Source organism: Limanda limanda, chromosome 6 (genome assembly GCF_963576545.1).
Source record: "Limanda limanda chromosome 6, fLimLim1.1, whole genome shotgun sequence".
NCBI classification, from domain to species: domain Eukaryota; kingdom Metazoa; phylum Chordata; class Actinopteri; order Pleuronectiformes; family Pleuronectidae; genus Limanda; species Limanda limanda.
In genome coordinates this window covers 3,313,996-3,458,174 of record NC_083641.1, presented here as the reverse complement: position 1 = coordinate 3,458,174, position 144,179 = coordinate 3,313,996, and the positions used below count along the sequence as shown (strand labels likewise).

The 144,179-nt window shown below is 42.6% G+C and overlaps 6 protein-coding genes and 1 pseudogene across 7 annotated transcripts; 2 read left to right on the top strand and 5 right to left on the bottom strand.

Annotated features, from left to right (window-relative positions):
* Positions 1–17,189: 17,189 nt before the first annotated feature.
* On the bottom strand, positions 17,190–21,054 carry itm2ca (integral membrane protein 2Ca). Its single transcript, XM_061073533.1, has 6 exons — positions 20,946–21,054; positions 18,992–19,135; positions 18,539–18,727; positions 18,008–18,118; positions 17,423–17,573; positions 17,190–17,281 (listed from the first exon to the last, which is right to left on the bottom strand). The coding sequence occupies exons 1-6, from the start codon at positions 21,033–21,035 to the stop codon at positions 17,190–17,192; spliced, it is 777 nt and encodes a 258-aa protein (XP_060929516.1). The 5' UTR covers positions 21,036–21,054.
* Positions 21,055–29,827: 8,773 nt separating this feature from the next.
* On the bottom strand, positions 29,828–41,753 carry cab39 (calcium binding protein 39). Its single transcript, XM_061072772.1, has 9 exons — positions 41,572–41,753; positions 36,310–36,465; positions 36,022–36,186; positions 34,805–34,923; positions 33,480–33,648; positions 31,888–31,947; positions 31,479–31,544; positions 30,895–31,038; positions 29,828–30,667 (listed from the first exon to the last, which is right to left on the bottom strand). The coding sequence occupies exons 2-9, from the start codon at positions 36,421–36,423 to the stop codon at positions 30,479–30,481; spliced, it is 1,026 nt and encodes a 341-aa protein (XP_060928755.1). The 5' UTR covers positions 36,424–36,465; positions 41,572–41,753; the 3' UTR covers positions 29,828–30,478.
* Positions 41,754–46,712: 4,959 nt separating this feature from the next.
* Positions 46,713–47,983, top strand: her8.2 (hairy-related 8.2). Its single transcript, XM_061073788.1, has 4 exons — positions 46,713–46,775; positions 46,892–46,987; positions 47,079–47,157; positions 47,607–47,983. Exons 1-4 carry the CDS (start codon positions 46,713–46,715, stop codon positions 47,981–47,983), a joined length of 615 nt encoding a protein of 204 aa, XP_060929771.1.
* A 4,202-nt stretch (positions 47,984–52,185) lies between these two features.
* her13 (hairy-related 13) lies at positions 52,186–54,483 on the top strand. Its single transcript, XM_061073704.1, is given in 5 exon segments — positions 52,186–52,337; positions 52,339–52,468; positions 52,777–52,863; positions 52,973–53,054; positions 54,017–54,483. Coding segments are annotated over 5 exon segments (918 nt in total).
* A 4,209-nt stretch (positions 54,484–58,692) lies between these two features.
* Positions 58,693–77,187, bottom strand: LOC133003779 (period circadian protein homolog 2-like). Its single transcript, XM_061073593.1, has 22 exons — positions 77,131–77,187; positions 72,168–72,678; positions 70,993–71,085; positions 70,676–70,830; positions 70,274–70,395; positions 69,915–70,116; positions 68,958–69,009; positions 68,441–68,583; positions 67,415–67,493; positions 67,185–67,291; positions 66,865–67,018; positions 66,642–66,750; positions 66,264–66,531; positions 65,772–65,931; positions 65,535–65,671; positions 65,167–65,373; positions 64,793–65,038; positions 63,278–64,479; positions 62,896–63,139; positions 62,503–62,740; positions 62,130–62,280; positions 58,693–60,903 (listed from the first exon to the last, which is right to left on the bottom strand). The coding sequence occupies exons 2-22, from the start codon at positions 72,560–72,562 to the stop codon at positions 60,748–60,750; spliced, it is 4,620 nt and encodes a 1,539-aa protein (XP_060929576.1). The 5' UTR covers positions 72,563–72,678; positions 77,131–77,187; the 3' UTR covers positions 58,693–60,747.
* Positions 77,188–80,743: 3,556 nt separating this feature from the next.
* LOC133003628 (uncharacterized) lies at positions 80,744–82,768 on the bottom strand (annotated as a pseudogene).
* Positions 82,769–87,794: 5,026 nt separating this feature from the next.
* pik3cb (phosphatidylinositol-4,5-bisphosphate 3-kinase, catalytic subunit beta) lies at positions 87,795–141,391 on the bottom strand. Of its 2 annotated transcripts, none has more exons than XM_061072727.1 (24): positions 141,271–141,391; positions 129,824–129,903; positions 115,174–115,398; positions 111,735–111,963; positions 109,371–109,600; positions 106,561–106,740; positions 105,757–105,924; positions 102,433–102,522; positions 101,416–101,670; positions 101,187–101,283; positions 100,917–101,047; positions 100,480–100,530; positions 99,385–99,573; positions 98,687–98,808; positions 98,269–98,412; positions 98,024–98,123; positions 96,469–96,665; positions 95,761–95,870; positions 95,497–95,575; positions 93,548–93,715; positions 93,327–93,450; positions 93,094–93,239; positions 91,170–91,302; positions 87,795–89,453 (listed from the first exon to the last, which is right to left on the bottom strand). In XM_061072727.1, exons 3-24 carry the CDS (start codon positions 115,330–115,332, stop codon positions 89,316–89,318), a joined length of 3,240 nt encoding a protein of 1,079 aa, XP_060928710.1. In that variant the 5' UTR covers positions 115,333–115,398; positions 129,824–129,903; positions 141,271–141,391; the 3' UTR covers positions 87,795–89,315. The 2 variants fall into 2 exon arrangements, with proteins under 2 accessions (XP_060928710.1, XP_060928709.1); XM_061072726.1 differs by having other exon boundaries at positions 115,174–115,369.
* Between the last annotated feature and the right edge of the window lie 2,788 nt (positions 141,392–144,179).

The window sequence follows — 144,179 nt, the reverse complement described above, 5'->3', positions numbered from 1 at the left end:
GTGTGTAGGTTTGCGAGGGTCAAAACGCGACGGGGTCTCTTGGCTCCCCTCCCTCTCTTCTCCTCCTCCTTCTCCTCCTTTACTCCTCCTCCTCCTCCACATCACAAACAAACGGCGAAGAAGAAGGAGAAGTGGTAGAAGAAGAAAAAGAAGACCCCCTCGGTCGCTGATACCACTCCTCTCATCACCAGGCACCCATCCTTCCTTCTTTATCTCCCCCATCCTCGCTGCAGCTGCGCTATTATCATCCCGGGATAACTGCAGGGAAGAGCCGTGATAACTCCCTGTCCATCTATGAGATGGAACATGTTCAACAACAAGAATCTCCAATCACATGAAAGTGATCACAATATGTTGTCAAAGACCAAAACTTCTCATTATTACCTATATTTGGCTCTAACATCTCAATCACATGATTATAAATGCAGCACATTCAAAATATATTCAATAAGAGACACTAACAATTAACTGACATTAAATGCGTTTTAAATTTGTTGCATATGTTTATTTTCTACTTTCTTTAAGGTTTGTGCGAGAACAAGAAACCCTTTTCAAAATATGTTTAATGACGTGTGGCTTTGCAAGATAAGATAAGATAGATTTCATAAATCCCAAAGGATATTCGTGTGCCAGCTTGCTCCATGATTACAGTAACACAATATGCAATAGAGTAAAACAATACAGCATTAAATCTAATAAGAGAAAATAAAGCTATGAAGTTCAATATATGTGAAAAAGAAAATATATAGTGTATATGGGGTAAATGTAGAACCAATGCCTCATAGATGATGATGATGGTTTTATTATTGACACTCAAGGTGCAGATAAAATACAACACAACATAGATTAGAATAGCCCACTATACCAATGCCTCCAAAGCTGGGATTGGCATGTAGTGCTTAGCTTAATATTTAATTACACCTTGATGATTTCATTTTCAGAGTTATTGAGTCGGCAGATAATTCCACAGTACATGAGACATCTTGGGATCGATTGGAGAGCGCTGACTCCTGCAGCCACAAACATTCCACCCGCACAACACCATCTACATCTCCTCAGTTATCTCTAGCATGTGAGCAAGTAACGCTGGAAATGAAAATAAAGTAACTTCAGGAGACTGTAGATTAAGCTTAAGTACCAATGGGAGAAACGTGCACCTTGCTCTATGGCTCCGATTTAGAACATTTGAGCCACTGAGCATGTGGGACAATTAAAAGAAAATAAAACAATTCAAAAGTATTCTTTTCGCTGCAGCAGTGTTCATTTTAGTTAAGGTAAACATATTATAAATAAATAATTAAGTGTTTCCCTCTTGCTAGACCATAAATAAGATTGAAGTGTGCTGGATGACATAAACTCTACTGGCTGATAATCACTCTCAAAGTGTTTTATTGTCTTTGTGGGGACATGTATTGGGGCTCCGGCTTTTGACGCCCAAATGGCCCCTGGAGGCCCCTCGTGGCCCCTCTGGCTGCTTGTTGATTGGCAGAAGTGAGAAAAACAAAAACCATCATCGTGAGAAAGTTTTTTTTCGTTTAAACCGGAGAGAGAAAACAAGCTTTTCACATGTAGGTGGAATATCTAAACTGGCCGCGTTGTGTTGTAAATGTCACCTGAGTAACATAATAATTATTCGGGACGCTCCTCTTCCCGCGGCCCCGCTGCGAGGGGCCAACAGGCGGCTGCACTTCAATCGGCCTGGGGGGGGGGCTGGGATGGGACCGTGCGGCCGGGCCCCCAGCAACCACCGCCGCGGCCGCACGGCTCTTTCAACTCCGCAGGGTGCTGGTTCCCTGCAGGAGTGATCAGAGCTCCGACCCCCCCCCCCACACTGACCCGGGTAACACAGCCGTGCAGCGGTGTCAATGGGCTGGAAACGGCTTGTTTTCACTTTGTTAACAGGTTGAATGAAAAAAGGGATTAACATTTTAAGTGTGCAGCCATCTGACGAATTCATGTTCGCAGGGATCCAGTTTCTTTTCTCATCTCTTTGTGGGGAGACCCTTTAGTTTACAAGTCACCCAGCAGCTTCTAATAGGAGGTGTAATGAGTGACTTGTTGAGCTGATCTCACCTGAGGACTCTCCAGCTCGCTGCTTGCAGTGAACCATACGTCTCCAGCTTGTGTAACATTTATCTAGCAGAGTGTTATCTAAACGTGTAGATTACACTCATTTACATCACAAACACCAGAGGATCTCTCCTTCTTTATCACTTGTGTGTCTGTGGGGCAACACCTACTCTCAGCACAGTTCAGTGCAACATGTTTTAACACAACATATGTTGGTAAGTTTATGCTGAAAGCTAACTCAATTGCATCGGCTGTTCCCAGAGAAGCAGATGCCCTAAAATAGCAGGTCCTATCTATATCCTATGCCTAGCAAACAGGAAAGTGAAATTCAATAAAAAAAGTTAAAATGTGATAAAAATGATGATTCTCAATTATATCCAGTTCAACAGTTTTTAATAATTGTTGTGTTGTTTTTGTCAAACCTAAGAGTCCTGGATAATTTAAGACCCTCTTAAGTTGCTTAAAACTCAAATTGAAACTTCGTATTATCTGCATCATACTTCATGACTTCTCCTATTCATTGACTTTTCAGAATTCATGTCATGTTTCTGTAGTCCAGTGCTTAAATTATGCATTATACCATCTTGGGGTCTGAGAGGCCCAGCAGTAAAACATAGTTAAATACAATGGAGTTTCACGACGCTCTACATCTGTGATTTGTGTTGACAGCACTACATTCAGCACAACCCTGCTCCAATCCCTAATCACACGTCTATCTGGATCTCAGTAATTGGTTTTTGTATAAGTGCTCAAAAAAGGTCAGTCTAATTGAACATAGGTTATGTCAACGTAGGTTAATATAGCCCTACTGCACATTTCATTGTCTGTGAAATTTCAAACAAAGTTAATTTCTTTCCTTTTTTGGACAAATTGTTTGTGCACATTCCATATGAACGCGAAACATGAATTATTTCCTCATTTAGTAAAACAATGCTTTGGAACCAGTTATGTGTTTTTCCACATTTGTCAGATGTGTCAGCCGCTCTTTTCTACATACCAAGTTTTAATGGGGTCACAGGAAAAGAAAAAAAACGTGGATGTGGGAGTAAAGCACATAATACTTAATTTGTTCCAGAGTCAAAACATTTCCTTTTGATAACTGTCTGTATATGTAAACACCCTATACATGGAGAATAGATTACTGGTAGCATAACTAGTGATCTAAAACCTTGTGTTATACATTTTAAGTAGGTTACCACAGCTCTCTCGTTTTATCAACCTTCTGTGATGTTGAACGCAGAAATGTGGTGCTTGATTAAAACATATTCTGAATATAAATTGAACGTTTTAGTGATTTTCTCCCGGTTGCAGCTCTCCTGTATAAAACAGTCTGCACCACAGAGTCAGGTGGGTTCTGCATGTCAAGGCTGCTGCAGTTATTTGTCACAGCCTGTCCGGGCTTAAGTGCTGCCTCCTCTGCAACCACCAAGGCCCGTGGAGTGTGTGCACCCGTACAGCCAACACAGGAGTGTATGTATGTTTGTGAGTGTCCTTGTCCTTTGTGTGTTTGCATGTACGCATGCCTGAGGGTCAGTGTCAGGGCGTTCTGCTCAATGCAGGCGATGCCCAAAGGCTAGCAAGCAGGAAACAACAAGTGAAGAGTGGAAATGTGTTGAATGTGTGTGTGGTTTACCGGCAGGATTGCGTGTGTGTTTCAGCTTTGCATTCTTCTGTATGACTTTACGAAAACGAGCTGGGCGTGCTGACTAAAGTACAAACTCCTGCAAATAGTTTGTGCCCACAGTTTGTGATGCAGTTGCTGCAAACAGCAATATGACATTTCCAGCTGTTGACACTATTCAAATGGTAATCTATCATCTGCAAGGTGAAAAACAACAACATAAAGAAACCGGTGCGGCCTCCACCTTGCCACAAATGGCCAGTTTACTTTAGTTTACCAGAAAAAGAGAGAGAGAGAGAGAGAGAGAGAGAGAGAGAGAGAGAGAGATGGAGGTTAGGCCAGAAGGCCACCCAGCCTTGTTGACTCCAGTGACTCCGCCATTAAGAGAATATGGCTGCGGTGACCTCTGGCAACCGCACACTAGCGCCCGAAAACATCAGAGAGCTGTGACCCTTTACCGCCTGCACGAGAGCGAGGGAGTGAAGGGACGGAGGGAGGTAAAGGGTGAAAGAGAGGATGAGGAAAAGAAACGGAGGGGGTATGAGTGAGGTGTAGTCGGCGGGGTGGGGTGGGTGGGGTGCAGAGTGCATTTTTATGAGCCTGTGCCTCTCCAGTTTCTGGGTCGTCTGGCTGCACGGACATAAATTCTATCCCCCTCCCTTCCCCCATCTCTCCTGTTTTCTTCTGGTACACTTGCCGAACAAATCCACCTCTATCGACCTGCTCCTGCAGCCTGTTTGCAAACTTTGCCTCCAGTTTGGCTTGTTCTCCCACCACCTGGGTCATTCCTCTTCCTCTCATCCTCACTGCTTCTACCCATCTGGGCATTGGCTCTCACCTCCACCATCTTTCCCTCTCTCCTTCCATCTGCCTTTCCCTCTCCATCTCTTTTTGTTTACGGTATAAGCCAACACTAGCTTTCTCCATTCTGTTATTTTCCTCTTCCCCTTCCCCTTCTCTGCATGCCCTGCCCCCCCCTCCCCGTATAGATGGAGATTAACTGGGGAGTGCAGCGCCATCCGTCCTGGTGACTGTTTGTTGTTAGGAGATGGATGGAGGCTCCCTCTGCCAGCCCCACGCAGCCACAATTACACCAGCCGCCATGATGGATGGAGGGGAGGGAAAAGAGGGGAGATGGAGAGAGGGAGATACAGAGAGGGGCATCTATCACACCCCTTAATCTACCTGTCACTGCAGGGGTTGGGATGGAGGAAGGGGGCGGGTGGGGTGGGGTTTGTCGGCTTTACCTTGACTGCTGGTCAAAGGTTTATTTTCTTTAACCAAATTTGTTTCTTGGTTGTTGTTTTTTTAGAGAGAATTTGGCCTGTGAGGACTGGACTCATTAAATGTCCTGCTCTGTCCAATTGATTTCCCAGAGCTTATTGGATTGGGTTGAACAAAGTGTGTGTGGGTTAGTGTGCGTGTGTGTGGGTGCGTGAGAGTGTGTGTGCTTTTCAAGAATCAACAGGTAATAAGACGCAGTTCCTGTTGGCCTTTGCAGAAATGCGGACTTTGCACGAGGACGTTTTTGCATAGACCCACATAATCATGTGAACGACTGACTTTCATTCACACACTGTCACACTGAGTTGTTCATCATCACAAGTTCACCTCCGCTCCACACACACTCACCTATGCTGAATCTTGTCTTCATCCTGACACCTGTTGAAGGGATCCAAGCAATGAGCAGACATCGAGTAAATCTGCATACATTACCAGCAATACCTCTCCATTTTTACCCACAATGCTACAGAAATATTATGGAAAGTAATCTTCGGTAGTCTACCCTCTACCCCCCTTCTTCCTCCCCCTTTCCCCAGTCCCTCCTCCATCCCCTCATCTGTCCAGAGCAGTGAGAGATGGGATGGAGGGATTAATACTCTTCCGCCCAAGCCAACCCTGGGAATGATGGATGGACAGATGCAGGAAGGCGAGTGGAGGAGGAGAGAGGGAGAGATTAAAGGAGAGAAGTCTGAGGGTTCATAAATCCAAAGTGGGAGACCTGGTCCACATCACACACTAATAAGATCTGCAAGAAATCCATGATGAGGGAGAGAGAGAGAGAGAGAGAGGTGGAGTGAGGAGGAGAGAGAGAGAGAGATGGGAGCAGAGTAATAGCATTAGGTGTAATCAAATCATGGCAATAAGATGTGAATGGATGAGAGTGAGCATGGTGATTATGCAGAAGAGGGATGGTAGTGTGTTGATGAAGCTTGGAGGTGTGAGGATAGGCCTTGTTATTGGACAACAGATCAACAGGGTTGTATTTCTCACTAGGGAGTTTACTGCCGCAAAGACTACACAAGTGAGGTTTTTAAAAACAAGATGTCGGCAGAGCTCAAATGGAAAAAAGGACAAACTCAGTGCCACATCAATGTTTACCCCATTATAAGACCCCTCCCTCCACCCTGCAGTTTTGAATGATTGTATGTGTTGCTGTTTTTATCAAAGATTTCAAATTGTCTCCAATCAGATGGCTTTTGTTCCGCTCTCTAAACCAACTGCTCTAGTCGAGGTCACCAATGACTCAACACAGGCCTATAGTCTATTTCAGATCTCCTTGGCCTCAGCTCGGCCTTCGATACAGTGGACCATAATGTCTTTATCAGTTGTCTGAAGAATGTTGTTGGTTTCAGGGATGTGGCTTTGGATTGGTTCATCTCCTATCTCTAATGTTGGTCCTTCTCAATAATTCCTGAGGATGCTTCTTCCTCATACCTTTAATTTACCCAGGGGTCTACTTTGGGGTCATGTACAAGCGATCTGTGGGGTAAATCATGCAATTGCATCATTGGAAATATTTATTTGTGGTACCATGGAAGTATCACATATTATGTCCTGCCTTGCTGAAGTTTATATCTGAATGACCCAAAGTTTCCTTTGTCTGAATAACCCTGAATCAGAATATGATTGATTATGATTTGCTTTTCAGAACCCTCAGCTTTGGAACTTCCTTCCTGGAGCTCTTAGCCAGGTAATCAGTCAGTATCTTTCACTAAAATCTCTTCTTGAATTTGACAGCTTTAACCAAATCCAAATAAAAGTAATGACAATGGTGCCTCAGTCATGAAACCTGCCCCTGTGCACTAATTTGTGTGTGCACGTGTGTGTGCGGTCATCCTGATCTCAAGAACAAACGTTCAGTGTATAAAGTGTATTTGAGCAGCAGAGCTGTGTTCTGAACATTCTGACTCGGATCAGATTGAGTGCTCCTTCACCTCCCTCCTCTTCTCCATGAACCCTCCACCCCCAAAGTCCCCAACCACCCCTCCATCGCGCAGGCCACATTTTTCACAGTCCAGCTGTCCTACGGCCATGATTGGTTGGCCCAGCAGACAGATAGCCGATAGGTTCTGATTAATAGTTGAGGCTCAAGAACTTCCTCATTGATCAACAGGACAGGCTGCAGGAGGAGGAGGGGAGGGGGGACGGGGGGTGGGGGGGTGTAGAGGAGGAGGAAGGGTGGAAAGAGAAAAAGCATGCCCTGTCGCTCTCCAAATGCTGGCTGATAACCCTGATAGTGGTAGTGCTTGTGGCTCGGTGTGAGTGTCTATTTGAGGTTGTGCTTGTTTTCAAAGGCAGGGAGTTGAGGAGTTGGATGAAATGGAAGCACTGTGGTGAGAAAAGTGCCAAAGCTTTACTTGCTTTCCTTCCATTTGTCCAACTCTCTCTCTCTCTCTCTGTACTGAAGTGTTTGGTAGCATCAGTGAGATTACCATGAATAAGACATCATGTATGTTATCAAACAAAATATACACACCTATTTGGCAAACAGCAAATGTCTGGGAGGCTTTTCTGCATGAAAGTGTGTGTGTGTTTGTGTGTGCAGTCCGGGGGGAGTCTTATGGGTTAGGGTATCAGATCAGTGTCATCATTATTGTAAGTCGCTTTGGATAGAAGCGTCAACTAAATGAAATGTAATGTATTGTAATCATCGCCTATCCACAAGAGAAATACTTTTTGATGGAAATTGTCCTTTAATACATTCTATACTAAATATATACGACTTCTATATTATATACTTTTTTACCAGGTGCATTTGCAGAGTGAAGTATTACAGTATCTTGGTGTGTGTGTGTTCGTGTGTGTGTTTGTGTGTGTGTGTGTGTGTGTGTGTCCCCTCCCGCTGCTCTGTCCAGCCTCTAGCTGATTGATGATCTCCCACTCCCACAGGGTCAGTGGGGTCATGACCTCCCACTTTTGACCCCCCTACTGGGAGGGTCACATACACACAGAGAGAGGGAGAGAGACAGAGAAAAAGAAAGAGAGAGAGAGAAAGAGAGCAGTCCATACAGAAACAGATGGCCTGAGGACAACTGGTGCTTCCACCACTTTTCTCCAACTCTTCATCATTTACTCTCACTGTTTCAAACACAACAATCAAACAGTCTCACATTCATTTTGAGATAAACCACCTTTCTGTTTTAACATCCAAACAAACACTTCATAATGAAAAATAGAAATATGTGCTAAATAATCGCATTAAACATACCTATTCGAGAACCTTTTATTTACATCAACAGATCACAATCAGTTTTGATTAATTGTGTTTACAGAGTTTGGGGGTCAAGAAATCACTTTGACAATGTGTAACAATATCCTGCCCTAGTGGTAAGACAAGGTTATGACCATAGATTGTATATAAAATATATGTAGTCAACAAATCAACCACAGCCAAGTCCTATATTATTATTATCAGTGATAAGAACTGATCAGGTTTACAATATGACCTAACCAGACTTTTTTCTATTATCAATCTTCTCCTGGGCATCGGCCTTCAGCCACCATGCCACACGTATCTCAATCTCCTGAGAGATGGAGGAGAAGGGAGAGTGATTTGTGATGTTTATGCGCATTAGAGTACTCTGAACAATTTTAAGGAGAGAGAGGATTTAGATCTGGTTTTGTTCGTCCATGCACCTATGTGGTCAATGGAAGCAAACAATTTGTGTAAACAACATTTATATTGCAAATAATTTGTATCTTACAATTAACCCTGATCCTGCATTGATATAGTGGCCCCTATTCACACGAATGTACAACCTCAAATTATCTTTGATTATGGGAGCAAGACTATGATGCACACTGAGTGAAACAGACTGATACCTGAATGATTTCCTCCCTCTGCTCTTACTCTCTCCACTAGGTGGACCTTGTGCTAACCCTATGAGGCAAATACATCTAGACTTTGTGTTCCTGGTGTTTGTTGTGCATATGAATGAGCTGTAACTCCTCTGGCCATCATATCAGCTCAGTGATCAATCCTGCCCCGGACCACTGACACTTCGTGCCATGGGTCAATGTGTCAATATTGTGTGTGTCTCTCTCTGTGTGTGTGTGTGTGTGTCTCTCTCTGTGTGTGTGTGTGTGTGTGTGTGTGTGTGTGTGTGTGTGTGTTTGTGTGTGTGTGTGTGTGTGTGTGTGTGTGTGTGTGTGGGACTAGTGTCACTGATGAGAACTCCACACTATATAGTGCAACAGTGACATCTTGTGGTTTTTGACTGTGCATGACCAGTGAATGTGGTCTTCCAGCAGGGGATCCGCTGATGTGTTCACACATCAACTTCCCCCTAATTTCTAAGACTTTATACTTGGAGGCCAGCGAAAGTATCTGCAGGCCACCTGGCCTCTTAATGTAAAGTAAAGTCCGTAAACTCTGCTGTCAGACAGCTTTTGCATCAGCTCAGTCTGAAAAAGAGATGACAAAATAGGTATTTTCCATTCAGAAGCATATAGTCTATACATTTGACAATCAAGTTTCATCTGGACTGGGAGCATGGGTGTGCAGTGGGTTGCCTCACAGCAAGAAGGTCCTGGACTCCTACTGGTTCAGCTGGTGTCGGCTCTGTACAGTTTGCATGATTTCCCTGTGTCTGTTTCCCTCCCACAGTCTAACGACATGCAGATTGGGATTAGGTTAATTGGAGACTCAGAATCGACCGTAAGTGTAAATGTAAAAGACTCGTCCAATGTCAGCTGGGATTGGCTCCAGCTCCCCCCTCTAAAGGACAGGCAATAAAGATAATGGATGGATGAATTCGAAAGGACGGTAAGGGTTCTTTAAAAAGGGTTGAAAACAGCCCTCTTAATGGCTGATTTGATCTTTATCATGTAGCCCCATCACTACCAGGATCTCACTTACTACAGGGATAGTAAACCTTGTTACCCCTTGTTCTAGGTCAAGAGAGAGAAGAGTTGACTGTAGAGAACCTTGCAGATAATTTTCTTCAACTTCAGATAATACACAGATGCTATTGAACAGCAGAACAACTATAACCGGTACCACTCAATTCTTGCTGAAGAGATGAAGGGGGCATCTTCATGGATTGGGAGATTAATTTACCAGCAGCTAAAATTGATACTGGTGAGACACAAGAGAAAGAACTGCCCGCCTTGAAGACTGGTCTACAACAATGCACATTTGGCTGCTTATGAGAGACTGACTCCTCTCTACTGAGCAGTCTTGATCAATACATGTTGACATGGGGCCAGCTCTCTGTGACTATCTGTACATCACATCCCCAAGGGTCCTTGGGGATCTGATTTGCAGACCACATGTGCTTAGGAGCCCCAGGACCTGATGTTTGGACTGACCTGCTAAGCCCCAACATCCCACTTCCACTGCTTCACAGCAAGTTTTACACCAATTCATCCAGCACTCATCTACCAGGTCAGCATACCAAAACAAAAACACACCCTGTCAGCTCCAGCAACACCACATGCTTAGTTAACCCTTGGTGACTGCAATGATGTCCAGAACACATACATAAGGGAGAGCTATTTGCTTTCAAGTAAGTAAACAATGTTGGGGACGTGACAATTTGTAATGAATTTCAATGCCCTAAGATAAAGACTATTGAGCACATGAAGACAATGAGCTGAGGAATTCATATACAAAAGGGGGAGAATTCATTTCCTAACTTGTACAAACTTGCAGTATCTTTTCTTTGTACCCCAGCTTCATCTGTGTCCTGTGAAAGGATCTTTTCTAAAGCAGGTGAAATTATTTCAAAAAAATGAAACCGCCTGTAACCCAGCACTGTTGAAAAGTTGTTTTTAAATAAAAATTAATAAGCCGTTACCCCTATTGTACGTGTTACATTTTGTCCCCCCCCCCCAACACACATAACCACAGTCACAAACCAAGTAACACAAGCACATTCACATCACAATCCTCTCACCAATTTGTTTCCACTTTCACTTTTGACCCCGCCATTGTATCATAAAGACAGACACCATATTAATAATAATCGTGTATGTATTGGCATCACAAACATCATTCATTAATTTATTCAATTCAAAGCTTCACACACCAAATCCATGGTGTCATTATAATTACATTTACATTTAATGTCCACTTGATGGCGCAGTAGAGCAAATGAAGCCCCATGAAGGATTATCACTCAAATTATCAAAGGACAAAAGGACATAGTGACTGTGCCATACCACCATAATACAGCACAAAGGGTGTCGCTTTGATCAAGAGGAACGTGGCATGTGAAAGGATTGTGAGGATGACTCCACACTTGGTCCTGTCCCACTAGAGAATAAACCTGTGGAATTAATTTTGCTATCGGGCAAATGTTTGCTATGCATCATTGGAGGGTTTAAGAAGACAAGGCACTGAAAATAAGTTCTTCAGAGAAGAGCGTCAAAGCAGTTCCATTTGCTCCAATGCATAATATGAAACAGGATTCCCACTTTGATGACGAATTGCAAGGCAAGACGGCGTCTAAGAAAACTAAAAGGGAGACGTCCACCTCTGTGCCGGCTGAGGAGACCTGCAGTCTTACTTTCAGGAAAACATCACACCCATTGGACGGGGACGAATTTAACGTGTGTTCCACGTTGATAAATGAACTAGGCGCATACAAGACATCAATTTTGAATTCTTTACCAGAAAAGATGTTCAACGGTTGCTTTCCCTGGAACATCTTTTCAAAGCAAAGGTCTGAAAATAATCCAACAATTCCTTGGTGGCTGCGGGTTTTCTGTGTTACAGTGCCTTTGGAATGCGAGTGTGAGCCTGACCGTCCCTGCGACCGCCACAGTTACTGCAGCTATACTTAACAGCAACGGCTAAATCATCAACAGCATCAATTCCTCTATGTAACTTTAGTGTTACCTCTGCCCCCAATGTACGCATGTAACAAACTTTGTGTTTCCCCCTCCATCTGTGATGACCCCCTCAAAGCAGGCCTCTGCCTGCAGGAGCCTGGTGACTTTCAGCCAGTCTCTCCCACCCATGGCTTCCACAGTATTTGGTTTTACTTTTTTTTGTAGATGTACATTTCCTGTTCATTTCTTTAAAAAACTTATTTTTAGGTTAAGCTCATGTGTGGCCTCCTTACTTTCTCAAGCCAGGTTGTGACAATTGGGGGCTCCTCTGGGAACAAATCCCTAATTTCGGTATGATTAAGTTTGATATTTCTAGTAATTTGACCTGGTTTGATTTGTGTTAAGGAGCTGGTACTCTGGTATGCTTTCAAAATTGCACTTGGCTTACTTTAAAAAAAAAAAAAAACTTTTGGGAAGTAACACACATGAGTTGCATTTTTCTTTCATGGGGAGAGCAATATTGTAGTCCTTTTGTCTTTGTGGAAAGTTTGTTTTACTCCATTTTGCACTTTGGAGTAAGGTGGCCATTTATAGTTACCACAATTATTTCAAAGTGGCAGCTCCCTGCAGGAACCTGATGGGAGGAGCCTGGGCGTCAGGGAGATTCCTTTTACCTGGTCTGGCTGAAATATATAAGCTGGTGACATTCAGCAGCTCTTTCACCCCCATGGCTTCTACAGCATTTGGTTTTGGTTGTACTTTGATTTCTACATTTCCGTTCATTTCTTTAAATAAACTTAATTTAGTTTAAGCTCATGTGTTGCCTGACAGGTTGTGGCACTCATTCTGCAGAATGTAATTTTTATTGTTAAGTGGTGCTGTGTATGATGACATTTTGTAACTTTATGCAACCCGTTCCGTCTCTTCTCTCTACCCCTCCACCTCTCTTTTCTCACCCCTTGCGGTGAAAACAATTTATAAAAATACATTTAAATAAAATTGAGTTGTGTAACCGACAGTGTTTAGAATAACTGTTTTAGAATATTTTTAGAAAGGGGTTCAAGAACAGCCGAAGACGTGAATTCAGTTCACAATTAAATCTTTATTTAATAACGGGAGGACTAGAATTGAGGACCTGAGAGGAAAAGAGGGACATTTGTTGTTTTGAATTGTCCTTTGTAGGACTCAAGCACAGCCATTTTGCTATGACGTCACTGAAATTTGTCACTAAAATGTAGTTGATGATCAGATCATTCGTTCACGAAACAACTTTAAATAAACGTATTATGGGCATTTTAAACAACACAACAACCCACCCCATCCTGCCCCCGACTAAATTAATAGATGAATGGAAACATCTGTAGTTGCACAAGGCTTCTCACATCTTGTAGCATAGAACTATTGAGGGAAATGGTTTAAATTTAACCCTAACAACATTTTACCTAAATTTGACCCAAATGCTTGAAATATGTACATGTACATACTGAAACAATTCCACACTTCCAGCTTTCATGTAACACACCAACGTTGAACCTTGAACATGAATACATGATAGATCTAATCACTTTTGCTTTTAAACAAAATATTAACAATATCCCACACCACTACCTTAACTATAATCATTGTTTTTATGTTGCCTACTTTGGCTTGTGGTCAGTTGAAGTTTTCTAGCTTTACTCTGCATCTGCACCAGACTATTGATAAACGCCCTGCACATATCCCGCCCATGACAAACAGGCAAGTGTACAACGGCCACTGCACTAGTATATCAAATGAAACATTAATCTAGGTGTAAACCTTCGTATTCAGTGGAACACAAATACATTCAACACCTTTAACATGGCTCAAGAGCTGTAGAAGGATGAGAAAGTGGGCTGATGACAGAGGCATCTTTCAGCAGGACTCAGGAGGATCTCTGCAATAAACTGCTCCCTACATAGCAAACACAGTGAGTGACAAAGTGGTCCCTGAAAAGTGATTGAAAAAAACACGATATGACATGTGTGTTATATCGTGAGAACAGAGTGAGACGGTAAGTGTGAGTGAAAGTGTAATTTTCATATACAAACTGCTCAGTAAAACAGAGAATCAGCATGTAATGAGATCACTCGGCCTTGTAATGGCTTTTTTTTTTGTTGGAGTGGTTACGTTATAGGAGAAGATTGACTTTTTCCTCTTCTTGTGCTGCATCATTGTAGCAATTAGATTCCTTTCTTGTAACCATACATCACTCACTGTGTTGCTGCACAGGAAGACTCAAATATGGTCAAATTTTATTTCGTAGATGAAAATCATTAATATATCGAAGGCAAACAGCAATGATACACTATCCTTCCAATCCACCTCCTGACCTAAGATAAATGATAGCTACTCCCAGTCCCCTTGTAATACCAGGAAATCAAGGTAAGTTAATGTAATGTCCTCTGGAGTAATAGACTGCGTCACAGGAAAGGCAAAAGGATTTTCTATTCAAATCATGACTTGGAGGTTTTTCAGGAAAGTGACTCTTATTATTTTCCCCATCTGGGGTCAGCTCACGACACAAGCTCACAGTTAGATTTAAAGTGGCAATGATATAATTTGATATAATTTTAGTGATCTAATTTGAACCCACAGAGAATTTGAATCCACAGTTGCTTTAGTTGTAATAGGATATTTTCTCTAACTGTTTTAGACATTGTTGATGTGTAAGTTTACTCACAAGTTCCCCATGTTACCTGCATAAGAGTGTTATGATGATCTCCACAGCCACTATGGTCACAAAACACCAGCAGGTTTAAAGTCCATCACTTAATAAAATGTGTTTGAGAACAGCTGCCTATTTTCACATCTAGACACAGACCACCAAAGGTTATTCGAAAATTATCTACTATTAATCTATAAAGGTTCAGTGTGTAGAATTTAGTATCACTAAATTCTAAAGGTGCATGCTGCAGCTGAATACAGATATAGAGCCAGAGCTGGTTAGCTATTCAGGAATATAGGGAGACAAGTAGCTCGCTGCCTGACTGGTGGTTAAACCACAGCATAAAAACACTTTGGGAACTAGGATACATTTCTTGTCTTTCTTATCCAACGACAATGAATAAGAAGTCAGCCAGGAGGTTCAGTAGTTCAGTTTGAAGATGAGAAATGGGCTAATAATCCACTAACCTTTTAGTACGGGTTAGTTTAAATACCAATAAAAAATGTATTTGTGAAAAAGAGCCAAGTTGTCCGTTTCCCACAGCTAAGTCTTTATGTCAACCTGTCTCTGGCTGTAGCATCATATTTGGGCCACAGACATATTTCAAACTTCATCTCATCTGATTTTTCCCAAGAAAATTTATTTAACAGTTTTCCCCAGAACTTTATACTCTGCTTGAAACTGCCAAGTTCATTTTATCCAATTTTGTACCTGAGTGTTGTGTTATTGTGTTGCAATATTCCTCAGAACACAGTTGGTTTTAAAAAACAGAAAATATTGCATAATGTTTTGAGACATAAACCTTATTTTAGCATCACCCTTTTTTCTGTGCCTTTTTTTCTCTCAGATGGCAGATATCCAGCTCTGAACCCACCAGATTGAAGAGCATCTGTAAGGATCTAAATGACCTCATCTGCAGATTGAAATGATCCAAGACTAATCACTGCTAATGTGATAAGGGACTGAGGATTGGCAAATAGCCTCTCTCTGTCTGGCTTTTTATTATCCTCATGTGAAGGAATAAAAAGTTTATTCTATACAATCCGGTGCACATGTTGTGTCCGAAAGGAGAATAGGAATGAAGTGTGAACTTATCGAGTCCTACCCCATCTCTTTATAGACTTTGTCTTCAAAATGTATTTTCATACACCTTCAAGCTTTCAGCATTCAAAGCTGAATAAGAAAACCCAAATGAAAAAAACATGATAGTCAGAATGAGACATAATCCAGCAACAGTACAACCTACACATCCTGTTTCATCACACATTCATCAGAATGTTATTTTTATACATTCGTTTGAACATATTCAATGTGAAATCTCTTATCAGTTCCTTTGTAAAGTTATTACATAAATTCACTACTTTGACTGTGATACAGTGATATTTTGTGTCGGTTCTCACCTACTGTTTTTTTTCAATAACCCGTTTCCCCTCAGATTGTGCAGATTGTCTCACTTGAAGCGACTTTGGTCTGTCTAATATTTTATTTGTTGCTTTGTATATAATTTGAATAGTTTGGAAGTCAACCAGACAATTAATTTTTTTTTTTTTAATTAAACTTATCTTATATTATTATCTCAGAAAAAGTGAATGCAATGCGCTTCCCGTATGTGGTTTCTCTATGAGTGCTTTTATTTACTTATCTTATGCCTCTTTTGGATGAAGATTGGTTTTGAGTTTGTTTTGTAAGCATTTCCACACAGTAGGTTATGTATGGAAGTTAGGTGTAAATAAAGCATTAATGGATACTACACTTTTTCACTACTTTATTGCCAGACATATTTTCTTAACAGACAAAACATACAGATCAGAGTTGGATTTGTTTAACTAAGATATATTATAAGCTCCCTTTCAGTAGCGTTGACTTTAGTCCAGTCTCTGACTCTGGACTAAGGCTTTAAACGTTGGTTTACAAAACATTAACAGTTTTTTCTCTTAAAGAACAACACGTGCAAGGGAAAACAAAGACAATATTGTACAATGATTCACTAATGCAGTGATAAGGAGCTTTTGAATTGCAAAAAAAGCACAATAATAAGTGAAAAGCTATTGATAAACGAGAGCAAAATATTAATAATGGTCTTTACCAGCTTTAATTGTGATAGAATATTATAAAAGTGAATTCAGCCTAATGTTGAGTACAACTCTACTACTACTACTGAAGCTTTGAAGGAAGAAGAGAAAAACATAAAGAAAGGAAGCAACAGGCAAGAGAATTAAGATGCAAGCAAGCAACTAGTCATCAGCAGTTACATGTTTACATTACTGAGAACAGGAGAGAAAAGAAGATAATTGAAATGTATGGAAAATGTCTGCTCAGGAAAGCATGGAAGCATGCTTTGTGAAGATGTTAGAGAAACGCAGAGACACAAATTAACCTCCAGAGCTCGAGGCAAAAAACAAACAACAGTCACCTCCCCCCACGACAGTAACCATCATAGAAATCCCTGAAGAGCAACAGGAGAGATCTTGAAATCATGAGTCATTATTGGCTTACGGACTTTGCTACATGGAAAATCCTGTGAGAGAACCACCAGGTAAGTATTGCATCACAGATAAGGGTACATATTACCTATGGGAAATTGAAGGGGAAAAAATGAAATCAATAAGAAGGAATCTTTAAAAAAAGAAAAGTAAAGTGCAACTCAGACATGATCTGATCCACGAGAGAGTGCTACAGTGGCTGCGGTAGCGACTGGAGATGTGCCTTTAGGTGGGTGGGTGGGGGGGGGGGGGTTTGACATGGATAAACAGTTTAGGCTTCATCGCAGATTACAGTCTCCACCACAAATGTGTTCTCAAAGTGACGGATGTGGTGGCAGTCTTTCACATCGCGCTTGCTGATGCCTGTGAGGGAAACAGGGTGAGACACAGGAAGCGGATCAGAAATGTCACTTTGTTGCATGCAGAGCGTCAGATTTAATCACAACACATTTACACAACAATGCTCCTTTTTTAAATGACTAAACTCGGTCAACTTCAACTTACGTCTACGCTTGACGCGACGGTTCAGGCGGTACGTCTCCTTCCCGTTGCACAGGCGGTAGATGAAAGGTCCCAGCTGACGCATGTTATGCACTTTACCAGTCACCACCATGTCTTCATGGATGATGTAGGTCTGAGGCAAGTATGTTCCCTTCTGTAAGAGATGTGGAATCATCATAACAAGCTCGCTGAGTTATTATTTTCCAATGCTTAAGGGCCCAAAAATTAGACAACACTGGGTGTTTACGGTCTGATCCCACCAGCACTCAAACCAGCATCATCCTGCAGTGGAGTGGAATCCTAGTGATCAGTGGACAATTTGAGAGGACCAGATAGTCCAGAAAGGGAAAGGATGTTGTACAGTAGCTTATACAGTAGCTTATTAGTCAACATTTATTGATTCCCCTCTGCTCGAGTTTAAACCGCTTCACAATAGAAATGTGGTTTACATAGATTTGAGACTGGAATCACTGGTACATGTGTCTTTTGAATAAACTGTGTGAATGTATTGTTCCATTAGAACAATAGAGACAGGGGGGGGGACAGACATTTCTACAGATTAATTCAAGAAAACATTGCAGTCATTACCTTGACGTTAATAAGAAGCTCCCAGAGGTTGCGTGGAGGCATCACGATGGTGGTGTTGAGCTCAATAACGTAGCACTTGTCCAGAGCAATGTCATGGTAGGCAGTCAGTCCCTAGAAAAACAAGGCAATTCATTAAAGGCAAACTCTAAAGACCAGTGCTCAGGCTCAGCTTTTTTCCACTAATGTCTTCATTCCTGTGTTATTTGCTGCATCTGTGGAATTTTAATAATAATAGCCATGATAGCTGTGGGTCCTTGAGGATACAGCTGTCAGCTGGATGGCCTGCAAACCATTTCGGTCTGGACTTAAATATTGACTCGATTACCATTACGACTAAATATCTAAAAGGCAAATGACGTTGTGCTCATTAGCACGTTGGCAATTGAACATAAGAATAATACTCAAGGCAGAAGTAGAGTCTCAAAGAGTCTTTAGCATGGCTGTAGACATAGGTTGTTTTATATTCAATTGTTACTCCTCCCAGTTCAAATTGTATATATCAAATGTGTGTGTCTGTGTGTGTGTCCTCACTCTGTTGAAGTCGTGGATTATTCCAGCAGGGTCACCGCCTCCAAAGTGAGGCACGGGCACAGTGATTTTCTCATAGTTGTCGGCCAAGTAGATGCCAACATTCTCCTCCAGCTCCTGACGCCCACGCAGCGGTGCGTACACTGAGTCTTCATACAGCACCCGGCAGTGGAACAGGTTCTCCTCAGGAATCTGGATCACAACACACACACACACACACACACACACACACACACACACACACACACACACACACACACACACACACACACACACACACACACACACACACACACACACACACACACACACACACACACACACACACACACACACACACACACACACACACACACACACAGTAAGATTCAACACACCAGCTGGAACATTTCGGAACAATTCTGTGGCAAGAACATCAAAATTAAGAATTGCAGTATGAGACAAATAAAGTCTTACATGAGGTATGAAGTAGTAGCGGTAGACATAAATAGAGGCGAGGACCAGACCGGCCATGAACACAACCAGGCCAAATGTCAGGCAGCACAGGCCGTTGAGGAGAGACTTCCTGGGACGCAGCGGCAGGACCAGCTCTTCTTCATCCTGGAAAAACACACACAAAAACTTCAGAAAGGGCACAGAAAAGGATTTCCAGGCAGCTTCCATCACTTATCATCACCGTGACGAGCAGCTGAAAATGACCTGAATTAACCGACTGTTAAAATAGAAGCTCGCATAATTAGCAATGCCACATTTCTAGCAGGAACGAGTAGCACTGAGCCCGGCCCACGGAGCGCTTGATAATGAAAACTCGACCTAGACGATGGTGAGTAATCTTCTCAGACGCCTCCAGTCTCGCAGCCCATCTGCTGGAGCCACGCGCCCAACTGGTGCTGGCAGGGTGGCACTACACATTGATAGTAGTTCCTCACTCAGTGTGCGCTGCCGTTGACAACTATAATGACCAAGAAGGAAGTAGCTTGTGGCAGGTTAGACATTTTTCTGGATAAAATGGGCTCTTGCAATACTTAGCAAGAGCTATGAAGGGGACAAATAACAAAAGGCCTTTTTCACAGCAGATATCTTGATAGTAGAGAAGACTCAAGTGCACCTGTGAGACAAACTCAAATGTATGAATAGGAAATGACAATCTCTGCGTTCCCTTTGTTTTCAGCATTTGAAACATATTTGGGTATATGCAGATTTACATGCTTCAGCTCAGTGTGTCGTTGAAGCTTTTGGAGAACAGAGTTAGGCACACGGCGACAACTGTGCGAACGCAAACATGGTTCTGTGAGACTCGGTTCTTTGTGTTCTCACTCCCCACTGAGACTGTTAAGGCTCTTTCACGCCAGCTGAGAGCGTGTCACACCATGAAGCCTGGCCCTGTCCTAACAGATCACACACACACACAGACAAACGCCTGATGTCCTGTCTCATTATGGTGCAGCCTCTTTGGGACTCAGGCATGAAGAGAAAAACTAATTTGGGCTTGTATAATCTACTTACCAAATAACCAGTCTGCATAATGACAACTTGTTGTTTTTTGATACGAAGATATATTTTGGTGAAAATGCTCAAAATACAAAGACCTGTGTTAAATGCATGATTCCCTTTATTTGCATTGTGTTATTGCTACATACTGAGATACCAGTCCAACCATAATAAACCAATCTATTCTCTAATATTAGTGAACAGATGTGACATTTTGATTTTATTCCAAAGGTTCTCTAATCCTTATTTAAATTGTAGGGGCCCAGGCCTTTGACACTTCTGAAAGCACCCACACACACTATTATGAACTCCAGTCAGGTCAGCACTGTGCTGCTCAGTGCATTTAGATGAACAAATCTCAAAATCTACTTTTTCAGCATGCACTAGAAACACACACACGCACACGTTTCATGAGGGTGCAGCAGCCTCTCCAGGGCATGCCCATGATGAGGGCTGAGGCCACACAGGGACAGCAGAGTTGAGGACCCCACTGCTCTGCTGGATTCAGAGCTGTGAAAAAAACAACACTCCTGCATGTGCTCCAAGCCCCAGAATCCCATCTGCCATTTTGTCAGCTGGAGCTTGTGCATTTCCTGCAGCTCCCTCACATCATTAGGTTGTTTAGACCCGAGCTGGGAAGCTGTTCATCTAAAACCCGTTAGCGGTCATGTCGCCTGTAAAGCATGACCCCGCACGGAGCCTGTGTGTTGTTGCTGCTGAACAAAGAGCGTGCACGTCGGGATCAACTTGCACGAGTGACGCAGTGGAGGAGAAGCGTCACAGCAGAGACATGTTTTGTTGTCCGGATCGATGCGGTCAGGACACAGCCGCTCGGGTCCCATGTGTGCAGCCCCGCATCACATTACATAACTGTCACATCCTGACGAGCACGGTGCGTGAGAGCGATCCGTTCACTCACCAGCTGATGAGGGAGCAGGATTTCGGTCTTGTCGCCATCTTCCTTCTCTTCTTTCTGTCCCGAGACGGACTGGAAGCTGATCTTCACCATGGCTGTGTCTGAGTGTGTCTGTCTGTGTCTGTCTGTGTGTGTCTGAGTGTGCAGGTGTCTTTCCTCCTCCTCTACGTTCACTGTATCCGGGATACTTCTCTGAAACTCCTCCCCTCACCTCCTCAAGCTCAAATCGTGGCAGCGGTAGCTCGTAGAGTTACAACAGAAAGATATGCGCAGATATGTAAAGGCCACATAATTGTACGCAGCGTCTCAAACATCAATGCCCCGGAACGATAACAAGCAAGTTAAGTTCACAAACTAGTCAAAATAACCCTGAATAACTCATAAACAGACAGCTGCCTCCAAACAGTGTGGCAACAAAGACAGCTGCCTCCAAACAGTGTGGCAACAAAGACAGCTGCCTCCAAACAGTGTGGCAACAAAAACAGCTGCCTCCAAACAGTGTGGCAACACAGACAGCTGCCTCCAAACAGTGTGGCAACAGAGACAGGTGCCTCCAAACAGTGTGGCAACAGAGGCCGCTGCCTCGAAGCAGTGTGGCAACAGAGGCTGCTGCCTCCAAACAGTGTGGCAATAGAGGCAGCTGCCTTTGTTGCCACATAATTGTACGCAGCGTCTCAACCATCCATGCCCCGGAATGATAACAATTAAGTAAAGTTCACAAACTAGTCAAAATGACCCTGAATTACTCACAAACAGACAGGTGCCTCCAAAATGTGTGGCAACAGACACTGATGCCTCCAAACAGTGTGGCAACAGAGGCCGCTGCCTCGAAGCAGTGTGGCAACAGAGGCTGCTGCCTCCAAACAGTGTTGCAATGAAGCAGCTGCCTTTGTTGCCACATAATTGTACGCAGCGTCTCAGCCATCCATGCCCCAGAATGATAACAAGTAAGTAAAGTTCACAAACTAGTCAAAATAACCCTGAATAACTCACAAACAGACATGTGCTTCGAAGCAGTGTGGCAACAGAGGCTGCTGCCTCCAAACAGTGTGGCAATAGAGGCAGCTGCCTTTGTTGCCACATAATTGTACGCAGCGTCTCAGCCATCCATGCCCCGGAATGATAACAATTAAGTAAAGTTCACAAACTAGTCAAAATGACCCTGAATTACTCACAAACAGACAGGTGCCTCCAAAATGTGTGGCAACAGACACTGATGCCTCCAAACAGTATGGCAACTGAGTCAGCTACCTCCAAGCAGTGTGGCAACAGAGACAGGTGCCTCCAAACAGTGTGGCAACAGAGGCCGCTGCCTCCAAGCAGTGTGGCAACAGAGGCTGCTGCCTCCAAACAGTGTGGCTATAGAGGCAGCTGCCTTTGTTGCCACATAATTGTACGCAGCGTCTCAACCATCCATGCCCCGGAACGATAACAAGTAAGTAAAGTTCACAAATTAGTCAAAATAACCCTGAATAACTCACAAACAGACAGGTGCCTCCAAAATTTGTGGCAACAAAAACAGCTGTCTCCAAACAGTGTGGCAACAAAGGCAGCTGCCTCCAAACAGTGTGGCAACCGAGACAGGTGGCTCCAAACAGTGTGGCAACAGAGGCAGGTGGCTCCAAACAGTGTGGCAACAGAGGCAGCTGCCTCCAAACAGAGACAGATGCCTCCAAACAGTGTGGCAACAAACACAGCTGCCTCCAAACAGTGTGGCAACAGAGGCAGCTGCCTCCAAACAGTGTGGCAACAAAGGCAGCTGCCTCCAAACAGTGTGGCAACAGAGACAGGTGCCTCCAAACAGTGTGGCAACGGAGGCCGCTGCCTCCAAGCAGTGTGGCAACAGAGGCTGCTGCCTCCAAACAGTGTGGCAATAGAGGCAGCTGCCTTTGTTGCCACATAATTGTACGCAGCGTCTCAACCATCCATGCCCCGGAATGATAACAAGTAAGTAAAGTTCACAAACTAGTCAAAATAACCCTGAATAACTCACAAACAGACAGGTGCCTCCAAACAGTTTGGCAACAGAGGCAGCTGCCTCAAAACAGAGACAGATGCCTCCAAACAGTGTGGCAACAATAACAGCTGCCTCCAAACAGTGTGGCAACAAAGGCAGCTGCCTCCAAACAGTGTGGCAACCGAGACAGGTGGCTCCAAACAGTGTGGAAACAGAGGCAGGTGGCTCCAAACTGAGACAGATGCCTACAAACAGTGTGGCAACAAAGACAGCTGCCTCCAAACAGTGTGGCAACAAAGGCAGCTGCCTCCAAACAGTGTGGCAACCGAGACAGGTGGCTCCAAACAGTGTGGCAACAGAGGCAGGTGGCTCTAAACAGTGTGGCAACAAAGGCAGCTGCCTCCAAACAGTGTGGCAACAGAGGCAGATGCCTCCAAACAGAGACAGATGCCTCCAAACAGTGTGGCAACAAACACAGCTGCCTCCAAACAGTGTGGCAACAAAGACAGCTGCCTCCAAACAGTGTGGCAACAGAGGCAGCTGCCTCCAAACAGTGTGGCAACAAAGGCAGCTGCCTCCAAACAGTGTGGCAACAAAGACAGCTGCCTCCAAACAGTGTGGCAACAGAGACAGGTGCCTCCAAACAGTGTGGCAAAAGAGGCCGCTGCCTCCAAGCAGTGTGGCAACAGAGGCTGCTGCCTCCAAACAGTGTGGCAATAGAGGCAGCTGCCTTTGTTGCCACATAATTGTACGCAGCGTCTCAACTATCCATGCCCCGGAACGATAACAAGTAAGGAAAGTTCACAAACTAGTCAAAATAACCCTCAATCACTCACAAACAGACAGGTGCCTCCAAACAGTTTGGCAACAGAGACAGATGCCTCCAAACAGTATGGCAACAGAGACAGCTGCCTCCAAGCAGTGTGGCAACAGAGACAGGTGCCTCCAAACAGTGTGGCAACAGAGGCCGCTGCCTCCAAGCAGTGTGGCAACAGAGGCTGCTGCCTCCAAACAGTGTGGCAATAGAGGCAGCTGCCTTTGTTGCCACATAATTGTACGCAGCGTCTCAACCACCCATGCCCCAGAATGATAACAAGTAAGTAAAGTTCACAAACTAGTCAAAATAACCCTGAATAACTCACAAACAGACAGGTGCCTCCAAACAGTTTGGCAACAGAGGCAGCTGCCTCAAAACAGAGACAGATGCCTCCAAACAGTGTGGCAACAAAAACAGCTGCCTCCAAACAGTGTGGCAACAAAGGCAGCTGCCTCCAAACAGTGTGGCAACCGAGACAGGTGGCTCCAAACAGTGTGGAAACAGAGGCAGGTGGCTCCAAACAGAGACAGATGCCTCCAAACAGTGTGGCAACAAAGACAGCTGCCTCCAAACAGTGTGGCAACAAAGGCAGCTGCCTCCAAACAGTGTGGCAACCGAGACAGGTGGCTCCAAACAGTGTGGCAACAGAGGCAGGTGGCTCCAAACAGTGTGGCAACAAAGGCAGCTGCCTCCAAACAGTGTGGCAACAGAGGCAGCTGCCTCCAAACAGAGACAGATGCCTCCAAACAGTGTGGCAACAAACACAGCTGCCTCCAAACAGTGTGGCAACAAAGACAGCTGCCTCCAAACAGTGTGGTAACAGAGGCAGCTGCCTCAAAACAGAGACAGATGCCTCCAAACAGTGTGGCAACAAAAACAGCTGCCTCCAAACAGTGTGGCAACAAAGGCAGCTGCCTCCAAACAGTGTGGCAACCGAGACAGGTGGCTCCAAACAGTGTGGAAACAGAGGCAGGTGGCTCCAAACAGAGACAGATGCCTCCAAACAGTGTGGCAACAAAGACAGCTGCCTCCAAACAGTGTGGCAACAAACACAGCTGCCTCCAAACAGTGTGGCAACAGAGACAGGTGCCTCCAAACAGTGTGGCAATAGAGGCCGCTGCCTCCAAGCAGTGTGGCAACAGAGGCGGCTGCCTCCAAACAGTGTGGCAATAGAGGCAGCTGCCTTTGTTGCCACATAATTGTACGCAGCGTCTCAACTATCCATGCCCCGGAACGATAACAACAAGTAAGGAAAGTTCACAAACTAGTCAAAATAACCCTGAATAACTCACAAACAGACAGGTGCCTCCAAACAGTTTGGCAACAGAGACAGATGCCTCCAAACAGTATGGCAACAGAGACAGCTGCTTCCAAGCAGTGTGGCAACAGAGACAGGTGCCTCCAAACAGTGTGGCAACAGAGGCCGCTGCCTCCAAGCAGTGTGGCAACAGAGGCTGCTGCCTCCAAACAGTGTGGCAATAGAGGCAGCTGCCTTTGTTGCCACATAATTGTACGCAGCGTCTCAACCATCCATGCCCCGGAATGATAACAAGTAAGTAAAGTTCACAAACTAGTCAAAATAACCCTGAATAACTCACAAACAGACAGGTGCCTCCAAACAGTTTGGCAACAGAGGCAGCTGCCTCAAAACAGAGACAGATGCCTCCAAACAGTGTGGCAACAAAAACAGCTGCCTCCAAACAGTGTGGCAACAAAGGCAGCTGCCTCCAAACAGTGTGGCAACCGAGACAGGTGGCTCCAAACAGTGTGGAAACAGAGGCAGCTGCCTCCAAACAGTGTGGCAACAAAGGCAGCTGCCTCCAAACAGTGTGGCAACAGAGACAGGTGGCTCCAAACAGTGTGGCAACAGAGGCAGGTGACTCCAAACAGTGTGGCAACAAAGGCAGCTGCCTCCAAACAGTGTGGCAACCGAGACAGGTGGCTCCAAACAGTGTGGAAACAGAGGCAGGTGGCTCCAAACAGAGACAGATGCCTCCAAACAGTGTGGCAACAAAGACAGCTGCCTCCAAACAGTGTGGCAACAAAGGCAGCTGCCTCCAAACAGTGTGGCAACCGAGACAGGTGGCTCCAAACAGTGTGGCAACAGAGGCGGCTGCCTCCAAACAGTGTGGCAATAGAGGCAGCTGCCTTTGTTGCCACATAATTGTACGCAGCGTCTCAACTATCCATGCCCCGGAACGATAACAACAAGTAAGTAAAGTTCACAAACTAGTCAAAATAACACTGAATAACTCACAAACAGACAGGTGCCTCCAAACAGTTTGGCAACAGAGACAGATGCCTCCAAACAGTATGGCAACAGAGACAGCTGCTTCCAAGCAGTGTGGCAACAGAGACAGGTGCCTCCAAACAGTGTGGCAACAGAGGCCGCTGCCTCCAAGCAGTGTGGCAACAGAGGCTGCTGCCTCCAAACAGTGTGGCAATAGAGGCAGCTGCCTTTGTTGCCACATAATTGTACGCAGCGTCTCAACCATCCATGCCCCGGAATGATAACAAGTAAGTAAAGTTCACAAACTAGTCAAAATAACCCTGAATAACTCACAAACAGACAGGTGCCTCCAAACAGTTTGGCAACAGAGGCAGCTGCCTCCAAACAGAGACAGATGCCTCCAAACAGTGTGGCAACAAAAACAGCTGCCTCCAAACAGTGTGGCAACAAAGGCAGCTGCCTCCAAACAGTGTGGCAACCGAGACAGGTGGCTCCAAACAGTGTGGAAACAGAGGCAGCTGCCTCCAAACAGTGTGGCAACAAAGACAGCTGCCTCCAAACAGTGTGGCAACAGAGACAGGTGCCTCCAAACAGTGTGGCAAAAGAGGCCGCTGCCTCCAAGCAGTGTGGCAACAGAGGCTGCTGCCTCCAAACAGTGTGGCAATAGAGGGAGCTGCCTTTGTTGCCACATAAGTACGCAGTGTCTCAACCATCCATGCCCCGGAACGATAACAAGTAAGTAAAGTTCACAAACTAGTCAAAATAACCCTGAATAACTCAAAAACAGACAGGTGCCTCCAAACAGTTTGGCAACAGAGGCAGATGCCTCCAAACAGAGACAGATGCCTCCAAACAGTGTGGCAACAAAGACAGATGCCTCCAAACAGTGCCCTACTGTAGTCTGGCAGCAGTGTGATTTCAAGCTTACAGTACATTTCATTTAGCTGATGCTTTTATCCAAAGCGACATACAATAAGTGCATTCAATCAAGAGTGTACAAACCCAGAACAACAAGAATCAAGAAAGTACAATTTTCTTCAAGAGACCCTAACTACAAAGTGCCACATGTAAGTGCAGTTCAATGACACAAAACATAGACAAACCATTAACAGGATTTAAGCAGAATTTGTACAAATATGACAGAAATCAGCCATATAAACGAGCATGTTTCGAAATGCAAGTGGAGAAATACAGATAAATTATTCTTGGTGCTCAGAGCAGCAACATGCTGGTAAACTGGTAAAATTCATAAACTATGAATAATCTCAGGGAATGTCACAAACAGAGGTAGTTGCCCTCAAACAGGGTGGCAGCAGTGGCAACTGGCATCTGCCTCAAATCGCAGCAACTGACTTTACATATCAGTGGCAGTTTCTATTGCCACCGGAAGTGCTTCTACCAGCTGCCGCTGCCGCGATTTGAGCTTGCTGACTCTCCTCGTCGGGCCTCCCTCTTGCGGAGCTGCTCCTCTGTCTGTTTTTCTCTTTTATCGCCGGGAGCGACTTTTTTTCCATCTACCCTTAAAGAACCAGTAAGGGGATGAAGTCCATTAAAAAAAAAACATTCTAAAGACGATCAATAACTATAAATAGTGTAGCCTTATAAACAGGAATCTAAAGGACCTGGTTTGTGAAGGAAAACATACAGCTTGTTTCGAGTAATGGAATTGAAAAGTGGCTATAATTCATTGATCAGTTTAGTTTATTAAACTACACAAAAACTTTTCTTTTCACAAAGAATTCGTTATAAAAACAAAGCAAAACGTTCACTAAATGTAAAAAAGTGAAAAACTAAACAAAAACAACTGTTTGTTAGGTTTAGCTTATACCCAGCCTCATACCCAGAAGACCTCAACTGGCAACCCTATTAGGTCCCAAAATTACTTCCATCAAATGTTTCCACCTTTTAACACAATAAAGATTACTCCTCTCTTTTCTATTTATCATCTTGTTTTAATAAAAATTTAAAACATAAAAACGTGAGTTACACATTTTTATCATGATATTAACTCATATTTGTTTACCCCTTTTACAAGAAAGCATCTTTTGTTAAATGTACTTCCGCCTGTTCCCCTGTTTATATTGGCTCAATATGGATTAATCCCACCTCTGTACGTTCACCTCTGTACGAGGTAATTTACACCATGTTGTTAGCCTAAATGTACGCTGTTATCCTCCGTGGGAGCTGTTTGCTTGCTCCCACATCACAGAGGACATTTAAGCTAAAAACATGGTGTAAATGACTCCATTTCGAGTCGAATTTGATTGCTGGACTTGCAGACACTTGGATGACACCACAGGAGCAGTACGGAGGATTTGTTTTGTTTTGGATTTGGCAGCGACTCCAAAAGTGTTTTGTTGACTCAGTCACTTCACCCACCCCTCATTGGCATACTGGTGGGTACATAGTGAATTTTCATTTTTTTGGTGAACTATCCCTTTAACGTTATTCTTTTTATTTTTACCATCATCTTAATGCTACTGTAATACTCCCACCATACAGCAGGCTGATACACATACAAGAATATTACCATTTGACCGATGTGTGATTTCTGCATACAGGAAGAAAACGACCACGTTTGTATTTTTATTCGAAATGTTTTTTTTCTTTATTTTGATTGTAGGGCCCAGGCCTTTGACACCCAAACACTCTATGCTGAAACTCCAGTCAAAGTCAGCATACAGCCATGTAGCCGAGAGTTCAATTTGACATTTCAATGTTGCTAAATATTTGGGGAAAAAAACAATTCCAGTACAACGTCTTTAGTACAGCATCATGCACAGCCAGTGGAGGAACATGCATTTTCAATGTGCATCTATGGTCTATCTGGGTCAAGCTGATGTCTGCACGCACATGGTTTGTATTCTCTTAATTGAATGTATAAATATGAAATGTTACATTGACCACATTGTTCACTGCAAATGAACAAATCTATGGTTTCATCAGTTTTGCTCAGCACCATGAGGACAATCCAACATGCCCAAAGGACTCTGCTACCCACAATGCTTTACATTCATTATTGTACTGGAATTATAAAACCTGTGAAGAGAAACGGCTCAAACATGAGGAGAAAGGGAAAAAAAGAATGTGCCAAGTTGTTAATTTCCAGATGATCTCACCCTTGAAGCGCACTCGCTGTGGGGCCACAAGATGCTCCCAGGCCACCAGCCGAGTGATGAGAAAGAGAAGGGGAGGGGGGGGAAGTTAATGAAATAGAGGCGGGTAAGCAGGGGGTACCCAGTCCTCGATTCCAGTTAGATGATGTTGATCGCTCAGCTCCTCACAAAGTGCACAAACACATATGCTTTTATTTTTCAGTTAATACTTCCCCTCCCTCCCTCCCTTCCCCCCTGCACTGCTCACTCCCCTCTGCAGCAGTAGGGAGACACACTCAAAAGTGTAAGATAAAACGAAGATTAACAGATCCAGAGCTAACACCATGACATTCCTCTGCTGTACAAATTGTTAATATCCTATAGGTTAGCTAAATGTTATGTACAAAGAAACCCACCAGCAACCATTTCAGCAGTAAGATGAAATGCAAAAACAATGTCACTTGTTTGTTGTTTCTATTATGGTTTAGAAAGTAATTTGATTACAATTAACCAAAAACGTGACGCTTAAGGTAATATATATATATATAATATATATTCATATGTCAAGGTTAAACAAAATCTACAAAGCAAAAAAAAAAGGCATATGTACATGTTCACCCTGTCCCACAAAACGATAGGGACCCAACTCTCGGGCTTTGCCAAACCTTTCATCCCTCCCTCCTTTCCTCATGTGCTTCTAGTGCTGTGTCGGGACAAAGCACACAGGAGGAGAATGGTTCTGGGTGATGGCATCTGAGAGCTCGTCCCCACAAAAATACGGTAAAATTAACCACTGTCGCTTTATTGGATGAAGGCATAGATGCAAACTGTGGCGGTTGCTGTGATGCGTGTGCATTTCCGAGTCTGTGGCACTGAACGTGGGAGTCAAACTGGGCAGGCCGTCACAGAGCCGACGCCGGGTGCAGCCAGGGATCGGTCACATTTTTAGGCATGCAACAAAACACACCAGTGTTCAACTTGCTCGTACCATTTCCGTCTCAAGGATTCAGCCGATATTCTTGCAGTATATGCATTTGATGCATATATGTGCGTGTAAACTATGTGTGTGTCTACCAGGAAGTCTGTTTTAATTTAAATGCACGGACATTTTCTCTCACTAGGTTTGATGGACTGTTGTGGCGTTTTAATATACTTTATATGTCTCAATGTGCAAGGAAGCAGCAGCATCTATTATTTTCTCTAAATTCTTTTGAAGGAAAAAGACTGAAAAAAATACACAAATGTTCTCTGACGAGCAGAGGAGCTGATGAGTTGATATGGATACGTTTGCATTTTGTTGGGCTTTCACTTGTTTCCTCAGTTTTTGTTCAGAAACCAGTTGAGCAGCTGCTGAAGGTTCCGTTAAGCAGACGTTGTCTGGGTGTTTTTCCAGACGTAGTCCAGGTGGCTCCTCCCCCAGCCACCTCTGCGCTCTCCTCAGGCCTCCTGGGGAGCAGGCCTCTTGAGGTCCCTGATCTGTTTGACCAAGTAAGTCTTTTCATCATTGAACTGTTCGTCTTCTGTTCTGTCGTTCTGGAACTTGCTGAGAAACTCGATGAGTTTGGTCTGGTTCTTCAGCAGGATGTCCAGGATGGGCTGCGTCTTGTTGGGGTTGGCCACAAACACCTGGTAGAGGAGAAAGCGGGTAATTCATGAAGATAATGATTGACTGATGTCAGTCCTTACTATTGTTATTAATTTTTTTATAAAAAAATTCTGTTAGCAGAATGCTAAATGCACTACACACGTCGGGAGTCATGAGCCTCTTAGCTCGAGTGTTTTTTTGAGACCAGTTTTCCTCTGAGCCCTTTGAAGATGACAGACATACACCTTAAACCATGCTTTGTTTTTACCTTAAAAACATGAAATGCCTCAAACTGGATGTTGCGGCTTTTGTACCGTAGCAGATTCATCATTAGTTTGAGATTCTCTGGCTTGCTGATGTATTTCGTCATTATGGTGAAATTGTGCCGGTCGAGAAGCAGCTCCCCGAGTAACTAGATTGTTTCAGAGTAAGAAAAATGTATTAATATTTATTTAGTGTCAACAAAACTTAAACATCACAAAATATAGATTTAAATAGAACATAACTAGTAACTTGAGGGTAGATTTCAATTCGGTAATAACGGTTGGCTGTGGGGAATCTTGTTTCTCTACATCTAGAAATTGATTGTGGTTTCGGAGTTGCAAAACCCTTACTGAACTAATATTTAATAATATCCACACTAAGCTGAAACTATGCAGTCAATGTACAGTCAAAATCACAAGGCAAGTGAAGAAAACACAAGATAATTTAGGGGTTAAAAAATACATTGTTTAGGTCCACCACTAGATGGCGGTCATAACGAGAATATAAAACTGTAGAGAAACACATCCCTGACTAGACTTCATCTTTAATTGACCTGACCTGTTCAGTGGCATGAGTCATGGTCCTTACCTTGAGGGACTGCCTTTTAGTCACGTAGTTTTCTGAGTGGAGTAACTTCTCATATTCACTAAAGAACTACACACAGAGAGAGAAGATGAGTAAGAGGGAGATGTCATCTGTCTGCTGATGTCATCTACATCAGCCAAAAATAGTGGTTTCACCTGCATCAGTGTCTTGTATCAACTCAATGGCACAGAAATTAAGTTAAATTTTACCTGAGAAATTATTGGTATATACTTTTCTGGGAAACAATCATCTCAAACATAGTGATTTAAACAACTAGTACATATTAAAGTGTTACGACTTAATCATTGATTAATGTATGTTCATTGCATTTGCTGTGCAATTGATTTCCCAAAAATAAATTGCAAATTTGATCTCATATTAGATAGTGGCTTTTAGTTCAGTGCAGACTTACTCTGTCATAATGTTTCTCCAGAAACTCTGCACTCAGTAGCTTGTGTCTTGTGAGGAGGTCCTAGAAACAGACAGTGCAGACTGTTAGAGATAAATATGGACAAATGGGTTTGACTCAGCTTGATCCCAAATCTCTTGGTTTTTAGGAAAAAGTAATTACAACATACTCATGCACATGCAGACATCATCCTTAGAAATACATTGCTGTTTTATAAAAAAAAAAGAATACAGGACAGAAAAAACCCTGAATGCTTGTTTTGTTTGCATTGAAGCCTTGTTTAATTCATAGAAACATGTACAGCTGAGGGGTGTCCGTGTTTCACACAGACCACCTGCTGTGGGCAGCCTCACTGTTGTGGTGCGCTTGAAATTGTGTCAGTGTCTCATGTTAATTATTAAAACTGTAGTGGCCTCAGTCCAATTTGTTTCATAATGATCTACATTGTTTAACAACATGTAAACTCTTTTTTTTTTTTTACTGTATTTCATGTCTTAAGCAGCAGCTCTTTTTCTCTCTCTCTCTAGCACTGCACGCTTATTCTCTACCACAGACATGTTGACACGTCTGTGTCGAGTCTATATTAAATGGTTTATAACATCCAGAACTCAGTCTGACGCTAAATCCTCTGTCCAGTTGTTCTCTACCACAAAAGGGAAAATTTTCAGCTTCATGCAGCTGCTGTATCAGATTTATGGATTAAAACAAGGCCTTTTGTTTCAAAACAACAAAGGTAAGACATGATTTGTATGACATATAAATATTTTTTGGTCTTCTTCGGTAAGAAAGAGAACGTTAGAATCTGTGGAATGGTCTTTCATTGCTGCTTTAGCTGCCTAGTGTTAAAATTATGTTTGGTATAGGTGAAACCGGAGGTGTAGCAAGTCGCTATCAACAAAACTTAATTTCATAGGTGTTTGCAGAGTATTAATAAAGCAAAAGCAACTTTTTATCTGATTTATTGAGGGAATAAGCTAGCTGCAGCCCTAGAATTAACATCGGTCTCAGGTCATACATCAAACTATTTGTGAATGCTCACCACAATATGAACACTGACCATCCAATATTGATTTTCAGTTTTTTCTACTGTAATCAAAAGAAGAGCTGTGTGTTTTTGCATATAGAGTGGGGAAGTAAAATACACTCCCCTGTCAAGACATATTCTAATGCAAGATGTAAACTAACATATTAAGAGCTGTCCACTTGTGATCAGATCACAAGACACATGTTAATTGACCTTTTCTTTTTGAAAATCAGAGGCAGATTGATGAGCGCTTAAATGATTTACTCAGGTCTGTAAATCATAACACAAAACTGTGCATACACACCCCTTTCTTGGCATCAGCTGCAAATCCACAGTCACAGAGTGTATGCATCACTGTGTCTTTCTAATTACAATATCAGCAGGAGCATCAGCAGCATCTATCTGCAGCCAACGCATCGCTTTCTGTTTGAGCTGTCAAGTTAGACACAGTGTTTAACATTAGATGGATGAGATGTATAGATTTAAAGCATATCTGCTGCGCACTTCCAGTATGCAAGTTACATTTGAAATTATGTTGTTGGTTTCTTTTGCAAAGGAGTGAGCAACTTACTTTAAAAGTGGCAAATGCGTCTGAGGCGATGTCGAACGTGGACATTTCCACGTATATGAAGAAGTCGTAGAACTGTTCTGACCCCAGTGTGATTTTAGCCAGCGGTTCATGTCTGATGCACTCCCTCAACATGATACCGCAGTTTAGGGCAATCTCTGGAGACTCATACCTGGACCAAACAGAAACATGGGACAAAGGTTTGTCATCTGATAATAGCATAGGCTAGAACACAGACACAAGAGGTTAATGAGGTGTAAAATGGTCTAAAATAACAAGATGTACACATGAACAATTGTGCTAATGAGGTCAGAAATTAATGACTAATAACTTTGTAAATAAGAGGCGTGAGTTTCCATTACACATGGTTTTGCAAATGGTGTACGAGTCCTCTCAGAGCACGGCATTGTTAGACAAATTTAAATCGGGTCCATTTCATGTTATTAAACACAAAATTATATAATGAAATATACAAATCATGTAAAGTTGTGTGAACCCAAGAACATGTCTTCATGTGTTTTGGATCAATGAGCTGGAGGTTAATCTTAAACAGGACTTAACAGAGGAGACAATGGCAGGGTTGTTAGTTGCAGATGTCACATATAAAAAACATCTGCCAAATGTCTTAACCAAAGGTATTGTACACAAATTACTTTTTGTATAGTGAGGTGTTGTTCTCTATTTCAAGTGGATTGGATTTTTTTTTTTAAACATTCAAATATAAATCTAGTTTTAAAAGGGTAAAATCCTTGGTAGAGCGTCTGCTTGTGCACATTCCTGGGCAAATACTATCATCTATCAGTTTTGTTTGCTTTCACTATTGCTTCATGGAGAAAGAGGATTCCTGGAGCACAGGAGCAACTGATAAAAATGGTCAATAATATCACAGGAAGCTTCTACCATAATACAATGGTACTTCATTCATATCTTTTGAGCCATTTTTATTTGGCTTTTGAAAATAATTTCCTCTCCGTATAGGAAGTTGCTTTGACTTTTCAACAATGTGGCGTGGGTGTGTGTGGTCCAGGTATTACTCATGATGTGGGGACATATATTTGTTAACACACTCACATTATTGGTACTTGTCTTCCTTATGGGGCCTTGGGTAAATCATTGAATGTAAGTTGAAGATATGCTTAAAGTTTAGGTGAGGTTTAGTTTGAGGAAGTAGTAGTATGGTTGAGGTTAGAGTCAGTCTCCAGGAAATCAATTTATCCGGAGGTTATGTCTGGAAACGGCTAGTGGGTGCTTGTGTGCTTGTGTGTTTGTGCATGCATACGTTTGTGTGGTGTGTGGGTGAGTGTGTGTGTACATGCTTGGGTCCTCACCCTTTAAGCAACATAAACAGGATATTCTGCTGAGTGCAGAGATACTCGACCGTCGGTGTGCGAGTCCCAATCTGACGCCTCAGGATGTTGTTGAAGATCTGAGCCACATCTTTCTTACTCTGGAAGTGACAGATCAAACAGATATTATCAAAGTCTTGATACCGTTCTAAACTGTATACAATACAAAATATTCAACACAAAAAAATAATTTACGACACACTTCCAAACTGACAATGCAACCAGGTGGAGTGGAAAGTCCAGGTTTTGCTCTAAGTGAAAGCTAAGGTGTTTGTGAAGTATCAGTTGTATGAAACTAGCTGATAAATGTTAATGTGGAATCTGTAGATGTGTTATTTATTTGCTGTTGCAATGACCTTTTAGCTTTTTATTTGAGTTATTGCCGCACAGGAGGAAAGAAACAAGAAAAAAAATCATATTTACGAATTCAACATACATCAAATAAGTGCAGTTTTTATATCCTTTGAGTTATGATTCTCTATTGCAGTCATGTGATTTGCAATTCTTCACATAATTTTTCTTTTAAACTGGGAGGGAGGATGAGATCACACAACAAAGTGAGTCATGCTGTGACAGGGTGAGTCAGGGAAGTCTGCTGCAGCATTTACCACACAGCACCGCTCTGACATATTGCAGGGAGACATGAGTTTATATCAACACAGCCATGTCTGTCACGTACGTCCAAATGTCGTCACATTACATTTCCGATACATATCCTTTTCTCTCACGTACTTTAGATCAAATAAAACAACTTCACTGAACACCCTCATTGTAATAAATCTGTGACACTGTGGCTCCACATTCTATCACTCTCAAAATGATTCTCCTCTTTTTTCTTCTACTCCTACAAAGGACACACCCCCCAGTAAAATCTCCTGATAATGTCCGAATGAGTCCAACAGAGCCGCAGATTCAGCGGGGGTGTTGATGACGACTACGAAAGACATGATTCAAAATTTTTTGTAAAACGGGCAGTCACCAGTGCTAATGTGTTTTTAAGAAAAACAGGTGATCTGCGCAGTGGTATTACTACATCACGTCTTGCCTCCTGCCTCCTGCACCCAGACACCACCCGTCACCTGAGAGCGGTGAAGAAGTCTGTGTTGTTGTGAACGAGTCTGACTGCAGAATTTCTGCTGTGTTATTCATATATGAGGACATTCGCCACACTTCATGTTGGAAAACGCCTCAAGTCTCACCTCAAAGTCGATGAGCCGCAGGTCTGCTACCAAGGTACTGAGTAAACCACTGTTGTAGAGCTCCTGGGCGAGCTGCGCCACTGCTTCTGTCTGGGGCTCTTTCTCATTCGTCCCATAGAGGATCTCCTTCATGGCCACCAGACTCTTTGACACCTCCTCTGTGATCTGAATATATGCATATGGAAGTAAACATAAACATACTATAAAGCAGATATCACATGATTTCAAGCTTAACAAAGCTCCCACCAAAAAAATTAAGAACAAATAAAATTGTGAGTTCCATCGTACCTTCTCCGCCTTTTTGTCAGAGATGTCGGGCTTCTCGAGCACCACCATGTTGTCCTTAAGGCTCTTGATGATGTCCGCCGGTGACTTGTGGGACTTGCCAAAGGGGAAAGGCATGGTGGAGAGTTACCACGAGCAACAAGACAGCGGACTGTCCACCTGAAGAACAAAATGTAAAACTGGATCAAAGCCCTGTTAATATTACAGTACTGGATACTGACTTTCCAGATGCTATCTATCCAACACTGCACCCAAGCCAGTTGTTTTAGGAAGTGGATGATCTAGTTAGATTCAGTGAAGAAGGTGATTACAAATAAACATGTATAGCCTGTGACTCAGGTGATTTAGGAGTTACATAACAACCAGTCCATGCAAGTCTGGACAAAAGCTGACTGAATAGATCTTGAAAATAACACTTACAGATGCGTGTGGAGCTTCAACCAAGAACGACTGCTTGTCACTCAATGCTCATGTGATAAGACAAATAAGCAATAAAGCACTACAGAACTACATCGTCTCCTGCAATATGTTATTTTTACTTTAGCACCAGTGCTGTCGTTCTCTCTTCTGTGTTACTCAGAAAAAAATTATCTATTTCGTCGTAGTGTGATATTAAAATAAGGACAGTATTGCTGCTTTGTCTGTGTACGCTTAATTCCCTCCTATTTATAAAACTCTCAATTATGATATGGCAGTAAATACAATTTAGACAAATTTATACCTAATGTCTTTATTTACATTTCACCTTTTTACAAGTGTAATTTTCCCTAATCTAGAATTTAATGGTGGCCCAGATGTTGTACTATAAATGCGCTTCTTCCTATATAGGATTTTTTAAAGTGTTGCGCCTGTGGCCAGAATATCTTGCCTGTATTGTGAGTTACTAGATGATTTCTGGTCTCAGTGCAGAATATCTATAACAGCATCAGGTAGGGCTGGGCAATTTTTCCATCCCGATTCGGGATCCCGATAAAATTTTGATCGATTTCGATTATCTCCTCGTGACATGTATTCGATCTCACGTGGCAAAAGTAAGCGCAACAACAGTGTCTGAGTCTGCCGGCTGCAGTCTGCAGGCAGGACACGACACGCCCACTTCCCATTGTGAGAGCTGCTGCAGTTGCGAGAGAGAGAACAAGAGAGAACGAAGTTGGAAAAAGGAGAAAAAAATGAGTGAAACTGAAGTCAGGGACAGCGAAAATAATGCCGAATGTGAGAGCGACATCACTACATCACCCGGAACCGAAGACATTGTCGAAAAAAAGCGTAACGCGACGTCAGTTGTGTGGACGTGGTTTGGATACGGCTAAAAGGACGAGGAGCAGACGAAGCCGGCGGTCGGTACCAGCCAGGACGGGAAACACCACAAACCTTTTCAATCACCTGAGACGGCACCATCCCAGTGATTACACAGAGAGTTTGACTCTGCGGGCTCAAGTTTGCACGACACCAAACAAAGAGACAGGCAAGACCACTACGTCTCCTGTTAGCATCGCTATGTTAGCAAAACAACAGTCCATCCAGTCGTGTTTTGCAGCCATTGCCCCATATGAAAACAATCGAAGCGGGGAAAAAATATAACGAGCGCTATTACTTATTGCTTAGCTACAGATATGATGCCCCTGAGCTCAGTGGAGAGGGACGGCTTCAGGAAACTGATCAAAAACTACATATCGTGTTAAGAATCGAGATCGATCAATATGGAAAAACATATCGTGATAACATTTTTTCCCATAGCATCAGGCAGTGAGAGAGAAGCAGGTGGTCTGTTCGAGTCTGTCCCCAACAAGTGTACTGTTGGTGGGGCCAAGTCTAGTTTCAACAATTCAAGTCCATCTTTTAGAGCAAATGCAACTGCTGCTCTGGTATGTTCATTTGGAGCAAATATAGATACACTCTGATGAAAACCAAAACTAGCACCTGCTGTGAAACAAAGTAGAAAGCCCTGTTGCCAAACTGTAAGTTAAGCATTGAAGACAACCCCAACGAATAACATTTCATAACATAAAATGTCTCAACAGTACCGTACAAACAAAGCAGAGAAAAGGAGAAGTATTTTTATTAATGTCATATCTAGATCTGACCTTTATTCTTCATTGGGCAGAGGTACAATGTTTTGAATCTTCTGGTTATTGTTAGTAAATGATTAATCATGCTGAGTTTGCCATAACATAGACGTACTTTCACAACATATCCTCAGACCTGTGTTTGACCCACTCCCTGTACAGAAACGAACATATCTAAGTCAACACATTACAAAACAAACTGTAAACCCTTCTCTAGAAATCTACCATAGAAATATCATGAGCAATACAAGACACATGTAACAACAGGGTTACTCAACAAGGACCCTTATCTGCTCAATTGACTGACCCACCCAACCTGCACACACTCTGGGGCAAAAGCCAAGTTTTCTTAACATATAAGTAAGAAAATGTGGGAACAAACATCAATAGAACTTAATCCCACTCTCATGATCATTTCAACTAAAAATACATTTGCATTAACTATGCAGCACTGTAGTAAATTCATTTCCAGTGTGATTTTTAGGTTTGACACAAAACATGAACACAAGTCACGTAGAGGTACACATTAAACGGCACTGGTTTAAAGGCATGAAACCGACCTGTTGTCCTGTCAGGATCCTCTCTAAGCTCTCAACCCGCCAGCAGTAGCAGCTCTCCTCTCTGGTCTTGGCAGAGCCAGAGAGTCCACATTTCAAAAGTAACACTGAGGCCAGGAATAAAAACCAAGCAGCACCAAAGTGGGAGGAGTACTTCACCATTCATGATGTGTCAGGAGTGACTGGCCTGAAATACTTTAACCCGGCCCGTGAAGGAAGAGTAAAGTCAAGCGCCCGAGTGGTGCTTGCTTACAAGTGTATTAATGCAGACACACCTCAACATCGCCAGGTGGCCAAATCCCTCTTTTGCACAGCTTAATTCTTGTTAATGTAGCCAGCAGGCAGCAGGAGAGCCTCTCTGCTCATGACCCTCTTCACTATCGGTGACGGACATAGGGAGGTCACACATATGGCAGGTTCACAATCAGCTGATCACTGTTCACTCACATTGACTCCTTTACTAGGAGGGCTGGAGTAATGTCAGGACAACTCATGTCAGAGGTGCTAGGGCCTGACTTTGTCAAAAACACTGACCTAACACAGCTCTGCAGACAAAAACAGAGTCCAAACCGTAATCCAAATCCAAATACTGTCTTCAGGGGGAAGAAATACAGTCCTGTTAGAGAAACCAGACTTAACATATGCACGATTTCAACAGAAGGGAGTACAGTTTCCTAGCAGGAAACCAGTAGAACAGTGTCAGGAGGCAGCGTCACTTCCAGCCTTCAGTCCACACAGCAGCAGATGCTCTGCAATGATCTGATAGCTAGCTAACCACCAATACGAGCAGCTAATGCTAGTCCACATATCTGACTAACTTATTTACATGTGTTGCTAAGCTATTTCTGAAACACTTATTATATCTGATATTTAAAAATAAAAAGAATTACACAACTTAACGCAGACCTATAATACTGCCCTGTGACCAGCTGGTCAACATGAAGCTGACAGGGAGCACCCCCCATGTCTGTGCTCTCCATGTTTGTGATGGTACACCTACGTGCCTGCCACCTTTCACCTGTAACCAAACCTAATATGCACTACTGATCGGGAAGGGATCACATGTGCTGAGAAGATGGAAACATTTGTGGATAAACTTTATTGAGCCCACACTCAGGAAATTCACTGGTTACAGCATTGCAAGAGTGTCAGAAGTAGAGGAAAATACTGTTGAATACAAAAAAGAAATACAAATTGTATATTAAAAATTGTACAGTTTATGAGGAGGAATTGCAAAGGTTAGAAAATATAGGCATTTCCTTCTATCTATATGTATAGTTAATACAGACAGCTGGACAGTCTGAGAGACTGTGTGTCACAATATAACTTTGGTTAGGAAAGAGGAAACTTCCCCATATTCACCACCACTAGGTATGATGTGAAGTAATTGCAAAATAAAACATCTGAAGGTAGGAAAGAGACTGGACATAATGGAACAGGTTACACGTTTTGGCAGACTGCATGTCCAGTCTCGTAGAAATAACCAAGTATTAATGATGACATGGATCTTGATCGTGTGTCACGACTCATGAGAAACGGTTGAATTACACATTAAGCTTCTACACTATGGAGGGCTCCCTGTGGTACATTAGCCTCAAACATTGTCAAATTACCCTACGAAACGTTTGCATTACCAGGAAAAGGATGCGATCGCTCGGATTGCCCAACTCGGAGCAATGAATCACTTCGGTAACACGTTCAGAAGAATAAAGGCGATTGAGACACGTTTTACTTTCCAAAACCTCGTAGATTGAACAAGATCAAACGACAATCTCGTAAACAATCCCCATGCTGCGGGATCCAGGTGGAATCTGAGGTCAGTATCGTGGGTCCAGCTCCACGGGGGCACGGTGTGTGGGGGGGCTAAGCACCTCGGCACGACACCTGTCACTTTAACCCTGGTGCCCTGGATGTGCGCGTCACGCTGCACCTCGCGTTGTGTGTGGCAGGTGAACTGCGTGCGCGCTAGATGACGTTTTCCCCCCCAATGTCTTTAAATACGTGTGAATCACACAAACACAAAGTAAAGTTCAATCCCCGTCCAGGTCCCAGTGACTCCTGGTGAGTGATGGTGGTACAGAGGGAGCGCGGGTCAGCGGAGGGCTGCGGGCACGGTGCACGGATACCCGACATGTAAAGTGCGGTGCCGCAATCCGCTGCAAAATGTAGACCGTAGCGGAAACACTGGTGTCCAGTTCACAACAGAGCTGCTGGTTCTCCTCTCCCAGCGTGTGTGTGCACGACAGATACAAGGCCTCGGCGGGCCTGGTGCTAACCGACCGTCTGCAGCTTCCTTTCGAGCAGCTAGCACCGGAGGGAGGGAGCCTCTGACAGCCCGTTTGCTAACGTGCTGCAGCTAACGTTAGCTAGCTGTCTTAGCACAACGTTAGCTAGCTGTCTTAGAACAACGCTAGCCAGGCCTGACAGGGGCTGCTCGCTAGCCTGTGCTATGAGCCCACGCTTGACTTTAGCAGATCATCAGCTAGTCCAGCTACAACCTCTGTGTTCACTGAGAGCTGTCCTGTGGGCTAACGCTAGCGAGGGCAGCTAACTGGCTAACTTCAACACAGCCGTTTGGGGGCTAATGAAACCTTACATGCGTGCACATATTTATACGTAGCATCATGTATACAATAGAGTACCTTGTCAACGGCGTTCTCACTCGTTTCCCCCGATTTGTCGTCAGGACAGCAGGAGGCAAGTCCGGGGCTCTTTGGAACAAGCAGCGCTTTGTTTTCCTCGCTCGTCGCCTCCCCTTGTTTGTACTATAGTTAATTGTGCGGCCCCCGTTTCCTAATTCTCTCTGTGAGTGCGACCGCTAACGCTAACAGCGCAGCGCTGTTCCCTGACTGCAACTGCGTTTACCGCCCCCTGCGGCCGTCTGGCGTCATGGCAACAGCACTGATCCAGTGCGCGGGGATGGCAGGTGGTCGAAGGAGGGCGCGTTCACGCCTCGGGCACGAATAACTGGATACAATGTAAGCATGTATTCTTTAATGTACAGTGTGCTGAGAGCATCGGGGGAAAATACATAAAACACACAAGGTAACTTATCAATTACATATATATATATATATATATATATATATATATATATATATATATATATATATATATATATATATATATATACTTTCACATCGTCATGGTTTTAATTTAAATTGTTTTAATTGTAACAATGACTGAAGAGGCAGTTGTTTTTTAAACATGCCCCCTTGAGTTCCTTAGATTTTTCAAATCTTACTCAACTTGGAAAATTGAAGAGGGACACCTTTTTACTCTGACTCTAACCTCTGTGTTTTTTCACCTGAGCTACTATAATATATAATTTAACACTCACTTGGATAATAATCAGCACAGAGTACTTATTTTTAACACACTTTTGCTTTTTACGTCTCTAAGTCTTTGTGTACTCTTGCGGAAGTAGAGGGATGATGGTTGCACAGCTGCCTTTTTGTTTCCAGGGGCTGCATGTGGAGGCTGGGGCTGAGACTGGTCCTGAGATGTCAGGTAAATGATCAGGCTGGTGCTGGCTGACACAAACCACAGGTAACAGGCTAGAGTGCAACTTACAGACGGTGGCCGAAGCAGAAGCTGTGGATTCCTGCCCCAGAGGAGCGGAGCAGTTAATGGGGATGCAGCTGGATGTGAGATGTTGCAAGTGATGGGTGGTTATAACTGCTGAGGCTGGATGCTGACTGCTATGGATAGAGAACTGGGCTATTAATAGAAAGCAGGACAAAGAGTACAGCAGCAATATACAATATGTATCCATTCCCCATTTTTCTTTCTACTTTGTTTTAAAGACACAATTGTCACTTAATGTAAACGTATGTTGTACTTGCACCTGGATGCTGAGCTGATGCTGGTTCAAGCTGTAGCAGATGCAATGAGCATCACATGCTGACAGACACATTTTGTACACAACGAACGCCATATGTTGGTGTTCATCAGATAAAGAAGCAAAACGACATCTAACGTTGGATATATCCACTTGGTAAAGGGACTCCTAGTATTGATTAAAGTCTGTTTAATTGACCAACCCAGCAAGTTAATACATTAAACAAAGAAACAGTATTTTGCCTTGCACTGCATTATTCCTACTATGCCATACAATACATAGGGCTGTAATGTATTTGATATCCCTGTGATACATGTTTTGAAAAGACAACAGAATGACTTCTAAGTATGACTTCCAGCAGGGATTGTACTGCTCTATAAACTTTGTTTGTTTTTGTTGTTATATTTGGTTTGATTTGATGATTCAATGTAACTTCTATATCTGTAATTTAGAAATGTGAAGAGATTAATGCAGTCTAAGACTGAATTATTTTTGGATGAGGGGATGTGCTTTATCGTCCCCTCATTTCTCCCAGGCAATATCCTCATGCTATTCTCCTGCTGGCCACAAGAGGTCCCTAGACTCTCTGTCTCTATATCCATCAGCTGACTTGTTTTCTTTCTCCAATCTCCTAAACTTAATTTCTTAGCTCTGACCTGAACCCACTGCCTGCATCAGCCAAGTAACTATCTGAGGAGGTAGTGTAACAGAGTTAGGAATGTACTGTATTTATTTTTATTTATAATTTGTATTTGTAAATTGTATTATGTTAATCCGTTAAAGTTGCTGGGAGAGCACCTTCACCTACACCGGAGAATCAATCAGAGCATGGGAGAGCTGTTAGCTGATTGATCCTCAGGTCTTAAAGGCAGCAGCAGAGCTGCCTCAAACAGGGCCACTCAGGACCGAGAACACAGGAGAAACACTAGTGCTGAGCTAGTCCCTTTAAACTGAAGTCTATTTATGTTTGTTCAAGTGTGTGGTGTTTCAATAAAGTATGCTGAAAAGCAACCGAACCGTCTCTGGCTGTGTATGAGAGAGACCTGCGGCATGGTCAACTGCCACACTATGAGCCATTTCCACCAGATCACCTGTGTTTGAGGCATCTCCTCTGCAGTTTAACATCACGGGACCGAAAACAAAACAAGTTAAGGAAGATTTTTTTTTAAAAGGAGACTGTTGATGAATTTTTGACCATGCATCCTCACACATTACTGTATATGCCACTATATATATATCTGTACAGGAGAATAGTGTCTAAACTCCCTTCTCTCTCTAAGCAGTACCCAGGTCAGACTATAGATAAAGGACCAAGCAACAGAACATTGTAGTGTCTGCGCTTAGCGACTTCATAGCTAACTCAGATACTCCAGACAGAGAGACACCAACTTCAACTCTCACCGACTTTAACTCTTTTGCATATTTTATCAGTGGCAAGATCTAATGACATAATTTGATTTAGTTATTCATACTTTAGGCTTAATTATCCAATAGGATGCGAACACCTACATGTAGCTTAGAGCATGACATAAATTCTAGCCATTCATGGATGTGGTGTTAGAATGGGTGACGCAAGTAGAGTTAGATATACTGGGATACTGTGGGAGACATCTTCAGACTTGGGGGTGACAATTGCTCATGTTACTCTGTTGGCCTTTGTATATTGTTCCACCTTCTGGTCTCCTAGATGCATCAAGTCTACATTAAAATCTTTTGTATAAGATATCAGTTGCTGCCTGAGTTGTTTTGACTACTTGTCCTGTCTGTCTGTGTTAGTTGGGACAGATTTAGTCACTCTGATAATTAAGCAACTATTAAATTTGCAGTCAGGAACCTTAAAAGTTGTAGCTAAGATGAAAACATGTTGATAGCTGGTGTATTTCGTTTTTATTATGAATATTTAAATACTGTGATCAGCACCACAGAGTCGTTCACTGTTTGCAAGCAAACATCAAGCATGATGACAGAGGGCTTTGATAGTGCCAGGCCTTTCGAGCCCTGACACAAGAGAACACTGTTATCATTTGCCAGCCTTGACCTTTAATCAGAATTGTTGTTTGATTTGAAAACCTATGAGCTGGAGTACAGAGCCAACACAAAAATAACTTTGTGATATTCACTGACTGTACCTTTTACTGTTTAGATAATAAATGTGTACACTTACACAAGGATTATTGTATAAACATGGTTCATTAAATCCATTGAACTGAATGTAATGACCTTCACTAACAACAGTCTAATCAATTCTGTTCAATAATAAACAATTACTAAGCTTAGGTTTGTATTTGTTTGAATATATCTTTTAATGTGTTTTGTACTTTCTTTCTCTCTGGACAGTGGCCTTTATCAGTACTGTTGTAAACAAGTTGTTAGCTCAACAAGCTTGTAAATCAAGCTTTGGTCCAGAGTGAAATATCTCAATAACCATCTGATGGATTGCAACAAAATTTATTGCAGTCATTCGTGGTTTCCTTCAAATGTGTCCTTATGACTTTTGAGATGTACAAACTTTTCATTCAGCGCCACCATGAAGTGTGATTTTGAGGGAAATGTTTAAACAACAATTGGATGGATTGACATAAGATGTGGGACAGACATTCTTGTCCCCTGCAGGATGAACTGGGTCAGTGTATTGACTGCTCTTGTCATCACTCTGACTCCCTCTTGCTGCTTGAAACAGGTTCAAGTCACTGATGGTTGCCCTGGTGATTATCACAGCACCCATCTACCTGAACTAAGTCATTTGTGTGAATGAGCCTTCTCATTAAAATGTGGGCTAATAAAGGGTTAAAACGATATATATATTGATTACTACAAACCCTAAAGTGAAACAGGCATCAAATCCCATGGCAACAACTAAAAGAGGATGTTGACATTGAAACTTGAAAGGTTACACAGGGTTTCTCAACTCTTCAGATAACCCTAGTTATTCCAGCATTTTAAATGAGAATTTGGCTGTGATATGATGGTACGGTGGGACTGGTCATCCACTGGTCACCTGCCAAGGCCTCCGCGTCCTCCTCCTCCTGTTCGTGCTCTCTGGAGGTTACTAGTCTCTTCATGCTGATTAGGTTCGGATGAATGGGGGCCTTTGTTCGGACGCGGTTCCCACGACCCGGCATTCGCCTGGCAGTCGCGTGGCTCTGAAACGCCCCCCCCCCCACCCAAACTTTAGGGAACTAAAATAAATAGGGATGGGGGGGGATGGGGGCATCTGGTCAATCTGACATCTGCTCACCAACAGTTAACACAATCGAGTGTGATCAGTGTGATCAGTGTGTGTGTGTGTGTGTGTGTGTGTGTGTGTGTGTGCGCGTGCGTGCGTGTGCGTTGTGTCACCATCAGTTTGACTCTCCAGCTGCAGCGGCTGTTATGCCACCGTCTACATGTTATTGATAGAAATCAGTGTACCATTAAAGATGACAGGCCACAGGTAAGAGTGTTGTTATTATGGGCAGATTTGTCCTCGGGTGATTTGTCAGTCCATTGTGTCCTCCCCTGAGCCTTGAGGGGATGGGTCATGGCTTCTTCGCAGGTAGTGTAAAGTTGCTGCTGAATAGAATGAGCGACGGGCTCCCCGGAGTAAAGCCCGGTAACTGCACACTCTTGTTCCTCCCTGGGAGAGGAGGAAGCTGCAGTCTTTTCCTCGGGTGGTGGGTGGAGGGGGGGTGGCGCATGGTTTCAGGCTGGACATCTGTCGCTTTTGAGCGTTTTTTTTTTCTAGGCCGGGTCTCTCGTTTATTGAATGGAGCCAGTGACCTGTCAGTCTTGACTGATGGGACCCCGTGTGTGGGAAAATCCCACAGCCAAAGAGTTGCGGCATTCACATGCTAATGTTGCCCTATAAATACGAGGGCCGTGGCGCGCCGAGGGCCCTAGAGACGCGCTCAGATTCACAGGAGAGGACACAGGAGCGGACACACACCAGAGGGAAGGAAGATCATGACTGCTTCATCCATGGCGCACAACATGGGGAAACCTCCATGTGCCAAGGAGGAGAGAAAGGTATTTTACGCACGGATGTACCATGGGCTGGTTTTAAACAGGTCCACACACGCCTCATGCGCTCCGGCGTGGAGCCCTTCAACCCTTTAACCGACTGCTGCTCTTTACCTTCACAGCTCAGGAAGCCGCTCATTGAGAGGAAACGGCGGGAGAGGATCAACACTTGTTTGGACCAGCTGAAAGACACTGTGATCGGAGCGTTCAGCCTTGATGTGAGTACTCCCTCACGCCTCTCCTCCCCATCTGTGCGTAAACACGTGAGGCTGAATCGTGTTGACTGAGACGCTGCTCGTATCTCAACAGCAATCCAAGCTGGAGAAAGCCGACATCCTAGAGATGACAGTGAAACATCTGCAGGACATCCAGAGCATTAAACTCAGCGGTGAGGGACATCGTCTCATACAACCTGTGCACTTGTGTGGATAAGTTGGCTCTAATGCATGACAACTTCAAGCTGTCACGTTTGTTTTCCTGTCTGATGTCCTGCGATCCAATGGGGCGACATTCTGTGGCTTCCTTTTTACATCATCTTTGACCTATTTGAAATTGTCCAGCAGGGGGCAGCAGCAGCATATATAGTGTCAGATACCACGGCCCCCTTCAAATGTGTATACATTAAGCTGAGATGTTATTTGAAAGGAAAGTTATAATCTGGACACATTTTTTTTAATAGTAGAATGATTTTGTGATGGTGACTGTGAAGGATTTCGTATTGCTGAGCAGCTTCCTTTGAGGAGACGAGAGTAGTTCAACATGGTTACTTTATAAAGTTATGCCTTCACCACCAGGGGGTGCTACTACCTCAACTCCAATTCGCTTCTCCCCCTGCAGATTCCTCATCAGGCCTGGAGGCCCAGCAGAAATACAGCACGGGCTACATCCAGTGCATGCATGAGGTCCACAACATGCTGCTGACGTGTGAATGGATGGACAAGACTCTGGGCTCCCGCCTGCTCAACCACCTCCTCAAGTCCCTGCCCAGGTCCTCCGACGAGCATCCCCTCACCCAGTCCACCCAGTCCACCCGCAGACACAACATCCCTCCTCCAGCCGACCAAGTTCTCCCCGGCACCCCCCTCAGAGGGGGGTGCCTGTCCGGGAGGCCGCTCCAGAGAGAGGGGCCCAACTGCCATGTAGCTGGACGTCAGGAGAGGGCCGCAATGCACAGCTCCCACCTGGGGATGCTGGAGATGTGGAGGCCCTGGTGAATGGGTGAATTCATGATCTTGGTTCTCCATTTTCTTAGACCATCCTCTGTTATGTATCTTATAGATATGGTGCTCAGAAGACAAACCTGTGGGACAGTTTGGTTCCAGTGATTATTATTGTAGGTGTGCTTTAATGATCCTTTTCTCAGTACTTCTCTTCAGAAGTCGACTTCTTGTAGCCTGCATTATAGAAGGCTCTTATTAATCTTTCATGTATTTATTGTATTAACAGCTTTATTTATTTGATGTTATAAGGCATGACTTTGCTTCTTAGACCACTTGCTTGCTGTTGCATAGATTTGTATGTCCTCCTCCACTTCTGTAAAATTAACCTAAACATTATAATAATAAAACTTATTTTACATTCTATTCAGATTTGATAGTATCCTATGTTTTATGTTTGACCTTCTTGTTATAGTGGCCATTGACATATAACAGCATTGCTTGGTCTCACATTGAGACCCCTCCCCCTGTTTGGTGTTCAGGTTAATTACTCATAGAATTATTAAACTATAGATATTTGGCAAATGAGGCCTGTTAAAGTGTTTAATACTGTAAAATCATTCAGTAGATATCAGAATAACAATCGTACAAGTACAAGTGAAATAATAAAACGAAACATTGTGAAAGTCAGGTAACATTTGAAAACTTTATTAAAGCTGAATTAATCAATATCTTTAGAAATGTCATGTGCTGGCTGTGAAATGTGTCATTATCTATGACAGAGTCAATTACAATTCTGCAGCTCAATCCGTCTTTTAGCCTCTTTTAGTTCATTGTTTCAGTGTAAAAAAAAAGCCAATGCAGAATAATCCAGTGTGACCACATTTCCAGCAGCAGCAGTTTTCAGTAGATAAAGTCAGATAAACCCTAATTATCTGCCCAGCAACAGGTGTCAAGAGTAGAGACACCTAGCTAAGAACAAGCTAGTTGCAAATAGGCCTCCTGCATTTTAGCTCTGTTGGAGTTTCGCTGTTTGACCATAGCTGCTATCAGACATGCACTGATGACCCTTCTAATGCGCAACAGAATAAAACAAAAAGAAAACAAATATCTCTCGTCGAAAGAGTGGTGACACACACACACACACACACATGTAGAAAACACATATGAAGATGTCAAGAGAGTTGGAGGTGATGACCAGTGTCTGTGTTTTGTAAAGAGAATCCTCAGGGACAATTCTCAGGTCATGTCTGAAAAGGTCTTAAGACATGAACCAAAGCATAAATGATCCATGGGCCTTTTTTCACAGGCAATTACAAATAACATTATGGCTCGGTTCTACTGTAACAATGATAGTGAGACATTGCCTGTGCTTTCCCTGCTGTGATGTGTCAAATATCTTTAATGAAAAAGGCTCATTGGATTTGTCAGGTGGCCAGAAACTATGTTATTTCATGCTAGCCAGCATGTTAGCTACAACCTCATCAGGTGATAAGATTTGCAGCTTTGATCTAAAGCTCAATGCAACATCATCAGTTTCTACTAAAGTGTTTTATCTAGTAAGGAAATTACAGTTGCGTTTCTCAAAGCTATTTTCACTCTTTGAAATGCCACAGCAGGAACAGCACAGGTGTATGATAAAATAACAATGGCTGAATTCCAGTTACAGCTACTGGGACACTGGGACAAAGAAAATCATCCCCATTGTTTGAGGTTGTTGAATGAAAAGGTGACTAAAGTTGTCTGTATGGCTTGATGCCAGTAGATATAAGTTAAGTTTGAAATGGGATATGAGTGAACTCACCCTTTATCATTTATCAGGATGGAGGTTTATTCATGTTAAATAAATGAATTAGGCTTATTGTAAAAATTGATGTTCATGTTTTTAAGGTTGAAGGCTGATCTAAAAATGAACAATGAGTTCAGCAACTAGATTGTACAATGTGTTTCTGTACATGCAAGGTCGAAACACAAGAACCAGGGACTCTGGCCTATAGTTGTTTCATTTGACGTCTGGAATAATATAGATATAGTAGCAAATTGATAAAAGGTCAACAATATAAGGACAGACAATCATAAAAACTAGCAACAATGACAGAAAGAAAGTTAGTAAAGACATGGAACCCATGAGTTTGGACAGAGGGGTTTGGAGCATCACTCATCTCCATCTGTGCGCAACACCATCAACTGTAGCTCTGGTCACAGATATGGTGTTTATGCTTTTACACAGTTGTGATTCATCATTTAGCTTGAGCAAAGCGGAAAGGTAGAAACGTGCATCTGGTCAATACTCCTGCTATTCTTGCCGTTATGATTGGTCACCACATGGCGCCAGGCGGCTGGTCTGAAGTGTGTGTGTGTGTGCGTGGGAGGGGGGGGGGGGGTCCCTCGGCTCGCTCAGCAACAAAAGCGAGCCGAGACAGCTGCTCTCTCCGCGGTCCACATCATTAAAGCTCTGCTCCACGGACACAGGGTGGCGAGGTGCCAAAGCCCCCCCACTTCAAAGGTCTGACCCTCTTCCTTCACTTGGGACACTATAGTTTAGATAGTGGGGCCTCCTGCGGACACCGCGCGTAAAACCAGCACCTGTTGGTACACCATTATACCTGGAAGGTGGCACAGATGCCTGCGTGCTCCCTTCTCCGAGCAGACAGAGCTGCTCCATTGTGAAGCCTATTTGCATGAGAATAGCCTGTACAAAGCATGTTCAATAACGAGGGCAGAGGACTGAGCTCCCCCATTACACATACACAAGTAGACATTGTGCGCAAAGGACTAAAGCTGCACATCCAACCATACCAATACTGATATCACAGGTCAGCATCATTCAACTCTATAGAGCCAGAGTGTTATCAAATCATAACAGCCTCATACATGTCACATTAATAAAGACCTTATGTGGGGCCTGCCGGGTATAATGTTATCAGCACGCAGAACAAACTCTCGCAGCGGAGCAGGCAACGTGAGAATGCAGTTGCGCACGAATTAGAAATCATCCCAAACAACCAGGGGGAGAACAAACGAGAGGCGCAGGCCGGCCAACACCTGTCGCTTTCTTTGGAGAAGGGCCCTTAATTCCCCCGGCTGGTTCCGTTTGGAGCCGAGGGGCCGCCAGGAGCAGCAGAGGCAGCAGCTGCCGGCTGACGGCATCGCGTTACATGCGCCGGCCGAACAGACGAGTGTGCTGAGGAGCGGACACAAAGGCAGGCGGAGAGGAGAGTGGCTCGGCCAGGGAAGAGCATAGACTGTACACAGTATATAAAGGGGAAGAGTCAGCACCGGCTCTCAGTATAAGTGTATATTCATATTCTTATATACGCGCGTAAAAGCTCAGACAATCACCTGAAAGGAGTTCAAGCTAAATGTTAAACACTTCTTTGGATAATAACACTGTAGTTCTTTCTGTCAATGCCAAAAGACTGTTGCCTTCATGTATCTGAACTCTCTGTAGAGATGTAAACACACTCTTGGTGCAGCTACACAAAACTGGAACAGCTTCATGTGGAATGTGATGCTGGGCGACGTTTGCTCAGGTTTCCAAGCAGATGGACAAGTGCAAGCAACGTGTTTGTGGCCACAACACAGGACTCACACCTTTCATGCTGTTGTGCAGTACACACGATTTAAGTGTAAAAATTAGATCATATGGGCCTCAACACTTGTTTTTGGAATGTGTGTGTGTGTTTTCAAGCCCTGTGTCAAGTGATCAGAATCAGAATTATTTTTATTGTCAATTCTATTTGCATGTATTGGAAATTGCCATGGTGTGGTTGGTGCACTTTACATGAAACAAAACAAGAATATATACAGTAAGACAATATATACAGTAAGAGACAATAAGCCATGGAGATAAATTAGGTGGGGGGGGGGGGGGCAGGTTCAGTGATGATTGTATTCTGTATTTTGCAAGTTATCTATTGTATCTTTATACTGATATAGTCTGAAATACTTGGTAGTGACTGACTTGTCCAACCCTGTGCAGACAGCCATCTGATATTCTGCTGGTGAATGATATGGAGTTTAGTGCATCTGAAGGGAGGAGGTCCACACAGTTCATTAGCGGCAGCAGAGAGAGGGGGGGGGAGGGGGGGGGGCGCTAACCCAACAAAGTGTGTGATTAAAGGCCGTCCAGCAGCAGCAGCAGCAGCTCTGCGAGGCGCACACCGGGCCTGGCCGCAGACAAAAGGGAAGCGCGCTCATTGGCTCCGGCCGTGTGCGCTGTGTTGTCCCCCAGCCGGAGCAGCTCAGCCCCCATTCACATGCAAATCAGCCCTTATAAATACTAACAACAGCCACTCAGCGCCAGCAGCACGTCTCAATAGGATTGCATAATAAACACGGGACGCCTCGCCTCGCCTGCGAGTTGTTGATTCGCTTCTCTTCCTGGAAGCGGCCGTGCTCGCCAGCTGCCTCTGCACCGGAGGCGAGTCGACAGCAAGCGGCGATCCGAGCAACATGGCCCCCTCGGCCCGGCCCAGCCACACGGCAGCAGACATGGAGGAGGACGAGCCCTACTATGGGATCCACAAAGCGGACCGAAAGGTTGGTCCACACGGGGAGATAACACACACACACACACACATGAGAGTGACACACTTGTCACGCCAGTCTCCCGTCGCATCTGTGCCCAGGATTACGCATCTCGCATCACCTGCAGACTGCAGAGTTGTGTGCCAGGAGTTTGTTATGGACAAACACAGACGAGTAGCCCGATCCCACACACATGGTGGATTTAAAACCTCATTTCACGCGTAGTGCACCTTCCACGCACAGATCGGCCCCGGTGCCGGGATCCTGTCACTGAGATGTGGTGTCCTCTTACTAAAAAGCGATGCGTTGTGTTCCTGCAGGTCAGGAAGCCTCTGGTGGAGAGGAAGAGGCGAGCTCGCATCAACGAGAGTTTGCAGGAGCTGCGGACTTTGCTGGCGGACTCAGACGTGAGTGCGGAGCGCGCAGTGCGCCGCCGCAGGCTGCATCACCTGTGCATGTGTGGAGGTAGAGCCGCTCGATTCTGTTTCTAAGCTTCTCTGCTCGTCTTTGCCACAGCTTCACTCTAAAATGGAGAACGCAGAGGTGCTGGAGATGACGGTGAAGAAGGTGGAGGACATCTTGAAGAACCGGAGCCAAGGTCTGGACTGGTTTGCCCCTTTATACACTGATGCTAGTTATCAATTGAGATCAGATAAGCATGCAGTCAGAAAATCTTAAACAAGTTTATGAGCATGATGATGGAGAATTAACATCACTCACTGGTATTCAGACCCCTGTCAGCTAGAGTGTACATCTTCTATAACCTGCAGACCTCAGTGATCTGTCCTGTGTGTGATCAGGGACATGTAGCATTTGATGTAACAGCTGAAATTCTGCACATTATTTTGATGGATAATCCCTGATTTTCAACCTCGTAACTACATTATTTAACTGCTTAAAATGCTTTCATAGACAATTTGAGGTTTCAAAAGATGATATCCACTCTCATTTTATGGTAGATGTGGATATTATAATGTTAAATTAATCTGCTTTAAGTGTAATGGGGGAGTTAATACTTAAAACCTAAGAGGAAAAAGTATTAATCAAATCCATCTTTTGTGGAAAACAATCTGAAATACAAATCACTATTCAGTGTTCTCATCGGGACTGACTACAGTGATAATAACATGTTGAGATCAATGGTAAAATAAGTTTTGATGCCTGAAATATTTCACAAGTAAAAGTAACAAACAAACAGGACAATACAAAATGTATTTTTAGTGAAAACTAAATCAGAATGGCCTCTTCAGAAGAAGTGTCATATTGGTGGACTACTGTTTATGCTGACTTAGTAACTCTACATTGCTGCAGTATTTATATTTTCCATTCATCATATTTTACTGGCTGATGTTTGGTATGAAAATCTGTATGAAGTAGATGAAAAGCATCATTATCTGAGGTGGCGTTATAAAGTGTAATTCCCTCTGAAATAAAGAGGAACACTGGCACGAAATGGGAATACCTCTGTGAAAGGCAATATCTTCAGATTTGTACCATAACCACAAGCAGTGCGAGTCCTATCATATTTATTCATTTCCCAACTGTCTCTCTCTCCCACAGAAACCGACACACTGAACCACGAAGCCAGTGAGAGGTTTGCAGCCGGCTACATCCAGTGCATGCATGAGGTCCACATGTTTGTGTCCAGCTGTCCCGGGATAGACGCCACGGTGGCGGCGGAGCTTCTCAACCACCTGCTGGAGTGCATGCCCCTGAACGAGGACCACCTCCAGGACGTGCTGGCCGATCTGATCACTGAGACCCCCGGGAGCCACGGCAGCACTTGGCATGGAGGCGACGAGACGTTCTGCTCCAGCCTGGCGTCGCCCGGTGGTCGGAGTCTCTCCACCTGCTCGTCCTCGGCCCACTCCCCGGCCCCGTCCACCACGTCCAGCGAGGACCTGTGCTCCGACTTGGACGACACCGACAGCGAGCACAACCAGAGCTCCACGGAGAGCATGGAGAGCAGGGAGGTCCTCGGCCCACCCGCCACCACATACCCTCAGTCCATGTGGAGACCCTGGTAGTGGGCAGGAGGGGAGACATGTTGCAGCAGGGGATGAGGGGTGTCCTTTAACACTATGACACTGGACCCACCTGCTGACATAAGGGGAAATTCCACCTCATACAAACTTTTTGGTGGCATACTCTGCATCTATGAACTCCTGGACCCCTGCAGGTAGCTGGTCACATGCATGGATTTTCAATATTCAGATCTGTTCAATAGGAGACCTTTCGGTTCTGACGGCAGCCTAGGTTCATCCAAATGGAATAAATCCGTGGATCGCTCTGCATCTAAGGAGCAACCTGGACTGTGGCTTTTCTTTTCAACTGATTGCAGCGAGATGACAGGCTGAACCCTGGGAAATGTAGGAAACCACTTAGTGAAGTGTAAAAGTAGAAGTAGACAACAGTGCCTCGGACATCACAGAAGAACATGTAAACCGGAGTGTTAGAAGGTGGAGTCTTCCTTTCTCTCATCGGAGGGGCCCTTCCTCTCAAAGGAAGTGACACCCAGCTTTGAGTCCTCTTTTGTGATCACCCCACCCCTACACCTGAAGACCCCCCCCCCCCATCAACACACTTATAACCCAAAAAAGGACAGAAAACGAACACTTCCGGATGTTCACACTTTTTTTGTGTCAATAACTCTATGTACATAGGATTTTGTATGAGGAGTGAAGCTCTTTTAGAAGATTGCCTCTGATTAATTAATTAATATAAAATATTTCTATTGTATTTCAGACCTGTAGTTTACTGGACCGGTGTAGCCTCCTACAGAATGACCACTTTATGTTGTAATGATGTTTAGAACAGCTGTAGCCTGTATATTGTCTTGAGTTTTCAAAATAAAATAATGTAACTGAAATGATTTGTGTGCGATATGAGTCGATGAATGGATCAAATGTGGAGAAGAGTGGGTAAAAGTTCAATTCAGGAAGAAATGTGGAATAAAATCTTGTCAGAGAATGTCTGTTTATCACTGGTGTATATTTCTCAAGGCTAAAACCTGTTCTAGTCTATGTTATAAATATATCTTACACCTTTTCTCTCCCAACTCAATATTATGAAGAAAAGAAACGGCAATTTGTCATATTCTAGTATATGTTTGTGTTCCATTTGATCTCACAGTCCCAGGACACTTTGGTGCCACATAGTGAACTCTCCTTTCTGACTTGCTCAACATTAAAATCAATAGTCACACAGCAAATCAAAATCATGTCCTCGCAATGTGCTTGCCTCTTCTTGGAGCTGCGGGGCCTCACACCGCGAGGACGCACCGTGCGTAAAAGCGCACTGCGCTCATGAAAGGCTCACACCTCTGCAGAGCCGTCCCTCTCACACCAGGCCTCTTAACAAAGGTCTGTTAGATCCTGTCTGGACTGCGAGGGCCAGCCGTCACCCCACAGAGAGGCAGCGGCGGCGGGGGCGACGCGACCCCTCATGTCGGCTACAAACTCAAATCATGAAGGTCTGAGCGCTTTCCACCCGGGAAACACGCAAGTATTTCTTGTTTTATCATTGTCCATGAAAAGGCCACGTCTAATATCTGGAAATACCAGGTGATTCGGGTGTCCTGAACGTGACAGGCCCAGGGAGGTGGAGCTGGAGGTGGAGGACTCGGGTGTGAAAGTCGGAGGAAACGCATTGAAATGGGAGCGGACGGACGAGACACGGTGATCAAAGCATTGACAGACATTTGACAGAGGAGCGTCAAAAGGCCCGAGTTGAAAAGACACTAAAAAGAAGATCCAAGCAGGGTCAGGTTCTTCAAAGAGAAAAAGACATACACACACACACACACACACACACACACACACACACACACACACACACACACACACACACACACACACACAAACACACACACACACTCTCTCTCTCTCTCTCTCTCTCTCATACACAGCAAACTAAGAGTAAAATACTACACCAGCAAAACTAGGTACAGTCTATGCATCAGAAAACTGTACGATGTCCATCCAATGAGAACGTCTTTGCTTTAACCTTATTCTAAAATACCTTAATAATAACTAACTTCATAAATAACCCAAATAATCCCTTAATAATGCTTTCTGGTGGACCATGTTTGAATGTACACGAATGTGCACACGAAGATGCTGTTTGTCGACCTGTTCATTTACACCAAATACTGATCCTACATGCATCATGGCTTCAATAGCTTCAAATAACAACATAAATTATCATCAAGGCACATTAGGTCACAGTCTGACAACATCGTAGAGAAACCCAACGGTTCCCTCCAGAACCAGATTCAGTATGGGCGGACATCTGCCTCGACTGGTTGGGGAGAGAGGGGAGAAATGAAGGAGAGAGGAGAGGTGGGTGGAAAAGAGGGGAGAGAAGAGAGAGAGAGCAGGAACAATTGAGTAAAGTTGTAATTAAATCTCTGTCAGGTTGGTTGTGAAAAAGAAAATTCTGGATCTGCCCCCTGGTCTGGATCCACAAATATATAAGTTTCTCTCCAGACTCTTTTTACATCCTTCCACCAAAGGTCGTGATACTCTGTCCAGTAGTTTTTGTGTGATCTTGTTACACACGTACAAACTTAAAAACAAACGCGGATGAACAAATGGTTGAAATGGGTTCTGAGCAGTTTTCCTCCAATCAGATGTGACCAAGTATGATCCACGTACACCATTCACTGAGTGCTGTGTTGCTTCTGCCTCAGAGGGGATGTTGAGGAATATGACAAAAATTAAATTATAGTCACTGGCGATTCTGTTGGACCAAACTAACACAAGTGAAGTTATTATTTCCTGCAAACTCAAATAAAATCTTCATCTGACTCTACACTCTGAAATTCTAGTCAATATTGCGTATCATTGGAAATAAGGCCAAAACTCTCAGACATATATTTTGTGAAATGCATGTTTTTGGTAGATTATATAAATAAATAATATAATATAATATAAAGAGTTAATGACTGTGGGAATACTTCCCCTAATCAAAGGGAAAATCTGTTAACTGAAAATGACAGATGATAGGCTGAGCACTATTTTAGTTAAAGGTGGTGCTGGTGGCGGGGGTTGGGTGGGGGAGTTAAACACACAAATGAGGGAGGACTTTTGTGCCCAAATGTATCAGCTGTGAGTTTGTGACCATGCATATGATTTCTGAGGTTAGAGGTCGGAGAAATACAACAGTTGGCGTGAGGGAGACTCAACGGCGGAGGCGAGCATATGGCGCTGAAACAGATCCCCCGGGGGAGCCCTGCCATCCTCTGGTGCTTCTCAACTGCCTTTGACTGTGAGGGAACAATCACTCTGTAGCAGCAGCTCTCACATGCTCCGTGCACACACACCACTCGCTGCACCGTATCCCACCCGGCACACCTTCATTTCAATTCTCACTCTGTCACAACCAAACAAGCATTGGACTCACATCGATCTTAACGACAGGCTCATTATTTTCTTTATAAGAAAATGTCTGTAATTTGAAGTGAGACTATCACTTTTATACATAAATGGCAGTTTACTACAGCGGAGAACAAGGCCAGCAAGTTGAAGAGAAAATAACTCTGATGAGTCATTTCATCTACAGACGACAAACAACACAAATGCTGGACTACACACTCAGGCTCTGCTGAGTGCAGCTTGTATTCACCATAAAAGATCCTGTGGGTTAAATTATGGAAAGAGATCAAAGGCCTGTGAATGTTTTGCTCCACTCAGATGTTGTCCTCCATTGACGATAGAAAAATATTGATCACATACATATATATATGTTTCATACATGTAGTATATGCAAATATATAGAATTGGTATATGTTATACCATTATATGCAGAATTCGCTAAATTATATCAAATAAGAGTTTACTTCATTTAAAAATCAATTGAAGACACATCTCTTTAAACAGGTCTATGAATAACTTTTGTGGATCAGTTTTTATGCACTTTACTTTATTCACATTGTATTGATTTCCTGTTTGAACATTTTATATGAGCTTGTCCATCTCTGATTTCAACTTTGTATGGCCCTGAGGTGAACATTTTGACTAAATAAATAAATCTATGTCCTATATAAATAAACTTGACTTACTTTGCTTTAACGAGCAGAAAGTGATATCGTGTTTTTTTGTTTTTGCTTCACTTTTTTCTTGAGAAAGAAAATAAGAATGAAGCAATAATTAACTGGATGAGGGTCCATGTGGACTCTTTAGGCTTCAGTTCAGAGTCAGTTGGGGTCACGACAGATGAGTCACACTGGTTATACATATTTTTGTAGTTTTTATTACAACATTGTTTCCACGTGTCAAACAACACAGAACTGTGCTAGTTGAACAAACAACAGATTCATACAGCTGCAATGAAAACAATTTATAAGACCATCATGTTCCACAGCTGTTTGCATTTACAGATCAGGGTGCTTCCAACAGCCCACCAGATTGTGTTGCACTTTAAATGCATTTCCCTCTTTGTGAGGCCTTAAGACAAAAGTAAGGCTACAAAAATACGTGTGGCTTCACTCCCTGCGTTCACATCTCATTCCCACACTTCAGCTCAGACGTGAATTAAATTACATTCTTGCATTCTCACTGGTTCAGACACAGGTGAGTGTTGGAGGCCCGGTGCCTTTGACATATATCGCACAGGAGGAGACAAAGACAGAGATTGAATGCAGTTGGTAAAGGTGGCTGCGGGGCTCTGTTTTCTCTTTGCACTCATCCATAGGAACAGTATAGGAGTCAACAAACCATTACCCGACCGCTCTGTCCGCTGTGCTGTGACGACATGCACACACACGGTTCTCTGCTTACAGTTAGATGACCTGGGATTAAAAAATAAAAAAAATAGAGCAATACAAAAAAAAGTTCTGAAAGTGAACAGGAAATCATAAAAAAAAAAAAATAATAATAAAACAAAAAGAAGAAACAAACTAACCCAATGAGATAATCTTTGGTCCAGCCTGTGTTACATTCAAAGGCCTTGCCCTGACTGTTTCTCTCCCTTAGCACCAGTTGTTCCCAGTTCTCACACTGTTCACATCGACTCCACAGAGTGAGAGTCAACGTGGACCACAGGTTCTTCACTTCTAACTGTAGTTAGGCCGAAGCTGTGTCCCACCACGAAACCCATGTCAGAGCATTCAAGAAGCTGTACTATGGCACCTGCAGAGACTTTGGACTGGGAGTCCTCATGGTGGCCCTTGAACTATGCCAGTATTGTAGAAAAAAGGTTTCTCAGTGCGGAGATGAAGTCCAATCCACAGAAACTAATCTAGAAAGGCTGCAGTTTAAGTCTCTACATCCTGTCGGTCCTGTTGTGCATCATCGACATTATGACGTATTGTTTTTAATGCAACAAAAATCCTTTTCAGCAGCTTCTTAAGCTGTTATGACGCCCGCCTCTTCATGCTGTTTAAAGGTCCGCAGTGGTCCCCAACACTTTGAGGTTTTTCTGTCATGTGAGCTCCAGTTTTTAGTTACAGACTGAGGTGACTTTAAATATCCTATTGTGTTCATTCTTAACACATGTAAACTTTGCTCCTGAGTAGCATGATTCTGCTGAGTTGGTTTGGCTTGAGCATAAAAATAACTACTTCATACATCATCTGGTAAAAAAGAAATAAGATTTGATCTAAAATCAGATTTGCACTAGTTCAGATTGTCATTGTTGAGTTTACACTGGTTGTAAACTGCTGCTGAGTCAAGTGCAACCACCGCTTAGTGCCAGGATATTACATCCTCCGATAATCACCACAACTAGTGTATTACTTCCTGATGGGAAAACAGCAGGCACGGTGGGAACACCTTGAAATTGTTGTTTAATGACAACTATTTTGTCAGAATAACATTTCTAATTCATATATATTTCTAATTTAGGATATTTGTATTTAAAATAGGTCCACTGTCTATCAACCTAGACATTTCTTTTGATAATAACTCTTCATTTTGCTGTAAAGCTCAGCCTCTGACAGCGAGGATTGGATTCTAAAAAATCTCAGAGGTTTAAAGGTCCCCAGCCCCCTGGACCATTTCAGAGTGTTGGTGTGTGAGCTGAACAAAGTACTATAAAGCACTACTGCCCCCTTGTGGGTGTACAACAAACGGCACTCCAATGGCAACCCTATGTAAAGTACGCACACATTCATACACACAAAAAAACAAACAAAGCATATCCTTATAAGTTCTGCTTGTTTGCTTGTATGTATGTTTCTGTGAAGAGAGGCACATCTCACACGATGTGTGTGCGTTTGTGCATCGTGAGGGTTCAGGGCTAGTCAAGCCTTTTTGTGTCCCCCTGCTGGCGACATGAGGGTATATGACTGTTCAGGAGCCGGAGACTGGTCGAGGTTGAGAATCCTTTGACTGGTTCTGTTTGTTCTGACCCCCTCGGCTCAGCTGCTCGCTCAGCTCTTCCATGTCCATGTCCAGCATGTCCTCCTCGATGGGCCTCCCTACTGTGTCCTCACAGTACACACACTCCTAAACACATAAACAAAACCAATAATTAACATCTTTTATCAAACTATTGAAAAGAAAAAGACTCTCAGAGCTTCTCATGTTTTTGAACTTTGTAAACCTTCCTGTCTGAAGAAAATTGCTGTGGACTCAATCATTAATATGGACTAAATGTCCGCACAATCCCCTGGGCATTTGTCCGTGTTATTGTTATTTCAAATGTCTGCCAGTGAAACAGGAGAAGAAATCTTACAGCACTGTATCCAGAAGAGAATCGCTGTTCTGAAAGCAGAGAGAGCTGCTGCAAACAGATCAGAGCTAACGTTGTTAACTCAGTCCTGGCATCAGCAACATCAGTACTTTGATGCAGACAAACGCGTGCAGGAGTTAACATTGTTGCTCAATACTGGACTGAATCCACTTCCTATTAATCAAAGTCTGTGTGACAGGTTACAGACAAAAACGGTCACTGTCAGTCACGGTCACTCATAATCTATACTGTAATGCTTGTAATGTGTGTGTTAAAGGTCCAGTGGGTAAGATTTAGATGAAAGGGATCTATTGGCAGGAATTTAATATAAAAGAAACCCAGTGATGTTTTCACAAGTCAGATTTATCTAAATTGTACAAATTGTTGTTTTCTTTACCCTCGACTGAGCCCTTTATATTGAAAGACTTTATATTAACATCAGGAGCAGGTCCTCTCTATGGATGTCGCCATGTGTTTTTACAGTAGCCCAGACTGGTCAAACTAAACACCTTTTGAGTTTTTATGACAACTGAAGGCTACGGCAGGTTCTCTCTAATGTTTGGAAGGGGGGATGAGGTGAGAGGTAATCAGCTGCAACATGCAACTTCACCACTAGACGTCACTAAATTCTACACACGAAACCTTAAAAGCAACCTACACCTCAACATCTGAGTCTATTCAATAACCAGTCATAAGAATTGGGACATATCTTCAGAATCAGCTAGAGGTAAACAGCCAGCATGGCTCTATCCTAAGGTGAAACAAAATCTACCAATTAACATCTCACATTCATGTTAAATGTCATTCAAGGTCTGTCCCTGTTTGCAGTTTTAATGCTTAGCTAAGCTAAACACACAGAAACCAATATGGTATTATACAACTTATCTCAACTAAAATTTTCAATTTGAACATTTTATACCAAATGTGTTAAGGGAGCCCTCAACCACAAAACACCAGTGGGGTTGAACCATGATGGAGTTAATGTGTGTGTGACTCTCACCTTTAACTTGATAGCAGCAGGCAGACCCCCCCTCCTCATCCACGGGTGTTCCTCCAGCAGCTCTCGTCGCTGGTCTGAGGAGAAATGGGGCTGGCTCTTCTGCATCTGCCTCAGTCTCTCCTTGTCTTCCCGTAGAACCTTCTGAATGTCCCTGTTCATCAGAAAAACACATACACTTCCATTTAGACACATTCAATATGGGTTAATCACATGCCTAAACCTGTCAGTTTGCTTGGCCTGTGGTAATGCTGGTTGCAGTTGTTACTCTGAAGCTGATAAGATGAACGCTTCTGGAGATATGGAAGCCACAAACAGGTATTTCTGGAATTATAAGATGGATGGAAAATAAAAGTGAACTCCAGTCAGGACTCACCTCGATGGCATCTGATATGACATCATGACCTTGTCGTCAGCATTAGCCATAACAAGCCAGAGGGGCTCCTGGAGAACGTATTTGATTAAGTGCTCTCCTTCCCCTTGCGTAGAGGCTTTGGCCTGGGACTGGCACACTTCAGAGCCTTCTTTGCTCCTAGCCTTGTGTTTGGCCTTCGTCTTGGGGTCGTTTTCCAGGGAGTCAACGCTGCCAAAGTATTTGCTGGTGTGGCTGCTCCCTATACACAGTTTAAAAGGAACAGGAAAAAGGTCAAAACAGATTTAAAACATGTTTTTTTATTTGCATTGCTAAAGTAACTCCTAAACAGAAGATAGTAATATCATGACAATGCATAAATAAAAGTAAAGCTTATGTCCACTAATGTCTGCTGACCTGTTCTACTGCCAGAGGCTCGGCTCGCTGAGGTACCACAGCCGTTGCAGCCCAACCCCGATCCTGATCCAGATCCTGATCCCGATCCAGATCCAGAGCCAGACCCCGATCTTGATCCTGATCCTGACCCCATGGATTCAGATGTGGCGGAATGAGAGTCTTCCCCGTCCTGCAGCAGGATGTCCAGCAGGTCGCAGGATGAGGAGTTACCCTCACTGTGAGCCTCATCTCCTGGAGACTCCACCTGAGACACAAGGAGGAAAACCATAAGATAAAAACTATGACAGGATTTAAGAGGAAATGTCGCTGTGTGTATTAGGGACTGGAGCCTGTTCAAGTTCTGATGTTAAATCAAGTTAATTTGGTTAGTTGTGTCTCTCACCTGTTGATGGTTTTCAGTCTTGGCTGTGCAGCCGTTCTTCTCCCCTACTGCCCCGGCTCCTGATGCTGCTGCTGTGCTGCTGCCCTGGCATCCAGCAGAGGCCAATGTGCTGTCCTGACGTTCCATTGACCGCTGCCCGTCCTCCATGCTCAGCAGATTGAGCTGCAGAGGTGTGCTACACCGTGACTCAAACAGCGGTGGTGAAGCTGCTGGCTCCCAGTTCCCAGAGACAGGGGTGGAGGAGCGAGACTCCATGGCTTGGACTTTCGGGGGCTCTGGACCTAGGCTGTAGGAGAAAGGCTGCGCTGGATAAGGGGTTTGAGGGACAAACTGAGTCTGCACAGGGAACGAAGGCTGGGCAGCGAAGGGCAGCTGTGCAGGGTAGGCAGTCTGAGGGGCCTGGAAAGGCTGCTGGGTAGTGTAGGCCCTCTGAGCGGCTTGGAATGGCTGCTGGGGGGTAAAGGCAGTGTGCACAGGGAACGGCTGTTGGTTAGCAAAGGGGGGTTGTGTTTGCATGGTGTATGCTGTCTGCGGGGGTCGAAAGGGCTGCTGGGTAGTATACGCAGGTTGCGTTTGGGACTGCTCAACAAAAAACGCTGGACTGGGAGCAGCGCCCAGCTGCCCTATTGGTCCTATTGGTCCCATTGGTCCTATTTGTCCTACTGGGCCTATCGGTCCTATCGGTCCTATCGGTCCTATCGGTCCTATTGGTCCTATTTGTCCTATTTGTCCTATCGGTCCTATTGGTCCTATTTGTCCTATCGGTCCTATTTGTCCCATTTGCGGAAAGAGGTAATTTGGCAGAACCAGAGCCACCACTGGTGTAACAATAGGAGTGGGGAACGGAGTGGCTGTAGGCGGGGCTTGAGTGCTCTGTCCCTCTCCAAAGCCTGTGGAAAGTGAGGGGTCAAGATGAGGGGGCTGAGCGGAGGCAGCGGGTGCTGGGGAGTAGAGCGGGTATGCAGGCACCATGGCAGGGTAGGAGACGCTGAAAGCTGACTGAGAGGCTTCTGACAGTGACCATGAGGTCTGGTTGAGTCCCTGGAGAGGGGGCCTGGGTTTGCGGTTAGACGTTGCGCTGTCTGACGAATCAGGATGCTTCATTCGTGGCTTCTTTGACTTCCTGCTGCGATTGCCCTTCTTAGCGTTGGTCTCAGGTCTGGTGGTGCCATGTTTGGCAGCCCCTCGAAGTCCAGAGGATTCTGTTGTGACATATGGAAAAGTCAGACGGTTGTGTATGCACTGGAGACCAGTGTCAAAGGCTATCCTGGCAAAGTACTGGGAACCTTCCACTTATTCATATGTAGTGCATATCAATAATTTATAAATATATACTGTGGACAAAATTGTTATATAAAATAAAACAAAAATTTAGCTTATAAACTTATTATATAATATAATAGTATAGGGAGGTTTTCTGGCAATTTACAAACACTCTTGTGCAAATGCTGTCCTTAGACACTGTCCCTTAATTATTGAGCAAAATCCACTATAGTTAAATGAAACCTTGCAAACCTTCAGCGTTGGCTTGGCCTCTTTGCATGTGCAGATATTTGGAACAGTCCTTCTGGAAGCTCCTGACGTCGCAGAGTTCTCTGCAGCGGTTCAGGAAGGTCTGCTCTTCTTTCTGTGTGTGTGCTGCCAGCACCTGCTTGGTCAGTCCCAGCCTCTTGTAGGTTTCCTTTTCCTGGCTTAGCTGAGACACCATGCTGACGGACAGAGCTGGAGGCGCTGGGCTCTCTGCCACATCCTCGATTATCTCTGTAGAAAGAATTAGAGCCATTATCATCTGTCGAAGAGAGCTTAATATTGAATACAATTTGATTGAACACAATTTCAGGTTTGTGTTCTACATGACTTTCTAAACCGGATTGGATGTAGTAGCTCACCAGACTCTGGCTGAGGCTTCTTGTCTCCCACATGAACAATGGTGCTACTGTAGCTGCACTGCGAGGTGATGGACACCACACTCTCAGCCTTGCTGAGCAGAGTGGGGGGGGGCAGGGGGCCTCCTACCACTGCAGCGGCCCCAGATAGAGGCTTTTTAGGTGCTTTCATGTTTGACAGGCCTGGCTGGGTGTCCATCATCGAAGGCTCTGGTTGGATAAAGACAGAGATCATCTGTTAGCCCATAACCAAAGTTATTATAGTCAAAACTCCTATCACTACATAAGGTGCACACAAGTTAAAGCAATCAACAACAAAAATGAACAACTCATGGGTACTGAGAAATTGGATTTTAGTGACATCCACATACCTGTGTTTGTATCCTGAGCCATTTGCATGGCGTCCTCTGAGCCCTTCTTGCCATCATCTGAGTTGGAGGAGGTGGTGTTCAATGAGAACTCGTACTTCCTCTTCACAGTGATGGGGATGTTACAACTCTCCAGGTACCTGAGGGAGACATACATGGGAGTTAACACACACACACAAACACACACACACATGTGATCTTTTAACCAACATCTGTCATGTATCACAAGCTGGTCTTTACCTGATAACACTGTCGAGGCAGCTGATCTGCTGGTAGGAGCAAATGCTCTGGTCCCTGCAGGTGAAGTCTTCCGTGGCAGCTGCAGTACTGTCTCTGACCTGCAGATGGGGCACAGAGTCCTTCAGACGCACTGGTGGACTCTTCTGAGCTGCTGCAGTTGCTGGAGTGAAAGAGGGAGATAAAGAGAGAGATAAAGGGAGGGATGAGAAAATGTCAACATTGATTTTTAATTCACTTTTCATCATATTTGATTTCTGAATCTGGTCATTTTATTTAGACACTGCAATGAACTGAAATATTATGAAATAAATCAGTCACATTTGCAAAAAAAGTTAAGCTTTAAATGATGGAAACACAACATAAGAATCAATCTTTTGAAACAGTTCTGGTGTTTACGTTTTTTGGGGATTGATAAATTTGAACTGAATTAATGTGATCAGCTTTGAGTCAAAGCAAGCACAAAATGGAAAAAGGGTGGTGATATGAACTCACCATCAGCGGTCTTCTTCTGCTCATGTTTGCTTGGCAGTGATGAGGGGGAGTGCAAGCAGACCTGAGAATCATGGTTCTTCTGCATGTGAACCCCTTTACAAATCTCCTGGAATGTCCTGGGTGGCTTGGCCTTGCCTGTCTCCTCCGCTGCGATCCCCTGGGTCATGTTCCCGTTGCTCTCGCTGGACGAGTTGATGCTCACAAGTTGCTCGTGAGAAGCGTTGCTGCCGTGGCTACCATAACCGCTGGAGCCTGTATTGTGGACCGGCTGAGGAGAGAAAAGATTGTTACAGAAAATGACAGAGCTTGAATGATAACATGTATTTCAGTGGGGGATTTAGTGAGATTTGGTGTGTGTCTCTGTATGTGGATATGTACCTGGAGCAGCAGCCTGTGGATCTGTTCACCAATTTCCTGGATGTCCGAGTCCATGATCTTCCCTCCGTGGAAATCAGGCACTGCAAAAACGTCTTCGTTCACAGGACCCCTGAAAACACACAGACACCTATGTCATCTGGTTTGTTGAAACTGTAATATATTCCAACACATCACAACGGATGCCAGTAACCTGTAAGTACAACATCACATTATGCACACTCACATCCGGACTTTGTGCCTGCCAATGACGAAGGAGACCTTGCGGCTCCAGGGGTTGACGAAGCTGGACCAGCTGGTGTCTAAGGTGATGTACTCGCCATTGCGTGCACGGAAACGGATGGAGGAGTGGTCGAAGGGCTGACCAGCACACTGAAGAACTGCAACGGAACGTGTGTGTGAGGATCAGAGTGCTGAGCATCATAAACCAAGCAAGTTTTTACTTGGCAAAATATGTCAGATGTCAAATTATTTAAATAACTACTGAACTGAACTTTAGAAAACAGACTCTAATGAGAAGATCAAGTGAATGAAAGAGGTTCTTACTCTTGCGGTGAACAGCCAGCATTAAGGGACGATCACTTGGGTGCAGATTGAGCAGCAAAGAGGTGCCGATCAGGTCCTGAGGGAGGTAACCCAACAGAGGAACAGCCCTGATGGGGAAACAACCATAATTACTCTTTCTGACAAAGTCGGAAACTGAACATCAGTTTCACACATGACAGTATAGCAGTAGAGTACTTCTGTAGGAATGATAGCACGTTCAACCCACTGACCTCTCATCCACATCCTGGAACACACAGTTAGGCGTGTGTGTGGTTGTGAAGATGCGCTTGTCAGGGGGGATTCTGGGAGCTGTGGAGAGAAAGAGAGAGAGAGTTATTATTACTCATTCACACATTTTCTACTGAAATTATTTTCCCTAAACTGCATTACTCTGTGTTGTCATGCAGGAGAGGCTGGATTGGGAATTGGGATTACAAAGGGCATGCTTGATTCAATCATATGTATTTTTGTTGTCACACTGTCCACAATAATTTAAAAAATGTTTGTAACTTGTTGATAGGAGGTTTTTGTATTGACTGAACTTTTAATGGCATGTCAATCAAGATTACCTTGATTGATTGATTGATTGAATATTTTATTTAAGCCTCGGAAGACACATTGAGGGATAAGACCCTCATTTACAATGGTGCCGAGGGAACAATAAAAAAGTTGATACATTAAAAGTTAAAACATTGAATAAATAGCAATGAAATAAATATGCATATATATATACACAGTAATACAAGGTATTCACTACCACCGGTCCGTATATCTAACTCATTGCCACAAGAGGTCAAATTGAATAGAAATGTGCAACATCAACCCATTAATATAATCAAAGTAGCTCATTTTTTAACATTTACACTGAATATGTTTCCATTGAAATGAGTGGTGTTATTACTTCATAATTTGATCCCAGGATTCAAATTTACTATTAGAACTTAGTATCATATAACTTTGCAACAATATTGCTGCAAATGCTCAATATCAAATCAAAAATGTCTTTGCTCACCATGATTTGTTTCCTATGAATAATTTGTAGCACCATTCTGAATTATGCTTAGTTTCCAGTTTATTACTACTTAAACACAGCCATTGAGTCCAGTTTTGTATTTTCTCGTTTGTCACACACCAGCGACACAGGGAATTTAGTAATGTGCCATAATATGTATTACATGAGACATGATTATTAGTGCATGTCAAATTGTCCAATCCATATGTGCGTGACAGCATGTGGATGTGGTTGTGGGACTCGCCTTCATATCCGGAGTGCACCCTTTCAGCCAGCAGGAGGCAGCAGAACTGTTCCTCAGCCAGCTCAGCGTCCTGGACTTTCATGAGGTAGGGAGTCATACGGAATGGATAATACTGAAGATCCCCTTCACGCTCCTTACCTCCACTGAAACACATAACACCCACTGCATTATAAAACAATTCACCATTGGTCCAAATGTATACCAGGCTGCTTAAACACACACAATTTAGCTTTGTTGCTTCAAAGAGCGGATAGAAAATTAAAGTAAGCTTATTAAGTCGTTCTTAAATTAATTCTAGTTTGAGTTGCTCTTTAACTCTTATTCAAATATATTTTCATAGTCATAGATCAAGTATATGATGACAATGGATCCTGCAGAAAAATAATGCAGTCAAGCTGTTTATTTTTACATTTTAGCTCCAGTTCAAAAGCTCACAGCTGCTGACTTCCTCCCTGCTCACTGACCTCCTGCTACGACTCAGAGGAAACTATTGATCAGAGAAGCTGCTGTTACTGACCTGATGCGGCAGAAGAAGGACTTCTCCTGCATGCACTCCGTGGGAGACGACTCTAAATTAGGGACAGGGGACAAAGTGGGATTAGTGCATCACCCAATGCATGGACAAATTAAACTCCACACAGTTATGCCACTCAAGCTTGAAGACCACTAGGGAGAAAGCACTATAAATAACTTTCAATTTAGACAGGAAGCTGCTGATTTATCACTCAGACAACTACTGTTAAAGTGAGATGACACAATCAACTATAGCACAAGTAGTTAAGTCTAGGGGATTAAAATGGCATTAAAAGGAAGAGTGTCTGATGTCATGTCCAGCTTAAAACGTGAAAAAGAATCTATCAATGTTCACTTGAGGATTCAAACAATGAATGCCAGGCAGTATGGAGTCCCTTTCTAAATTCACTCTGGACTGTAAATATGTGAATAATACAGCTCTATTATATTACAGGTATTCACTACTAGTCAATTGGTGTGGCGGGAAGATATCAGCATGTTCAGTTTACTGGCAGTTTTCTATGTTGCTTTTCAAAGCACCAGACATTTAGCAGAGAGCTTCTAATATGAAGCTTCTCAGAAGTCTGAGCTATCTCACAGCTTATCTAACATTATGTAAATAAAGCCCTTACCAAATATGTGGCAGGTGTTTGAGTAGGTGTGAGGTCGACAATATGCGATTAGGCATGTTAATGAAAAATGGGATATGTGTGTATGAGCATGTTTGTGCATGGGGGGGGGGGGGGGCTACATGAGGAAAAATAGCACCCGTGTATATTGAGGTGGTGTGGATGTTACACGTGTCATAGACGGAGATGGAAATCTAACACCTACAAGTCCTACATTCATAACGTCTGGTACTGTGTTGCTCTAGTTTGTCAATTTACTACAGTGAGATATGTTTTTCAGTCTGTGAAAGAACTTAAGTTAAGTCATATGATTGTAGTTTTGAGGCTGTTACCTGCTCCAGTGCACATACTCCACGAGGGCAACCGATAGGGCGTGGTGAAGCTGTAGAACACGCTGACGTCCTGTGGCGTTAGGAACTCCACAAACTTGGCATTGTTGAACCGTTCCCGTTTGCAGTTCAATAGGGACGCCGCCTGGTCTGAGATGTAAACAATCTTTCCCGTGATGAGTGAGACAGCAACTGCAAATATATCCTACAGGGGAAAAAGTCATAAACAAAACCAATCTGTTAAGTGTCTTTTCATTTCAGAATGACCCAGATAACTTTTCTGTCTGGATCAAGTAAATAATTGCTTTATTTCATAAGCCAATTTTTGCATTGCCCTCTAACTGGAGATTAGAGCTACTTACAGTGTTTTTCATGGTGTATTCAGAAGTGATGCGGTTGATTTCCTCAATGGTGTAGGATGATACATCGAACCCTGATGGCTGACTGTCGTTGATCATCAGCATCTGGTAGTATTCCTCATTGGCTGCAAAACAAAAGTAGACATGGATCAATGCAAAAATCAATTCACATTGTTGGCGAGTAAGATGCTTGCATCTCATTATTATACAAGACTTTAATGCTACATCTACATTCATAAATCAGCAACATGATCCTGAATGGATGCCCCTGATTGGTCAAAATCCATCTAAATATTTATTAAACTAAAGAAAAAGATCATAATAGTGCATTCGTCAATCAATCACCAACACTGATGATGTGAATAAGTGTGTGATCATGTGCATGAAAAGAGAGGTATCTCTTACCTTTCACCTGTTTGACACATCGCAGGGCATACTTGAGCGTGTTGATGGTGCTGGACTTGCCCTTGCTCCTTTTCTCCGATGGCAAGTGCATCTTCAGCGCCTTGAGGGTCTTGAAAAGCTCCTTCTGAGTCTTAGCCTTGGCCGACTGTTCGCTGCTGCAGGGCGTACATGAGACAGATACACGTGTATCAAAATGACAAGGTCTCATCAGCACTTTCACACTCTGGAGTGTGATGAGGAGGAGGGGTAGCTATTATATGGGTCATGCTAATTGTGCGTGTTCACTGGGGTCGGGGCAATGTGAGAGGTGTACAAACCTGCAGCCGCTGGTTGACGGGTTGTCCTGCTCGGAGCTCACCAGACTGAAGGCGTTGGAGCTGCTAGGCGGCGACGGGCTATGAGAGTTTGAGCTGGAACCAGAAACAACAGGTCATGTTATTTAATCAGGTGTACAGAGTGACCCCTCAACGGAGCATTATGAAAGAACAGCTAGATTTCCCGAAAACAACACATCAGACTAAACATATCAAGTGAGTCAAAGACCTGGTGTTATAGAGTGTGCTATAAAAAATACCATCTGTATTCTCTGAATGAATTAGTCCAAACAAATATGAAGAGTAGCTAATATGTAATAAGTAACTGGGCCCAACACTTTTTTCCTGTATATGAAATCTGGAACAAGGACAACGGCTAAGGAAATAAATAAATGTGTATTTAACAACTGATTTTGTTTGAAACACGTTTCATACAGATAACTATTGATGATGCAGTGCAGGTCATCAATTATCTTTTACAAATTTTGTTATCAAGCAATTAAATATACTCACAACATAACAGAACCTCTTAAAATAGTTCTTAAACTCATTGCTTGTGGTTTTAATGAAGTATTGATTCTATATTGATATTTGAGCTTTATATTTGTGTCTATATCACACTGGACTCTATTTTGAAGACTTTCTAATGGATTTCTCTATTGAGGTTGAGAAAACATTAGTGCTTGGTTGTGTAAAAAGTAATTGTGCTGTTTTCTTCAAACAAGGGGTGAAAACATTAGTCAAACTGATAACATGCTATTTAAAGCCTGCTATCACTGAATTGCTTTTGGTTAGAGAGCAAAGAGAAGGACCCCAGAAAATGAAAACTTTTTGTTTCAAAATCATTCTATCATCATCTACACAAGGTTTTATTTGAGTATCAGTTGATAAATCAGTAAATATCTTTGTTTTCACTTTTGAATGCGATTACAATTCACTTTAGATGAAACTGGGCCAAGAGTCATTGTATTTTTGTCTCTTACTGAGGAAAAAAACCCCACTGCTCCTCTCATTCTGACAGTCACTGTAACTGCATAACAGCAGTGACTCAGACAAACAATAACTTAGAAAAAAATGGCCTTCAATTACATTTAATAAACCCTATTTCAGTGACGGAGATTGTCTGCTCCCCCTTTGCGATGGCTAAGTACTTCACTTACTACAAGATGTGTCCTCACCTCTTGTTGCTTGCTGACGACTCATGGAGGGCCGAATCCTTGCCAATGCCACTAGAGCTGCCCACAGATTCATTGCCATGGGAATCATTGCCGTGTGATTCGTTACCGTGGGATTCTGTCCCGCTCCCACTTGAGCCGCTGCCACCCATCTCTACATCTTCGTGTAAGGGCGGGCGAGACCGCTTCCTCTCGTCGTGAGGGGAGCCTGCCGAGGCCGCGTGCTCATGGCTGCTGTCGCTCCCCTCCGAGGCCAAACCCAGCTGCGGTTCCAGCTGGACCCCGTCCCGCTGCCCACAACCCTCGTTGTAACTGTTGGCCATATGTTGAAGTTGGCTAATGGAGCCGCAGGGAGAGCCTGATTCTTCCTCCATGTGAAAGCTCATGTCCTCAGACATGTGATGGAGCAATGGGCAAATGAGTGGCAATCAGGTCACCTTCAACCTGGAAATGCTACGAAGAGTGTGGCACTGGGACGTAGATAGACTTGATCCCTATGAAGGTTATATGCAGTCTGAAGGAGGAAAATAAAACAAACACAGGGGAAATTATTTTGACAAACTGTTAACAATAAAGTGGACTTCTGTAAATGGAAGATTAAGAGTTGGTTCTAAAGTTGGACACAATCAATGGGCATTAAATGAAATCATCAAGTATGCAGTTTGACCACACTCAGTCAGTGCAGCCTTCGATCTCACCCTTTTTTTTTTAAGACAGACATGAAGCAGCATAAAGAGCCCTTGTTGCTGCACACACATACACACACAGTAACTGCACAGTTAAAAAGGCAGCTGTTTGCCCTTTCTGTGTGGATTCAAGCCCTGGACCAGTTTGATCCAGTTAAATTTCTCAAAAGATTTTTTTTTTCACATGGTCTACGGAAGTTGAAATAGCTTTCCAACATTCATATTAGTCATGATTGAAAGTCAATGGTCAGATAAAGCGCTCTTGTTGTTGTGTATATGTGTGCAACAACAAGAGCGCTTTATCTGACCATTGACTACAGCCGACGTCACTCACTCTCATCACAAATGAACTAATAGAACATCAGGAGAAAAAGACAGCTCTGCCTCTTCATCACAAATTACAATATTATCATGAATGCCAAGGATGCAGGTCCAAAAGAAGCAGCTGATAAACAGACGTGTTGCTGCATTGCTTAAGTCTCAATCAAACAAATGCCCTATGTCACACAGTGCAGTGCCTCTGAATCAATAAAAACAGCCTATTTCAGGGTTTACACCACTTTACTAAAACTGCAGCGGTCCACTGAGCACAAGGTGCCCCCCCTTCTGGGCCTAAGCATCACATAATTCTTTGAAGATGATTTTAAACTACAATTACAACGAAAGGTTTGGTATAATTCCTGGAAAGCTCACACACAACAGCCTAGTGTTCTTTAGCATCTTCGTGCATAGAGTGATGTTCAACAGTGTTTCCAGGCAGCCAAATACCTCATCGAATTCGATGAGGAAAAGACATTATTCTTTTCATGACTGTGTGTAGATGTCAGAAAAATTAGGGAGGCAACGTAAAGAGAAAGAAGACATTCTTTAAATAAGAGATTAAAGATTTAAATTTGTTTTGTGATCCCTTTTTTTGACATCTGCCATTTTTTTATTTGTTCGAGTGTGAAATTTTAGACATACCGGGACATTGAATTACGTAAATTTAAAGAACAGCTGGAAAAACTTAAGTGCCCTACAACTTTAAACTGCCCTGACTGGAAACACTGGCAACAGGGACGGGAGCCGAATCCAAAATATTTCACTGTTCTTCTATTGCGATCCAAGATCAGGTTGCAGCTTCTTTTATAATCGTGTACATTCAGTAACAAGTCTATTCTGCACTCTTTACATAGCTGCTTTACATAACTTCTCTATATTTAATGTACGATTCTGTGAGCCTTAAAGAGCCACAAAAAAGACCAGCACACTTTCCAGACACAACTCATCTGCTGCCACCTTAGAAAATGACCCACTCTGGAATTTAGCAGAAGCTGAAGCCAAGTTCTCGAAGCCGACTTTCTATTGGCTGCTGCAAGGGGCCAATCAGGACCAACAACAGGTTACCATGATGTCAGCCAACCAAGGGGCCTTATCGTTAAGAGCATGTTATATCATTTGATATGATCAGACATACATGCATCTTTTAGAAATAGGACAACATATAAAACAACGAAAATACTATGTCTAACTTCATGATAGAGAACATATCTCTCAAATCACATTATTATTAACAATAACAATATATATGGCAAAGATACTTATTACTCAGTCAGTTTACAGAAAACAGTGTGGAGTCTATGCAGCAGGGGAATGAGGCCTTGAACAGCCAACAATAAATGCTTCAAAATATAATAAAACTAGGTTAACACACTGCCACACACAAAATATAACAAGGTTGAAAAATGAAGATGTTTGTTTCTGTGTTGGCATCATTTTAGTTAAAGAGCTCTGCCCTCAAAACTTATGCAAGCAGCCATGATATTGACTTGACCTGAAAGATCTGTTACATCCCATTCAGGTTCACTATCAGCACACGCAAAACTGATGCATTTAACAAATATATGTTTTAAAATCCAAACAGAAGGAGGAACAGGAGTAAGCTCTTACCAGAGACACTTCCCCCCTTCAACGTAAGGTTTTCTCCAACAAGATAACAGAAAAAAACTGATACAGGCAACGCCAGCATGCAACCCTCAGAACCAGAGCAGCAGAGTGACATAATGAAAAAGAACTCCAGCTTAAGCGCTTATACTTCCAACACACTAGCACAGATCTGAGATATCATACAACCGCTGCTGCTCCAGTCACATGGATATGGAGCAGTGGCAGCCTTGTTTCATAAAACCACACGTTTTCACCTGTAACCAGCGAATGAGAGGAGCATTCTGGCTTGAAATCTGACACTGAAATTACACAAACACACACTAGGATTGTTTTTTTTAAATGCTACAGGGATTACCTGCAATAATACACAGATACACATTAGTCCAGGGCTATGTGAAGTCTGCAACACTACTCAACATGTAGTTGTATATTTTCTCATTATTTATTTTTTCAGATTCCCCCATGTGAAGTCTACACAAGTGTTTGTGTATTAAGAGGAGCTAGGGGTAGAGTGGCTCCTCCAACCACAGGGTTGCTGGTTCGATCCTCAGTCTGAACCCTTCAATTGCCCCTCATAGATGTTGAATCCACTTTTTATAAGTCGCTTTGGATAAAAACGTCCGCCAAGTGACAGTTGATGTATTTGAATAAAAGTGACACCCATGTCAGTAGTTGCACTACACCTCTCAATATGTTATTATTTGCAATGTTGTCATATGGGGGGTGCAAATAAAGGGGTCAAATCCAGCATCAAGTCTACCAGTGGTTATCTAAGCTCCAGCAGCGACATACAGATCAGTTATTTAACATCACAACATAGGAGTAATGCGCCGACCTAGAATCCACAGGTTGGTGAGAGTGTGTGTGTTTGTGTGTGTGTGAACAGAACGCCACTTACTGCGCGGAGCTAGAAATAAAACCTATCAATCGATTTACACACTTAATATTGTTGGGCATGTTCGTTTATCCTTAAATATGAGAGAAGCCGATCCAAGGGTTTGGTTCAATCAAGTGTTTTATTAAAGATACAATGAAGAGTTATTCATAGCCATGGACAATTATCCCAGCCTATGCTAATTAAGTTAGCAGTAGGAAGTTAATAATGGCCCCGAACAGAAGGGGTTTGACATAATTATAACAGTAGATTTAATGTGATTGGTTATAAGATATTGGAGGGGTGTCACCACAAATCACTTTGGATCTCCCTTATTGATCCAGCCGCAGTCCCACGCCTCTTGTCACCGAATCCAGGAAGTGACATAGAAGCAGCTCTCCGTCATGCTCCTACGCTACTCTGCCGGTTGCTAGGCAACTCTATCCTCTATCCAGTCTGATGTTGTCTCATAACCTAGCCTTGAGTGGAAAATGTCATGCTCCTGCCATCTTGGCTGCACCAAATGAACCATAACAAACTCTTTCTCTCTCTCAATCAAGACACCTGTGAGACTGACCATCGTTGTGACGCACACACATTTCTAGCTAGTTTCAAGATTGAACATTCTGAGAATCAAAAGGTTATTCCTAATAATCTTTATGAAGGCCTTCATCTGGCTCAAACTGTTCATGCCTCCCCTCCTGCCTTTGTTGCAAAGAGTGAGTGCCATGGTTTTGTAATTGGAGAAAAGATTATTGTGTTTCTGCTTCATCTAAACATGTCCTGACTGTGTAAACATTAGGAACAACTGGACCCAAACAATGTCATACTGACTTTGCCCCAGAAGGGACAGCTCCTGGAACTCTGTCTCATGTTGAATGCAGCTAAGGAAAATATGCTTTAATATCAAAAAGTTAAGTATGAGAACAAGTAAAAAGATTCATTATTGGCACTAAACAGCAACGGTTATTAAAATAATTTGTTTGAAGGCATAATATCTAGTTAAAACTACTTCTATCTTTATTGTCAAGAATTCTGTCGGCAAAGACTATAGTTAAAATATTGAAATCCTAACAATATCCGCTGAATAACATTTGTGAAAAAGGGGTCTAATTAAGTTAGACACAACAAATTCGGTTAATGGGAACATTCGAGCTGCCATTGACCTGCTATCCAGACACCGCACACAGGTTGACCTGCGGTGATCCACCGCACGGTACACAGACACGGTTCTGTGTACGAGGAGGCAGCGGAGGAGACAAGCCCCGGAACAGCGACATGTTCCCCGCGGAGGAGCCGCAGCACTCGGGGACATTGTCCTCCCACAGGTGGGCAGAGAAACGGTGAAAGAGACATTACTTAGAAATATAAGCAGATAAAGTAGAGCACGTCTGACAGCTGGCGCATGCGCAGACTTCAGCTATGCAACTTTTTGCCTTGTTTCACTCGAACCAGCAGCTGGAAGATAAAACGCACCCACCTGCGCTGCGGAGGTGCGGGTCGTCTCTCCGTTGGAGCTCGGTGTCTCTCCGGTGTCTCTCCGGTGGGCGTGAAGCGGTTCGACTGGTGAAGCGGTTTCACATGAACTGTCCCCCCCCGGATGGGAGCCGAGCTGACACAGTGGCCTCAGGACCCGCCCCGCCTCTCTGCGTCTCTGCCCCGCCGGCCAATCACAGAGCTCGCCTAGCGACCTCAATTCGAGCTCGTTCCCCAACGCCCTCCGATTGGCCGCGAGCTGGGGGTCTCCATGGGGAACCTGACGGCATCGCGGCGGCGCTCGCTGATTGGCCCGGAGCCCTGTCCGTCGTTTTACATAAACAAGGCAGTGGCTGCACGTGGAACCCCATGTTATGTGAATCGTGCCGCGAGAACTGTGAATGATTGCGATCCCAAACAACGTATCTAGTGTTGAAATTACATAAATGAGGAAAAAAAGAAGGTTGCAGACATGAGGCGAGCAGGGATCCACAGCCGGGACCGACATCACTTATACAAGCGTCGGATTCTCACCAGCTCTCATGTACGTGATGCAAACATTTACTGCTGTTGAAAGAAAAAGTCGACCCAGCGAATTGTGGAGTGTCCCGTAGTGACATTTATTACACATATTTCAGTTTTAACTTCGGAAGCGTATTGCATTCACTTAAAAAAAAAAAGCCTTGGGTAAAAAAAAAAGTTCGAAAAACTGTTTTTCAAACTTTTTATTTTTTTCCCCTGTTTTTCTATTTTCTGATTTTACGAGATAAAAATCCTGTTTTTCTGAGTTAAATTTTCTCCGAAAAAGGCTTTCCCTTAATCCTGCCTGAAGCTCTCACATGCATGGAGTATGGTTGCTGCTGAATCAGCCTGACCCTTTCAAAACAAGAGTCCCAACCACCAACCTGCTTATAACAGGAACTACACATCAATCTTCTATAATAAAGCCACTAATGGGACAAAAATAAAAAATATCCTCTACCTATCTGTAGCATATCCCCCGAAAGATGGTCGAGACTTTCAACTGATGTTTTCAGGTTTATTTGACGCTACGTCTATGGACACTATACGTCACTTTCAAAGTAAAAGCATGGAAAAAATTTGATCGAAAAACAGGATTTTTATCTCGGTAAAACAGGGGGAAAAAAGTTCGAAAAACAGGATATTTATCTCGGAAAAACAGGGGGGAAAAAAAGTTCGAAAAACAGGAAAAATCCTGTACCCAGAGCTTTTTTTATTTTTTCAAGTGAATGCAATACGCTTCCGTACTAACCAGTGGCGTAGCGCAAAATCCCCCAAATATTCATTTTCACAAAGTCTGCTGCCTCAGTTTTTATGATGGCAGATTGCATAATCTTCAGAATGTTATGAAGAGTGATCAGATGAATTGCAATTAAATGCAAAGTCCCTCTTTGCCACGAAAATGAACTTAATCCCCAAAATAACATTTCCACTGCATTTCAGCTCTGCCACAGAAGGACCAGCTGACATCATGTCAGTAATTCTCTTGTTAACACAGGGGAGAGTGTTGATGAGGACAAGTCTGGAGATCACTCTCTCATGCTGACTGAGACAGAATAGCAGCCCGGAAGCTTTAAAAGGAGGGTGGTGCTTGAAATCATTGTTCTTCCTCTGTTAACCATGGTTACCTGCAAGGAAATCAATCAATCAATCAAATTTTATTTGTATAGCCCATATTCACAAATCACAATTCGTCTCATAGGGCTTTAACATGGTGTGACATCCTCTGTCCTAAACCCTCAGCAAGAGTACCGGTCCACCGCCATCCAATGCCAACGCGACAAAGGATCCGCCATTCCCACTACGATCAGCCCGCACGATATAGAATCGGCCATACTGGATCCAGCATTGCGACCTCTGATGCGCAATCACAAATCATAATCCATGGTATGGCCACAGAGGCCCTGGATCTGCGGGCGATAAAGCAAAGGGATTCCGGGGAAGGGGGATAGGGATGGAGAAGAGGAAGGAGAAGCTGGAAAGAGAAGCTCTGTGTGTCATGTGTCATAAATTCCCTCTGCGTCTTTGCGTCATCAGTGGTTTTTGCCTTGTAATCATACAATGATACAGGCCGAAACTTGAGGGTACACTGAAGCTCAAGGTAAATCTGACTGGCTACTGGTTTGTATGGTAGTACGATGAAAACCATGTGGCCCACTCAGTAGATCAGACATCAATACCTCTATGCCTTAATACCTCTATGCTTGCAACATGACGAGGGCGGTTCGACCCCATCCAAGTCTTCTCCAGGTTCAAACCTCAAGGTGGAAAATGGACGGTCTTACTCTTCAAAGTTCATCCCTGGACCACTGCTTGTCTTTGTCTATTAAAGGCACATAAATCACACCCATAAGGGGTTTCATTTTGGTGCAGTCATTATTGCTTTGCACAAAAAGGGCTTCACAGGCCAGGGTATTGCTGAAGATTGCACCTAAATCTACCATTTATCGGATCATCAAGAACTTCAAGGAGAGAGGTTCAATTGTTGTGAAAAAGGCTTCAGGGCGCCCAAGGAAGTCCAGCAAGGGTCAGGACCATCTCTTAAAGTTGATCCAGCTGAGGGATCGGGGCACCACTATTGCAGAGCTTGCTCAGGAATGGCAGCAGGCAGGTGTGAGTGCATCTGCACGCACAGTGAGGCGAAGACTTTTGGATGATGGCCTGGTGTCAAAAAGGGCAGCAAAGAAGACACTTCTCTCCAGGAAAAACGTCAGGGACAGACTGATATTCTGCCAAAGTTACAGGGATTGGACTGCTGAGGTAAAGTCATTTTTTCTGATGAATCCCCTTACCGATTGTTTGGGGCATCTGGCAAAAAGCTTGTCCGGAGAAGAAAAGGTGAGCGCTACCATCAGTCCTGTGTCATGCCAACAGTAGAGCATCCTGAGACCATTCATCTGTGGGGTTAGTTCTCAGCCAAGGGAGTGCGCTCACTAACAATTTTGCATAAGAACACAGCCATGAATAAAGAATGGTACCAAAACATCCTCCGTGAGCAACTTCTCCCAACCCTCCAAGAACAGTTTGGTGAGGAACAAGGCCTTTTCCAGCATGATGGAGCACCTTGCCATGAGGCAAAAGTGATAACTAAGTGGCTCGGGGAACAAAACGAAATCTTGGGTCTGTTGAGATATCTATGTTTTGTTCTATATCTTATCTTATTTTACAATATTTTACCTACATTTATACCCTGTGAATCAATATTAGCTGTATAGTCTATAGAATTAACAATATTACAACTGTTTGTTTCATCTGGAGTAATGTATAACTTCTGGACTCAGGCACAGGGTCAAACACAGAGCGTAACCATTTGAGTGTTAAACTGACTGCAAAGTGCAACTTGGGGAAAGCGTGAGAAGGAAATTCATCTTGAGATTTGAGATAATGAAAGCATGGATTCTCAGGAAGGAGAGAGGACTAAAACAATGAACCATTTCATGAATTATTATGGGAAAAACATATGAAATCCTCCTCTAAGGTCTAATCTGCTTGGTCTCTCCACTGTAAAAAACTCCCTTCTTGATAGAGACACCTGGTGGAGTAAACCTTCTCTCACAATGATGTGCTTGCAAAAAACTGCACTTTGAGAGACAGTCTACATCTGGCCAATTGCTGCGTGCCCTCAAGAAAAGAACCGCCTCTGTGTTGCACTCTGTGTCTTTTACAAATACTGTGGACTTGGAAAAGTGGGGGCTTCTTCTCGACATGATCTGTGTACATACATCTACTGATGCCTAATCTGGACACATCTTCAGTGATGTTCCTGGAATCATTGGACGTTTCGGGTCTTTCAACATCATACGCCCTCCTCCAGGTGACCCAGCCGGGGCTGATCAGACCCCAGCTTGTGTCCAGATGACTAGCTAGCTACCATGACTCCATGGCTCCCCTCTTTTGAGCAACAGCCATCTTGAGGCTCTCTCTGCCGCATCGGTGGTACTGCGGATGGCTCTCCTCTTTCTCTCACCCTCGATGCCTAAACTACTGAAGGCTCTGGCCAAGGAACGGGCTGCAAATCCTCTGCATCCAACCTCCACAGGGAAACACCTTGCTCTCCAGCCAGCCTGCTGGCAGTCACTGACCAGTCCTGCGTACTTGGAGAGCTTCCTCTCAAAGGCTTCTTCCAAGCGATCTTCCCACGGGACTGTCAGCTCCAGCAGCACTGCTTGCTTGGTGGATTCAGACACAAGGACAATGTCTGGTCGCAGGGTGGTGACTGCAATATGGCTGGGGAACTTCAGCTGATGTTCAAGGTCCACCAACAACTGCCAGTCTCTTGCAGACGTCAGGATGCCTGCAGATGATGTTCTTCTGGCAGGAGTTGGCTTGTCCCCAGCTCTGACAAAGGCGATGGTTATCTTGGAGGGTCGGAATTGCTTTGCCCACGCCAGTCCTGCGCTGATGGCTTCAGCAATGGTCTTGAGGACTTGGTCATGCCTCCACCTGTACCGACCATCTCCAAGTGCCCTTGTACAGAAACTGAGGATGTGTTCCAGGGTTCCTCGCTTGGAATACAGTGGGCATGCTGGTGTCTCTGCTATGCCCCATATGTGCAGATTTGACGGGCTTGGAAGCATGTCATACACTGCCTGGATGAGGAATTTGATGCGGTGAGGCTGGGCTTTCCAAAGCTCAGCCCAGGTCACTTTCCTTTCAACCGCATTCTCCCACCTCGTCCAAGCTCCCTGTTGCTTCATTCCCACTGCCTTGCAGGTTCTCGTCTCCTCCACTGCTGCTCTCACCTCCTCCTGAACAGGTCGTCGCCTTTCCTTCCCCCTGGTGTTCATTTGGGGAGTTGGAAAGGATCCTAGCCCTGCTCGACTTCGTGTGACCACTCCCACCAGGCTCCTGTGACGCAGCCTTGCATCTGCCTCTTGAACCGCATCCTCTGCCCTCCATTTCCTGCCAGTCCTCACTTGGATCCCTGCTTTAGCCACCTTCGGATCACTTGAATCCCTGTACTGAACCACTTCTCTGGCTATAGTTACCTTGAATTCCTCCTCCAAGGATTTGAAAGGCAGTCGCAGTTTGTTGGTGTTCCCGTAGAGTGCAATGCTGCTCAGGCTCCTTGGTAATCAAAGCCATCTCCGGAGGTGTTTGCTGACTTTCCTCTCCAAGGTCTCAACTGTTGAGATAGGGACCGCATAGACAAGGAGGGGCCACAGGATCCTGGGAAGAATGCCATGTTGGTAGACCCAGGCTTTAAACTTTCCAGGTAGGCCTGACTTGTCCACGGATTTCAGCCAGCCATCCAACTCAGTGCAGGTCGACTGGATAGATGTTGTGTCTCTCAGAGAGCAGTCAAAAACCTTGCCCAAGCTCTTGACTGGCTTCTCTGTGATAGTTGGAATGGCTGTGCCTGTGATGTTAAACCGGAACTTGTCCTCCACCTTCCCTTTCCTCAGCACCATTGATCTGGATTTGGCGGGTTTGAAACGCATCCGGGCCCACTCCACCAGCTTTTCAAGTCCCTTCAGATACCACCGGCAGCCTGGGACTGATTCTGTCATGACTGTGGGGTCATCCATGAATGCCCTGATGGGTGGTTGCCGTTGTCCGGAATTCGTGCGGGGCCCTCTGCACTCTGGCTCAGCAGAAAAGTGGGGGCTTCGTCTCGACATGATCCAGTGACCTGGTGACGTGTCCTGGAGAACTCCAGAGACTCTCTGTAAGTATTGTTCTTATACAATAAACGTATTACTGAGAAACTTTTGAACACTGATCTTGTCTAAATTATTAACCTTTCCCACTTGAACCTTGAATCAACGAAAACGCTATCTGGTCCTAAAGGGACTAGACTCAACAGGTCCATGGCTAGGAAACTCCCCAGACGTTAATCCCATTCAGAACTTGTGGTCAATCCTCAAGAGGCGGGTGGACAAACAAAAACCCACAAATTCTGACACAGTCCAAGCATTGATTATGCAAGGATGGGCTGCCATCAGTCAGGATGTGGCCCAGAAGTTAATTGACAGCATGCCATGGTGAATTGCAGAGGTCTTGAAAAAGAAGGGTCAACACTGCAAATATTGACTCTTTGCATGAACTTAATGTAATTGTCAATAACATCCTTTGACACTTATGAAATGCTTGTAATTATATGTCAGTAAACCATCTGACAAAAATATCTAAAAAACACTGAAGCAACACACTTTGTGAAAACCCATACTTGTGTCATTCTCAACTTTTGGCCACAGCTGTACATGACTGCTGAACAGCTGCAGAGGGAGAGTATGAATGAGCAGGCGGGTTCTCTCCATGTTCACATGGATTCGCTATTCAAGAGAAAATAGATCAATGATACAATCACAGCTGATTTAGAGACACTAAAAAGAAGATTTCACAAACACAAGCGATGTGGAACCTGTCCCTCTCTCTGTCTTGCGTCATTGGGCGACACGTGTGAGGAGGATGAGGTTTTTGATAACCGACTGAAGCCTGTGTTCATCAGCCATGTGGTGATGAAGGAATGTAGACACGTCATGGAGAGACGGCAGATTTCACACCTTTTTTTTTCTTCCACAAAACCATCTCCGCCCTGCTCGAGCCAAGACCGTCCCTCTCCAGAAGAGCTTGGTGCAGAAATCTGCTCCTCCTGCTGTCAACACAGCCTGCTGTCTGCCTCACTAACCACCCGCCAACCAAGTCTCTTACATCCACTCTCACTCCATCAATCACTTAGGCAGCGCTGCATGAGTCCTATGATCTCACACCTACAGCTTGATCCTTAATGAGGGGCTATTTTTGCCCTCAGCTATCCTGGCGTGTTTCCTTTGTGTTTTCCTGACGCTTCCTATGACGCAAACCTCCCAGGGGAGAGGTGGACACTTGCTGTGTGGGCATGGATGGCCCTGACAGTGACATTGACCCTGCAGGTGGGTGGAATCCACTCAACAATAGTGAATCATGATGTGAACGACTTTGCCTGTAAAGCCCATGGAGCTTTGACTGACAGGATTATCTAATCCTCTACATTTTTCACTTTGTTAATGACACCTGTACTCCTGCTTATTTGCGCAATTACCCAATCAGCCAATCCAATGGCAGCAGGGCAGTGCATAAGATCAGGCAGATACAGTTAAGGAGCTTCACTTCATGTTCACATAAATGGTGAATGGAGGAATAATAGTGATCTCAGTGACTTTGAGTTGGTGATAGTCTCTGAAAATTCTGATGTCCTGGGATCGTCAAGGAGATCCAGTCAGGGGTGGTCAAGGGACTTCCGGGGCCCGAGAGAAAAAGGGACTCAGGGGGGTCCTGCATCGAGGCTCTACACCCTATGTACTGCAGAGGATCTTCGGACAAATGGGTTTGGACTTTCTCCGCAGTTTGCCCTTTGCATATACACATCCCAGTGGAGGGTTTACAACAGGATTCAGGTGAGGGTTGGTCCAGCAGGCAGAGGCAGGAGGTCAAGGATTAATTCTTCTGCAGAGATCACATTATTATTTGTTACAGTACATTGACGTCTGCCCTTATCACCACAAACTTGCTTCACATCTTCGTCGGTGTCTACTACGTGTAGGAGGTGATGATCTGCAGATGATCTACGGAGTTCAATGCATATTTTAAAAGTATCTCTATTATGGCACGGTTCCTCGTAAGGAGGTTCTGACCTTTCTGGTGTTGATGTCTCCTGCGCATTACCATGTTCATCACTTTAAAGCCACAGTTTAACTTCTTCTACCTCCAGCAGAATAATGCTCCATGCCAACTAATGGCACTCAGGAGAGTGTACATCCCCACCAACCCAACATTCCCTTTAATCCAATAAAGCTGCACCAAAATGCACACACTCAATTGATACCAGTTTATATATTCATATATGAAAACGCATCTTGCAATGCTAAATTATTTGGATGGATTCACCCTCACAATGGAATCCGCTCCAAAGTGAATGGGTTCCTGCTGAGGGCAATAAAAACTTTCTTGGTGGAGGTAAAACACTATCTTTGAATTTGTAGTTGAGCAAATATCTTTATTTTATTATTTTTGTGAACTTCCTTAAGATAAGATGCAGCTGTAAAAAGGTTCCTACCCTAGTTTCCTGTAGCACACCTGGCTGTTTCACCTGGCTGTTATCAGTGCTGCACTTCCATGTCCAGCTTCATTGAGAAGCACAAATGATTCAGCTGGAAGTGAACAACTTTTATTTATTTTCTTGTAAAGGAATAAATCCACAACACAAGTGTATCACAACACTAAGCAGAGTGGGAGCAGAAAGCAGTCTGCTACAAGTTCAGTGATCTTCAGCGACCTCCAAACCTTCAGATCTGAATCCAATACAGCACCTCTGGGATGTGGTAGAGCAGAATGTGCAGCTGCCAAAGCCGCAGTAATGATGTGATGCAATCATGTCATCATGGAGCAGAATCTCAAAAAAAGGTTTTCTACAACTAGTGGATCAATGCAAAGAAGAGGTGTATTTTGACAGGAAAGGGAGGAACCAGTGTTTCTAATACTCACACATCATTTTAACCACTTTCTCCACTGCTCTCACATTCATTCTTTGATTCAGAGGAGTTTTCACTGTGACATCATCTATCTCTTGCTTCCGCATTCAACTGGAGATACCTGCCACTGTGTGTGCTCCATATGAACCCCCCTTCTCCCAGATTTCTATGTGACATAACCACAGCCAACAAAGACACAGCAAGTGATTCACAATGAGCAGGGACTGGGACTTAAACTAAAAAGAGAATCAATAAATGGGGATCCCTAAAGACTTCGCTAGTTTTCTTCCCTGCAGAGTGAAAAGAAACACATTTCATGAGTCATACAAACAGCAGTAAAAACCCACTTCCGATGATTACCAGCCTGCACACAAAGGTGTGGGACCACCTCAATATCCTTTCATTTGGACCTGAGATAGGAGCTCACCACAGGCAAGGATGACTAACCTAACTTTAATCTTCACTTCACCCTAATCTAAACATAATGTTGACCTTGACTAAACTGTACTCTTACCCTAACCGTAACCCTTAAAAATCTTTAGAAACTTAAAAAAATGTCTTTTAGGGTTAATGTTTTCGGGATGTTAGGAAGTTCCTCGTAGTTTCACTTTGTAAACAGATTAAGGTCCCACAACATGAATTAAAAATGGCCTAATGCCACATCTTTCTATCAAATGTCAAAGTATGACAAAAAATTAAGTATGAAAAGTAGTGGTGGCATGTTTGTGCAGTGGTCAGTTCTTGGTTTGAATCCAAGGATCTTTCTGCAAACATTTTTTCTCAGCGTCCAAAGACAGGCAGAATGGGATTAGAGTAATTGCAGACTTTTGAGCGTAGCTGTGATTTTGTCCCTGCGTTACGATGACCTGTCCAGGGTCTTCTCCACCTTTTGTACAATGTCAGCTGGTTGCATTCGCTGGAGTATTGCTAGTCACCTTGCGATCCTTGTAAGTGGTATAATTACTGAATGGGCAGATTGTGGAAAGTATATTTACTCCAATATTGATTTTAAGGACAAATTAAAGGTACTTGATTTGAGTATTTTCATTTCTTCTTTGCTACATTTATATGACAGGTATCAAAGGATTATTCGTCCTTACATTACATAAAACAGAATAAATAGATTTTAACGGATAAAAAGTTAAATAGCTTAACCTTGACAAAATACAACAGCAGAATGCTACTTACACATTATTGCATCAGTAATAATAATAATCAAGTAATGTGAGATCTAGTAAGACATTCACAGTGGCCAATGTTATGAATACTTTTACTTTCAATACTTACCTGTTTGCACGTTCTCCTGTGTCTGTGTGGGTTTTCCCCCAGGCACTCAGTCCTGGTACTCAGTCTTCCTCCCTCACACTGGGATTAGGTTCATTAGAGACTCTAAATTGACTGTAGGTGTTGATATGAGAGTGAATGTTTGTTTTGTCTGCAACTTGTTCAATGTCAGCTGGGATTGGCTGCAGGACTCCACGACCCTCACGGTAAGTGGTATAGATAATGGAGGGATACAATACATACGTGTAGCACAAAAAGCATATTCCTCTAGACTGTGTGGTATGGGAGGAGAAGATCCTGTAGAAACCTGTCCTAAAATGTCTTTGCAGTTGCTCTGGTCTCTTGGAGAGTAATGATTTTGGAGACTGGAGCTCCCCCCGTCACGGTGAGAAACTATATCTATTATGCCCCTGCTCAAAACTAACATGATCACATGAAGTTTTCTCTGTAGAAATTAGTGTCCTGTAACTGAGCCACTGACTGTAACTAGGACTGTGCAGCCTGAAACGACTGGACAGAAGGTTGTGTCACACTGAAATCAGATGTAACCTTGTGTTACCTCACGATTCCATCCATTAGCACTTGTGCAGTATCATCCTCTGAGCCACCATGTCGGGAAAAACAGCCGTGAAAGTGCAATTTGATGCTCTAAACGTTACTATTGTTCAACTTCACAGAAAAAAAGGATGTAAACTTAACACTCAGCTGGTTTCCTCAAGGATGATATGAGCAGGTACAACGTTCCTGGGATCCTGTGGTTCAAGCATGCAAAAATAGGTCTGAATGTTCTTCTGCTCAGGAACCAATCACTATTCATTACAGTGCTCAAATCAGAGAACCTGCCCCGAGTGGGCCGAGGTCACACAGCCCACATCTCTGGCAATAAATAGAGCACAGGCGGAACAGCAGCCAAGTGGAAAATAACTTTAATAAAACTCCTATGAAAACAAAAACCAGCAAAACAATAAAAGCCTGTATATTTGACAATATCCAGTGTCTGAGACATTTGAAGGCTAGTGGTGCGAAACACAACGGCATCACACATAAACCAACAGACAAAACCAGTACAGGCTCAGGTCTGCGCCCGAGGTTTTATATAATAGGATATGGTTCATATACTCGGATATTGCACGAAAATCAAACACCGTACGTCGGAACGGGGAAGTAGTTTTGCATTGCAGTGTAACGTCCCTACTGAGAACCCCCCCCCCCGCCTACACCTGCTCGTATAAAAACAAATACACTTAAAAAGAGAGCGGCACATGTTTGCACATTCAATTCTGAAGCAGACCATTAAAAACATAGTATAAACAATACAAATTCATTTTCTTTTTTGTTTTGGTCCTACCACGTTAAAAGCATCAGTTATTTCTCAGTAAGTCTATTCGTCATGGTTTGGGCGGGCGCTTTAAAAGGCTGACATACTTATACACTTTATGTCGAGTGGGGCAGCGACAACTCACAGGTGATCACGCTTTGTCCAATAATGCTCTGATATGAAGACATTTGAAATAAACAATGCAATTTGTCATTTCAAAATAAAAGAAACTAAAAATACAACTGAAATATACGTCTTTCTAAATACATTCCAGTGTTCAGTGGACCAAAAGGCGGAAGGGCGTCTTTTTCTCTAATCAATCCTTCTCTTTTAATCATTATTTCCCTCACACGTTTTATTTTTGTGGGCTACTAAAATAGTCTGGCGATATTCTTAAATGGCAAAAGAAACAGAAAAATCATAAAAAAAATACAATCGTCCCGCAGTTTTGAGGCACACTTTGAGACAGCAACAATTTTAAGATGCACTTCCTGTTTGCGTTGTGGACATTCTTTTAAGACATGGGGTTGTTGTGTTGATTTTTTTTTGACATCTCTGCTATACTTGATGCAGTTCAGGGGCCCATTCAGAGTCCATGCATGCAGAGTCTCAAATCTGCCACCAAAGTTTCACCAAAATTCGGCCGCTCCGAATTGTGTTTTTTATGGCCAGCCCGCTGCGTAGGGACTGGTTCAGGTTTAGTGTGGGCAGAGTGGGTGCTTCAGTTCCCTTCCTTTGGCTGTGTGCTCCATCAGCTGTTGTCCCTGTGCAAAATGAGCAGCGACGTTACCCACCATGATTCCACAGAAATGTCACAAGACCATGAATTTGGATTTTTCCGGAGGCACCAGGCCGGTGTGAGTGATTCCAGGTGAGGGGGATACAGAGATTGAGGGTATGTGCAGTCTGGGAGAGTAGGTTTACCCTGCATGTACAGTACATGGGGGTGCTCTGCTCATGTTTGGGATACTCTGCTAGATTCCCTTCTTTAAATATAGGTGGATGTGCCACTGTCTCCTCTGTCACATTTCCTCTCCCCCACACTCACACACTGTGTCTTCACTGAGTCCTCTTGGCCCCAGAGCCCCGGCACTTTCTGGGGCCATAGCTGCTCTAGGACCGGTTGTCTTTCGCCACGTTGTGGGCCATCCAGTTGACTTTGGTTGTCCAGCTCTCTCTCAGGGCCTCGTCAAACTTCTGGCGAAACTGCTTCAGTGCCTCATCGTCTGTTTTACCTAGAGCCAGTGAATCCTGAGGAGGGAGGAATTGTAGGAGAGAGGGAGGATTAGTCAGGAGGATGGAGAAGTCATGATGAAGTTGATGAAATGGACACAGACGGTGTTAAACAGCAGACAGCTGTAAAAGAAACATTTTTTACATGGATATTTATATAGCAACTCTCAAACAACATGGTGATAATTGTGGCAACCAGTTATATAATCTCTTATATATACGTACATGTATTAAAGAGTCTGACTAATATAGAGTTTTGGGGGCTGATGCTGATATTAGGGAGTAAACCATTTCTAATACTAATAAATCAGCTGATATACATTACCAAAAATTCCTAAGATGCATTTATCAAACCCTTGTGACAAAGAAACGTAATTGATGCTTGATATTTTAGAATTTACCATATACTATGAAATGAATAGAATAAAACCTATATAAACATAAATGCACATCTTTTCTTCACTGTTTAATGTGTAAAAAAGGTGTTTTTAATAAGCGATAAGCAAATATAAGCGTCTGTGAAAGGCTCATGTCGGAAGATTCTTACTGGTCAACCGATAAATCAGTTAGTCTCTAGTGTATCTCTGTGCCCTGCCAGTACATTATTCACACTCGAGCTGATCATTTCCAGCCGTCGGCTTTGGTCGAATAAAAGACACCAGAACATGACGAGGTATCAACTTTGTTTGTCTCTGCTCACTGATGAAAACTGGAATGGTCAGAGAAGTTACTCATCAATCATACACAATCATTTAAATTTAAAGGTTGTGTAGTCCTGGTTCTTGTTAACAGGATATAAACTGCTGTTATGGAAGCTATGTGAATCGCTGTTTGCTGTAGGATCAAATTTGAACAGTTTCTTGGCAAATAAAGGAGCGATGTACAGACAGCTCTCACTGGATTTATTTAATAGTGAATAAAACTTAAAATTGTGATGATTTTCAAGCAACTTCTGGAGTTGCAAGACATTTCTTGAAGCTGATTTAGGGATGTTTTTGTTACGTTTTTGAGGGATGTCGTCATTCATCTGCACACCCTAATTCACTGCCACATTTTTAGTGTTGGCTTACAAAAGAAGTCAGTAATGCCAAAAAGAAAAGAAACAAAGGAGAGGTTCTCATTCAACCTAAAGCGTAATTTAAGTGAATCTCACATGAAGTATCCTTCAATCGATTAGTAAGTATACTTCCCTTCCCTGCACCTTGTCTCTTAGCAGAACAAGGACAAATTGTTCACATGCCCCCTCTCTACCTCCACTAGAAAAATAAAGTCATCAGTTGAGTCCTATGAGGTGGAGCCGGTTGTCCACTAGCCAGAAGGGTGGCGGTTTGATCCCGGCTCCTCCAAGTGTGCTTGGGAAACATGAATTGCCCCTGAAGGCTGTGATTGATGTGTGACAGACAAATGGTTGCACATAGATGCACTGTATGAATGTGTGTGTGAATGGGTGAGTGGCAAAACATTTCTGTAAACTGCTTTGAATGCTCATCAACAGTAGAAAAGCTGCTATATAAATACACAACACTTACTATTTAACCAAAAGAGAAACACACACAGTTAAATGTCTTGATAAGGTTGGCTGTTGTTGATTTAAAAAACCTGAGGTGGGGTCTAACTCTAGTGAAAACATCCGGATCTATAAGAGGCAGCTTCTCCAAGTCTGATTGGCCAGCAAGTTTTACAAGTATGACACTGGTGTGTGTGTGTGTGTGTGAGTGCATATGTGTGCTGTACCTTTAAGTACTGGATGTCTTTGACTGAGGTGAGTTCAGGCAGTCCAGCAGTCAACATGAGTGCAAACAGAGTGATGAAGAGGTTCCCGTTCTTCCTCAAGATTAGATAGGCCTCTTCACAGTACTGACGGAAACTGCAGAACAGAAACACACACACACACGTACACTATAAGTTAGTTTCGACATTCACAGATAATAAACATGTATACACAAATCTGTGTTGACTGTGACCGTACACCAGGGGGCTGAGGTCAGAGGGGACACTTTTGTTTCAACAAATCAGCTGATAAAGAAGACAAAGATTTCCTTGTTTCCAAATTTCCCCTGACTCACTGCACCCTGTCTCTGTGTCAGTGAGATGGTGTGTTCAGATCCCGTTTACAGCCTCGGGCATTTAAGTTCTGTGCAAGGGTTGCCTATTGTCTTTCTGCTGGCGTCAATGAAGTCCTTTTGATCACCTTCTGTAACCTATTATTTAGGATGTCAGTGATATACGAGGCACTGAAAATCAAATGAGCTCAAAATGTTATCTTCAGCTACAAAGGCTGTTTGTGGCTTGAATGTGCTGCAGGTCATCAGGTTTCCACCAGGGTATTTCCACTTCCATCAAAACCCTTTGTGTACGTGTTTACTGCCTGGTGCACGATGTACCATTTACTGAAACCACATTTGCTGAAACAGTGACTCACTAACACTGCTTCTCTTACACATAAACAATTTTGAGTACAGATTATTTTCTCGCTCTTACTCACAGGATGTCAGTAAGACAGAAAGCCTCCAGAAACCATGCTGTGAAGGTTCTGAGGTGTTGGGACAACTTGGCAGTTTGAATGTCAAAGGAGTGGGGTGATAATTATACATAATCCATTAAGTCAGTACGATTTCAAAGGTAATAACTTAAAGAAGTTCTTAAGCCATAACCGGATCTCCTCCAGTTCAGTGTGACACAGCCTGGGTAATGTTTACAGTGGATCTGAACTTCTCTACATCACATAGGTGAGATTATTTAGATTAACTCCAGAAAGTGGTGATGCTGTGCAGGACCTGCCTCCACATGTTTACATGTGGAGGCAAATAGAGGCAAATAGTAGCCTATTTGGTAAACAGTGTGCGCTCCAGTGGTGCTGTTATATGATATCTCAGCAGCAGAGACACATGTTGAGGGTTGAACTTGTTTGATTTATCAGCCCAAGTTTTTTTTTTCCAAACTCTAAACTACTTACTCTAAACTTTAAATGCTAAAACAACTGACCCCTGTGTTTGAAGCATTCTCTCTTTTGAGTAAACTAAAGCTAATTTATCTTCTTAAATACAATGTTCATCGATGCCTGAGCTTTCTCTGCCACCTGCTGGTGATAGAGGGTGCTGCACTGAGATCAATTTAGCCTTTTTTCATGTCAATGGAGCAGTGTGCATTCTAAACCTTATTGGGTTGGAATGGGCTGTTGTCTTGTCCTGTGTTTGTCAATGTTAATGGACAAACAGTCAGTGATGCAGAGTTACATTCATCCTGGTTTATCTGCACTAAACTAGTGTTCTTTTTTCATACATTGGATGTCGGCTATTGCATGTCTGTTAAGCAATCAGCACAATTTTTTCACCTAAGTCCAAGACAAAAATTAAAAGCTCTGTAATGCCGCTCAGTTAAAGCATTGCAGCAACAAAAGGAACGTTGTGCTTTTACTTTGAAGACAAATTGACAAACAGAAAGGGATTCTGTAAATGTTGTTGCCATGATGGAGAGATCTGCACCTGTGTCTCCTGTGACTGTTTTCAGCAGCTCCACCATCAATGATCATACAGTTGAATGAACAACTCTTTAACACGGTTTCAACACACACTGAAACCTACACTGAAAGTAGGATTTACTGCAATAGTCTGAGGCAGTGGCTGAACATTCAAAAGACAGACACAGTGAAACAAACCTGGCAAACTTTTCTGTGTATCCCGTCTTCCCCTGCTGTATGACGTGGATGAAGTCGTGTGTGAGGATGAATGGTACGCGCTCCCTCTTGATGCCAAACTTGGACTTGAAGTTGCCCAGGATGTGGCCGAAGTCTATGTGGAAGAGCTGAGAGACAAGAGAGCCGGTCAGTGAACACTGTGGAAGCAGGAAAACCAACAGAACCTGTATCGTTTACACAGATAAATGTCTGACCTGTCCAGTGCTGCGGACCATGATGTTGTCACTGTGACGGTCTCCGATGCCCAGAACATAGGTGGCTACACAGTAGCCTGCACAGGAGAGAGTGAACTCCTCAATGGCCCGTTCCAGAGCATCACTGTTGATACACAACATACATGTTGGATACACATGAACAGGTTTTCACAGACTTCCGTCAGTGCAGCTCCTAAGAGCTTCAGTCATCACCATCTTACCCAGTGTTTCTCTCCTTCAGCCAGTTGAGCAGAGCGTCCTTGTTGAAGGCGGCAGCCGCTGCCACGTTGCTGCTGGTCAGCTGGATGTTGGCGATCGTGTCCGCTGAAGAAACGACCTCGATCAGCCCAGCCCGATCACCTGTCGCTAGGCAACCGTACGGTACAATTCTACATATGTACAGGGAAAAGAAGCAAAGAGCACACAAAGACATCATTACTTCGTCAAGTCATGTTTCACAATTATTGCTGCAGTTTCTACTGCTGACATTTCCTGAGGAAACTATGTATATATCATGGCAAATCCAATCACAAATTTTTTACAAATGCAATTTTGTTTACACCTGAAACACTGCATAAACTGTATGTATGGTAATAACTATTAAATGGAGTGGTGACAAAAAAAAACTGAATGAAAACTGTTCCCAAAGCCATTGAAGTTAGGGATGAATTATAATTATCAGGGACAATAAATTATCAGCTGATAAAGGGAAATACATTCTTTTTCATTGATCCGATAATGAAAATTTAAAGGTTCAGTGTGAAAGATTTAGCTGAAAGGGATCTATTGACAGAAATTTTGTGTGAACATCTAAATGGTACAAATTATATTTTTCTTTACCCTAGAATGGGCCTTTTATATTTAAATATATGGTCCTCTCTACGGAGGCCGCAATGTTTTTTTTCATTGCAGTCCAAACTGGACAAACTAAAGTTCAGTTTTTATGACAACTGAAGGCTACCACAGGTTGTCTTCAATGTTTGGAAGGGGAGGGAAAGGGGTATTCGGCAGCTGCAATATGTAACTACACCACTAGATGTCACTAAATTCTATACACTGAACCTTTAAGGGGATAAATCTGATAATTGCCATCATGTTGCTATGCCAGCGGGTGGCAGCAATGCACAATACTGAGCTGGATTCCTTCCAGAATACAATCTGTTATCACTATCGGCCATGAGAAGGATATAATTATTGGTATGGGTCGAAAAATTCCCTAATGGAAGTAAAAAAATTTATCTTATTTGGGTAATTTGACCAGGAACTGTAAATTTAACTTTGTGTGTGTTTAAAATGTATTTAAAAGATGAAGATAATATCTTGTGGTCCATTTGGAAGTTCATTCATACAGGAGTCCTCTGGGTGCATTCCACTGTCAGACACACAATGTCATACTGGAGAAACACATGATCTACAGAACATATAACATTTTCTGCTCTGCTCACTTCAACTGACTTGCTTTCACTTTTGTCTCCATAAGATGGCACCAGCTGTTCATTCAACAGGCTGCAAATTGCGTGACCCGGATTAAATTTCCTCCGAACAGTTCAAAGTAATTTCTAGATTTCATTTGCAGTCTGATACAGGTTCAATGGAGACCAAATGCTTTAAGCAATTTTTGACTCAGCTTGATGTGATGTGATGATGGCACTGATTTCAAACGAACTAAACAACTAAAACGACTGCAGGTGGATAACGAAGCTTAGATTCGGGAGGTAAAATACATCAGAAGATATCACCGAACAAACCTGCATCCACCCGCACCATAGTGATTTTGTATTAATCTTAATGTCTCCCCACTGCGTTCAAGCTCTGAACCCATGTCCCTGTAACCTGAAACACAGTCCTGGAGCTCAACTGTCAAAACAGACCCTGAAGTGCTCAGCTCCAGATGTGTCAGCGTATGACGAAGAGAGAAAAAGTGTTTCCACACGTGTGGATCTGATTAGGATGTAATGCAGATATTGTGTGTGTGCATGTGCATGTGTGTGTGTGTGTGTGTGTATATCTTGGGTGTAAAAAGGGTTAGGGGTCAAACTAGCATGGGGTAATTTAGTGTCTCCCCTCCTCTGCTGCACCCCACCAGAGCTTCCCCTTCCCTACAGAGAGCAGGAACAAACATCTCTTCAAGGTCTGTCCGTTAAACACACACACGAGCACAAAAACACACCTGAGGTCCAGATTTGCCTCCTTCCACAGCAAATCCATCAGCCTCAGAATCTGGAGAGTCAACATGTCCTGCCTTAGATCTATGAAAGGAAAGTGAATGTGGAAGAAAAGTTGTTAATTTTAAAGGGAAACATTTATTTACTCAGAAGATGGAAAGTGATTTCAGATCATGACCCCACAGTATAGTTTTCCCTCCTCCTCCCGCGTCTTATTTCTATCTTCCTTGCAAAAGCTTCCTCCATCCCCCCCTCTTTGATCCCCCTACCGTCTCCGTTCTTGAAGATTATTCCCAGGGTGTCTCCCCCCATCAGCTTGTTGTTGTAAACAAGCCAGAGTGGCTTCATCTTCGAGTCCATGTACCGACACCTCTCCACGCTGATGAAAGAGTCAAAGAGAGACAGGGAATTAGGCCAAGTACAGGAGAACAACTACTTGTCAACACTACCACTGATATTCTTAAAATGGATGTTTTCCTCTCCATTCAAAAAAAATCTCTGACGTACGCAACCTCCGTTTAACAAAATAGCTCCATCCAGACGAGAACAAAATAATGACTTAAAACGCTCAAACAATCATGTCCGGTCACTAGTACACCAGAGAAGAACTGTGAGCAGGAGATTACTTTCCTTCGCCAGTAGTAACTTCAAAACCAAAGCAAAAGTTGGCTTTTCTAATGTCTTTGAGTATAGGTAATCTGCATCTGTTTCGTAACCTTATCCAAGTGCTGTGATACACACAAAGCAACATTGGACATGAGAGAAGTAAACTGTGATGTCATTATTTCCAAAAGGCTCTGTTTAACATGTAAAGACAGAAACTCCTTTTGAAAATCTGCAATTTGGAAGGTATTTGTAAAAAAGTTTCAGAGACTTAAAAAGATGATGGCCAAAATGATCAAAGTTCAGCAAAATAGCTGCATTACTGTGGGAAGTGCATGTATCTCTCATACTCAGCAACATTAGAGTTGTCTTACTTGATGCCAGACAGCAGGACACTGGGGTTTAGAGGTGAGTGCAGGTCAGACAGAGTCTCTGAGTAGCCACTCTGCCTAAGACAAGTCATCATGGCCTCCTTGGTCAACATGGCCTCCTTGGTCTTACTCCGGGCATTTTTGGAGGTTCCCAGCTTTATCAGCTCATTGACTGACTTTAGTTTACTCAGGGCTTCTACCTGGTGGAGTCAAAAGATACAGCATGTTAAGGTGGGAACAATATTTTCCTCCACCAAGGAGGTTAAAGTGATAGTTCACCCAGAAATAGAAATTCACTCATTATCTACTCACCCCAATGCCGATGGAGGTGTGGGTGAAGTGTTTGAGTCCACAAAACACTTCTGGAGTGTAGCGGCCGAATCCAATACAATTGAAGACATAAGACATAATGACCCATCTTTAGATGTATTAAAACAACAGTAAAAACACAACATACCTCCATACTGCTGGTGTGGCATCATTAAAGTGTCCGCAAGCCCAAACATTCAATTTCGATTTGAAACAAGGTATTTCCAACGTGTTTTAAGCCTAAAAGTCGACCAGAAGTGGCTAAGCTAGCGGACGTTAGCATTTCTGGCGGCCACTGAATGCACCTCGTCGGAAGATATCACCCGACATTTAGGCTTAAAACACGTGTAAATGACACCGTTTAGAGTCGATTTTGAATGCAGCCACACAACCAGTATGGAGTCATATGGTTTTTTTACAATTGTTTTATTTACTTCTGAAGATAGCTCACTAATTTCATCAATTGTATTGGATTTGGCTGCAACAGTTTATCCCTGAAACTCCAGAAGTGTTTTGTGGACTCAAACACGTAAACATTTAAACTATCTATTTAAGTTTTCATTTTGTTTGTCTGTTGGTTAGCAAGATTATGCAAAAACTATTGGACAGATTACCACGAAACTTGTTGTAAAGATGCGGTATGGGTCAGGGAAGAGAGTTTCTTTTACATTTTGTTTAATTTTTCAGAATATAATTATTTTTTAGGGGACTAATAGTTATAAGTGTGTGAAATTTTTTGGCTTCAATCTAGTGAATTTAAATGTGCTTTCCATAAGGGGACTGCTGGGCTTTGGTGGAGGTTTGCACTCTACTCAACGCCCTTCTAGTTCACTTTTGTAATTAATTGTCCCTGTTTATACCATATTATTGAGTTCATTCTCCTTAAATGGGCTATGTAAGCATTGCGATCCCAACCCACTGTGCAGGCTCTTAAAAACAGGAAATGGAGAGATAAATGACTGCTCTGATGAGGAAATAGGAGGAAGTGTCCAGAGGAGTGACCGTCGAAACGAAAGGTTAGAGGTCAATGGGGTGGTGTTGGTGTCCCTGCGACAGGCTAAAAATACCATAAATAAAGCCCTGACACAGATAACAATAGACCTCAGTTATTCTGACCTCACAGTGAGGGCTACAAGTTTCGTCAACGTCTGAGGAGGAGCTATTGAAATAAAGAATGAGATATGATACAGAAACATGTGTGAGATCATGTGTGAATGAATTTAAAAGAGAATGTGTGTGTGAGATGTACCTGTTTCTTTAGAACCTCAATATGAGGGATACTGCCTCGGCAGTAGGCTTCCAGGATGAGGGCAAACTGGACTGAAACAGCTGGCATGTGGATCTCTGACCTGTAGAGGGCAGCAGAGAGACAACAGTCTCAGAAATTAAACCTCTCAAGACTCAACTGTTGCTGTTGATGAAGGTCACATCTTTTACTTTCCAATATTCAAACATGTTCATGGCCACACACACACACACAGAGTCTGTACAAACCGCAGGTGCCAGAAGAGGAAGTGTCCAATCTTGCGGTTCCCTTGTGCACGCTGCAGCAGGAAATGGGTGAGGGCGCAGTCATAGTAAGGCTCATAACGCAACACCTGCACCAACTGCAGGAGGTACTGTGACAGCTCCTCCTCACTGAGGGCACAGAGAGCAGGGTCAGAGAAGCTGTTTGATTCTGTAAGGTAGCTCTCTAGCGTCAACATTCTATTTTATTTCAAAGTCATTAGGTAAATTGTAAAGGATTACGTGCCTGTGTGCTCTTCAGGAAGAGACAACACACAGGACTCTACTGACAGTCATTCATTGATATATGCAGCACACACCATTTGAATGCAGGAGCTTGAATATGAGAGGAAGAAAAAACACTGTATTGTATAAAATCTGTGTGCGGGAGGATGCACATGTTTACCTCATATCACGCAGACAGCCCACAGCATATTCTCTGACATACTGGTCAGGGTAGTTAAAGTCCAGAAGTTCCAGAGCGTCCCTGGGACTCAGTTTGGGCCAAATCTGAAGAAGTGCTTGCAGCTGAAACACAGGTTTTGATATTCTTCATTTTAAAGCGGCTAATAAAACAATTTATGTTGTTTGATTTAAATAATAATTTCTATCAAAATAAAATGTTTAAATGCTATATAAACATCCTGTTCTCAACAGTAGAGACAAAATCCTCATGTTAATTAGGCCCAAAATAACAATAAACGTTGTGACAAACAACACATTAATTATTTGTAGAACTGAAACTGGTATTGATTCCTGGCTGTTATTTAAATTATTATATTATACTATATTTAAATATATATTTTTTAATATTAGTTACTTTGAGTGAGAGTATTTTTATTATCGAAAATAAAGAAATAAAAGATCAAATTTGAACTCTTGTATTCCGAGTTATTTTCCTTTCAACTTGAAGAGTGTATCTTACTGCATGGAGGAAGAAGAACTCTTATGACCTCACATAAGGATAAAACACATCTTAAAGAAATATATATGAAATAAACTTCATATTTTTAATTAAGAACTATGAAACTTGGTGTCACCGTAGTGTGGATGGGAAAGAGATGAATTTACTTCAGTGGACGAACAGTGAACACACTGGCTAACCTGGGCCATGTCCTCGTGTTTGCTCCACTTGACAGAGAGCAGCAGCTTGGGCAGCGACTGAGGGAAATTCTCGTGGCAGTCATGGCGTAGTGTCCAGATTAAATCCTTCTCGTTCTCACACAGCTGGGAGAGCGGGTCACGCTCCATGATCTCCTTCAGTTCTATGTGGAACTTCTTGCCCCCACGACTCTGAGACAGAGGGATGATGGAAGGAGGAGTGGTTGGTTGTGGGGTTTGAGAAGGAGGGGATTATGAAGATGTGGAGGAGAGAAGAGGTGATAGGGGGGAAGATGAAGATAAATTGGAAGAGGAAACAGAATGTGGAAGGTGAGCAGGGCACAGATGAGTAGCAGCAGTGACTGAGAGGAACCACAAGATGGCAGGAGTGTATCAAAGTGTCCTAACATTTCTGATCAAATGAATCTTGAATTAAATTCTACACAACTTAAATCAACAGGACTGACACTGATATGTCTCTGTTTAAAACAAGTCTCATGTTTATCGATTAGAAGTAAACATAAAATTAATACAAATTCACATGTCCTTAAATGCAAACTTTCTTTAGAAAGGAAAAACATTAGCAGAGCTGTGTAAATCTGTTCATACAGAAACAAAACACTTACACTAACTTGAAGTGAGGGATAATCCTAGTTTCACACATACACCTCACATTAAAAGTGCTGCGTTCAGGCATGCCCTCTACATAACAGGATTACATAACAGGCTGCAACACACCCAGGAGTATGTTTTTTTTAAATATTGAGGGGCGGTTAGACAGGAAAACATACAAGTAACCTGATTAGAGCCTCCAGTTTTGATTTGTGCTGAACTTGTTTTTTTGCTGCTACACCCTGCCAAAAATAACAACAACGGGGTTTCTTGAGAAACTAGCAGTGTGTGTCTGTTTGAGAGGCTATACGTGCATGAGCGTGTCACAGTGTGAGCAGTGGAGGTTTGATGATGGTGCAGGCTTATTTGTCCCAGGACAACTTGTCACAAATATGCCACTATGTTTTCAGCCTGTTTGCACTTGTAAGTGCTCTCAATGCATGAAGACGTTCAGGCACGCCCACATGCTTATCCCCTAACACTCACCATGGGTGCACAGTCACTTGCTCGGACTATCTCTGCAGCTTTTTCCAGTATCTGTAAAAAAAAGAAACGAAAAAGCAAGGGGAACACCGTATCAGTACAAACACACACACAGATACAACACTGACAGCTTGAGTGCATTAAGTAGGAGGAGGTAGAGGAGGTCCTGATCCTCTCATGCAAACAGCCATCACTTTATCATAATCACTAAGTACCGTTATGAGGAGCACTACGCCACCATGATGACAATTTCAACTGCAGTCAAGTCCCAAACATCCCATCCACTTGTTTATGGTAAGTATGGTACAATCGCATGGCAGTAACTTGGTCACGTGTCTTAATATTCAAGCTTAATGGGATTTTTCGTTGGTCCAAACACTTGGAAAAATGTCTCTATGAGAACAAGCTCAACCAAGCTCTGTGGCCGACGGCTGTCTGACCTTGTCGAAGGGAGGGAAGATAATAGGGTGCGACGAGTAGTCTGGGAAGTGGATGAACAGTGCTGTGGCGTTCTCAGTGTACGGGTTGGTCTGAATGGTTCCAATGGGGTTCAGCATTTCTTCAAGTTCATCTGGGCAAGGCAAAGACAAACAGACACACATTTGTTTGTTGCGATTTTACAGCAGGGTGCAAATCACTGGTTAAACTAATTTAGATTTTATAATATTTGTGGACATAAAATGACAAAGTCTGTGTTTGTGTGTTTATACCAGGAAAGGACGACCAGCAGTGCAGGTTGATATCTCCGGTCTTCAGTTGGCCTTTGTAGTCAAACACCATGGTATTGACCCAAGCTATAGGGTAGTGCTAGATGCCAGAGAGACAGAACACAGTGACATAATATATATATATATATCATGAATCAATGATCCTGTGAAGATGGTGTATTTGTGGAAACATATGACACACTGTGGGTCGGAGTGCGAGCCTGTCTCTTACCACTTTCCCTGCCTTGCGGATGGTCTGGTACTTGTTAGTGTGAGGGTTTTTGGTGGACTTCTTATTCTTGACCTTGTCCATGACGGCATAGATGGCGAAGCAGAGGCGGGTCATGCGGGGCAGATCACAGACGGAGATTTCAAACTCCAGGGTGCTTTCTTTCCACATGTGGTCCGAGCGCCCGCTGCTCTCACCGCTCACCGCCGGCTTGCACAGGAGCTCTGTGCCGTGGAAAAGCCCCGCCCTCACCTGGACCTTAGTGAAGAGGAGGGGTAGGTGTGTGTGTGGAAGGGCAGCAAGGGTATAGCATCCTTTTTTTAAAATCTTGTATTAAATTGAATATTATTTTACAAACTATCCTGTTTCAGCTTTTTCAGACAGAAGCGTTTATTGAGAAATACATTTGGGTATCAGTTGCACCATAGGATTACAATGTAGCCAACAGAGGTGCTACTGGACCAATTCAAGAAACCAGTCATTTACACACACATACATTTCGGAATTTGCCTTAAAGCTATTGTTTTTTAGTCACAGCAGCATGTAATAAAAGTAATAATCTGCTTTCAGACCTAAGTCTATACATTTCCTCATATTTTCCAGAGGGGCTCTATGTCTGAAAGTAAATGTCCGAGTCAGCTGCTCTGGATCTTTTCCTGCCAAGCCCCTGGTAAAATGTCCAGAAAAAGTCAGAGTGAGCTCATGTGAGAATACAGCAGCAAAACTGGAAGAATGCAAATATCTTAGGATTATAGAAGTGTCATACACTTAGAGGACGCTGACTATCTTCTGCAGGTTGCAAGGCCAAATACAGGACAATTTCTTGACCAAATTCTCCAGACAGTTTCCAGAGTTCATGTCTGAAAACAGCTATAATTTGCAAAATTTGAAATCTTTCATGACAATTTTTACACTACCTAACTCACTGTACTCCATGGGTTACTACCGTCAGTGGGAACTGTGCTTGCATTAACAGGAACATAAATGACTCTTTCATGGAGGTGGACAGAGCGGGTTTACCTTGGCCGTCTCCTCTGCGTTCACCTTACAGGCATTCACAAGGACTATCTTAAACGGGCTCGACACGTCCCACACACACGTCTGTACTTGCTGAAGAGAGAAAGTGAGAGGAGAAAGAGAGACTTGCAGTGAGTGAGCAGTACGAGCATAATGCAGTGTAACAACCATGTAAAAACACGCTGCTTCTATACACACATTTGTACATCCATCTTAGTGAGGACACTCCTTGACATAACGCATTCCCTAGCATCTTACTGTAACCTTAACCCTCAAACAGCCCATTAAACGTGGGCCAGAAAGTGAGGACCGACCAGAATGTTTTCACTATGTAGGTTGTCAGCTCCAAACAGTCCTCACAAAGATACAAACACACAATGTGGGGGAGGTCAGGCGGGTCATTCTGATGTCAAGCCAAGTAGATTTGCAAGGGTCAGCAGTCAGCAGGACAAACAGCATCACATGACATCTAGAGGCTAGGAACATGACTAACTAACACACTTCTCCCACCTCTCTCTACTGGTGGATGTGTACGTGTGTGCGCTGATGCCTTTAAACCCTCATGTGAGTGTGGGTAATTTGCCTCTCGATATAATGCTATATTTGTGTCCGCAGACACAACAGCTTCACGTACTGTATCATCACAATAACACTTGCTTCCCTCTTTTACCTTCTCTTTCTTTCTTCCTGTCACAGTCAACCAAACTGTTACAGTAATCTTCTTACTGTCTGACCAGTCTGCTTCTTTTCACTTCCTCAACTCAAAAAGTGTATTCATAAATAACACTTTTCAGTTACAAGTACTTTAAAAAATGTCTGAGCAATAACGCAAGACAAAATGCACAAAACCCTATTTGTACTCTTATTTATTTTTTCCTTTTCTAGTGTATTAGTCCTCTATTTCAAGTTTTATGTACATGTTTTGTCATTTCTTCCTTGTTTTGTAGAGTATTTGTGTATTTAGAAAAAGAAAATACACTATCAGCTGCGATAAGAGTGCTTCTTGAAAAAAGAAAAACAAATTAGTTGTCCTGCTCTCCTCGTGCTATTTATAAAGGAGTGAATCTAACAACAGAGGCTCTTTCATCTCCGTGTCTGAACACCAAACTTGGAACAAAACCAATAGAGGATGTCAGTGAGGCCCTGTCCTGACTTTAAAATCTCCTAATCAGGTCTATTAGAAAAGTCAGACCAAAAAGGCCACTGAAATTATGCCATAATTGGTGAAACATGATCTTGTTCCATATTTACAGTTCGACACCCTGATGATTTGATTACCAGCGAGCTGTAAACATGGGCGATATTCAACAGAGAAAAAACAGTGTCACATTTGTCTCGCCAGGAGGAGAAGAAGGTTGAAAACAGGAAAAACATGCAATGAGATATTTCTGTGTTGATGAAAACACGACTCTTTGAGTTTGCAGGGCACATGTTAGACATGTTGTTATTGCCTACAGGGTACAACATATACCACATGATCACGACATCCATGGTTCAATCTGCATAGACACGTAGCCTCTCACTTCACCCTCTCTCCCCACATTTACTGCTTCCCTCTACACTGACATTTATATAAAAGCAAATACACCAAACAAAATTTAGCTTAATAAAAATTACCAAATATTAATTCAAGAATCCATCTTCTTAAATGTAAGCAGAGAATGTATAGATGGACGAGATGAAATGTTCCCTAAAGTGACGCCAAAACATCTCAATCGCCCCTGGTGGCTTGCTGAATTATAGTTCATAGACCCTTCCTCCTCCATGTTAGTTGATGGGACATGGACCAAACTGAACATGTTTAAGAACATGTCAAATCCATCTTTCTGAAAGAGATCTTCCTGTCATCTTAGAAATGTCTTAGTGGTGTAATGGACCACGGTTGAGCCGTACTGTGCAGATCAATCCCTTTGGTTCTAAGCGCAAGTGGATTGTGGGTTTTATTGCAGTTTACATATTAGTGTAAAATACAGTTTTACCGTCGCTATTTGGATGGTAACTTTATGGACAATAACACAAGTGCGCGAGATGGCGAGACCAAGTGACTACGAGGCAAATAGCCCAGACAGCTCAACATTAAATTGACTAGCAAAATTCTTAAAGAACTAATTTTAAGATATATTGTTATTTGGAGAAGTGTTAAATGTTCTGATTCATTATGAAACTATGATCCTAAAAATTATCCTTGTAACCTTGGCAACGTTCATATCCAGCATATTTTGACTTAATTTCTGGATAGAAGGAGGAAGTGCAGAAGTGTTGTTCATCTTTATATTTGGAGTATGAACAGCAGTTTTTGATGATTCTTTGTATTCTGGTATAGAGAAGTTTTGGAATGTTGGTGCGACACATTAAGACATAACCATGGGGAATTTTAAAGAAAAACTGAACAATTAATCAAGAAAATGATTAGCTGATTACTTAGTAATAAACAATCCTTAGTATCAACCTAGAAAATATTTTAATTTTGTTCAGGACATCATAGGTACTACTATTGGAAAGCAGGTTACATCTTATATAAAATTAAAAAGTGTAGATCTGTAAAAAATGATTATGAAACAAAATTAACACTTAGTTACTCTATACAACATATTGTCCAGTGAGTTTATATGTATTAATCAAAACATTTGGAAGTGAGGTCAAATTGAAGGTTAATTTTTCTATTCACCAATAAAAACTTTAAGCATAATGTGGAGAAAGTAAGACCAAGTTATGACATACCTGTTCTAATGCTTTTATAATCATATGTAATCAACATATTGCGGTAAGGTTTCATATGATGGCTCCCACCTGTAATATTTCCAGACTAGCCAAACCCCACATCACCATGGTACGTTGCATCAGCCAATTAAAACCCCAGGAGAGTTGAAGGCCAAAGAAAGTCAACCTGACATTTAAAATGTGGACGCACACATCGAGGGGTGTTTGTCACCGTGCACCTGGCAGCAGCAGTGAGGAAATGGTTTCGGAACCCTGCCTCATAAACGACAGGTGGCAGGTGCCCATGTACATGTTTACTTGGTAAACCTCCACAGCTGCCTCATTCAGGGCAGGTGCATCAAACTGTGAAGCTTTTACTATGTTGGTTACACAAGAATAGAGCTCAGTAAACACTGGCAGATATTGAGTGATCCCTGATCAAATTTGCAGGCATGAGATGGATATATTAGTGACCTACAATAATTAGACCAGGCTAAAAATAGTATGTGAGGAGAATTACCAATTTAGCCCAATGAGACACAAATCCGTGAAATGTCACATCCGTTGACCCGCATACTTGTGAATCCCTGATCCTCTCAAAACAACATCAGATGTTTCTGAACTCACCGTGGGAACCCTTCTCTTGGGAGGTAGTGGTAAAGGTGGGTTGGAGGACTTGCGGCTAACCACAGCTCCAATGGTGGCGATTTCCTTTTCAAACATGGCTTTGATGGTGCTGGTGTGGACCAGGGTGAGGTGGGGAGACTCCTTGGCCTGCATGCACGTGCGGATATACTGCGAACAAGACAGGACAGATGTGCTTTTTAGCTAAGCGCATCTGTGAGCCTTTGCTAATGCAAAAAGCTGGATGTTGTTCATACTCGTGCTATATGTTAAAGTTGGATTCTGAAATGTGAAGAACAAGCATTCACGGTGCAAATGCATTGTTGTATTACGACTAAAAGTAGAGGTGCTCTGCTATCTGCCCCCGAATAATGCCTGATTTAAATGTCAACCTCGACCAATCTTGCTATGTTATAGACAACGAAAACAAGTCCTGGATTTTCCCTGACCCACACCTAATCATCCTATGTTTCTTGGTTATCCATCTAGTAGGCTTTGTTTAATGCTGCTAAATAAAAGACAGACAAACTAAAAAAAATCCAGATGAAACTATGACCTCCTTTGCTGTGTTAAAACTGTAATTTGTAACAAAGACATTTTTGTATGCTAACATTAAATTGTCCATATATTTAGATATATGTCAGCTTGTAGATATATGTCAGCTCCATGTGGGATTATTCTTAGGCCACTCAAGTGTTTTAACAGCTCTCTCCATCACAGGACTGTCACTGAAATCTAACAAGTAACACTACACACACATATAGACATACATATATATAGACACTAGTCTTCTGTGTAGCCACCGACCTTGTACTGAATCAGTGGGTGGTTTCCACAGAGGAACTCCTGACACTGGCTGAGCCTCAGTACATACTGACTCCTCCATGCCTCCTCCTCAGGGCCATGGGTGGTCAGCCACTTCTTTACTGCCAGCTCCATCAGCTCTGTAGTGGTGCAGGATGATGGCACCTTCAGGCTGGCTGAGTCCTGCAAGACAAGAAATGAAAACAGAGACAGAGAGATGGAGTAAAGTTACATTTCTATTTTATTTCTTCAATTTTTGTGTTTACAATGTGACTGTAACCTTTGAAATAACAGATATGTGGTTTAGTCAAAGACTAAAATATGTCATAAAAAAGCAGACAGGGAAGAAATGTGAGAATGTAAATGGATGAGTAAAAAATATAATGAAGTATGAATGAAGAATGAAGTTCAGCGTGAAATGTGTAAAATATGAGTCCCTCACGCACAACCACAGCCAGATTGAATGTTCTGAAAATCACACACATACTGACTGCTTTATGATATTTATAGCACAGCGCTGACCTGATACCTGAGAGGGAATTCTAATTTCCTGCAGGTCTAATAAAAATGTCATCCAATAATAATTAACATCTAAAAGGCCATGGCTACATTACAGGGGAACTACAGAACCAATAACTGTGTGCTATCCACACAGAGACCCAGCATTTTACAACATGTCTCTGATCTGAGGGGGAAATTATTTTCAAATTGTAATGCAGTGAGTTAAACCACCGATAAGACCTGATGATGTCAGTGGGAAGGTTCACACTGATACACTGTTATATTCACTTGACAACAATAAACCAAAGCACCACACTTCCTGTCTGTAATGAGCCTCATTGTGTCTGACCTCCCAAACAAGACTTCCTGGAAACGTCCACCTGAGCACAGTGGCCCAGATGGCCCGCTCTAGTCTGTGTGCGTCTGTGTTTCCATACAAGAATCTGGAGGGACATGACTATCTGTTTTATGAAGATATACTATTATCTCTCAAACAAAGCAAAGAAAGATAGAATAGAAGATGAGTAGATGACAGAGAGTACAGAGGACAAGAAGAAGAAAGGTTCATTTTAATGAGGGCTTTGGTCCCTTGAGCTCTCATGCTAATGTGTGTTTGTGTGTGTGTGTCAGGGACAATGGCATAATTTCACTGATGGTTTTGACCCAATTGCTTTAGTCACATGATGAGCTGTCCGGGCTCAGTCATGTGACTTTGAAGCTGCCAACTGTGAGCAGCAGAACAGCCCAAGCTGATGAGCTACGGAAGTGCTGCGCTGATGGAGTCACCTGGTCACCTTCTGTTACTCTAACAAGATGGTTTTGTTTGCTACAGTGATGCAGTCAGTAACATGGTTAGACAGAGCTCATCACGTATTCACAGATGTTATACAGACAGTATCTATGGGTTTCATATCTTACCATTACCAGCATGGCTGCATAGCACTTTAAACAGTTATACCTAATAATAAGAGAGTAATTATAATGATGATTTAATATAACAAACATAATAAAGGCCTTTATTTAATTAATTGGTTTTTACGCAAAAAGTAAAAGTATAAACCACTATATTTGTAAATGCAGTTGAAAGAATGTGTAATATTTACAATTAACAAAATGCACAGTTCGTCCAAGAGAGGTTTATAAAACATTTCCCCCTCCTGATAACTGGACTTTGCATATTGGTGGATAACAAGTACCCATTGATTCCAGTGCATTAAAAAAACTAAAAAATCATGTATTGTAGCAGCTATATGCTACTTACCCTGCATGGAAGTAATGACTGCTATAATTGTTGTATGACCTGAATAAGGTTAAACCATTTGAAAAACAAATACATACAGAGAATGAGTGCCATAGAACCTCTGAACAGAAACAAATCCTCTCTTCCACTTGCCTTGGTGAACTCTTCATGCTGTTTCATGTGATGCATCTTCAAAAGCCTTATGATGTTGCAACTGGCAACACTGGCTGCAATAGTTGTTATACTTGTGGGATTTTCCAGTGTGAAATACTGCCAAATTGTTGACATTCTAGCTAGCTCTGGCTAACACTACACTATCAGACATCGCTTCTTCTTCACTGCTCCAAAACAGTACTTACCAACGGCAATACAAGACCATCTACAGTTTTGGAGCGAAAAGTGTTTTCTGGGGAAAGTAAATAGGATTTCTTTATCTGCGTGAAACAAATATACTTTTAAGACGTGGTATCAGATCTGTTCAAAGACATTTTCAGTTCCAGCATTGTCACAAGTGTCAGAGGCATTTCCAATACTGGTTTCAGTATCACAACCTCTCTAAGAATGAGTCTAGCCAAAATACCAACAAGCTTTAATAAAAAATGTTACCTGTATGAAATATATGTACTCCTGCGTCCCCATAAGACTTGTTTGGTCATAGTTCTCCAAACAGGCAGTAGACAGGTATTTTTAGATGACCATCTCAATATATTACATGATACGAAATAAAACTTACTTATAAAGCTTCATGCGTACAGGATTGCTTACTGGTTTGGTTGTGAGGAGTCAGGACAAAGACAACATTGTTGTGATATTATTTTTGTAACTTCCCTTGATAACTACAAAGAACAAATTAAAAATAAAAGCAGTTATTTAATCAAAAATAAAGAGGGTATATGTAATTCTAGCTTTCTCGTCTGTTGTCAAATGGTGACCACTCGATTACTCGACCTAATGCTGCAGACACAACACATTGGTCTGTTACCTTAATGACTTTGTTTCGGGTATTTGTCTTTCACTTAACACAGATACACTCGCTCTGCAACTGTTTCAGACTTGTGTCGCAGACTCTCACCTGAGACTGAGAGAAGTGGATAGTGACTTTCAGGTCGGCTGACCGGTCACTGAGTCCATCGGTGACGGGCGTCCCGGCCGCGGGCTCCAGCTGTGGGGAGAAGCAGGCCTGCAGCCACTCTGTGCTCGTCATGGTCTGGACTCGCTGCATCCTCTCCTCGCTCATGCGGAACATCTTACTGCGAAAGTCCTTTACCTCCTGGTCGTTGATAGCGTCGAGTTCATGGAGACCTAGTAGAGGTTAGTTAAGGTCACCGTTACATAACTTCCATAAAATATATCAGTATTTAATTAAAGAGGACAGATGAGATTACAGCAATATCTTTGCTTTTTAATAATGTTTTATGAGAATATAAAATAACAGTAATTCTGCCTTAGGAAACAATTAATTAATCAGTGTTTTTTTATATGAACTCATGAAGCTTGTAAAGCTCAAAACACACTGCAAGTAATAAAATACTATATAGTCTGCACATGCTTTAACATTGACGTAAATTACGTTTAAACCTTTACAAATCATGATATAAGACATTTACGCCTTGCAGTAGTGAATGTATTGAAGGGTCACATATTGCAGTCTCTCATTGGATTAAAGTAGAGACTCTTACATAGTTACACTGGTGCCAAATGCCAGAGGTATGAGCTGCCTTTTATCAGAGGGTTGCTGCCCAATGCTCTCTTGGTAATGAAAACAATATGTTGACATTTAAAACCATTTAACATTTATATGACCCTTAGCTTCCAGATTGGGGCTCTGGACTACATTAGCAGCATTGGTCGAGTTTGCGAGTTGGTTTTTGTTTCTGAAGAGGCGGGGGCACAATTGGCCTTGTGGGTGTGCAATAGTTTGTTACTGTGTACTGAACAAGGTTGGTGCGTGTGTGTGTGTGTGTGTGTGTGTGTGGGACTTTCCAGACGTGCTTGTGGAGTTCCTTTGGAAACACTACTCTCCTCCGACAAAAGCTTTTTTTAAAGATCATGTCAGACCAAAGTGGAGCCAGGAGGGGAGCATATCAATATCGTCTGAGTCGCTTTCAATTAAACTCAGAGACCCTTCCCTCCCTCTTTGTCTTTCTTCCTCTGAAGACGTCTGTTGTGACCAAAGGCCCTCCAGAATTCTGCATGTCTGTCAGAGGAGGTTTCAACCACCGCCCTATCTCTATTTCCTGTACTTTACGTGCATAACGGAACAGATTGTGTAATGTGCTCTGAATGCTTCCAAACTGCGCGTGACCCATAGCTCAATATTGTGAACACTTCCATTGTAGAGTGATGCTGCTGCTGTCAATGTGCTGTAAGACACAAGCCACTTTGTGAATCGTGAAACGGAAAAGTTTGTAACTCCAAACATGGCAGTTGCATCACACATATTCCACCACCGCCTCAAATAAGCAGTCACATAATTGCAATGACACAAGTGAATTAGTTTGCTTCTGTGTAGACATGGTGTTAGTGAACAGGAGGAAATAGTGCTTTACAATTGTTTTTGTATCTGCTTGTCTACAAACAATAAACATTTATAAAGTGCACATGGACCACACTTCATTCATATACACATAAGCTGGTAGGACTACAACAAACCATTATTATTATTGATTACTCAGCAGAATGATCATTTTTGATCCATTAACTACTCATTTTGTGTGTAGAAAGTTCAACATCATTTAAATTAATTTATATTTATTTGATTGAAATTCAAAAGCATACATATTAACATTAAAATCTTCACATTTGAGAAGCTGAAGTCAGCAAATGTTCAATGAACGTCTACAATTATATATTTAATAGAGCAGGGGAAATGGCTCATCAATCCATCCATCGACTATTCAATGAATCATCTTGGTGCAGCTCTATAAGCTACAAGAGTCTAACTAAAAAGCTTGAGTGTGTCACTCTTTCTTTCCTCTTATCCATGAATAAATATCATTGGGTCTGAGCTTCAACATGTTTATTCCCATCAGAGTCATGATCGATCTTCTCTGCTCCTTGAAAAGGCAGAATCTTCACCAGAGATAATTCAAGGTGACAAGCGATGGAAGACATGTCAGAAACATGTCTGCTCGTTCATCAGACAGCAGGACATCTGATTGAAGCCAGCTGCAGACGGGCCTCAGGTCTGATAGCTCGGGTGAATATGCTGAGTAGGAGGACTACTTAGTGTCCTGGAGGAGGTGCTTAAGGATCGTTGTGCGCAGGAAGGAGTTACATTCCCACTTACCTACTCTTGAGTGCTTTTCTTTATTAGGAATGTCAAAGAGGGATGGTAAATGAATGAGTCGTAGAGGGAGTAATGTATGTAAGAGCTTGCATGATGATCTGAAACCTATAAATTGAGGAAGAAAATCTTAGAAGTAGGGTGCCACACCTTTGCTAATGAGCACGCCGATTTTGGAGTCCAGCAGACGCTCTGCTCGGCCGCAGTTGCGTGTCACCAGCTTGAGCACCGGCAGGAAGGGGCGGACGTCGCATAGCCGGCGAGTTTCGTCCTCCAGTTCTTCGTGCACAGCTGCCTGGTTGACACACTCGAACATGTGGCTCTCCATCTCGCCCAGGCCGGCGAAGAGCGGCAACGTCTGAGCCTGTTTCCATAATAGCTGGAGAGTCAAAAGAAGAACTTAAGCACTGCAGTACCACAAAACCTCAGGTCTCCATTAGACCAAATCAAATAAATCCTACTTAGAATATGAGCAACCAGGAATAACTCCATATTTTTTGATGGTCATACATACTGTATGAAGTCATAAGATGATTTTTAAAAGGCTTCAATAAAACAAAGCTAACAGCAACTTCTTACTGCAAAATTTAAAATAATCTTGAATCTGTAAATATCGATAATTATCACAACTAATGCAGTGCCTGTTTTAACCCTGCTTCACAGTTTGGACTGTGTTGATGCTCTGGAGCTACTTCAAATCCCTAGACACTAGTGAGTCCTCCTCAAAAAGTTCTACAATATACTGTCACTTTTTATTGTTTGTTTACTAGATGTTCTTATTAACAGTCTGTTAGGTAAAATTTTAAAAACTGTGTTTATCATGCTTGATTTATCTGCAATGAAGATTTTATAGTTACTGTTGTTCAATAAACAAAACTGAAACAAACAAAACTGTTATTTTTTCATACATTGCATGTCAGCTATGCCAGCTATCTTCAACAATCCTCAGAGCCATGTTGTCAACTAAGCTCTGTAATTTCCTAAAGAATAATGAGTATAAAACCGGAATTATTTTAGCCGGCCCAAATTCAAAATAAGGAAATGCTGGAAAATAATCTCGGTCAGTTTACACCTTGGATTAAATAAGAAGTGAAAGTCTAGGAGTTATCTTAGAATGTGATCTGAGTTAATATACTTTGAGATATGCGTTCCACAGACAGACGTATGTCGAAGAAGGTAGATGCCCATGATATGTTGAAATGTCACACTATTATTCATTTTAAGTTTTATGACACATGGGTGATCTCATGAGTGATGTTATGGATACATATTTAAACTTTTCTTATCTTGCTTTTGATGACAGTTATATTGCAATAATTACTGTTATAGTTTTATCTGCCAGCCCTACTTAAAACAAACAAGAATAACACGTCATATAATGCAATATATTACCAAAACTGTATGCTTAATGGTCACAGTCAAACATGACTCATAGCAACATGACGCAGCTTCTGGGTTAGCCGATCATGATGTGAATAATATGTCCAGCAGCCAATCCTGGCATGATTCATGCGTCTGTGCCTCCGCAGCGTGGTCACTGGGTCGGGTGTCATGTTGTACGTGTGTTGTTGTCTGAGGCTATATGGAGCTGTGCTGTAGGATAAACTGGAACAGGATGCAGTTAGCCTCACAACAAATACCTTCTTCTCTAGGAGCACTCATGATTTCATGTTATGTTGAAAACATCTCTCCGCAAACCACATGAGAAATGCATAGAAGATTTAATCGTTTCATTGCATTATCTTCTTGGAAATTGATTACTTTATAAAATAATTGTCATAGTGTATTTTTTATACATATTTAATTTCCATTTTTTTGACAGGTTTACAAGCCAAAAAGTTACAAAGGGAAAATAAATGTTTTCACTCGTCATTTTCACAAAACATTTCTAAACTGTTTGCTTTCTTAGAAATCGGAGTCATTCATAAGCCAGCTATTTTTTCTCTTTACTGTTAGATCACAGATAAAGAGTCTAATAACACTCTTCCTATTTGTCTTAGCTTTCATTTCACAGAAAAGGCTCAAAAGGAGTCTGTTTCCCTCCCGCTTGCTCACTTCTGTTCGTGCTTCCCTCAGGGAATCAATGAATATCGCTCACGTGTCCATGCCAACAGACATCTCTTATGCATGAATGACCACGTTAACATATAGTCAAATGAACTTGGGAAAACCTCACTCATCATCGTATCATTCCATGAAAAGTCAACAGTAACATTATTGTTGATAGCAAATATTTGGGTATGTCTGACAAAGTGAAATCTGTCTGTGTCTCTGGTCACATTACAGGGCTGAACAGGCCAGAAGGGATTTTGATAAAATGCGAGACCTTTTCCAGACCCATTCATAACGGGCTCCTCTGGCTCTATTTTATAGTGTTTGCCTGAGAACATGTTTGAGCCACCATGTAATTACACAACGTTTAAATACAATTAGAGAATATCAAACACTGAGTCACCAGAAAAAAAGTACTATCCAATACAAAAAGAATAATAACAACACTAACAAATATTACCTTTGTAGAGTAGATTCAGAAAGAATCCAGGATTTGTGAGGCTGTTTGGGACATGATGCAGTAAAGTTGGTTTGCCTATATGAATATCCTGACAGCCATCAATACAGTGTCGTCTAAAACATAGAATTACCGCCCTGTGCTTGGATGCCTCCGCCAACCAGTACAGTTTTAGTCAATATACATTTTTTCAAACTCATATGAGGTCACCCTGACCTTTGACCTTTGAAAGCTGAAAGTGAACATTTGTGCCAATGCCTACCTTCTCCGAAGATATTTTTAAGATTCGGTTTTGTGAGGTCACAATGACCTTGACCTTTGATTTGCAAACTCTGATCAGTTCATCCTTGAGTCCAATTAAATATTTGTAAAAAATGTGTAGGAAATCCCAAAAGGCATTTTTTAAATATCGTGTTCACAATAACGGGATGTACAGAAGGGTACCCAGTTACATAAAGCCTCTGCCACGGAGGCATAAAAGCACCACCATGAAGGTCAGCCTAAAGTAAGGGGAAGGTAACTGCAGTGATATTGTATTTCATCTCCTGGCATCATACAGATGTTTCAAATTTTCCAGGTTCTCATTCGCACGTATCAATGGTAATATGATTAATTAAAAATCCCTGAAGACCAAACACACACTTTAGTGTTATTCTCTTAATAACTTCTCAAAGCCATCCACTTCACATTATCGGCTGCAGTCATGCATGATGTCACAAGATATTTGAATGCTGACAAACAAAAAACACCTAACTTACCTCAAAAGCCACCTCGGTCAAAACAGGCATTAGATAATGTCTAAGTGGTTACCTGCGTGACTGTGACTGTGTGTGTGTGTGTGTGTGACTGTGTGTGTGTGTGTGTGTGTGTGTACTTATCATTTATATTTGTATAGGCTGCAGACTGTGACTTGACAGGCCTAGAGGCATGCAAGGACAATAATGGAGCTTCAGGACAGTGAGTAAATAAATTTAATTAATGTGTTTGGTCGACCTCTCAGCTGACACATATCTCTTTAAGTAGTTGGAAATCTCATTGTAGGAATGCCAACATGCTCTAAACACATCCAATGTCACTCACCAGTTTGATGTGCTGAATAGTGGCCTCATGTGGAACATCCATTTGGATGTAGATACCAGTGGGCAGTAGAAAGTCCACAGTGATATGGGCCGGAGGGTGTCCGGCCAGGGGCGAGTGGGCCGCCCATATGTCCAGGAGGTCTGACATGGCAGGAGGCATGGCAAGAGGCACAGCACACCACCTCAACCATAAGGACCTGGACAGACAGAAGAGAGAGACGACAAACTAACTTCAGGCTTGATTGAATTAATCAACTTTATCCATTATTTTTAGATACTTTACTCTCCATTTATGCAGATATAATAGTTCTTAAAAGGTCATTCTGTTAATTGAAGGGTGTAGATGTGGGACAAGCAGCCTTTAAAAACCTAATTATAGGGAGAAAATGACCACTGAGGCTAGAGATCAAACAGAAAGCACATTATATTTTGAGTCATCCACCTTCACATTCAGTGAACTCACTGAACATAAAAACAAACACATCTCATGTGAGCATGTTACAATCCCATGGTGACATCACTTTACTGGAAACCTTGCAACTTAGTGTTGGATTCCAGACACCGTTCAGCTATCATGAGGATAATTTGTGACTGGTTTAAACAAGGCAGAGAGCTGCACATGCACAAGTTCAAGACGTCAAACATAAGACCAGATCAAATCATAGAGGAAGAGATGCGTAGCTTGAAGAAAGAAGTTTGAAAAGCAGAACATTTAATGGCTTCTTTCCAAGAAATAAAGAAATGTGAAACTTTTGCTCTGTGGATGGTAGACAGTAATAATGATTTTGAGAGGAACATTGTGATTCCCACACCACCACAGTGCATTTGTGGATACTAAATCTGATCTCCTTCTTTATTCAGTAGTGGTTTTTTTTTCTTTACTCTTGTTGAGGGTTAAGGGCCGGATGTTGCACCCTTCTAAAACGTATGAGACAATTTGTGAATATTAGTTACTCAAATCAAATTTGATTTATTCCATTGATTAAAGAGATAGTTCACAAAAAAATGAAAATTCAATCATTATCTACTTCAGAGACTCCAGAAGTGTTTTGTGACCTCGACCACTTCACCCACCCCTCCATCAGCATAGTGGTGAGTAGATAATTAGTGAATTTCCATTTTTCAGTGAACTCTCTCTCTTTAAATGGCAATGGCACTTTTATTGAATGGCTTTTGTTGTTGTTTGCCGTTTCTAATTTCTTTCATCCTTTTCTTTTGCCATTACTTTTAAATGATGTATTATTTTCTTCTTCTTTGTTTGGTTTATTGGCGGGTGGCAACCAACGTCAAGTAGCTTTACCGCCATCTACTGTGTGCTCAGCCCCTACTAGTAGAGGGCTCTCTTGAAAGGCCATGTATTATTTATCAGCTGTCTTTGATTTTAAATGTGTTAATTTCTTGAATTTTATGTTTAGTATTCTTGCTCATATTTGTCCTCTTTGTGAAGCACTTTGTAAAATCTACTTTTAAAAGGTACTATATAATAAAGTTATTATTATTATTATTGTCATCTATGAGTGTCTTGTTCTTAACCCTGAAGGTCATGGTTCAAAAATATGAAGCCTGAGCTTAATTTAACAATAAGATATGTCAAAAGGTGTCAAAGCGCTATATTTCATTTGTTGGAGCTGAAGAAACACTTGTGGTTGTACAGATTTGCGGTTCTTCTCCCACAAACTATCGCTGACGAGTACCGACAGTGGTGTGCGGACAGACAGAAACTGACAGCAGACAAGTTTAATTTAAGCCTGCTATCTAGTTAGTTAGCTTTAGATGATGTGACGAACCAACAAGTCGTTTAAATGTTTTTTGACCGGCCACAGCAACTCTCAGCACCGTGTTAAAATGAGAAGTTACAGCTCTATGTCCTCTACACTGCATTAGTATGGCTAAGGATGTTTGCTTATGCTTATTATTATCAGAGCTTAGTAAACTTGTAAATTGTAATGTTTCACTGTACACATTGTCATATGACAGTTCAACAGGCATCACCCAATGATCCAGTTGTATGAACGAGCAATTTTTATTTGATATTTAAAACTATTTTTCTCTAATCCTTTTCATTAAGAACAAGCTGACAGGCGTGGATGATTCAGTGTCACTGAGTCCCTGTGGGGGCAGCGCTGTACTGTGGAAGGCCACTGGCTTTTACTTGGATGAGGGCCAGTGCTAAGAAGAATGCCCACTAAGCAAACAGAACAAAAGGTCAGCCTGCCCTCCCCTCATCTGACAATCTGCTCCTCCCTGGCAAACACAGAGAAGAAAGTATATATATGTATCACACTTGATGAATATGTGTGCATGAAAGTTCACATAAATACATATGATCCATGCATGTCGTCCCAAAACACACACACACCAAAACACAGAGCACTACCAAGGTCATTGATTAAAAAAGGACCAGGGAAGTAAGCCACCTGCCTGACTCACGCAGTTTCTCTGTGTGTGTTCAAAAACACAGGCTGGAAAAGGCAGAAGCCCCAAACCCATACATATCAGCGCATTGTAATGTCACACAGCAAACATCCATTCCAAACTATAGTAAGGCATACAACAAGAAAACACACATAAAACACATACAGGCTGCATGTTGAGTGCAGGGAATTCCACAGAGCTGCAGTAAGTGGCTTATCAGCTGGTGGTGGTTGGTGTAAAACAGCCCCCAGCCTGGTTTCCATTAGGACCATTCCTCAACCACAGATGCACAGTCACACCACTTCCACCTGCCTTTTTCTCATTACGTTGTCCTCAAGTGGACTAGACCATTAACTCTTCCACCAGGCCAAATGTCCATCTCCATTTCGTCCCGATCAGCCCATTAAAAAAGACGGGCCTGATTGCCTCTAATGGTCTTTCCTCTCCAAGTTAAGTGCTCGAGCTACCAGCAGATGAGCCTCTGTTATGCCACGTGCCTGAGGATGGACGCATATCTGCGGTGCATTTGGAGCCACAATCTCAGTCACTTAACATTATCAGCCATGCAAATGGAAAACAATGCTGTGCGTTTCCGTGTGTTGTTCAAACTGTAGATTGCAGTCTGAGCTTCTCTTAAAGGAGACTGTGGAGTAACTGAATGTGAAAATAACATTTAAACTCACAAAATTCTATATAGGAATGTTTATATATGAAACTAGAACATCTGATGTACCTTGACTGAGCCCAAAAAAATCGTCCACGTCTGTCTATCTTTTATAATTGAAAAAATAAAGGGAAAAGAAAGTAATCTGATACATTGAACCAGACTGTACAAACCCAGAGCACAAAACAATAAATGTTTCCCTCCCTTTGAAACGCTTCATAAATTTATGATGGCTCCAGCTCTGATCGGCAGTGATGTAAATACAACACCTGGACGGACACGCTAATTTACTCCCCCTTTCTGCATCTGTCAGAGCCCAACAACACTGTAGACACCTGCCCATGACAGTGCTGTTAAACCTGTGCTAACAATGCTAACAAGCTGCCATGCAGGCCCACCAAGAGTATGAATGGTAAATGGACTGTATTTATATAGCACTCAGAGCGCTTTACAGTGTAAATCTCATTAGGCCATTCACGCACAAATCTACAGCGCTTCAATATGCAGTGCACAGCCCCAAGAGAGAAGTTGATCCATTAAAGTGAAGCATCCCCCACAGAGGCTATGATACTTATTTAGTTGTGCTTCTAGTTGTTTTAGGGGCTAACACCGCTGGGCTACAATCTATCGACAACACCTCGAGAAGAAGAAGAGAGGCCAGAGTTGCTTTGTTTCGGTCAGAGATGTGTGCATTAATGATAAAGATGTTGGTGTTTAAAAACGTTTCAGGAAATGATTGAATGATTCCTGGGTCTCTCCCCTTAACTGGATCCACACAAAAATCTATGGACTCTTCCCTGGCCCACACTCCTTCCCTCCCACAAGTGTACTGCAAATCAGTTAAGTAGTTTTTGTGTGGTCCTGGTGACAGATACACTAACAAGTAAACAATAAAAGATACAGGACAATGCTTTAAACACTAACACTGACACACATGTCTGAGCGGAATCAGGAAAGTGCACAGAAGAAGCCATTCAGATCGACAGTTAAAAGTGCAGACAATGAAGAGTTTTCACAAAATCACAAAAGGTGCACAGTTACACACATGAAAGGTAACATGACACCCGGCATGTCTGTCTGATGCACTGACAACACCGGGTGGTCAGGGATGAATGAACAAGTGCATGTGCATGCACAAGTATGCATTTAAACCCTTGTCTCAATAATTATAGGCTTCAAGAACGTGTTTTCACACAGGACAGGTTGGATAGTGTCTCACCCCTATGGTCTCACCCTGCTGTGATGCCGACACACTGGGCCTCTCTACCTCTTTGTCTCACTTACACACACACACACATATACACAGGTGAGCAAGGTTATTGAGGATGTGGTGGCAGGCAGCCAGAGGTCTGCTGTGAGGTCGAGTTTCAGCGGAAGGATCAGAGGAGAGCGAGAGGGTTTGCCAGATCAGGGAGAAAGAGAGAGTTTCATGTGACAACAAACAGAAGAGCCTGAAGGGATCTGTCGAGTTAGTAAACAATGTGTAACTATGTAGCCTTCGTCCCACAGCTTAAGGTGCAAAGCTATGATCCTAGTTATATGCCCTTGGCCCAGGCAGATCTTGCATTTATGTAACGGTCACAAACACAACTTATTTCAGTGCAGGAGATTCACCACTATCTAAACTGTGCTTGTGCTTGTTTCCTTTCACAAACTCAAATACAGCAGCCTGGGATCAAAAGAGGAACTATCATTATTTACAATCTGTTAATCTGGATGTCTGATGAAATGTGTGCAAATGCAGCAGAAAAGGGGTGTGTCTTGATCAAAAGGAGAGCTGATCAGAGAGACGCACAACACAGACAAGCTGGGTTGATTTTATGAGACTGCCATTGACTGTCAGAAACTGAAAATAATAACAACCTCCAACTTAGACGTCCACTGTGATCAAACCGGCCATGAAAAATCGCCTGTATTATCTCAGATAATACAGTATGAAGCAAATAGCTGCTTGTAATGGGAGAAGTTCCTCTGAAACGATGACAGTGACATGTTGTGAGGGCTTTCATGCCCAGATGCATTGATGGTTATTTAAACACTAGTGTTACTCAGCACTCTCTTTCTAAAGCTCCCTCTGTCTGACAGTAAGAGCCTGTGAGGCTCTCCACAATGGAGTGTGTGTCCACGTGTATGTGTGTGACTGATTGAAAAAGAACAGTTAACATAAATGGTGTGTGTGTGTGTGTGTTTGTAAAACGCCATGTCTGGTGATTAAGAGTCCTGTGACACATTTCCCCCCCCCCCACTGCTCTACAAATAAAGTTGACAAAGAGGATCTAAGACCTCTTTACCTCTCCACTACAACCACAGTACTCCTGTAAATGAGTATGTAGGAGTACATACAGCAGATGCTTAGTCTGCCTGACTGAGGAAATTGAATATCTTTGAGTGGTGGTTCACTTTCAGCCTCTAACCACAAAGGGCACAGACCGAAACACAGAGCTAACCAGGCCATAATACACCAAAGCTGAACACACCATGAACTTGAATCCAGAAACAGAAGACAGTCCATTCATAAACGACATGCTCTGAAACCAGTGATAACTAAATAAAAAACACGAGTACCTCCCACATAGCCGTGTAAATTGTATGTGGTAGATGCACATTGCACTTCATGTGTTAAAATATTACAGTGTACTGGCCTGTGGGTTCACAGAAAAGCTGTTTGTGTTTTTCTGGCCAGTGTGTGGATAAACAGTCAGCTGTGTGTGAGTCACAAATTGAGCAGGACTAACACTTACTATATTTAGGTGTGGATGTAGACAGTAGACACATTCAGGTGTTACAGTGGTTGTGACTCAGAAGATACAGAGGGTCATCCACCAAAGTACACCAGAGTTTCAGTGGTTTGATCCCCAGCACGTCCTGTCTACTTTCTGAAATGCCCCTTGTCATATGATACTGAACCCCAAATAGTGCCTGACGACTGTGCTGACAGTGTCAAAGTAATGTGTGATGGGAAAAGCAGCACGTGTAGAAGAGCTGTATGAATGTTTGTCCTCCAAATGATTTTTCGATCTTTTCCAGCATCATACAACAATTTATTACTTCCGTGCCTCCATTCCTCCACAGCGATCAGTTGCATCGGATGTTATAAATGAAAGCATCCTCTTCAAGCTGTATCCTTCAGGAAAAAAAGAAGCATTATTCTCGGCAATAGAAATGAGGAAGTGCCTTGAAACCAATTTCCTGATAAATCTCACCGTAAATTCTCACAGGCCCTGAAGTTAAAATGATCTGCATACGTGCAGCATCTGAGAGGAAACGTGAATAATGCGATTGAGTGGGAGCCTCTGTGTGTGTGTGTGTGTGTGTGTGCGCGCGCGTGTGCGGAAGCATGTGTGTGGGTGGGTGTTTCTGTGTTTGTAAGGTTTGCGAACGTGAACCAACCACATCCGTAGCACAGCTAACAGTGCTACATCACACAAACCACCCCGATTGACACGGTGGCAAACACCCACTTCTCAGGCAGGAAGCAATGACAGCAGCAAGGAAGTGAGTGACTAATAACAACCGGAGCAAAAGTCCAGAACAGTCATTCATAAAAAAAGCTGATGAATGCCAAATCAGAGGCTGAGCTGCTGTTTTTATTCTTCAAGAGATCCAACGGTTTACTGGGCTCTTCAACATAAGCTTAGCTGGAGCAGAGGAAGTTAAAATGTCTTTGTGTGGATCGTATATGCAACAATGTTTGCTTATGTACATTATAGACAACAAACAGAATCAATTGCGCATGACTCTCTCTGCTGGTAAAGATTTTTTAACTATATTTTGACTATTTTAACAGAAAAAGATTTAAAACATCTACATTAAATATAGAGGCAAAAGTAGAAACAGAAACCGTAGGATAACCTAGAATGGCACAATAAAATGCATGTTACCATCAAGGACCAACAGGTCCCTCAAATTAAAACCAGCCTTACAGCTAAGACCACACAGCAGTACAGTCTGTAGATGAAGATAAAAACATAACGTCCTCAGCAGAGGTAAAAACAGATATCTGCAGTTCCTGTTCCTGTCAGTACTAGCTGTCTCAGACACAAACACAGAAACAGTCCTTCTATACCGAGCACAGTCCATGGGCAGGCTGCTAATCTAATGACTGTCAGTTAACAGACCTGATCTGTTTTGGATGAATAAACAGGAAGTATTAAAATAAATTAAACATTTTAATGAATAACACAAGAATGGGGGAGCAAGAGGCTCACTTCCCCTTTAAATGCGCAATGTGCCTTTTTATAAATGTTCAGAACTACCTGTCCTTTTTCTCCAGGAATATTATTTGTTCTCCCGACTGAGCTCAAGTCGCTCCTTCTGCACATCTCTCTAGTATGTCAGTCACGTCCAGTCCCAGCAGAGGTATGACTCAATCAGCCATCCTTTCCATCAACCTCACTCTTATTAGGTAGATGTCAGATGAGGTCAGTTCCCACGGCATCGCTGTGACATCACAATAAAGACATCATGGTGGACAAACATTTTGCCGGACAGACATTTTGACTTGTCACAGCAGGAAATACTCTGTAATGGATTATGACATAATGGTGTTTTCGCTGAGTTGTTTTGTTTTGCTGAGCAGGAATAAACATCTTGCTGCATTACAGTGAAGGCTATAATTCACCTCCAATCACAGCAACATGTCTCACGGTTATTAATCCAGCGTGACACTAATCATATCCAATCCATTACATATAGTTACATCATGAGCTAGAAAATACAACACAGCGTAAGGAGAGTAAGAGGAACAGGAAAAGATCACTTTAGATTTGAGAAATGAATAATCCCTCCAAAGATACTCAATTATGGCACACAGCCTGTGTCTCAATACACATCCTTCCCTACTGACACTTGCTGATTGGCGTGAATGAGTCTGTTCCAGATGACAATCAAGGCAAACATGCAGTGCATTTGCAAGTATTTGGATTGTGTACTAATAACGGAAAGAAGTTGAGTTTGAAAGGCTGGAAACTTCTCAATCTCAAAGGTCGCTATTTGTGGCTCCCTAGTGTAAGGAGAGGGACCACCAACATATTCTCCAACACAAATGGTGGTCAAGGAAGGAGGACATATCATCTGCGACAACTCTGGTTTAATTTTCATGTAGTGTGAAAGTGGGGGCATACAAAGGAAAGTAAAATATAAATATGTAATTGTTGCTCTTCCCAAACCTCAATGGCTTGAAACCCTGTCTGGTTTTGTCTCATTGGTATTTGTGCCTCTCATAGCTGACGGAACAAACCTGCACTTACGTCACATCTCATACTGGGGTGCGGGGAGAACATGTTTGCAGAAGTCCTTTCAAAAACCTATTCAAATACAGAAAACACCATCATTCACCACTTTCAAGGAGAACAAGACAGCATTCATTTTACTAAATCAGTTGCCTTGCAACTCCCTTCTCTCGGGTTTAACCAATTGAACCCAAGGATATTACATACTCATCTTCCCATGTCGAAAACATGATCTCACAAGTTCCACTTTCAGGCAGTATCAGTTTCAACTTGCCTAGAACACACTGTCCACACGGAGCTGTGTCATGCATGAGCACATGACGGCTCGAGTAAGTGTGGGTGGTAACAAGAGAGAAGTGTCACAGTCGTCTCCACTAGAGGCAGGTCATGTAGATAAAATCTGCAATCATGTTATACAGTCAGTTTATTTATTTATTACAACTAGCTAAAACTAATGTAGTAAAATAAAACCGTCCCACAACAAACCCTCCCTTCATGATTGTTATAATGTTCAGTCAGTGTTTTTTGATACGCTAAAGACGTTTAAAGCTAAACTAACAGATGTTTTTGTTATTTTGTCAACTTCAATTCCAACAAGGAAGGGAAGTGAAATAACAGAACTATGGCTTTATACATCAGCACTCACAACCAAATCCAAGAAAATGTACCTGTGAGCCATTATTTAACTGTTATACTTATCAGGCTAATAATTGACAAAGTGTGCCTCAATGTTGCAAGTGATCATACTGGCAATGTAATTCAACAAGGACAAAGTGTGCGCTTTTCCTTGAGGAAGACGTAGAGTGATGGAAATTACAGTAAGATACAAAGGGCAGGTAAAATTAGTCGCATAAGTATAAGCACCCTGTTGAGAGGAATATAATTTTTGTTTGTCAATTGTGATGCAGATAGTCTGCATTATAGAACTGTATTATCAGTTCATATATATAGATATAGATGATTGGATATTTTATTGATCCCAAAGGAAATTTAGGCATCCAGTAGTTTTAAACACACATAAAGGGCAAGAAGAGTAGTTAACATTTATGGGAGATAAGTAAAGGTTAAAGTTAAAGGCTGTGCAAATATTTTACAAATTATTAGCAATATATACCAAAATCCCAAATAAAAACACATTTTGCATAGGTAAAAGTGTGTTTCTAATGAGGCTGTGTAAAAAGAAATTGTCAATTGTTGTCAATTGTTGAATCCCAAAATAATAAGTGAATAAAAAACCCAATCGAAACCAAATGTATTGTGCAAAGGGGCTGATACAGCCAGAAACAAAATAATATGGGTTGGTGTAGTGGGGTTCTCTATGCATGACTCAACTCTCAGACTTTTCACACCTCCCTCAGAGATGAGAAGGAAAACGGGGGTTGAAGGGAGGAGGGGTTAAATGACAGGAGAGGGAATCAGTCATGAAGAAGGGGTGGATGACAGATAGGAAGATGTTGACACCGTAAAAGAACAGAGAACAAGGGAAGAAAACGTGTCACAGATGATATAATACTACAGGTGAGGTATGAGTGTCAGGTCACATCAGAAGAGGAGGGAAAACAGAGTAACGAGTGATCAACAAAGAGCCAAAGAGAGAGGTAAGAGGAAGACCGCGTTGGAAGGGCAACGTGTGATACAATGTGTGACTGTAGTGGGAGGGCACAACTGGGCCGAGTGTCCACAATAAGCCTCTGTTTTTGCCAGCCCGTCTATGCTTGCATGTGTGTGTGTGCGTGTCAGTGAGGACAGTCCCGTGCCCTGCACAAACACTGCCCTTGTGCTGCCCTTGCCCCCATCAACCCTCACAACCAAACCCGCCCCTCCCTCCCTGAAACAGCTCTCTAATGCACGCACACACACAGACACACACACAGACCAATCCGCACAGGAGCACCAGTAACAACACAGAGGATGGAGGGGGCAATGGGGTCACATAGCTAGTCACACAGAGCAACCCCCCCCCCTCCCCCTCCACATAAACAATTACACTCACATGTTTTACTGCATTTTAGTAAACACCAACACACAGGTCACAAGATTCAGGAGCCAGGAGCGTGTAAATATGCTGCTTTCTTTAGTCTGAGCCCCACTGAATTAAATCAATACTATAGTCAAATATACGACACCTACACATGCGAGCAGTGAGACATCCTCAACACCCAAACATAGCTGACCTTACCTTTGCAGAAAAGCTCGAGGCTATATGCAAACTCTAACCACAACCACATATCATTATTCAAAGCAAGCTCCCGATACACCCACGCCACAAACACAGGGAGCCTACGCATGTGCCAAGTTTGCATTGCCAATCTGATTCTGTGAAACAGGAAATAAAGAAATTCGATGCAAGCATATCCACCCACAGACTACTCTTCTTCTTTGTCTCATCGACTCTAGACAATGAATCCAAGACAATTTCTTCTATCTTCTTCTTCTCCTCTATAAAACACAACAATGCATCGGATCTAATTTGAATACTAAAAGGACTGTTTCCTTCCGACCTCCTCCTCCTTTGCCTCAGCATCCAGTGACAGCAGATGATACGCAGGCTGAGTAGTGGAAGTGGCCGGTATGGTTCTTCCTGTTTTGACGTATAGTAGGATGGCGCACTAGCAGCTGCTTTATGAGGACATAAGGATTAGCCTTTGTTCCATTTGACAGAGCTTCTTAAAGAAAAAAAAAAGGACAGGGGGAGCTCTCCTTGGAAACTCTGACAAAGAGGAAACAATAAACGGCTATCATTAGACAATCAACTTTCTTTTTTTCAATGTTTCAATGGTTCTAATCCAAATATTTTTTAATGGCATTTATTAACCTTAGTTGTAATGGTTTATTAGTTTGCCCCTGTGTTGTTATTGCTGTTTTTTCCTCTTTTTCTGTCTCTCTGTAATTCAACTCGATGCCTTTGTAAACGAGGATCAGTTTTAAAAATACATCTTTTCATTTATCCGCTTAATAACAGTATTCATATTGGCATACAAAGACACAGATCCCGATATGGATCAGTAGATTTTTTTATTCGGAATTGATAACTAGAACGTCTCTCTCTCCCCACACCCCTTGCAAATTATATTTCACATTTTGAAAAACCTTCAACAAATTGGTTCTTCCTTTCATCATAAATAGATGTATTATGGCAACTATATTTTAACCACAGAGTCCATTATGAATACTCGTGCATAGAAAAACCAATTACAGCCAAGAACGGAGCTGAGAGGTTGTTTGAGGTCACTGTCAGATGCACGGCTCTTTTCTGCAATGAGGTTCTTCATAAGAGGGAAGTTTGAAAATAGATTTCGATAGATAGATAATCTCAGGCAGACAAGAACAGACACACGGCATCCAGAGGAGTGCAGCCACTGATAGTATTGCAAAACTGGAATGAAACAGACAGCAATAACACAGAGCTGTCGTGAATATAGCCAGAGCAGCTCCCACACACACTGCTGATTTTTCTGTCTTTTGCCTCCCAGTATCTTGCCCCACCACCATTTATCTCCCCCAAAAACAAAGGCGCCACACATTGGCACCGAATGACACGTACTAACACTCGCACAAGCCTCGAAATTAGTTATTTCTTGGCTCCGGCTGTAATCTCGCTATAGAGGTGACTTGGTTGCTTGGAACACTTAGCTGCGGTTATAATGTCCCTCTATCTATCCGTCTGTCTGTCTGGACTACGCACACTGCCTTGCCACAACATCCCTTCCTGTTAATATAGCACACACACAAAGACACAAGCCAGTGTTGTCAGGCATAAGAATCAAATACACATACAGACAGACTAATACATCTGTTGTTTTTGCAGGCAGGAAATATAATACATGCATGTAAACTGCCTTTCTTTATCCTCCATCTATAATTAGTCAGCTTTAACAGTGCATGTGCTATTGTCCAGCTTGGCTAGTCTAATTATACACTACCTCTGTGATCCCTTGGGTGGCAGGGTCACTGCCATAAGGATAATGCCACCCAAGCAAACATACTCCTGAGAATTGAAGGGCAGGGCTTCCTAGGATTGTTTGAGTGAAAGGGTTTCAGAAAAGTGCTTGTTGTTGATAGTTAACGCAAGAAAGAAACTATCAGGAGGTCATTTCTGGAGGAAAACAAAGTAGACATTACTCATTTGTCCTATGACTATGACAAGCAGCTATGTGATGACTTTGCCGATGATGAAAACAACACGGCTGTGACTGTGGGAAGATCATGATAGAGACAGAACGCAGCATGAGTAATTGGATCATTTTTCCATTTCCATTTTTCCACATTTGAGTGGCGGGCGGAGGAGGGTATACACAGGTGAAAGGCATCCGCACTGATTATTAGTGGGTATTTATTTTGGCCACCGGCGCTGATTGACGGAAGGAAACATGGTTATTATGCTGATAGATGTCAAAGCTGCACTCGTTCTACCACATTTAGAAAGTGTGAGGAGGAAGGAAGTTAAGACAGTGTTTACTCCTCCAGCTTTTGCAGCTGGCATACATGCCATTACGGTGAAGAGGAGCAGCAGAGCAGAGCCGGAACCCTTTAAGCCAACCTGCTCTACCACCGGAACCACATTATATATGATCCAAAGGTGAGCTAGAGATTTAACAATACCAATATCTGATACCCCTTCATCCAGAGAAAACTGCAATTTTCTTTTCATGCAAATCACTTCTTCTTCGCTGTTCCAAAGCACCTCTACTGCCACTGGTGAGAACTGTTTTTTGAGGTGCAAAGAAGACGTTTTCTCTGGTAGTTTACCATTGGCCAGATTTTTTAAGTTCATTTTTGTGCACTGGTAAGGGATGGGATCCCAATATCTGCCGATACTTAAAGGCCAGGTATCAGGAAGGGAGGTGGTATATGAACATACCTAACGAAAGTTGTACATTTTGTAAATAATTTTGTAAAAATTACACATTATGACTATTTGTCTTCCAACTGCAAGTGTGTCATGTGACAATTTTGGTCCAACACTGATGAGTGATAACCCCTACAGTAATACTTAGGTAAATTTAACTTCCTCAGGATGTATAATAAACCTATAAAATTGCAGATTCCATTGGGCACATGAAAACCAGCAGTGTGGGAGTATTTTCATTATTCCCTGCCAACACCACAAAAAAAGGTATGAACTGAGCTGTGAGTCATAAAAATTAAGACCTGAACCGAACCATGGATTGGAAAATCATTACACCTCCACTATTTCCAGTATCAATTAATCATTTAATTATTTTCTTCATAACTGCCAAAAACTAAGGGAAAATTGTCATAACAATTTCCTAACATCCACATTAATTTAGGATTAAACTTTTTTGTCCAACAGTATTTTTATTGTATTCAGTTTATTTAAAAAAAGAAAAGAAAAATGTAATGATAATCAGGCTTATTTCAGTTTAGGACTCAGGACAGAGCAAAAAAAGACAAACTGTAACGAACAAGCCACTCTTCAGTTAATAATCTGTTGAGTAATTTACTGCACTTCGAAAAATTGGGTCAGTAGTACTGAGTGTGCCACAGTTCAGTTCTTGGCTAATCTGTTCTAAATATAGGGGTTTGCTGATCAGCGATCACACAGCGAGGGAAAAAGACATCTGTACAGATACTCAGTGCCCACTTCATTATAGGCTTTGCTATTGGACATCATTAGATAACAACAATGAACAGAAGTGACATGCTAATAAGTGCATATAGCTGATAAATATATACTATTAATTCCTCAATAACTCTTGCCTTAAGAGTCCAAAGTTAGCTGAAGGTGGCACAGGGTGCACAACGGACAAGTGTGGACTTGAACCAAGAGAACTACAAGTGACACATAAGGAAGCAGCTTTTCCATTCAACACAGAGCTGTTGTACTATTGACACGAAAAGAAAACCCAACAAATGAGCTCTGACGTGATAATGAAGCATGTTGGCTGACTTCAACACATTCCCCGCCTGTCAGGACGAGGCCTACTCAGATTCCAGTGAAGTCAGGGATCCTTTCCTCCCACGATCACAGAGCAACACACACATGCACTGCGGCGGCACAGGTAAAAGTATGCCAAGATAATTATGACGAGAATTTAATCCAGAATTCACACAGACATACACACATAACACAAAAACAGTTGACACGCACACACGTTTGCACAGCTACAGTATACTTGTTAGGACTTTGCATTGACTTCCATTCATTGTGAACGGCCAAACTAATATCTCATCTCTAACCTTAACCATGACCAATTCATACCAACTCTTACCTTAACCTAAGCACAATTTACACCTTACACCTGGACAATGTCCTAATGAGGATACAAAAACAAGTACTCACATAGGCATGCACACAGACAGAAGCATAGAGGTTTTACCTGCTCTTTCCTAAAGTCTCTTATTTCCTGTGCCTCTGCTCCTCACTGGCGGTGTGTGGATTGCTTCTGGGAAACTGCATCTGATGGACAAAAGAACAGAACAAACTGACAGTTGAGAGGAGGAAGGTAAAACCACAAGGCAGTAGATGTGTGTGAGCTGTTAGAATAAGTGTGTGCGTGTTCATATTGTATGTAAATAGTAGATAAGAAAGTTCAAAATTAAGTTTGGGAGAAAGTAAACAGATGTCAAATGTGGCAAAAGTGAATTGATTCACCAGATGTGATTTGCCCTGTAAGTGAGCCTCTGTCTGCAATACTGTGTCACCTGACGTAACCTCACACACACACTCAAAGGGGCCCTGGCTTCACTGGCATCTGAGATAAGACAACAGAGAGTACAGAGCGTTCCAAGTGCCCCCTGTGACCCCTCCGACTGTCCTAACTTCTTACTTCTCCTTTCTATGATACCTAATCGCTTCCCTTTCACTCAAGGTCACAGCAGAGACAATATTAGAAATCACTGACAAGGCAGTTTGCCCGAACAAGAATAAACTGTAAATCGCTTTTGGAAACACAAAAAAAACGAGCAGAAAGCAAGCAACACTATGAGTGAACAAACAATTAATTCAGTGTGTGATTCATCCTTTCCATTTTTAGTCATCTGACCAATGCAGATACTGTTGATAAAGATTTTCCATAGACTGGACTGTAGAGTACAACACCATTAATAGAGGGGCAAATGTCTTAAACAGTTGTTTACTAAGTGACTGAACTTTGTGCTCACTGTATGTGTGTATCTGCCATGTTTGTCACTGTTATTTTTATCTGGGTGAAAATAATATACTTTGAAGTTGTGGTATTGGATTGGAACATAGATTAAGATGCTAACTGATGCCTGAGCCGGCCTTTCTTGCAGTATCATCTCCATCTATCTCCACACTGAGTTTGTGGACCGCAACATAGAATACTGGACCCTGGACCTGCTGTATGCTAACTTTAAAGAGGCCTTTCACACATTTGAATTTGTATTCCTTTTGTATGTTATGCAATTCTAAATAACTAATTTGCCTGTGGGGATCACTTACATTTTCTGAAAGATAATCAAAATGATTGTCTTTACAATGAAATTCAAGCTTCAATGTTAAGAAGGCCCCCCCCAAAAAAATCAAAAGCAGGCATTAATTACATAGTGTAAGTGTGACTGCCTGCCTGAGTCAATGAACGTGTATAAAAGATAAACACTGTGTGCTAGCTCGAAACATCAAGAGTAAACAGGAAGCAAAGGGCATAATATCTGTATGTTCAGATCAACTGCCCAAGGCAGCTTCCCTGCCATGACCATCTGCCTACAGTTCAAAGAGCTAAACTATGGAACCCAACAAGGGGACTTTGCATTATTCAAAAAAAAACAAAAACAGTATACTGTTGGCAAAAACACACAGTGCCACCATGCACACTGATGACACCACACAAACTCTGATTGAGGCCAGTGCACTTCCTGTTTTTGCCCTCAGTGGTAAAGATTGTCTATCTTGTTTACCAGGGATTGCCACACAGAGGTTCACGAAAAACAACTGTGGTTTGACTCAGAGATGCTTAAAGCACAGAAGCAATCATTACGTTACATTACATTTTCAGCAGGGTCATGGATTCATTCATAGGAACAGGTGAGACTCTGGGCTTCCAAAGAAAAATATGTTATGGTTGTCTCCACACACTCGCTCCAGGAAGTGAGCTGTTGATAACAATGATAAACTCACAGGCCAGAGACAGTCAATGTTTAAACTCCCTGACTGAATTTAGCGTAATGCGTCCATGATCCACACCAGAGTGTGTTTGTGTGGGTGTAACAGTGATTTTAGGAGAAATTGAGAGAGGAAGACAGACAGAGGGTTCAGTATGGAGTGGTTAAGTGATGACGTTTTTGCTCGAGGGCCAACCCCAAAATTAGCTTTGCCTCAGTTCTCTGGAAAGAAAAAAAAACTCCAGAGTAACGTCAACAGCTTTTTCAGTTTGTTTTTGGGGCGATGCTGAAAATAATCTGTTTAATCACGGATCGTAAAAAACATGGCCACAGAGTCAGTAACATCTTACAGATCTCCTTGTGATTATGAAGCCTGACAATCAGGCTTATTGCTCTACATCGCTTTTGTGCCATTCAAGAACAGGACTCTCCACATTTCGAAGAATTCTTCTCTTTCAGACTTAATTTCACTATTAATACTTTTTTTTCTGCATCTCAGAAGAAACACTGAAAAGAAAGGCTCTGATTCAATATGACAAAAACCTCTGAAGTTGGTGGGGACACTGCTGACTTCAATATGTATAATACAAAAACATTCCTACAGGACTTTAGACGTGACACTTGAAGCATTTCAGCATTGACCAGCCAACACCAATTTAAATCATCAGTGTATTGCCTTGGCCAATAAAGTTGTCACCGTCGTTATTCTGTAAACAGGATTACGCAAAAACTACTAAGCAGATTTCCTTGAAACTTGGAAAGGATACCCTATGGGCAAAAACAGAACCCATTTCATGTTTTGTGCATCTGGACAAAGGGGCTGATCTGAAAATTGTTAAACTTTCTTTAACATTGAGAAATTAGAAGTGAGTTTTCACAGATTTGCATGTTCAGAGGACTGATATGAGTGTTATTTGGTGCAGCTTGATTGAATTTATGAGGACTGTTGGGCCTTGGCGGTTTATGCGCTGTGAGTGTGATTCTTGGTTGTTTTGCTCAATTATTTTGACATAACTATGGTAGGTTAACAAATGAAAAAAAGTATAGTAGTAAAAAGTTAAAGCTACAACTCGACAGAGATCTTACTGAGTCGCATTTTAAAAACTTTAAAAACTATGAAACTGTAAATCTACAATGAAATATAATTTACTGACATGGCATTAAGTGACAGTTCGGAGGCGTTAATGACTCCTACTGTTTGAATCATTTTGTGACTCAAACCACATTTGTGAGTTTATTGAATTTAGTTACTTTGCCATAAGTTGTATTTAAGGCAACTTCAGCCATTCACTGAACTGAAGTCATTTCTGAGGGATTACAGTTTCCAGTATTATGCACACAGTAGTGGTTAGTGACGTTGGCTTCAAGAGTTATGCGTTTCTATTGTTCCGACACAAAAGGGACCAGGCACCTGCAAATACACGCTGCTCTGTTCTGAAGGACTAGCCACACAAACACATGTGGTTACTGGTTATACAACTCTGCCACTTGTCAAGTTGCAGTTTACATCCATGTCTGTCCCGACTAATGTGATATTATGTAGTAATGACTCTGAATGAACAGGTATGAAGGTGGGATTTTATTATTTAGAAGTTTTAAATTATGGCAAAAAGCATGTTCAGAAAGGTCAGTGACCCTTGACCACTTAATATAAATCACTTTGTCCTTGACCCAAAGTGAAGGTTTGTGTCAATAGAGTTCACTATAAGTATGTAAGTAGACCTAAAGACCTAAAAACAAACATAACAACTCAGGTTATGGGATTTTCTCAACTTCAGATCCTCCCCTAAAATAGCTGACAATCTTATAATTGTATATTTCGACTTTCATATCAGTCTCTACACACTCACTCCCTTCCTCTCCTCCACCCATCCTCTGTTACAAGAATGAGAGGAATGCACAATCCTTAAACTGTGGGCTTCATCACCAGTTCACACACACACACACACACACACACACACACACACACACACACACACACACACACACACACACACACACACACACACACACACACACACACACACACACACACACACACACACACACACACACACACACACACACACACACACACACACACACAAACTAGTTTTTATTGCATGGGTCATGTGGGTCAATCACTGGGAAGAACATACTCTTATTTCCTTACTGTTCTCAAATATCTTAATACCAATATCCTTAAGTTCATTCTGACCTTCAGGCCTCACAGTCCAGTGAAAGTTCCTTTTGTAAACAGGTAGTTTTTCAGGCCCTGCAGCGTTGCATAATAAACCAAATCTCCTGTAGGGCACTCCCTGTACTAACAATACAATGTTTCCTTTCTGGGCCTGTAATGACTAAACCCTGGAGTTGTCACTGAAAACAACAGAGAAACACTTTCTCTGTGATAAATAACTTCTCAATTATGTTCTGATACCATTCTTATACCATTTTGGCATAAATAAGTAGTTTAAAGAATAGGCTGCCTAGGAAAGTAAAAGTGAGAAATCAACTTAAAACCTTATCCTATGCACTGGAAAAATGTGTGGAGAGGGGGTGGGGGGTAAATCCCATCCAGTAAAGGCGATTTAGTTAATGCCCTCAAACCATGCAAAAGGAATGCGGGAAGAATGCACCATAACACACGTTCCACGCACTCCCAAACCAAGAGCGGTCTGAAGGGCCATTACATTGGACCAATGCGTCATCGGTGCCTCACCGTAAACAAAAGAGCGCTGTCAGTCCATTTCTAAAAACAATACACACCCGCTCATTAACACAGTGTGATGTTTATGACCCTCCATCACAGAGGAGCTTGAGAAACCCACCAAAACAGATGTGCCTTCTGTCATTACATTGTAAAATTTTGAGGTGGATGAAGAATATCAAGTCTTTCAACCACTGTATGTGTTTGTCGTGTACGTGTCAACGCATGACCTTTTCACCCTCCTTCATCTTGTTCCCCCTCTCTTTCACTACTTGTTTCTATCTCTATTTATAGCCACTAGTGTGAGTTTGCACTTAGTTGGGTGGATGGAGTGCGAGTGTGGGTGTATTCTCAAAAGTTCCCCTCAGACACTGTAAATCAGTTACCTTCCAGCTACCTGACTGAGCAAAGGTCCATCTCAGACCGGGGAATAGCACTGATCACTCAGAAGACAAACACGCATAACACACAGATACGCGCCAGGACAACCACGAGACTAAACTGTCACACAGTAATTACACCACAGACAGTCGCAATGATTAGGCTGGCTGAGATCAGTCATATGTCGCACACATGAGCAAGGGCAAACAGAGGGGAGAGAGAGTAATAAAGAGACATGTGTGACATGACATATCCGTGTGGCATCAGTAGTAGCAAACAGGGACCTGTTCTTGGAGGAAGTGTTGCCTAAAGGCCGGCGCATGCTTCTGCGTTTTCACGGGCCCGGAGACGCAGGAGCCCTTCCGGGCCCCTCACGGCCCTTCTCACGTCCTTACGTGCGTCGGCCAATTTGTCTAACTAGACGGCAAAGCCCCGCAAGCGTCACCCGCCCGCAAGGGCTGTGATTGGTCTGCTGACTACATCATTTCCGGAGTCGCATTTCCGGTTCATGCCCGGAAACCACGGAAGATTTAGAAGAACGAATATGGACCAAATAGAAGAGCACTTGGCAGAAGAGATCCGACACTATGTCCACTAGTATAACCCGTCACTAACAGGCGGATTTTTCCGCCAGAAAAAGGCTCTGAGGAGCCGCCGTGACAATGTAAATAAATCGCTCTTCTTCGTGCAACACAGGAAGAAGAGCCGACTTCGACAAAAAACATTACTGTGCCTAGTGTTCTGGCGGGGACTTGCATGGCAACACGCGCAACGGTTGGAAAACCATGAATGAGAACGAGTCCTGCGTTACAGCTGCGTACCTGCGGGCCCCTGACAATGCAGAAGCATGCTCCGGCCTTTAAGGCCGATTTATAGTCGGCTTTTTACGCACGCACGCACGCGAGAGACGCAACACGCCCCTCGCGTACTTGCGGGGGGCGTGTTGCGGCTTGCGTGCGTCAGCCAATTTTTCTAACTATACGACAAAGTGACGCGAGCCTCTCACAGCCCGCAAGGCTTGTGATTGGTCTGCTTACTACATCCCGTCCGGAGTCGCATTTCCGGTTTCATGCCCGGAAACTGCGGAAACCACGGAAGATTTAGAAGAACGAATATGGACCAAAATAGAAGAGCACTTGGCAGAAAAGATCCGAAACCATGTCGACTAGTATAACCCGTCACTGACCGGCGGATTTGTCCGCCAGAAAAAGGCTCTGAGGAGCCGCTGTGGCGATGTCAATAAACGTGTGCCACACACGAAGAAGAGCCGACTTCAACAAAAAACATTACTCCAGCTAGTGGTCTGGCGGTGAATTGCGTTGCAACACGCGCAACTGTGGGGGAACTATAGACAAAAACGAGTCCGTAGAAGCTGCGTGCGTGTGTGCGTGCGTGCGTAAAAAACGACTATAATTCGGCCTTTAGAGACATGAAGCTGAGGTTTTGTCTTCCCAGGTTGCAGAGTGGAGGCCGGAGCCTCACGGGTATGTAGCATAACCCAACACTATCTATGTATCTGAGGCTGCCGCAGTTACCAAATCAAAGCGGTGTCCCAGCCAGGAGACGCTGAACCACCATGGCAGCCACAGGTGACGTACCACAGAGGCTTTGGTTTTATGTAATGTTTGTTTTTTATTTGATATTTTACTAATCTAAATGAAGGAGTCATTACAACTTTGTTTATTTATTTGCAAGAGGCGGTTGCACAGAAAAGTCTGAACTTTGCCAACTTTACTGGCCTGCGATGGCGTTTGAAAGGGATAGTTCACCTAAAAATGAATATTCCCTTATTATCAAGCCAAATCCAATACAATCCTCCTCCTTCACTCAGGCCCATGACAAAATACACACGCATTATATCAATATGTACTGAACTTTTGTGATAGTGCTACTGAATACAATTACATAGCAATAATTATTGTTATCGCTTATCGACCCTAGCGAGTGCAAATGGCTCCACTAAACATGAAACCATTGTAAAATGTGCAACTCCATCCTGGAATAAAACATAATTACAAAGGCCAGACACTCTCAGAAGAAGCATTCAGTAGCTGAGGAAAGATCCAAATCCTGTTGCAGTCAGTTCATGACTTCACCAAATGCTCTGCCCTGACAAAAAGATGGCTGCGCATCACAAATCTGCGGAAAATTTCATTGACAAAGATATGAGATGTTGAGTAAACAGAGAAGGATTCAGAGCAGCTCAGGGAGTAAAAGGGAAGCTGCACAAAGCCACCTGAACAGCCAGGTGAGGTGACAGAGAGCTGCAGCGAGCAGCAGGTGGGTCTGCTGAACGAAACTAATTGGCCTGCTTCATCAATTTTAAACGATCATCTACGGCTTTAGGTTATAATGTGTGCAGCTATGGTAAACATACTGCTGTTATTCATTTTCATTCGAGGTGAGGGTGTCCAACACAAAAATGGAAAGTGGATAGTAAATATGGACTGCGTTTAAATTGTGCTTTTATAGTCCAATAGACCAATAGACCACTCTGATTGCTTTACAGTAGAAGCCATTCACCCATTCCCTAAGACTTATGTTACAACCATCAAGATCATTTCAGGGCTCAGTATTTCGACCCAAGACAGTGTGAGACGTGAGGTGCAGGGATCCATCCACCCACATTATTATAGTTTTTGACTCAGCAGGGCTATGACAAACTAATTTTCAGTGTTTTCATGCACTGTTGGTCTGCAGAACCCCCAGGAAGACGATTCAAGTACAGGGACAGAAAAAAGGACATTTACTCTTTTTTGTCAGCAAAGTCACAGTAACTAACATGTTTCATCAAAGAGGTCATTAACCAGATCAATAGTGTTTCAGTGGGACCTCTCAGTTCTGTTTACACAATTTGTCTGACTTAAGAAGGTGAGGGAGTGTTTGCAGGTACAAGAAGAAGATTCACTCATGTGAATGGAAGGTGAGCTAATGGATGCTGTCAAGCCCCAGGTTTGTTGCGGCACTTAAACTTTAGAGTAAATATGATTAAATAGGTTTCTTATCTGTATTGGGTTTATTTGACTTATTTAATTGTGTTCCGGCCTCCAATTGTGTGCCGTAAATGAATTTAGGGAGGTTTTTAATTCATGATGTTCTTTTGTAGACTTCTTTAAAGTCATTTTAGATCCATCTCTCATGTATCCCCCACTGTGTCTTCCCTGCATTCCTTGGCAGGTCACGGCATGCTGAGCAGCAAAGTGGAGAATTCCAAAAGGCTGCTCTGCTTCCACAGGCACAGACATTTCTTGCCATAGCAAATTGCATTTTATGTTGGTGTTATAAAACGTAGTAAGGTGCAATTTGCACTTAGTTAAAGGGAATACTGAACACACCATTTTGCTTGGTCAGCCATAGAGGATGAGACTGTGGGGCTTGGAAAAGATGAGAGTGTTTGTGCAAGCTAGCAGACATTGTGAAAGAGCTTGTACTTACACACAAATGAAAAAGAAAGAAAAAGACAATTTGAGAGGATGTTACACAAGCCTTTCGCTATAATGAGGAGCGGTGCAGAGGCGTGAATGAGTGAGAGTGGAGCGAGCTAGAGGGGGGTGAGAGAGTGAGAGGAGGAAGATAACTGGGATGGTGACAGTAGCAGCACACTCCAGGTATTTCAGTCCAAACATGTACTCATACAATACAAATCTTGGTCGGAGAGGGGCTCTCTTGAAAAGAATATGTTTGCATTTTATATGAATGTGTTGTTCTGAAGAAAGCATTAGAAAAACACAGCTTTTTGTATCTCGTGCTTCAGTTGATCAATCTCAGTATACAAGCACAGCAGGAAATCAGTGAGACAGAAGCTCTGAGGCGAGAACATTCATGTCAGGCAAACAATAACACACTGCTAATAATTATTGTCCATTTTGAAGCCTCAAAATGAATCTCATCTTGGTTTTTTTATCCATCTTTTTGCACATTTACTTTGCTTCAAATCTTTACACGTGCAGTGCCGTCTTTACAGAGATGGATCTAAAAGGTGTGAGAGTGGAATCACTTGTCCCAGTAGTTTTTCAAAGTTCTCTACAATTTCAATGCTCACTCAACAAAGTTATCACAAAAGGATTAACATCAAATTAAGAGATGTAAAGTATTAATGAGTTTCCGAGTTTCAGAATTAAGTAGTAGGACAGAATGTTGACATGACATAATCAGACTTTAATCGTTAACTTGCAAACGGGGGATATGAATGGAATATTCAATTAGCAACTCATGCAAATAAACATCATGGAAATAATGTCGTAATATTGCTGTTCATCAAAATGTAGCCGTGTCTAAGAGCTTTTCCCACACTCTTCACCCAGTATGGATGGAAACGCTCTCTGTGTTGAAAGTCAGCATGTTCTCCTCCTTGTGATTTGAACTCCAAAATGGTGGGACAAGGCCAAAACAATGAAAAAATATCACTGTCCAAATACTTAATGACGGTGCTGTATGTTTGGTTTAACCACACTGCAATATGCAGTTACACCTTGATGTTTTGATATGTTTTACTCTAAGACTTGATATGATTGAGCACACTGCAAAATGCTAAACCAATAAATTGTGTTATTCTTTTCATATGTGACACCAAACATGCTGCCAGCGTGTAAAGTAAAGCTGGCTGTGTTAGCCACATGGCTCCTTGCTCTTATCCTAACCTCAGAGTTTCACCACGCAACACTTTACTCCAGCTGAAGACGTCCACCTTTCTCTGCGCCCCCCCTCAGCCTCAAACATCCTACAACAGTCAGGTAACTGAGTCCTAAACCACTTCTAAAAAGCCTCTCGCAGGAAATGACATCACCAAACAGGTTTGTGATGTAGAACATGGACGTCATCGACGTTGCAAAACCTTTTTGTCCCCTTTTGTTTTAGGGGGAGCACTTAGTCAGAACTTGCTTTCATTTGTGCTCAGCTTCTCAGTAGACACCAGGGCTTTTGGACCAAATCTGGCTTGGAATAAATAGCTGTATTGTTGGCGGATGTCTGCGGAGTGACGTCAGTTCGCCTTATCAGTGTTTTCTAACGTTACCTCAGAGGAGGGCTGACAGCACAACCCACCCAGCACAGGGCTTCCAGGACCGTTGGTGACACCATGCAAAACTAAAATAGTAGCAAATATTGGTTTCTTCTCTTGATAAATGATTATTCTCATTTGCAACATGTGGCTCTGTAACATGAGTAATGCGTGGCTCTAAGATTCACTGCAAAGATTCAAGTAATCATTAACTGTGAGGGGAAGCACAGTAGAAATGTGTCTGCACGTCATTGTGATTCTTTTAATGACAAACCGCTGGGAAATTCGAAAAAACTGAACAAGTATCTAATGTTTAAGAGAAAAAAGAAATGTCAGCTTGAATCTCACATGACAAAAAATACTCCTTTGACCATTTGGAACATGTGCCCAAGGCTATAGGATAGGACTGGGCGATAGGATGAAATCCTCTGTAATGCTGCTGTTTATGTAATCTGATACTGTGATTAAATGTTCTACGCATAAAACTGAGAGTCTGCTCATAGTTGAAATGCCAGAAGGAATTTCTATTTTTTGTAAATCTATGCTGATACACACCTGTAGTCAAAGCTGCAGCATACAGGTATGTATGGTTTCAAGCTCACTTAGCACATTTACATTAAGCATGACATATATTGTGCCCAAACAAATTAGGATTAGTTGTTCATTTATAAAGATTTCATCAATATATAGTTGGGTCCCACTGCATCAGGGAGAGCACACAACAAAACAGCTCCACTCCACTGAGCCTCCGTCACCTCTGACATTTCTGCTGGAAATAAAACCTAAGGGTTATGATTCGGACAGAACAGCTGAGAACATGAATCACCTCCAAAGTCTCACATCCTCTTTTTTTCTCTGGCACCGTTGTCTGTCTATTTCTCAACAATAAAAGAGACACAGCTTGTGTGTGTTTGAGTGTGTGTTGTGTGTGTGTACCAGTGGGAACCAGGGATCAAGAGGATCTCTATGCCAAAAAGAGAGAATACGTGCTGTCAACTTTTTACCAGACATTCAACGTAAAAATACAAAATCTTGCAGTGTTGTGTAATCAAAACTACAACTAAGTGCAAGTTAAAAGGGTTAAATCAGCTCTCTCCCTGTTGTCAGAATAAGAAAATGTAAGAAAAAAACCCAACGGGGCTGAGCTGTAATCAGAGAGGAATGCTACATTCTGTTGAGAAAACAAATGACTTTGTTGTTGTCTCGCTTTGTGGCTGAATCCAACAAACACTGAATCTTTAACACAGCTACAGAACCTCATGATGTGTTCAGGTTACGTTTGAACCGAGGACAGATACTTAATGTTCAGAAAAATTGCCATTAAAATGTATAAACTGCGGTCCCTGTCGCCCCCCAAAAAGAAAACCTTTGTTTTTGCTTAAACGCAATAAACTGTAAAACAATCCAGCCATGTTTCTTCTTATCGTTATCGAGGCTGGCTGGGGAACTACTTTACTGGTTGAATGACACGCGGATGCTTTGGATTCACTGAAGTTTTTAAGATGTTTTCTCAGGAGAAAGGTTCCGCGTGTTTTATGGCCATCCCGAGGGACGAGACATTAAATAAGAAGCTTTTTTAAACGCAGTTCGGTGCGGGACCGGCCAGGTGAAAGGTGGAAAGACTGCGGACTTACCTTGAGTCTCTCTCCGGTGGGAGGTCGGTGAAGGAGGCGCCAGGAGAAGAGGCAGCTGGAAGTTACAGTCACAGGTCTCCTGGTGTGTGCCCGTGTGTGTGTGTGTGTGTGTGTGTGTGTGTGTGTGTGTGTGTGTGTGTGTGTGTGTGTGAGGAGCCTCAGCTGGGCTCTGCCTCGGTGTGTGTGCTGAGGACACAGCTCACAGGTGGAGAGGAGCGGTGCTGCTTCCTGTTTGTTTCAGGAGCTGAGCCTCCTCCTCCTATGTCCTCCTCCTCCGCCTCCTCCGCCGCCGCCGATGACACCGTTGCTACTGTAGCCGCTGCTCCTCCGCTGGATTCTCCCTCCGCCAGCACCGGCAAGTCTGCCACAGAACATCCGCCTCCCCTGTTCAAAATAAAAGCCCCCTGAGAATCACATATGAGCCTGTCTGAGATTCAATCTGCAGATTTTTGGTTAAATGACACAATTTAAAATGACATTGAATTGACACACACACACAACTTTATTAACATAGCAGTTTTTTGTTAATTCAAAGATTGTCATTATATTTATATTAACTACCATCATCAATGACAGCAATAACACTAATAACAACAATAGACCCATTAAAGCACAATGAAAGGCTGATGGATAAAAACATGTTTTCAGATGACTTTTGAGAAACTCTATCGAGGGGGGGGGAATCGGATGATGGGACGGAGAGAGTTTGAGAGATATAGAGCAGCGATGGAGAAGGTCCTGTCCCAAAAACACATAGTACTTTATCATGGGACAGACAGCAATCTCTGGTCAGATGATTTCAATGTTCTTACAGTCTTGTACAGGAGCTCTCAGATGTAGGATGGGATGAGACAATTGAATGCCTTGTGCACAAACATAAAATCCATCCTGTAGCTGACAGGCAACCAGTTCAGAGAGGCGAGAATGGCTGTGATGTGTTCCCTCCTTTTTGACCCAGTCGAATCATTAACCCAATCAATATAACACCGTTTGGGGGTCAGAACAAACAGATTTAAATTGATAACGTCATCAATACACTTTTTTTTAAATTTGGTAACTGTCTCACTGTCCAATTGTACTGCTGTTCAGAAAATACAAACAAGCATAGAAGCTAAAATGGGCATGTTGCATATCTCCACCAAGCTCCAACAATTCACCTCCAATGAATCTGCACCAACTTGCACACACTCATACATAGCAGTTCCCTAAACATGTCTGAGTTATTTAATCAAGATCTATGAAATATTCTATGACAACCGACAGGGAAATGTTGAAAAATGTGATACATAACATTAAAAAAAGTGAAAAGTAGTGTTTTTGTGTACTCCATGCAATCATACAAACAAACAAAACAACACTTAATTTGAGGTAGTAACAAATGCAGACCTGAGGTCCAAAATAATAATCTAGACACCAGAATCTCAAAATAGTATGTACAAATACTGTCTAGCATGGTTGAAGGCCTTTAACCATCCATGCTGCAATACATTTTTTTATTTCTAAAGACTGATGCTTGCTGCAATCCACATAAATCCTATTGTATGTGATTGTTCAAGATAAATACATAACAAACTTCACAGAAAGTATATGGGTGGTGGTTGTCTATGGTTCATTATTGTTGAGGAACATCGTGAATGCATTGAATGATGTATTTTGTTGCCTCTTGTGTCTTTTATTAGCGTTTTAGCTGTTCACTCCTTATATATAACATTTTGCGTAACCACACGACTGAAAACGAGTGCAGCTTTTATTGTGAAGGCTACACGTCCTTTCCTGTGGTGTTCTTCTGAAGCTAATTTGCAGCTCACGGGTTGTTAAAGGCGAGTTTCCAAACATCACAGAACCTCTGGGAAATGACTTCACCCGGAAAAAAACCTATTCTACCTCTCAAGGAAATACTGCAGTATCATGTTAGAATGACCGACGACTTATACATGAATATACATATAGATACGTCTCATTATCCCGTTTGAATCCTTAATGTAGCCTATAATGACAAGGATGAGACGTCCTTAGGAAGCAGAGCCATCTTTGATTGTCTTATCTTTATGAAATGTACTGTTGTGTAATAGGCCTCTAGTTTAAATGATAAGCGTTGCTGACCCCTGGTGATCAAATAGTGTTACTACTTTACTTATTCATCAAAAACAAATGCATTCATCAGAATCTGAATCATCTTTATTTACCATGTATGCGTACACATACAAGGAATTTGACTCTGGCTTTTCCGTTGCTCTCAACGTAAAGAAATACACAAATACACAAAAAACAAGGACAACAAAGCAGAAGAAGGTTAAATAAACATTTAATTACTATGTACAAGTACGAATATAAATATATATGCAAAAGTATGTACTGTATATATGAACATAAAACACAACAATGACAATGAAATGGCGAAATAGTGTAATGATGCAGAGTGCAGAGATGCTTGAATAAATTTGAGAAAGATTGTCACAGGATAATCTATATACATGAGGTAGATGGAATATGTTTATATATGAATATATAATTTAGAATATAAAGGTGCTATTGCACACGGATTGTTCCTGACCGTGTATGATTAAGTGTTCATCAGAGTGGCGGCCCGGGGAAAGAAGCTGTTCTGGTGTCTGGTAGTTTTGGCCTTCAGTGCTCTGTAGCGCCCACCAGAGGGGAGAAGTTGAAACTGGTTGTGTCCAGGGTGTGATGGGTCTGCAGTGATGTTTCCTGCCCGTTTCCTGAATCATACCGATAGGAATCACACTATGCACATAGTAGACACACTAGTACCTCCGTTTAAAATGATGTCCAATCATTTTATTACTATGGTATTATATTAAATGACTACAAGAGTACTACAACTAATACTACAACTACTGCTACTCCTACTACACCATTACATAACACTACATATCATTTAGCTGACG

Coding starts and splice junctions, on each gene's coding strand:
- itm2ca (XM_061073533.1), bottom strand. CDS start 21,035: ATGGTGAAGATCAGCTTCCAGTCCGTCTCGGGACAGAAAGAAGAGAAG. Junction 18,728..18,991: donor GCTACTACTTCATACCTCAT/GTAAGACTTTAT, acceptor GTTGTGATCCAG/ATTCCTGAGGAGAACCTGTT. Junction 18,119..18,538: donor TAATCCACGACTTCAACAGA/GTGAGGACACAC, acceptor TTGTTTTTCTAG/GGACTGACTGCCTACCATGA.
- cab39 (XM_061072772.1), bottom strand. CDS start 36,423: ATGCCTTTCCCCTTTGGCAAGTCCCACAAGTCACCGGCGGACATCATC. Junction 34,924..36,021: donor TGCGGCTCATCGACTTTGAG/GTGAGACTTGAG, acceptor TGTCACTTCCAG/AGTAAGAAAGATGTGGCTCA. Junction 30,668..30,894: donor AGGCATTTCATGTTTTTAAG/GTAAAAACAAAG, acceptor CTCCTCTACCAG/GTGTTTGTGGCCAACCCCAA.
- her8.2 (XM_061073788.1), top strand. CDS start 46,713: ATGACTGCTTCATCCATGGCGCACAACATGGGGAAACCTCCATGTGCC. Junction 46,776..46,891: donor GTGCCAAGGAGGAGAGAAAG/GTATTTTACGCA, acceptor TTACCTTCACAG/CTCAGGAAGCCGCTCATTGA. Junction 47,158..47,606: donor CCAGAGCATTAAACTCAGCG/GTGAGGGACATC, acceptor CTCCCCCTGCAG/ATTCCTCATCAGGCCTGGAG.
- LOC133003779 (XM_061073593.1), bottom strand. CDS start 72,562: ATGTCTGAGGACATGAGCTTTCACATGGAGGAAGAATCAGGCTCTCCC. Junction 66,751..66,864: donor GGCAGGCACAAAGTCCGGAT/GTGAGTGTGCAT, acceptor GTGTGTTTTCAG/GGGTCCTGTGAACGAAGACG. Junction 62,281..62,502: donor TCATATCAGATGCCATCGAG/GTGAGTCCTGAC, acceptor TCTGATGAACAG/GGACATTCAGAAGGTTCTAC.
- pik3cb (XM_061072727.1), bottom strand. CDS start 115,332: ATGCCTCCTGCCATGTCAGACCTCCTGGACATATGGGCGGCCCACTCG. Junction 106,741..109,370: donor TCCACTTCTCTCAGTCTCAG/GTGAGAGTCTGC, acceptor CTTGTCTTGCAG/GACTCAGCCAGCCTGAAGGT. Junction 93,451..93,547: donor CTGAAGGAGAGAAACACTGG/GTAAGATGGTGA, acceptor GTGTATCAACAG/TGATGCTCTGGAACGGGCCA.